This window comes from Phragmites australis, chromosome 14, assembly GCF_958298935.1.
Source record: "Phragmites australis chromosome 14, lpPhrAust1.1, whole genome shotgun sequence".
NCBI lineage: Eukaryota > Viridiplantae > Streptophyta > Magnoliopsida > Poales > Poaceae > Phragmites > Phragmites australis.
The window spans coordinates 30,434,694-30,542,032 of record NC_084934.1 but is presented as its reverse complement, the minus strand read 5'-3'; the positions used below and the strand labels follow the sequence as shown (position 1 = coordinate 30,542,032).

Here is a 107,339-nt window from a genome sequence, read left to right as displayed (position 1 = left end):
GCCAGAAAATTTTTCTGGTGTACGTTTTAAGAGATGGCAAATCAAGGTCACTCTGTGGTTAATGGCGATAAATATCTACTAGGTAGCTAATGACAAGTTTGAAGGAATCCTTACTGCTGAGAAAAAAAGACGTTCATGGATACTGATACACTCTTTGTAGGATGCATTCTTAGTGTTCTCGGTAACCGTCTTTGTGATGTGTACATGTACATACAAAGTGCGAATGAGTTGTGGGATATACTGAATGTTAAATTCGGTGCATCAGATGCAAGAAGTGAAATGTATATCATGGAGCAGTATCGTGACTAAAAGATGGTTGAAAATCGCTCTGTAGTTGAGCAAACTCATGAGGTTCAGTGCATCATGAAGGAACTCGAACTCCTCAAGATCAATATACCCGATAAGTTTATGGTTGGAGGCATCATTGTCAAGTTATATCCTTCGTGAAGAAACTTTATCACTGCTCTGAAGCACAAGAGACAAAAGGTTATTGTTAAGAGTTTGATCGCATCTCTTGATAAAGAAGAAGCTTGGGCTAAGGATGTGAGTTTAAAAGGAAGCGAGGGATAGACTAACGCTAATATAGTGCAAAAGTCCGTCCACAACCAGAACAAAGGGAAAGATAATAAGCCAAACAAAACTACCACCTTCAAGAAGAATAAGATAAACACAGCAAAACTATCTTGCTTTATGTGCGGTGAGATTGGGCACTTCGCTAAGGATTATCCAAACTGCTAAGGAAGAAAGGCTCCACAAAAACAGAACTCAAAGACTGCTAATGTGGTTGTGAGGATCAGTGCGTCCTAAGAGAGGGTGAATTATGACACTTAAAAACCTAAATCAAATTGGCTCCAAAAACTTCACAAGATAAACCTATCTCAATTTCTATTTAAATATGCTCTAGATTTATCTAGTGTGTCTACTCTACCACTCAAGAGAATTGCAAGCTACTCTAGCAAGATAAATTGCAAGAATGTAACTGCGAAAACATAAATAAGGTAGAGAAACAAACTCGGTACAAGAGATTTTTATCCCATGGTATCGATAGTATGAATATTACCCCTAGTTCACATTGGAGCTCTATCAAGGATATGCTCCGTCGGCACCTAGTCATGACTCTTGAGCCACCAAACCACTAGGGCAAGACCTCAAACCAGATGAGCCACCAATCCACCAAGGAGAGGCCTCATCACTAGCCTCTCCTCCGATCACTTACCATCGTGATCACTTCAGAGCTTGAGCCACCAAGTTAAAGGTTTTCACGTTCCCGTACACGTGTTTTGCCGCCGTTCCATACTAAGTTAGAGGGTCAATAAGTTACCAGTGAGTCACAAAGACTACAAGGCGCTAGCGTACCTCTCAGTACATGGTTGGATCACTCCTTGATCCACTCCCTCTGCAGCAATCACCTAGCAACACTCTCTCTAGGCCTGTAAACATTAATCACTTATTAATCTTGTGCTTAATTATCTTGGACGATCACTTTAAGCACTTTGGTGGCTTAGATATCTTCTTAAGTGTATATGGGATTCTCTGGATTCAGCAGTATACCACACATTCAAATGACTGAGTTGAGAGGTATTTATAGCTTCGAACCCGTCAACTAGCTATTTTCCTAACGACTCAGAAAAGCTGTTAACAGCGGATTGTCCGATAACAACACTAGTACAAACATTGAATCCTCCAGTGAGTGCAACCTCAAAAACTAGCTGTTAGAACTCCACTCAAGTCTCTATAAATACCGGACACTCCGATGTACCTTCAAAGCTAGGTCCACTGAGTTATCTTGAGTCATTCGAGCCTTTGCAACCTCTCTATATAAAATGCTCCGATGCATTCATCCGGTGTTTATTTTATTAACACTAGACCATCTGGTGAGTTAAATCTTCTCTTCTTTTCCCTGAAAATACTCTGCCACAACTATCTCTGTGATCACCGAACTATCCGGTGAGTTGATCTTCATTTTCAGCACTTGAAATCGCCTCTATAAGAAATGCTACGTTGCTTTATACCCTTCATCACCAGACTATCCAGTGCCTTCAAATCTTTCTACCCCAAGGTAACTTACATACAAAGCATCGGACTATCTGGTGAAGTTATCAGTCTTCACTTTACCTCTGGATAAAATACTCCGATGAGTTCAACCTCTGAACACTAGATCATCCGGTATAGTCATTTTGTCCAAAACTTGTCCAATTAAATCAATCTTGAGTTCAGCTGCGGTGGATTCTTTATGCATTGCATCCATGAGACCTATTAAAGCATATGCTTAACAAACATGTTAGTCTCACTTACTATATTATCATTAATCACTAAAATCACAATCATGACCTAATAAGGTTATTTTCGCTACAGTGGTGACCATCGGTAGAGCTAGAAACAGAGCTGCAAGGTATGGAAATATACCTTCAGTGTTTTCATTATTTAAGTCTACTAATTAGTGGATTGATACAGGGGCCAATGTTCATATGTGTGCTCATATCTCAATGTTCTCTTCCTATCAGGTCGCTCAGGATTCCTCCGTCCTAATAGGGAATGGATCACATACTTCTGTTCATGGTGTTTGCACGCTAGATCTGAAGTTTACTTCGGCAAAGATCGTGCAGCTAAGGAACATACAACATGTCGCTACAATGAATAAAAATCTAGTTAGTAGCTCCCTTCTCTATAGAGACGGGTTTAAGGTGGTGTTCGAGTCTAATAAAGTAGTAGTGTCAAAGCATAGACAATTTATTCATAAAGGCTATGAGTGCAGAGGCTTGTTCCATTTTTCCCTTTTTGATTTCAACAATAAGTCTGTGAACCATATTTGTGGCAATGTTAATGATGATGTAGTATTTGGTACTCACGATTATATCACTTAAATTTTGGTTCTATGACTCGACTTTCTAGTATGAGTTTAATTCCAAATTTTTTCATAGTCAAAGGTTCTAAGTGTCATAGTTGCGTGCAATCAAAATAACCTCGTAAGCCTCACAAGATAATCGAGGGGCACCTTTAGAACTCATACATTCATATCTATGTGAAATAAATGGTGTGTTGACAAAATGTGGAAAGAAGTATTTCACGACGTTAATTGATGATGCGACTAGATTTTGCTATGTATACTTGCTGAAAATGAAAGATAAGGTTCTAGATCACTTTAAAATCTATAAAGCAAAAGTTGAGAATCAACTAGAGAGAAAGATCAAAAGAATTAGATTAGATCATAATGGAGAGTATTTTCTAGTGACATTGACTTTTTTTTGTGAGAAACATAAAATTATTCATGAGAGGATGTCTCCTATTCACCTTAATTAAACGGGATTGCCGAAAGGAAAAAACGCACACTGACTGACTTGGTTAATGCCATGTTAGATATTGCGGGATTATCTAAGGCATGGTGTGAGAGGTCCTATTGACTTTGTGTCATGTCCTAAATAGAGTTCCTCTCAAGGATAAGGAAAAATCCCCATATGAAGAATGGAAAGGGAGAAAGTCATCACTTTCTTATTTGCGCACTTGAGGTACTTTGGCGAAAGTCAATGTACCAATAACTAAGCGCAAGGTCGGACTTAAAATAGTGGATTGTATCTTTCTGGGATATGCTCATCAGAGCATTGCTTATAGGTTTTTAGTGGTTAAATCTGAGGTACCTGATGTGCATGTCGATACAATAATGGAGTCTTATGATGCAATATTTTTTAGTACATGTTTCCTATGAAAGATTTATATAACATGTCTAAACTATCTTCTGAGATAATTCTGAGATCCTGAGGAGGATGACAATGATGCTCATAGGAGGAGTAAGAGATAAAGGACTGCAAAGTCTTTTAGTAATGATTTCACTGTGTACCTTGTAGATGATACCCCCAAGTCTATTTTAAAAATATTTGCACCTCCAAATTCATACTACTAGAAGGAGGTTGTTCGGAGTAAAATGGATTCTATCCTCGCAAATGAGACTTGGGAGGTCACAAGACAACCCTATGGATGCAAACATGTGGGTTGCAAGTAGGTGTTCAAGAAGAAGCTTAGGTCGGACGATACTATTGAAAAGTACAAGGCTCGGATTGTGGCTAAGGGTTATACCCAAAAGGAATGTGAAGACTTCTTTGACACTTATTCACCTATTGCCAAATTAACTACTATCTGAGTGTTACTTTTCTTAGCTGCCACACATGATCTTATCGTTCATCAGATGGGCGTTAAGACATCTTACCTTAATGGAGAGTTGGATGAGAAAATTTATATGAAACAACTTGATGGTTTGTAGTAAGAGGTCAAGAAGGCATGATGTGTAAGTTGTTAAAGTCCTTCTATAGTCTTATACTAGCTCCTAAGCAATAGCATGAGAAGTTCGATAGAACTTTAACATATGTAGTTTTTTGGTTAATGAGACAGATAAATGTGTGCACTATTGACATGTTGGGGGTGAGGGAGTTATATTGTGCTTGTATGTTGATGACATACTGATATTTGAGACAAACCTTGAAGTGGTTAATGAGATCAAGTCTTTTTTTATCTCAAAGCTTAAATATAAAAGATCTGGGTGAGACTGATGTAATCTTAAATATCAAGTTAATCAAATGATAGAATAAGATTACTCTTACACAATCTTATTATGCTGTGAAGTTCTTGAGCCGCTTTGGCTACCAAGACAGCAAGCCTTCTCTAACATCTTATGATCCTAGTGTGATACTTCAAAAGAATAAGAAAATTGGTAAGGACTAACTGAGATACTCTTAGATTACTTGATCGTTTTTTTTATACCTCTCCACTAGGTACAGCTATAGTATCTATTCATGAGTGCGCACTCACCCCACACATAATACACGCACACCTAAACACACCTCACACACACACAACCAGCTCTACAACTACACACAGCTTGAAGGTCGCATCCTTAGAGAGATCACCAGGACCCACCATGGATCCCGTAGACAACGGGCACGTCGTAATACCTTTGTGGCGTCATGCGGGAGAGGCTCGAGAAATTATTCAAGCCCGAACGCCTAGGTGCGAGACAGGGGATCGATCCCCTGTTGGCTTAGCACCACACTGGTGCCTTGCTACTGAGCTATACGCTTTTTCGCTTATATACTTAGATTATTGGATCACTTATGTACTTGGTTGGTGCTACAATGCCTGACATCTTATTTGATGTGAGCAAATTGAGCTGATTTACTCCTAACCTAGGCGATGAACATTGACATGCATTCGAGCGAGTCGTGCGCTATTTGCTTGGTACTATGAGTTATGATCTTCACTATTCTAGATACCCATCGATACTGGAATGTTATAGTGATTCAAACTGGATATCTGATGTTGATGAGATTTATATCATAAATGGATATGTATTCACTCTAGATAGTGTTGTTGTCTTATGGAGGTCTTGCAAATAGACTATCTTGACGAGACCAACTATGGAAGCAAAACTCACTGCGTTAGATACAACTACTGTTGAGACAGAATGACTGCGTGAGTTGTTGATGGACTTGCATGTGGTTGAGAAACTGATACTGGCTATTTTTATGAATTATGATAATCAGACGCTTATTATCAAATTAAATATTTCTAAGGATAATGAAAAGTGCACAAGGCATGTAAAGAGACGATTGAAATTTGTCGGGAAATTGAAAAATTATAGAGTGATAACCTTGGATTATATCAAAATAACTAAGAATCTGGCAAATCTCTTTACAAAGGGACTATCACGTAGTGTGATAGATAATGCATCAAAGGAGATGAGTTTAAGACCCTATGTGAATTATACCATAGTGGTAACCCAACCTACGTGATAAGAGATCCTGTGAATTAGAACTGGAAAGAACAAGCTATTGATCTAACTGGAGGAGGGTACCTTTGTTTTTTATCCACTCGAGTGAAGATGCAATACTCTCATAGATCTATAAGGCAAGTTGGTTATTGCCTTAATATGTTCTGTTGACTTTAAGTAACGAAGATGCTAACGTACAGGGCTTCTTGAAAGAACACACTTATATGAGCCTGACTGTTGGTCTCAATCTATAAGATTTGAGTGATCTCTAGTAAACTCATGAATAGATCATGAAGTACGACTTATATGCTCCACCCGTGGGGTAGTTTACTGGCAGTCAAGTATCAGTTATGACTTTAAGTGAAACTTATTTGCACAAAACTTGTAATTCAAGGTGTAGTCTATTGTTCAAGTTGTGAATGAGAATAGCTTTATGTTCTAGTTAGATGTTCAACTTAACAGTCTCCACTGAAACACTGTTATATCAAACAACAGTAGGAAATGGCAATTGTCTATGGGACTTTGAGCTCTGATAGGGAATTGTTAAAATTATAGGGGCGAAACTCGTATAATAATTCTCAATAAATCTTAAAGACCCATATTATGGAGATGCGGCTCATGATGAGGTCCACCCTCTGTTAGTACCATATTGCTAATAGAGGTGAAGATGGAGGATTTCTCTCTATATATATGCAAGGACTCACACCTCATCGGGTGAAAAATAAATAGATTGCTAATTGATAGTAACTTTTAAATTGAGAACGCACTTATTACATGAGTCTATATAAGAATTAGGATCTTACATATTTCTTTTTCTGTTGCGCTGCCGTTGTAATCTATTTCATCATAGTGTCGCCGTGCACCGGTAATCGAAAGAGCGTGTCTTCAAAATTCTCGCTCTTGAGATCCTGTGCAAGTATATAAATCTCCTGCATGCGAATTAGTCTTTTGCTGGTGGCCTCTAGTTACACTCTGGCCTCACCAAGGCTACGGCCTGACAACATCTTGGGCTGAGCCGTATCACTTGATTTGGGCGTGACAACGAACGTTGCAGCTGAGCTGGGCTTGCCTGTTCTGCGATGATCGTTGATTTTTCAAGCCAGATGACCGGATTCCCAACACCAGCTGCTTGCCTTGCTGCTGCATGCATCCAAGACAAGACAGTTATATTGCAAAGTATTGTTTCTTTTCGTTTCACTTGTGTGGATATATGAGTCTTGGAAACCTAGCTTGTCCGGCAAAGAAGTTAACTTTGCGCGCGGTAATGCACGGATCTGAAATGCAATCTCCTTTGCTGATGCACTCAACCGGTAAAGCACGTACACACACTGTATTTCGGATTCAACCGGAGACGATTGTCAGGCAGGGCCGGTAAAGCCCTTGCAACCCCATCAGTCCCAAGATGTTAAATCCATGCGCTTATGTTCATCAGAATCATGCATGATGCTTTACCTGCACATACACTAGTACCTGGGCTCTTACACGTTTAAAGTGAAAAGGTAATGGTGATTAAAGAAATAAATCGAAGCTAGCTAGATGAACATGGAGCAGCTGCAGGGTCGAAGAATAAACAATGCCACTACTGGTCGAGCACGTACTGAAGGAGAAAGAGGTTACTGCTGATGCAGGGCTGCCACTACTGGTCTGGTGCTACCCGTTCTTGGTCATTTTTTTTCTGCCAAACAAACAGATAGGAGTAACTCTCTCTTCTTTAATCTTTATACATACTCCTGCCTTAGACGACTCGTGCTCTGCTCGTGCAGATCTTCTGTAAAATAAGATACATCAGGGTAGTACAGATCAGATCAGATCCAACTGAAAGACCATAAACAATTTTGCAACCCGCAAGATTGAGTCAGGAACACAAGCATAATGCAGGAACGTGCGTGCATCCCAAAAAACTCTGAATCCACCCTAGTGACGCACGCAGCAATGCTCCAATCACCTACTGTAATAACTAACGAACGAACGAACGATCATGCGCAGTCCGTTTCAGTTCAGCAGAGCTTTCATTTGTTCAGCAAGCTGCAGCAACCAAATGAAAAAAAATGGCACCGGACCACGTGAAACCCATCATCCTGATTCCTGCCTCTCAACAAAAGCTGTCATCGTCATAGTATACTTATCATGCAAAACATCACGGTATACTTGTCTCAGAATTTTCAAAAGCACTCTTCTCTAGTCTCAAAAGGCGAACGTCCTTTGTGCGCATGAGTTTGTAAACTGTAAAGTGATACATGCATGGGGCTGCTAGGCTACAAGAAAGCCTCGTCGTTTTCAGGTAGGCCGCTTCTCTGATGCTGAAAACCACCTCCTAATCATGCAGCAACTCATGCAACTTCCGATGGGAGCTGGTACTGCATCAGGTGAGGTCACATGGAGATTACATCATCGGTGCAAGAATTAGGCTTGTGTCTGCTGCTACATCGATATTCCTCAGGGCCGAAGTGGTAAGCCACAACGATCGTGTCAGTGTTTGTAAATTGTAACCGGAGAGTCCATCTCTCTCTCTCTCTCTCTCTCTCTCTCTCTCTCTCTCTCTCTCTCTCTCTCTCTCTCTCTCTCTCTCTCTCTCTCTCTCTCTCTCTCTCTCCCTCTCCCTCTCCCTCTCCCTCTCCCTCTCTCTCCCTCTCTCTCCCTCTCTCTCTCTCTCTCTCTCTCTCTCTCTCTCTCTCTCTCTCTCTCTCTCTGTTGGTTGACAATATCAATATTGTTAGAGAAAAAAGGAAGACAAGAATGCTAGCACTATTTCCTTCATGGGGCCATGCATGACTCAGAGAGCACACAGGCAGGGCCAAGATTATTCAGTTTTGATTGTACCCTATAGCTGCTGCAGGCGCGAGCAGTTTTCACCCCTGCAACGCAAAACACGTATGGACATGGGCACCAGCATGCATGAGTGCATGACGCAGATTTCAGATGCAGGAGGGGTCACTTTCCCTTGCACCGTGGACGACGACGAGGAGCATGACTGCGTGATCTGATCTGGTGGCGCCTGCCTCCTTGTCTGCCTGTCTGGCTCACATCATCTTCCATCACACAAGCATGGGCCGTCGCTGCATGCCTTCATTAGCTCGGACAGACTTATCCGTGTCCATCTGCTTTACCTTTACAGCCTTGCCCCTCTGAGATCTGAATGCTACCATTACCATGTGTGTGATGCCATTCCTTGTGTTGCACCAGACATCGTAGTTCATCAGCTTCCTGGAGGTATGTTACAGGTAGACTGCAGAATCTTCAGATAAGAAAAGGAAAAGGAAAACTGTACAAAATTTGCAGTACCAAGGAGAAGATTTCAGAAGAAAAATCTTCAGATAACAAACTCGCAAAGGACCTGATGTCACACCCCAAAATTTCAGTTTTGGGATGTGACCATATTTTTTGAAACAATAAAATAGCATTTTTACTATTTATTTAAAAGTCTTTCCTAATTTTTGGCATTTTAAAAAAGAGTTTATTTCCGGTGATAAAATATTTTATTTGGGTTCAAAGCTTTCCAAAATGCCTCTTTGAAATTTTCTGGATTCTATTTGAGAGTATTTGCTATTTATTTGGATTTTATTTTATGCTTTTATTATTTTTCTGAAAATGCTTTAATTCCTAAAACCAGAAAATCCTCTTAGGCCAAATCTTAACCAAACCCCGGCTCAAATCCTAACCTAAACCCAGTCCCACTCTTTACCCCCACCTGAGCTGAGGCCAATTTTTTTTTCCATTCTTGGATCGAGCCAGCTGAAGCCCAGCCTCTCTCCCGGCCCACACTCCCTCCCTCCTCTCTCTGTCGTGTCGGCCCACTTGTCATCCCCCACCTCTCGCTCTATCTCTCTCTCCAACCGCTGTCGCCGCATGATCTCCACCAACGCCCCACGTCACCCGCTCCCTCTGCCCTCTATGTAGGCCAGTCTCGCGCGTAGCCCTGCGGTTCCGCACCCCATCCTACTGCCATGTCGTTCCTCCAAACCCGGAGCACTGTCGTGACAGTCGTCTTCTCTGGTCGCCACCTAGCGTCGTTGCGCTGCCTCCTCCCTTGGTCTCTAGTCCGAGCGAGGCCACCCTTAGCTTCAATGCATCACAAGGAACCCCTCCCCCTCCCTCTGTGCATCTCTTGTGATGCAATAGACCACCGGGAGTCGTCGTCACCATACAACCGTGGCAGTCGTTGATCCTCTTCATCGTGCGCGTGCCTCCACATGTCGCAACCGAGGACGAGCACCTCCTCGAGTCCACGGCAACGCGACCACCTCTTGTAAGCCGGCTAACGTCACACCCGACCCGTCATCGCCGTCAATAGGGTCGCCTCATCGTCGTCCCCTCCATCAAGCGCACGCCCCCACCCCATCTCCGGCAGAGCTGAGCCCACCCGCGGTGCCCACACATCAGCGTTGTGCCGTGGAGTCACCCCCATGTCGCTCTTGTGCCTCGCATCTCCACCTCCACCGACCTCAGTGCGCCGCCGCCGACTTCCTCTACCGTGCGCGTGCTTCACCGTGATTCTGGTCAAGCCAAGCAGCCCCACGGTCCGGTCTAACCACGACACGATGACCTCACATGCACCACTCCTCACCGTTCCCGAGCACCCGATCGCCGGCGGCATACGCCAGGGAGAGCTCACCGAGCTCTCTGCTCTGCTCCCTCGTTGATCCCGCTCTCTAGGTGAGAATTGCAGAAACCCCCTTCCATTTCTCCTTTTACCCATGTCTTTATTTCCTATTTAGAATATTTATAAGTTAGACCCTGCTGTATATGGTTAATTCTATTCCAGCCCTTGTAATTCAAATAGAGTACATCATTTCAAATCTTGTTCAACGAATTTCGCTTAAAATCCAAGCCTTTGTAAATTCATCTAAATTTGGCAATTTTTCAATTAATCATCCTTGTTCATGTCCGATAATTAATTGGTCATGTAGTACTATATAATTCTAATATTATTTTAGTAGCTAGATGCATATCAAATGGCTTCAATGTATAGAGATCACATATTGTTACACATAAGATATGAACTCAATATTAAACTAATATTTAAAAAATTATATAAGATCTCACATGTCAATATTCTTGGGCATCTTTGTACGTCCATCTTCAATAAAACCCTAGTTTTTGACGTCTTCATGTTAAATCTAGTCAGCCTAGTTCTTTCTTCATCAACCCCAATCCTATATCATTTCCCCTTTTGATTTGCAAAGTGGGTTTTATTTTGTATTTATTTGGCTTTGCTTTTAATTGCATGTTTATACGAGTAGAGCACGACGTGTATAGAAGAATCAGTGATCTATAAAGTCAAGACTTCAGAATATTCTAGGACCTTGTTTACAAAGATTAGATAGCGGTATCCAGGCAAGTGTCCTTGATCACATTGACCCTACTGTAGAAAATGTGTCTTTTACTTTTAGTTGTATGCTTGTCGATATGAATCTCATTGCTAGGGTTTACTAGATTCTTAAATGATTATCCTTATCACTTGAGTTGTAGTTTAGGTGTCAATGGTAGAAATGCTTAGTTATGCTGTCGAGTCGGATGGTTTAAATGTTAATCTATTAAATGGTCTATGCAACATAAATCGATTTGGGTAACCTTTGTAGCAACATGGATCATAGGAATCTAGTCAGGTTGGTTTGATTAGTATGGCTGCTATGTGCGTATTGGGTAATATGCCAGTACCTGTTTTAGATCCTAAAGACTGGTTTATGGACATGTAATCCGACACAATAGCGCGACTATGAGGCTTATATGGGTACGGCCTGGTCAATTAATTAGGTGTGCTAATTATTCTGTACGCACCAATTGGTGGTTGAGTGAGACAAAAGGGGGCCTCTACAATTGATGAAATCCCTGTTAACGGTAAAACTTTAATGGGTGTGCATAGATTTGGAGGTACTTTGTAAAGGCCTTGTAGTGGGATCCCGGCTCTACACATCAGAAATGTGAAACAACACGAATCACGACTCGTGAGTAAAGTGTGCAACCTCTACAGAGTATAAAACTGATATATCAGTCATGCTCACGGTCAAGAGTGGTTCTGGACTTCTTCATGATTAGTGGGGGATCTATGATGGTTAATTCTGATAGTCGGGTGGTGGTAACCAGATGAGTTGGTAGCCGAATATGAAATATCTGATGAGTTTGGTAGTCGAATGAAATCCGATAAGCTGTTTCTCTTAATGTTGGTGTCGTCACACATAGTAATAGGACTGTTATGTCTTTTTAGTTCTAGATTTTGATGACTTAGTTTCAGTAAACTTGAGTCATTCTTTTATTATCTTAAGCTCTCATGTTATATTTTTTCACACTTATGGAGTACGATATATATTCATACTTACTATTTTCAATAATAAATAATGCTCAGTTAGAGAATACTTTGTGGAGATCAAGGAAGCTGAAGACGAAGTGTCCTAGGTCGCGTCGCCTGTGTGCTCTGAAGTTTTCGTTGGAGTGTTCTCATGTTCTTCCGTTGCTGCTCAAAACTCTAGTATTTGTTTCAATAAAGCTGTTTTATTCGATATAATACGGTTTATCACAAATAACGTGACTACATATATGATAAAACTAATCTTATTATACATGTAGTTTATATTAGATTTGTCTTTGTAAAATTAGGTGTGACACCTGACATGATAAACAAGAAGAAATCAAAATTTCCCTGGCGCTGCTTGCATCCTATTTTCGATCATTATTTCACCCTGGAAAGCGCCTACCGAAGGTACTACAGCAAAGCCTATGGATCAGAACGCTTGAAATTATCTCTGCATTTTTCCCGCCAACTCCTGGGTCTGCTGCTGTTTCATCCACAGATGTCCGGGTTCCCTGGATTGACGATCAGCAGCTCATTGCCTCGCACTTCACCGGAATCGGCCGGCTGAACCCGACTTGGGACACAAGGGTCCCGACCACCACCATGTCGCGGCAGAACACGCCTTGGAACGCTGGGTTGATTGTTGCCGCGGTCACCACGGTCCTGGGCATTGGAATTGCCGGTGCCGTCGACTGTTCCGGCTTGGCAACCTGAACATTGTTGTCGTTCGCTCTGGGAACATTCTCCAACATGAGCTTCTTCATCACGGTTACTTCGTCGTCTTCTTCTTCTTGCTTGGATGCTGACGCTGCCGCGGCGGCGTCCTTGGCCCTCTGCCTCTCCTCAGCCTCCAAGTCCAGCACGGCTGACATGATGAACAAATAACCTTTCTGCAGCATCCGGTACAGGAACAGCGCCGACATGCGCTCCTGGTCGCGCACGGCCTCAAGATCGCGGTGCTCGTCCACGAGCTCCAGCCGCTCCGCGAACGACGCCGAACGGTCGGGCTTGAGCTTCAGGGTGAGCAGGAGGTGGGCGCGCTCCAGCTCCGAGCGCGTGCAGCCACGTCGCACCCCGAGAAGGGCGTAGTAATCCACACTGCACCCCTTGCCGGCGGCAACGCGGCCGCGGAGCTGCTGGATGCGGGCCGTCAGCGTGCGGTGCGCGTTGGCTATCTCACCAAAGCGGATGCCGCCCTGTGGCCGCCAACTCGGCCCGGGCAGCTTGCCGTCTCGGAGCGCGGCGTCGTAGAGAAGCTTGAGGTGGTCAAGGTCCCGGAGGCAATCGGGGAGCGCCCCAACCGACTCCAGCAGGTCGGCGCGCGCGCGCAGTGCCGGGATGAACGCCGGGTCAAGCGCGAGCGCGCGGTTGCAGTCCGCGATGGCGTCGGCTGGGCGCCCGTCTGAGCGGAACGCGGCAGCGCGGCCAACGAGGCAGGCAGTGGCGAAGGGGTGCGGCAGGACGCCACGGCGCGCGTCGAGCACCTTGTTGAAATGACGCACGGCCTCGGCAGGGAGGTCGGCGTCGAGCGCCGCCACCGCGGCGGCGCGACGGCGGAGAAGGAGCTTCACGTGAGCAAACAGCTGCGACACGGACTCCGCCTCACTCGCCGGCGCCGAGCCTGACTTGGACGCTCTTCTGCTGGTGGGCACGGAGACGACGTTGGCTGTCAGGTTCGACGGTGAGAAGCTGTCCTCCGACCAGCACACGCTCTCGCGGCGGAACGCCGCCGAGGCCAGGCGGCGGCCGGTTTGGAGTAGCACCACCGCGTCCTCCATTAAGCCGAGGTGGAAGCAAGCTTGGCCCAAGACCAAGTACCTGCACGAGCAATGGCATTAGCGATTAGCACAGCAGGCTGCAGTGTAAAACAAAAAAAACTTGTGCGGATTCATCAATGGTGAGCAGTTACCTCCACTGGGCTTGGGCGTCGGAGTTCTTAGAGAAGCCGGCGACGAGGCGGCGCTTCAGCTCGGATACGTCGAAGCAGCACAGGAAGCGGGTGGCACCGGCACCGTCGTCGGAGCGGTCGCGCCAAGGGGACAAGAGCTCCGCCCTGGAAGAGGCGGCGAGGTCGCCGGAGCCGGATGAGCAGGACGAGGAGGAGGTGGAATCGTCGCCGGAGCAGGACTTGCCGCAACTGGGGATGTAGTCGCGGAGCATGTCCGCGACGTCGCGGTAGCGCCTAAGCGCGAGAAGCGCGCGCGCTTGGAGCTCCAGCGCCGCCTCCGCCCGCGGCGACATCTCCAGCGCCGCGCTCACCAGGCCGAGCGCCGCCGCCGCCGCGTCATCCCCGTCCTCGGTGTCCTGCACCGCCGCAGCGAGAGTTGCCCGCGCCTGGCCGATGTACCTATCAATCACCTGTTGCACATCATCATCAGGTTTCAGCTGCAAGATTGGATCTTTTCCCCTTCAGTCAAACCAATGGACAAAAAAATCGAGAATTTTTTCAGGCGCAAACGATCCGGAGAAAAGACAATTAAGCAGTTCTTGAACGCCGCAAACAAATGCATCAGAAACGTCGTGAAGGAAGGAAAAGACGACGGTCCTTCGATCACGCGTGCCATGCATCTCGGCATCTGGACACCGAAGGCTAGCACTTGCCGGGCGCTGAATGGATGGAAGAAACCACCTTGGATTCTCGGGATTGCGGTGGCAAGGGCCAAAGCGGCTCTTGGACCGCACGACTGGCAGCATTCGGACATCGAGGAAGAAACCACAAAGATGAATCGAGAGCAATGCAGTCACCAACCTTCTTGTTGCGGCGCAGCCACTTGCTCCTCTTCGGCTGAGCTGAGGAAGGCGATGACGCCGCCATTGGCAGATTGCGTCTCACGCATCAACCGGCCCAAAGAAATAGCAGGCAGCAACGGCAAGAAGGAAAAGATTTCCTTCTTGTGGCTCCCTAACTGATTCGGACGAACGGGAGATCCGAAATGCCAGCTGCGACAGACCACGTCTACCTCTTTATCTCTCTGCGCACACTCTGGAGACCTCTTTCTCTCTCTAAATAGTGGTGCTCCTGTTTCTTTCTTCTCACTAGCTTTGCTTGCTTGTGCTGACTGGTTTCCTAGCTGGACGAGAAAGAAAGCATCGGTCCTTCAAGTTCCTAGCTGGACGAGATGCCTGTGGCTGCACCTCCACGCAGGCCTAGCAGCAAACTATAAGGCCTAGTGCCTCTTTACGCCATGGCCTATGCCTCTGGTGCTGAGCAGTGAGCTGAGTAAGGTGAATGGTGAATCCTCTTGAAAAGTGTGAGTCAGTACTCTCCTACTAATCAAAAGTATCGATGACGTCTTAATATGGAGATGGATTAGGATATTTAAAATTTTAGTCGGATCATTTAAGTGGCATTTGAGGTCTCGTATTATTTTGATTGGTTAGACTTTAACGTCTAAGTGAGTTATGATATTCAGAGTTGTGATGTATATCGGTATTGTTTCACATTTTAACGGTACAATTTTTTTTTTTTGAAATTTTTTAATAACTTGTTATTTATAAGCTAAATGTTTAGATATTTGGAGAGTTAGCAAAGAATAGATTATAGCTTGACTCACAAACAAGGAGAGACAATTTGATGTTGTGACATCGATGGTATAAATACTACCTCTAGTCTACGTTAGAGCTCCACCAAGAATATGCTTCCGGACGACATCTGGTCACAACCTTTCAATCACCAAGGCCTCAAATAGGTTAAGCCACCAAGGTAATATCTCACCACAAGTCTCTCTTCCAGTCACTTGTCATTGTGACCACTTCGGAGCTTGAGTCACCAAGTATCTTATCTTTGCTCCACACCAAGTCGAAAGGTTAATAAGCTTGAGACACCAAGACCCAATGTGCTAGGGAGTCACCAAGACTCCAAAGCGATGGCGTATCTCTTTAATCCACTCTCTAGGCAGCGGCACTTAGCACCAACTCTCTAGGCCTATTAGCAATAATCACTCGCTAATCTTATGTTTAATTACCTTAGATGAAAACTTTAAGCACTATGGTGGCTTAGATGTCTTCTCAAGTGTCTAATGGCTCGCATGGACTCCAGCACACTCAGGCCACTCCAAATGATCGAGTGGAGGGGTATTTATAGTCTCAATCTCATGGATTAGCCATTGCTCCAACGGTCATATTTTGTTGTACTCACCGGATGATCCGGCGTGTGCAACATTATAAGCACCAGACCATCCGACGTGTACTCACTAAAAATTAGCCGTTGGAACTCCACTTTCTTTTGTGAACGTCAAAGTATTTTCTTTGTAAACACCAAAATATCCAGTGTCTATACGGTGCCAACTGAGCCATTTTGCAACCGCTCTGTAAAAAATAGTCTGACGTAAACTTCTTGTGAATGCTAGAATATCTGGCATGTATTAGATCCCATTTGGAAGCTCTCTAAAAAATACAAATCATCAAAAACTTCTTATGAACACCAGAACATCCAGCGTGTTCATTTTTATGAGAGGATCATGTTCGCTACACCATACCAAACACCCCTGGGCATAGGGCACGAATTTTAAGCTCTTGAGCTCATTTACAATATTTGGAGAAATTAAGTTATAGTCAAGAGTGTACTGCATGCACATGTTAGTTAGAATGGTGATTAAAGCCCTGTTTAGTTAGGCTCTAGCACTGTTTACAATGCTTGAATTTTTCTCCTTATAGTGTTTTTTTATTGGTTCCTTGTAAGTTTGTAAATTTTTCTTGTTCAGTTGTGATTTTTTTTTTATTTTTCATTTTTGCCTTTGAGATGTGATTTTTCAATCTTAGGAAGTTGTTTTTCTTCTTACTAGAGGCATAAACGTTCGTATACTCATGTATTTGAGATGGTCTTAAATCTCTTTGCCTCTAGACCATCAACCGGGAGAGTTACTTCTTTCGGTGACTGTCTTTTTGTTTTGTTATTTATACAAGTTTCAAGTTTTTACTCACAAAGATACATGAAATGATCTTAAATAAAGCTTACGGTTCATATTCCATCCGTGAAGTCATGTTGCTTTGAAACTTTCCATCTCTCTTTGTCTCTCTAAAGCTTATACTTTTGTTTGTATGTTTTCGATAGACGTTAGATGAACAAGGAGCAGACCATCTATTTCGTAAGAAATTTATAAGTCGCTTAGTTACCCCTCTCTAGTCGCTATTCTTAGTCCCACAACACACAACTCTAACTTCACGAATTTCTAAAACTAGAGCTCTGCAAATAAATCTTAAGTAGAGGACACTTCAATTTTGAGCGGCATGTGCAACTTCAAGTAGTGTTTTTTTTTAAAGGATGGCAAGAGTATTACTGATTTTTTTAAAGAAAAAAGAATTAATCTAATTTATAATAAAAATTAGGCTCGATTAGTGATCGGGCGTATGCATTGGCTGCTGTGTTTTCCCATGTAAACATGTTCTAATTAATCATATATATGCCTCGAGACTGCCACCGGGAGATAATTGACTGAATGGATAAAAAAAACAGAGGAACGTACAGTACCCAATTGTTAGGCGTGCAACCAATTATTCCTCCAAATCCAAATCTACTGTGGCGTGCATGTTAGACTTTGTCCTGCAGGGCCAAATAGAACATAATACTCCAAAGCTCACTCATGCATGATGCATGGTAAGTGGTCGGAAACTGAAGTACCATATTGCTAGTCTAAGTGGGTGGAGACCAACTTATAAATTCACTCTCAATGCAAATGTCTTAAGCGATATCTATCTTTATCCATCTCACATGAACACTGGTGTTGAAATTCTATCTCCAATGCAAAGTTTCTGGCACATCTAAAAAAATTGTATCATATCCATTTTTTTCTATTGGTTCATATTTATTTGCTTTGTTTTATGGAACATATGGACATGACCATCTCAAAGCATTTCTTAGCTTATTTATCTTCTTTAATCCTTTGTCACATCATAAAAAAAAATCTCATTTGGCATGATAATTTAAATCAGAGCATTGGGAGTGAGCTAAGTAGAAGTTGGTCTTACCTAGATGAAGAATAGCGAAGAAAGAACACGCTCACTTGCTTGGCCTGTCCAGGTTTGTGCAAAGCTGCAGGTGCTCAAAACCATACATAGTGACTTGGCCTACTTCTACACGGTTGGTGAGGGAATTACGCTGGCTTTTATAGAAGGTCATAATCTTATTAATGAGCATTAACATGGTTTCTTAACCGCGGATTGCTTCCATACGCGTGCACCTAAAGGTTTATAAGAAGGAGAGACGTCTCCACTCTCCACCTATTAGACTGATGATGATGCAAACCACAACAGAACCACCTCTATGTTTTTGCTTGTCATTCATCTGTATCGCGCTGCGCAAGGTCTCCACGTTCCTGTGGTCGGCGTGCGACGACCATGAGAAGAGCAGGTTTCCCAAACTGTTTGGTTCCTCACAATACTGCACTTACTATTATAGAAAAGGTTATTTTATACCATTATCGGTTTTCGAACAAGCAGTAATAGATTTATCATGGCAGTGATAATTTTTTTACTCAATGAACGAACTCCCACGGTTTATGTGAGAGTCAATTTATGTGACAGAGTAGTTAGTAAGAGTCAAACATGTGACCCCACCCTTGCACGACGCTTCTTTATCATCTCAGCTCATAATTTTAGTTGATGGCTATACAGTAATTTATTTTTTTATTTTTTCTGTATAACTATTTGGATTATTATTTAGGTATATATATGGCTTCACATAAAAATATTATCAACTATAAAGTTATAGATTTCATCGAGAATTACATTTTTTATATAAAGTTTGTCTTCATATGACTTTATATGAATAAGTTATGAATTTTTGAAAACTAAATCATGCAATATTCGATAAAATAGCCATAACTTTTACATAAAAAGTCTGATTTCAACATTCAAACTTTACTTTTGAAGCTAAGGAGGAGATGCATATGAAAATTATACAGGTGTTTACGCTCGTACCTTTTTTTGACCAAAAAAGCTCAGAACACCATCGACATGACCTCTGAAGTTTTTGATCAAAAATTAACCTTCTCCAATTTGGTTGAAATTTTTTGAAAACATAGTGCTACATTTTAAAGTCAATGTTGCACATGCTTTTCATCAATCCAAGTTTCCAAACTCGCGATAAAAATCTTTTAAGTTGCAGTTTTCAACTTTGTGATCACGTGTGTGTCTTTTTCAATCTTGCCTACTAGTATTACACCGGATCCGTCAGTTATTGTAGTCTATTGCATGATTTTTTCTTCAACAATTTTGTAGAGTTAGTTTTTGAGGTTCAAAAAGAGTTTTTTTTTTTACTATAGAACCGCGACCTCATCACTCATGCAAAACTTACTTACCATCTTACCTCACAGTTTTAGTTGATGGAATAGAGTAATTTATTCTTTTGACTTTCCCTGCATAAATCTTTAAATTATTATCTAGGCTTTTATATAGCTTCAAATAGAAAATTTATCTACTACAAAGTTATATATCTCGTCGATAGCTACAATTTTCATATAAAGTTTCTCTTCATCCGACTCAGTATGAAAAATTTATGAATTTTTGAAGATGGACTGCATTTTATTGTCACCATCGGTTAATATAACGAGCTGGTAGTGATAATGACTTCATTATCACTGTCAGTTTTTTAATTGAACCGATAGTTATACTTGATTATCAGTGTCAATTTTTACCAGATAAACTATTACTACTTATCGGTGTATGGAGTATAGGGGTACTTTGGCAGAAAGATCCCCTTGGCAGAAAGATCCCCTAAGGAATATAAGAACCAGATATACATATTTCCTAAAAACTAGTCGGTCACACGACCAGAGTAGGAAGTCCCGTGACCAGTACGAGACTTACGCGACCAGCCTCATTGGGACCTCGCCTCAACCCGCGACCAGCCCCACTGATCGCGGGGTCGGACCTGACACAAACTGTCCAATCACATTTACTGATATCTACTCAAGTGTTTTTCCTTCCCCATGCGCCTTCCCCTGCGAACAAAGTCATGGAGAGCAGTGTCCCGTCCCATGGCATTAAATGCTACGGGGTGGGGCAGTGCAGACCAGCACGGCGTCGCGCAACGGAAGAGACAGTGTCAACAGGCTGGTCAGGCAAGTTGATAACTCCACACATAAGCGGCAGGCAGAGCACCCGGACGAGACGACATGACAGTCAAAGATCTACGGCGCACGACGAGAGAATGTATAAAACCCTCAGGGCAAGTTGGCACGCTTTGTCCTCTGTGATGATGGCTTGGGTTAGATATTAGGATGGGTATAAGTCCTCTGTTTAGACACACGTGTAAGTTCTCATCCTCTCTCCTATATAAAGGGATGAGGACCCCGTTTGTAAGGCAAGAGAAAAAGGCTGGTAACTAGCTAAAACACTCTATGTAACCCATTCAGATCTTCCATAAACACAACACATAGGATATAGGGTTATTATACTCTAGGAGGTTCGAACCTGTATAACTCCTTACGTCTCAAAGTTCGTTACACACGCCATTCATCATGTGCTTCACCGAACACCGGCTCATCAACTCCCTGTGTTTTCGAGATGCCGTTCACTTATCCACCATTCAACGTACTCTAGAATCACTGTCAGAGATTAATTCTCGATACTACTAGTTTTTTTCAAGAATCGATAGTGATATTTTATTACTGTCAGTTTGAAAATAAGGCAATATAATCCTTTACATAGTAGTGATAGGTTGGGGACATATTAGTTTTTTTGGAAGCGCATCGTGGCTGCTCGCGTCGTCCGCTTCTTCGACGTCATATGCAAGTTGGTCTTCTTCGTCTTCCTTCACTTTGTGTCTTCACCACCTGGCCTGACTCAACTGCGAACGTTGCCGGAGCGTTGATCTGTAAGTCCATCCAATGGATTCTACTGGTTTTGTGATGCGCATTTTGGTTACATATGCACTGCCTTTTCCTTTGTTTTACATGGAGTATGCTATGGTTACATATCCACCAAAGTATTGCTATGTGTTATCATTTACGTATTATTGCCATGGTTCACGATAGATCTAGTACATATTTGGATCTATGATTTATATTATGATTATAGAGTTTACGTTAGTACTAGTTTATAGAGTAGATCTAGCATCATTGCTACTATGTACAAGATCTACTTTAAAGTACGATTATTTCCAACAGTGCATCCATCCATCTGTTTCGTCGATACGAGGCTCGATGAAGCAGTGGTGCTTCACATGGGGCAGGCCGTCGATCAGCTGACCGGGCAGATGATTGAGAAGAGAGAAAGAGAGACGGGATCGTCCAAAGCCATGGGAGGGAGCAGGTGCCACATCTACTCGTTGCATTGATTGGATTGGATTGGATCCTCCGGCGCCGAACTCAAGGAGGCATGCATGCAGTTACAGTTGTGAGAAGCAGGTTGCATGCATGCCAAGACTTTCAGTCTCCTGGTTGATACCTGCATGATTCTGATTCATCTTTGGGTACGGTTTGACCTGACCTCCTAAAATTCTGATGATTTTTGTACTCATTTAGGACAACTCAAATTCCTTTTGACTTGAAAATATGAGCCAAATTAGAAGTCAGTCAAAATGACAATTAGCAAGTGATTAAAACAGATATTGAGTACTCCTACCTACTCCCGATCGACAACTCCTATCAATTGATAGGAGTACTCCTATCAATTGGGATCACAGGGACTCTGAAGTTGATCGGCTGTGATCACGGGGACTCATAAAAAATCAAATACTCGTATTAGCTACCACCTGGTGGTCTCCCGTGAAATCGAAGCAAGAGCAATCAACCCGTGCTGGCTGTCTGAAAGCCTCACAGACGATAACCCCCGTCCGTTGATTGGCTGAAGCATGCAGCAGCTAGCTGCTCGCCCCGGAGCCAGAGCCAACCAGCTAGGCAACCTGGCATTTCGATCAAAAGCAGCCACTCCTACAGCATCTCCATTGCTACGCTTCACAAGGAAGTTGAGAATTCAGATGCTCCATCGATAGCCTGTAAATTAAAGTATGAAACATATGTACCCCATTAATTTACTACTAGTCCCTTTCTCTCTTCCATTTCCCCTGACCACCCTGCTTTTTGCATGTGCTAGCTTCCCCGGTCGGCAGCCGAAATTAATCTGAAACAGATCGACCTAACAATCCCAGACATAGCTTTCTGTTCCAAGTACAGTGGGAGTGCGAGCTCCGATCCATGTAAATATAAACAAGCCAAGCCATCCAAACATGCAATCATGCAAGCTCGCACAGCGGGCAGGCATGCATGCAAGAACAAGGGCTACCGAACAACGACCCCCGGCAGCGGAGGAACAAGAACAAGGCCAAAAAGAGGATCAAACTTATGGATGCATGCACAGTACGTGAATATAATTTCTGGTGTCAGAATTCAGATATTATGAGATGACATGCACAAGTCTTGCTCGATCTATCGATCCTGCATGCATGCCAAGTATCTGAGATCTATCGATCGATGTACTTATCCATCCTGAGATGGCATGCATATATATAGCTGCTTGATCGCAGCAGTTTTTGCCGTGGTTTATTAATTATTACCACCTGCATGCATGAGCTTGATAGGTGCAGACAGGCACACAGACTTGGCATGCATGCAAGGCAGTGCAGGAATTTGATTCTCTGGCCGGGTAGGTATGTTTTTGTCATATCGCTATCCACAAGCAGTGAAGTAGATCAGTGGCCTCCGATCCGTGGGAGAATTTCAAGCTAGGTGTGGATGACTAATCAATCATACGAGGTGTGCTGTGCTGTGCGACTATATATCCCGTCAGCTTGCTAGCTTGTTGTTCCTCGTCGTCACCTTCCTTTTCGCTTGGCCTCGATCCAGCTCATTCTTGCTGCTGCTTCAATTTGATCATCCGCCCGGCTAGCTGTGTTGTCATCCATCACGGCCGCAACATTATTCGTCTCCTAAGCATGCATACAATTATCAATTTGGCCCGCCACATGAAATGTCTGAGCGCATCCTGATAGAGTTGATCTTACTAAAAGGAATCTTCTATTATATTATTATTTGATAAAAAAAAGACATCGCATTAGCTCTCAAACCCATAAAATTATCACGTTAATCTAAAAAGTCTAGATCATTCGTTGTTATGAACATCTAACGGTCTAAATTTAATTAAAAAGTTAATATTAAATACAATTAATAAATAGCTAAATTCGAAAACCAAAGAGTTCATACCAAATACTTTTAATAAATAGCTAAATTCAGAATTAAAAATTATGAAAAATTACCAATTTGATTTTCATATGGTTGGGGAAGAAAAATTTATAAATAAAGAGTCCAAATAAAATTAAATTAATAATAATTAAAATTATATTATTATAATAGAAAAAAGAAAGATCCATATCAAATATAGCCTTAGAAAAAAATCAGATTATTATAAAAAAACAAATACTTAAATAAAGAGTCCATGTAAAATACAATTAATAAATAGGTAAAATTCATAATAAAAAATAATGGAAAATTTTCAAATTTCTTACTTACATATTAGATTAAGAAGTATTGTATATCTCAAGTTCATCACATCAAGCAGGTAGTAGGCAAGACAAACCTATTCTGATTTTGGTTTGATTGCCTGTCTCTGACGTACGATTTTGATTGATGATCAAAACATATACGAATCATACCAGTACATGTATACGATTTCAGTATAAGTTTGGAGCATAAATAATTTTCTTTTCGACTAACATATTTTTTATTTCTTCTTCTGATTTTATTCATTTTGTAAATAAATTACACTAACCTCATAAAAAACTAAAGAAACTAATTTTTAATAAAAAAATTATAGTGATAAAATATTATATCAAAACTAATCATGCTATTACACGGATCAGCTTGCTAGTTTCCTTTATTTAATGAGGCAACTGCATGCATGCCCAATCAATTTATCTGACCTACGTACCTAGGAAAACTGTATTCTATCTTGATGAACAACAATCTCATTTTCCAAGCAAGCACTAGACTAGTGGTACGTAGTAGCCCGAGTCAGTATGAAAGAGGTCATGATCGAGATCAATTCCTAGACCAAACAAGTGAAAAACTAGTAGAAAAAGGGGTTTCTAATAAATCCCGAGTGGATGGATGAGAAACACACTCTATTCTAAAAAAAGAAACAAAAGTCCCTTTTTTCTTTCCATTTTTTACCTTTCCCTTTTCTTTTCTTTTTTTTTTGTTGGGAAACCATGCATATATGCCACAGCTAGTTCATTGGATGCTACTGAAGCATGCATCTGACGAGATGATAATATTATTCTGGTCATGAGCAGGGAAAGAACTGGATGGGTCGCAGTTATTCCGGACGGACCCACTCTCTCATGATAACACAGTGACGGTAATGTGCAAGGTTGCAATCTTGCGGCAGGCAGCAGTTGGCACTGATCTGAATCTGATGCCTTATTCATGCATGGGCTTTATCACTGGCAGCCCATGCATGCTCCGCCTTTCTTCCGTTCCATGTGAGCTCAGACATCATAATTAAGATAAATTTTTGTACGATCAGACATCATAATTAAGATAAATTTTTGTACGATTGTATTAGATTGATGTAATGACAAGAGTTAATAATTTTTTTTTTAAAAAAAAGTGAGTTAAGGCAACGGTCATTATCGATCCTAAACTCCCCAATGAATGTATCTACACACAGCTATCACTTTTAATATACGGCTGTAATTTGAGGGATGCCAATTCTACTCACGGGTTCAGATACCTTTAGGCATGACGGGTCGGGTACCCGCAAAGTCACGAGTCAGACGTAGGTGTGACAGTCCACCCACGGTGTACCCATGACACTGGATACCAAACTCTAACCCAACCCAATTAAAAAGTAACCCTAGATTATCCTATCCTGCTCCCTAACTGGCCAATCCCAATGCAATGTGGTCAGGGCCGGTGCGAGGCGGCTGGGATCTGGGTGCGCAATGATGGGAGCTTTGTGTGCGAAAGCAATGAAAAAATTGACTTTTTTGGGGATTTGGGGGGTTTTCTGTTGAATTTGCGGTGATTCGTAGGAAGGTTGAGTCTTTCTGGAGATTTTTTACTCGAAAGCTTGCGTCCAAAGCCCAATCACGATGTCATTTGGAATGGCCAAATTCTTCTGTGCTGTTGCGTCTTCAAAGATTGGATTGCTGGGTGCAGAGGCCATCAGACCATCATTTAGTGATGTTATGTGCTGTCTTTGAACTTTAAAGGATGATTATTTAAGGGTGCATAGCTGCCTATTTGTTGTCAATTATGAATGTTGGTGTTGTTGTTGTGGATTGAGAATGCTTCTACTGCTGACAAATATTTCACGGGCCACTCGCGGTACCATGTACCCGATGAGCACGGACACATGTACAATATTATGCCTGTTACCTTTCGCGGACGTGCATCGGGTAACTAGAATTGGGTCTTAGGTCGGGCACGGTTATGCTTCGCCCACACCTGATCTGACTCGTTGTCATCTCTAATAAGTTGATAAGGGTTGTGATTCCTATTATTATTGGCTCTTTTGTTCACTTTGGCTAGGATTTGATGATTAATGAAGAATTTACTAGAAATATAATATATCATGCGGATAGAATACCATCATACATGTATATGCTACCTTATATGGTAGATTTAATAACTAAATAAAGCATGTGTGGATATTCTAGATAGTACAACGTGTTCCACGAAGAAACTATCTCCGAATCAGGAAAGAATCTTCTAGATAACACAATCTGGAAAAGTTTCCCTCTAGACTCTGAGTATGGTACATCTCTTTGACCCGAATATATAACGAGGGAAGGGGGTCCAAGAGGGGAAGGAGAAGCAGAAGCAAGGGACAGACAAGCGATACAGAGAAGTATTATGAAGAATGATAGAAACAGAAATAACTTATTGAGATCCACATTAAATTCAAATCATGATCAGATTTATCCGATAAAAACTTCAGGATTTAGAACCCGAGAGAACTCGTCAAGATTCATATGATTAAATCTATACATATCCCATTATAATTGTTTTTTAAGACTAATCAAGACAACACATGAGGTGATACTATTATTATGAGGGAGAATATATTTTATCAATATATTATTAAAAAATAGTAGTTAAAATTATATTTTAAAAATTAATATTTAAAATGATACTTATTTCTGCTTCTAGTGGTGCTAGTAGTATTACTCCAGACAGCACTGTTTGAAATGCCAATGAGAGAGAGTGTGTGCAATTTCCAACGCGGCATAGGATTCCCAATCAACATGTATCTATAGTATCCGCTGCCGGTACAGGAGCAGGGGTGGGATGCATGCAGCGCTGAAGGCGAATTATATTCACCGTGCAATCTGGAGTACAACTCACGGCACGCTTGCTGATGCAATTACTCACTCACTCTCACGGCAACAATCATTTCACTGCAGTCAGTGTCCGTGGGAGCACAGCACTCTCATGCAGCCATGCATTTAGGTAACATTTGGTTGGGTGAAGGAAGTTAAATGGGAATGGATAATTTTGAATGGGATGTTTGTTTGTTTGGATACTGGAGAATGTGTTTTGTTAGATATATGAGATAATATGAAGATATTTTTAGTTATTTAAAAGTTACGTACTATATCTATGTATAACTTAATTATTTTATAGAAATAATAATTTTTATATTTATTATTATCAATAAACTATGTTAATCATTACTGATCAAAGTTAATTATAACTTAAGTTATTAATAATCATCATTAAATATCCACAATAATAATTAGTTATGGCTAATAACGTATAATTGTAACTAATGTTTAACTAAACATAATTAATAACCACTAATAGTCACTAATTATCACTAATCACAAGTGATTAGTAGAGTTGACAGAATTTGTACGGGGTTGTTCGGCCGATTTTAACACACGAGATGGTTCAACATCTGGATAGAATATTTTTAGAATCTATATCACTTTGTCTTGGATAGTTTGGTTCGATCCAACCAACCAAATACGAGGATAAGACCTCGTCCTGGATGATCCCATTTAGAATCTCCTAGTACACCTAACCAAACACATGCATAGTTCAGCGCAGAGTTACCAAAACATGTGAAAATAAAAAAGAAAAAAATGGATACCAAGCCTAAAGCATTTCTCAACCATAGTACGTGAATAGTTATTCAGGGGAAAAAGAATCTTAATACTAGCTCAACTCTTGGCGGAATGCATGTGTATAATGCTAATATTTGATAAACTAAGTAGAGAAGTGTCTTAGTTTGCATGTGATGAGGCATTGACAACAATTGATATGTCTTGAACTTGATTAACATGTGTTTGTGGATGCTTATTTTTATTCATATCTAACTTAAGTTGGCGGTGTTTGGAATTAGCAAATTCTTCTATATACATAGAAAAATTACACACACCGAAAGTTCATGTGTTCACCGGAAGTTCCAGTGTGAGCAGTGTATAATCGCCGAATTATTTCTTGCAGAGAGCAATTTTTCGGGTGAAATTGGAGACTAATGCACTAAAAGTCCGATGAATATGGTGGCTACACTGGAGGGTATCATCGAAACATTTTCAGTGCTGAAGTAGAAATGAAAGCAAACACCGAATGGTCCGGTGATAGACTTTGAGACCACCGGAGTATTTTCTGCACAGAGGAGATTTTTTGAGGCCAAGTCTGATTATGTACACCAGATAGTCCGGTGCTGTAATTATGAACAACAGAGAATGCACTAGAACTTTTGTTGCAGATAGGTTGCAAGAGGGTGGTTCAGTGGATTGGCACACACCGAATTATCCGGTGATGGATATAATATCACCAGAAGCTTTCACCGGACCTTTTCTTGCAGAGAGCAAAATTTTCCTAGAATAGATAATGTTACACTTATTAGATGATCCGGTGTTTAGGAGCAGAACATACTGGAACATCCGGTGTTCATGTTTTATGCAGAATGTGCTCTGAGTTGAAGTTTTTGATTTTGTACTAACTTGGAGATGTTTTGAAGTGTGTAAAAAAGTGTTTGCTTTTTTCATGGTGTGCAGGTGACGGATGCAACTTAGCGGTCGACGGCAGATGATCGGGGCTAAGCGGGGTGCTTGGTGCTGGATGATCAAAGAGGGCTGAACGGAGTTAAGGATGATCCTAAATGTACACATGAAGGTCAAGCAAAGCACGAAACAGATGATGAAGATGACGTGTTGACAAAGTCAAGCGAAGGGAATACCGGTGCAAGTGACAAGGCGGCCTGAGGGATTCGGAGCAGGAGAGACTTACCGGCGATCAAGATCGCAAGATGGAGGACACATGTCATCATCGGAGCGCTTGCTTCAGGTGGAAGCAAGTGACGGCTAGTCACGCTTTGAGAAGCGTGCTAAGATTTTACGGTTTAGTCTTAAAATCGTGGCACCATTGCGAAGCTTGCATCGAGACGAAACTAAGTCGTAAAGGAGTCGTGGCCGTCCGATGAAGGGAGAAGAAAATGGAATAAAATAGCCTCGGTGGTAAGTAGAAGTGTAATATAAGAAAATGGTATTTTGGGAAAAGGTTAAAAAACTTAGAGGTCAAGTTTCCTATATCTATAAATAGAGGGGTAGGGCTATGAAAGAGGATGAACCAACCATTTGAGCCCTTTGTGCCACCTATATGAAAGCATTGTGTTAGGGTTTTAGTGAAGAGGAGGATCTGTGCTTAGCTTATGTAATAGGTTAGAGTTTTGAGAAAAAAATCTTTGTAATCCGTCTAAAATATGGCTGACATATTTGAGTAATGAAGTTTATTTTATTTCATATGCTTGAATTCCCCTCCTTCTAGTTTCTTGCTCTTGGTTCCCTTGCTTGATGTGCAAGTTTTTCCCTTCCAAATTTGATTTTGTTTTTGTTTTTGACTAAAATTTCAGCACTGCTTGTGAGGTCATTCTTCTTGTTGATAGAGGTATGAAATTCACATACACATGCTTATGTGATGGGGTCTTAAATTCTTTTGCTTCTAGATAATCAATTTGGAGAGTTTCGTTGCTCGATGTTCTTCTTTTCTTGTTTCTTTGCTAGTTATGATCTTTCGAGTGCTAAGACACATGGATTGGTTTTAAATAGAACATATGTTTTATATACCATCCGTGGTGTCGTGTTGTCTCGATTTTCTCTTGTTAAAACTTCTCTCGATTTTTACTTCCGTTTGAGTTTTGAGGCGCGTTGGGTGTTCCAAATAAGATAACATCATCGATTTCATAAAAAATTTATTGAGAGTCTATTCATCTCATCTGATTGTTAATCTCGTTCATATATAATTATATACTGTATACATATACACACACGCAGAGATCGAGCAGCCAGCCAGAGAGCTAGATCTGCCGGCCGGACAGCACCCATGCATGCAATGCAAGTAGGGAGCTCCAATCATGCATGACCCATCGATGAGTACGCTGCTCATCGACCGGAGTCCAATTCGACTGCATGCACGCCGTCGATCGATCCAGTGTTAGAGCTCACTGCAGCTTTATTGATCTCGCTTTTAATCACTTTTCTCTGAGGCTCTACATGGATCCATTCTGTAATCAGCCTCTCTCTCTCTCTCTCTGTCTAATCCACACCCACCAGTAACGGAATATATACACAAGTTTTTGTTTCCATGAATAAAATAAAGCGATACTGTCAATGTACTAATGACATCCTCATTGGAATTAATATAATGCGTGGCACCAACCGGAATTCAAGTACGAATACGAACTCACATTGCCACAAGAATATGGTAGATCCAGCACCAGCAGTAAAGGGAGCACACATAGAATAATGATGATATCCATCGTGAAGGGGAAATTGCCTAGTACTGGTCCAAGTATGGTAGCAGTCTTCCTTTTTCACTCTCTTTTCTCCTGCATGTCCAACTACGTAGGAATAGATGGCCGGCCAGGTTGACAAAGTCAGCAGGATAAAAGCACAACTACACAAGATATTACTACTGCATCTAGTGGTGAAATCGGATTGGACAATTGCCGATCGACCCGACCGAGCAGGTCCGGATCGACTCGGCAAGAAATTTCGGATACTTGCCGGCATCGGCTTCAGATATATAGTTCGTATCGAATTTGGCTACAAATTTAATATCGCTAATATTAAATTTTTGATATGCGGAATGATGGAATGATTATAATGTATGTGATAGTCGTTTTTGCATCCTATCCAACAAAAGAATATCCATTACCGTATCGTTTCTAGCATGTATCCGATTCATATTCATCACCGATTATATTCACGACTTTTCTATATTCAATACTATCCGTGTTTGACTCTAATTTTAAGAAAAAATTATAAGATAGGATATGGATAGAGTTACTGTCAAGTTCCTACTTAGTACGGTCCAGATTGAAGTTTTGCAGGCTATGACATGCCACCGTGTGTGTCTGTACGGTTCAGGTTTATGACTTAATAATCTGCAGGCCCAACCAGGGATGCAAAGTAACCAACCAACCCTTTTGCGAGGCCCTGTATTGATATCAAACAGCCCAATATGCTTCTGGGCTCGACACTCAGTCATTCTGCTGGGATATCTAGATCGAAACATATGCAGCATCTCTTTCTGCTCAAAAGAATCGATATTTTTCATCCCAAATTGGGATTTTCAATCTTCTGGTGAATATATGGAGAACCCAAGTAGAGAGGGTACATTCATCTGCAGACCCAAAATACATTAGACCAGATGACATCTAACTTGATTTGAAAGCAATGATCATATGGCAATATCTAGCCTATTCTGACGAGCTGCTTATACCGCAAGTGCCAAGAAGCCAAATGCAGGGCTTAATCCTGTTTTCCCCCTAACAAATGCAACCAACTAAATAACTAATCCCAACAAGCTCCATCTCTTCTGAGCACTTGAGCATCTCGCAGTAAGCCTAAGCCCTGCATGATCACACAAGAATGACTGGTGACATCTCAGCTGGACGCGCAGGTCGGCTTGCGAGGGGGAAGCTGGTGATGAGGCGTCCTCTGCACGCAAAAAAACAACAGTGCATTCGGTTGCTTCCATCACAATGCAACACACTGAATGATAAATACGTGCAGTGCAGTTGAGCTAAAAATCACTGGGCTGGCCTCTTTGTACCGACCTTTAACTTTGGCTTCAAGGATTCGATAGCAGCCCGTGCACTGCTGCTGTTTGCAGCTTGCTGAAGCAAAGCATCACAAAGCAAGGTTTCAGAGAACAGCCTCTGTGCATACAAAAACTTGCAAAGGCAGATATGTTCATTTTTGGATGAAAAGGATTGGATACCTTGCCAAGGACCCAGTCCGCAGAATCAAAATAGGAGCGCTCATGATCCTGCAGAAGAAAACAACCGAATAAAGGAACGAGAAAATGATCAGATGTTATTGTAAAGAAATCTCATGCTGATGTGTGTTCAGAAAATAGTAAGTTGCTGGTCCAGGTCATTCCAACAAATATGATGAACAAACAAACCCTTGGTGAAAGAAAGTAAGGTTTTGTGTGTCAGAAGTTGAGAATAATTTATAATTAGGAGCAGTCCAACAGTAGATAGTACAAACATCCTTTTGGGGATTACATACCTTTGAAATCAGAGGCTTCTTGGGTGCAATTCCTCCATACTTCTTCTCAATGGAAGCCTGCAACTCAAAAATTCAGGATAAGAGTTCCTACCCGGTATATGCAATAACTTAATATCGAACGCTAGCTGCAAAAATACCAGATCAAACGTGCCATATATTATTACTTTAATTCTTGATCAAAGATTAATCATGACTAGAAGATAATGCGTGACAGGCAATGTTACTAGCACTAGCATGTTCATGAAATCTGCACTCAGAACCCACCTTTTCCCAAATGACATTCATTGTTGCAGGATGCTAACATTTCCTAGTTACTTTGGAGATCTGCACTACATGTGAAACATACTACTAAACTGACGGTGATCCCTTAACAAAGCTATCCTTGACCGGGACAGAATTTCAGAACGGTGCAGGTAAATCTGCTCAAATGATTGAGGGTCGCAGAACAATGCAGTTAACTACTTGTGCATGGTCCATGCAGATGGGGCTCCAAAGGTGAAAGATTCCAGGTCTGTCTCATTAGTGAGAAGAGGTAAGTAAAAGACATGCGTATGGGCATCACGGCTTTTGTTCAGGGCCTCGGAAAATTCAGGCAATAATCAGTCAACAGATTCTTCATATCACTTTCTTCTTTTGGTTTTCAGTGGATGAAAAGTTCAGTGATTATTGGCGTTGCTCTGTGTAGCACTGTAGTCAGCATTCAGCAAAAGCACTCTCCTGTTGGAACAGACTGTTTTTGTTATCTAGCTGGTAACATTATAGGAGTACTGTGATTCTCCGGCACTGTTTCGGACAACATCAATCTTCTGATTTCGACATCTCTGAAGTCTATGAGATGTTAAAACAGTGTAGCAATTCTCAATTTCATTTTCCTTTTTACTGAAGAATTGCTGAATAGATAGCAGAGAGTAATGGCTGAGATCTTCAGGTATCAGTCTCTGACAATCTACATTGCATTGTTTTCCACCACAGAAAAAAGGAACACAACAACAACATAAAAGAATAGTTTTTCTTCTGGTTCTTGAACTATCATAAATCATGCATTTGCCTAATACAAGAAGTAACGTGTTCCCACTAATCCGTGGACCATCATAAGGGAAAATAATTGAGCAGGCTTTCAAGTAACTTGTCCCCCAAAATTGATATTTTTCAAATTTTATTGTTCGCCTCACTTTAAACATTTTCAGAAATACCGAATTCACTGCTAACAACTTCAACCATGAAGAAACTAAAATTCAGGCATAAGAACATTAAAAAAAAAAACAAAGAAGGTGTAGAGAAGAAAACAGACGCATGCATAGTATCATCGTCCTTCGGATCAGGAAGATGGAAGAACCGTGAAACAACTCATCACAAATCTATTCTCGATTTAACTAACTGCATAATACAGAGAAATCATGGCAGAGCAAGTACCTCTTCTCCCATATTCGACGAGGCCGATGAGTTGCCGTTGCAGTCTGCCATCTCCTGTCTTCCTCTTCCTGATCCACAACAAAGAGCAGTACCAGTTTGAATCACGCAGGAACAGATAAATAAATAACAAGAACTGGGAGGAGGCTATCAAATGTGAAACATGTGCAAAGAAAAATCGTGTGAATTGTGCAAAGATTTAGGTAGGTAAGGGAGAACCTTGGCACTAATGGAAAGATGGAGGAGGCAACGAGAGATGGGAGACAAACAGATGCAAGCTGTGATTTGGGAAGAGAAGCGTGTGAGCTGACATTTATAGAGAGGAGAGCACACGCTTTGTGGCTGTGTGAAAGAGAGGCAAGAAAGGCACAGATGAGCCGGGCTCTGAATTCACTGGATACACCCGGTTTATACTGGATTTGTACACCCAGTCAGCAATGGATATTTGCCTAGGAGTATTGTTTTATTGTACTTCAAAGTATACTAAATGAACTAGAGGGGAGTTTATTTAGTACTTTCTCTATTTCTTTTATAGGACGTATTAGGATTTGAAAAAGTCTTTTAAAATATATTTTGATCATTAATTTTTCTTACAATGTATTATCAATTGCTACAAAATCAATATCTTATTAAAAAATGCGTGAAATACGAATCTATTGGTACATCATTTGTACAATAAACATGCACATAATTTGACTCATTGTTGATCAAAATTTAACTTTCATAATCCTAAAACGCCCTATATTTTGAAATGGAGGGAGTAGTATTTTTTTACTTAGCTTCCATCTGTGCTACTGTGGTTTCATGTTATTCGTCATTTCTGATACAAGAATATATATATAGGAAAACTAACATGTACTCCTGTGAGTACATACTCTCTACTATGATAGACCACATAAATAAATTGGATATACTCCTTTATCATTATGAGTATACTTATATACTCATTTTAAGATACTCAAATGTGAACTATATAAAAAAATAGAAAAGAAGTTCATCAATTTTATTAGATTTTGATAATACCTTTGTATTTGTACATAAAATGTAATACACTAAAAAAATATATCCAAACCAGCTAAAAACTATACATACCACTTAGATGATCTTATATACTCACATGTTACATATACTTTCTTGCACCCAGCAATCTGTCTTTCCATAAGACATGCTTCGTTTAGGGATGGAGTACTACATGCTATTGTACCTTGTCAAAGATTGTGTACGAGTAGGGTATGAGTCGATGCATATTGTCTTATGTACTGTAGCCATAGACAAGCAATAAATGCTTACAATGACCCTTATATGTGATGTACTTTACTTTCTTCAAAAACTAGCCAGGATTTATCAAGCTACCAATACATTTTTTTTCTAAGCCTAATGATTTCATTGAATTCCCTAATAACTACTTGCTGAAATTTTGTAGAATAAAATGACCACACCAAGCAACAGCTTCCGCAGGGAACCTCTGCCAAACATCAATGTCACAACTTTTTCAACTTTCACAGAGAATCCTATGCTCCAGCCCCCAGCCGAGCTCGTGCACTCAGTCCATGCACCAGCCCCCATCATTATGGCTCGACATGGAGCAAAATGAGGACCAGAAACAGTGGGTGGACATGGAGATACAGTGGAGGAGGGAAGGTTACCAACACCGCGAGTATGAGCGACATCAAGAGGAACTACGGATAAAACGGCGGGAGTAGGAGCGCATCAAGAACACCACGAAGGAGCGCGCCGCGGCTCAAATATGTGAAGCAGAGAGGGAAGGAAGCGGAGAGAGGGTCTATCGCGCTAAGGCCGGGGGGGAGGGGCGATGCCCTAAGAAAAGACAAATATCCTAGGTGCACTCATTATAGAGCATCTATTGTATCCTGATCTATTTTCATTCTCTAAGGCATATTAGGTTTAACAGTAGCACGCTATTAGGTTAGTTTTTAGGCATACCGTACATGTCAATATTTATTGTCATCTCTTTACGATTATGATCCATTCGTGCAGCGATAAAAAATCCCATATCCCATAAAATGTTTATTAGCGTATGTAAACTTCGTGCCAGGTTATATGATATTTGTGCTTCATAACTACTATTGTTCGACAAATTAAATTTTATATTCTCACAAAATCACTTCGTACAAAAAGTTCCACACACTTTTACACCAACTAAATAAAAAAATTGAGAAAATTAATGTGCAATATTTTTCAATGTACCGAATACAAATTCTATTAAAAAACTAATTATACATATAGTTTTGCAGTTGAATTGGATCGAATGAAGGTCTTATTCATTCAGCGAGCGAGGCTTTCCTCTACTCGATTATTAAATTCGCTGCCAGCTAGGGCCTATAAGGTGTCACCCGTACAACTGTCGAGATCTTGTTCTCGCCCGTAGGGTAACTTCATTATTTTTGAATCGATCATATTTGGTTATCCCTTTGACTTGGATAGACTTTATTATTTTTGAAACGGACATGTAATCTTGAAAAATTTAGAATATATATATATATATATATATATATATATATAATTACTAATGAAGTATATTTAAAGTGATAAAGAAGTATAACACACGTGTAAAAGTGGTATATGAGAGGTAGGAGTACATACACCCAGGAGTACATACTAGTTTTCCTATATATATATATATATATATATATATATATATATATATATATATATATATATATATATATATATATATATAATTCACAGTCTGAAGCCTCCTCCGCTTTTCTGTCCTTTTATTCCTGCCTTGGATTGCGATAACAACATGTTGTTGTGGTGTATTCTTGCCTTGGATTCTGGTGGCCTTCCCTCTCCCCAATTCCTCCTCCGGCTTGGCCTCCCTTCTCTCACCTTTTCTATTCCTTGGCTGCTGATGCTTTCAGATGTTCTTCCACATCTCCTTATTGCGTGGGAGCTTTTTCTTTTACTCCGCTCCTATCCATGCTTCTTTGGTTGGACATTGCTTGGGCTGCGCACCAAGGACTTGATGCTGTGTTGGTTGGGGTTCAGGTCAGGTCAGAAATTGTGGTGAGCAGTGTACCTAGCTGACTGTGCTACCTGCTGCTGGATGAACATTGCCTTTGAGATACTGCAAACTTCATTTTTCGTCCCCACTCCCCAGGGATCTCTGATTGGATCTGTATAATGAAATATCCGACTGATATGTTTGAAGTCGAAAACTTTGCCATCTGAAGGTGCCAAATTAAACAAGCATTAGTTTTGTTCCAACTAAACGCCAAGCAACCGGATGGATTGTGGAAGCAAAGGCAACAACGGCACAGATCAGGGGTGGTTGGAGTATTTTTCTTATTTATTTATTTTAGATCAGGTCCTCTTATCTAGAGGAGCTCTAACCCCGGCTCACTCCCACCTTAGAGATTTTGCCATGGAACTACCTATACGTCCGCGGGTGGTTGGAGTATTAGGTAGCAAAATTAGCAAACACCTACTAAATCCAAATCCAAATCAGAATAAAACACTTGTCGCTTCCTCAATCCGGCGTCTGCACATGGTTGCACTCAACATTTGTGTGCACTGCAATTTCTCCTTGCAGTGATAAGTCCCCTGTTGCAAGAAGCAGCAGGATATATGTGCATGCTGTAAGCATGATTGCTTGTCGGCATGGCAATGTCATGCTGACAGAACAAGCAAGTTCATGTTTGGTTTTGGTTGGGATTCCATTGCATGCAGCGTGTGGTGTGCTTCATCTTAATCACTGCTTTTGGCCATGGGTAGCCACATTAGCATGCCGATTACGCTATATTTATAATTTTATCAAATACTACCCATTTACAGTTTAGTCAGAAATGAAAATCGTACATATAAAGATTGCGAACTTTGTCATTTTGGCCTCACCCTTTTCCCTCTCCGGTTATAAGAAAAGAAGGCGCGCGTAGGATATACTAGTATATAACAACGTGGATTAGTTTAAATAAATTACAATCTTAATGACGTATTAGAAGACACTAGCTAGGCTGAGCAGAGACCAGAAGTAGAAAGAAATATAACAAAGAGTCAAGTATCTCTTTGTTCCTTTTGCTAGCTTTATACTTTTTCTTTTAGGGCTTGTTTAGTACAGCTCTACTCTAGATTTATCGACTCTACTTAGAAATTTAATATAAAGTAGATCTGTCATAGAGCTATAGCGTTTAGCTTGCAGCGTGACTTTAGATTTTGTAATAAGAGGTTTTAAAGGAATTGTCCATGGTACCTCTAAGTGTTTGCTTTAAATTGATGGATTTTTTTTTGCCACTCGTCTGTCCATTCCCAAGATAGCAAATAGTTATATCTGGCTTGGTCAAAGTGATATTCATTGGGAGTGCAAAGTAAGCCCAAGCCTTTGGATGTGGCGCCATGCAGCAGGCGGCAGGCAATTCACGGCGCCGCTTGCTCTGGCTCCTAGCGCGATCGCAAGAGAGTGACCGTTCTCCCCGTAATCAATCAGTCAGTCGTGCGTGCTTGCCGGACCTTTGCATATGCTGTCTCACTGTCTGCTCTGCTTATGCTGCTTCTGCATGCAGAGAGACTTTCGCCTGCTTGCACCTACGCTCACCGTGTAGGATCGATCACCAACAAGCTCGTACTCTTATTGTACACCATATACTCAAACTCGAATACTTCGATTACAAGTGTCATAGATACTCAATTAAGTCTATTACAACCATCAAGATCATAGATACTCAAATAAGTCAATTATACCATTACATACTTGAGTATATTGTGTGATTGCTTACCTAGAATTTAGATGGGATAAACTTAAATTGCCACTAAGTAGTACACGTTTACTTAGTACTCCTTTCGGTCATAAATACTTGCCACTTTTGATTTTTCATGATTTTTGATGTGTAACTTTGATCATTATTTTTTACTAGAATATTATTATAATATCTAATAAAATATAACATTAAAACAAGTGTTTTTTTAAGATAAATCTACGCATGTAATTTTTATGTTTCCAAATTACACATTTTGGGAGCTATTGTAAGTCGAAGTTTTAAAATTTTGACTAGATCTTAATCAAAATAACAAGTATTCATGACCGGAGGAAGTACAAATTTACAGGCATAACAACATTCTATTTAACTACAGCAGACAAACCAGCAAGGTGAAAAGGCTTTGGCTTTCCATGAATCCATGATGGCCATGGCAAAAGGAGCGGAACCGACAGCAGGACATGAACCGACATCAGGACATGACATCACCACTAGGCCATAGCATCAACAGAACAAAACAAGCATTATCACCAGCCATCAGTGTTGTCTTCTACTTTCTGAAAATGATGGTTGCATCTATTGGCACGGTTTAAAACAACTGCAATGTTATATTCAGTTTGTATTTCTGACAATTAATCCATGTTTCAAACAATTAACAGCATTTGAAAAACAGCTGCAAGGTTTAAAATTGGACAGAGCAGATTGCACAAGTTGTGAACAGTTGCATTGTTTGCAATCCTACCAACATTAACGGGTAGATCAAAATGAAAGAAAGAATGTTCTTAACTCAACAGAGCAGAAATTTCTCCAATGATAAGCTTGATTTGCAATGCATCAGAAATTTCTAGCCATAGAAAAGAAATATTCAGAGAGCCATGCGTCCCCTTGTGCTCAAATTCAGAGAGACATGTGCCCCCTTGCGTTTCAGAAAACATCCAGATAATAAAATTTCAGTTACTGGCATGCGAGACATGTGTCCCCTTGTGCTCAAATTCATCAAGTTCTAGTGCTCCACCCCTCAATCCGATCAAATACATCAATCCATGCTCCCATCGTGTCGTGTGACCCCCTGACACCAAAGCTAGGCAAGAAACCAAGCTTTGCCCGAAACGCCAGCACAACTAGCAGCAATCCAACAAGAGAAGCAAGCTAGAGTTGCTTACCAACTCCTCTGTGGCGGAGGGTGTAGGCCTCCTTTGTGAAAAAAATTTTGCTTACTAACAAGAGAAGAAACAAATCCAAATTGGAGTGGATCTGCAAACCACGCTAACACAGTACCAGCAGCGGTGGGCAGAGGTGGTCGGTGGCGATCGGCGGTGAGTTGAGGTGGGCGGTGGCGGGCGGCTGAGAGCTAGGGCAAAAATCGCCTGAGCAAAATCGAGCCAGGGGGAGGGGGTTAGGGGAGAGTGTGGGGCGGTGGTGGGAGCGCGGGGGTATTACCCCGTGGCAATGATGGGTAATTACCCATAACTTTATGAGAACATATGAAACTAGTGTTGGTGGAGTCCCCTTTTAGCTGCTCCACCAAAATGAATTAGGAGAGAAACTGCTCCATAGAGTTGGTTGCTCCATAAATTGATGGAGTTGAAGCTCTCCCAAACAGACCCTTAGTAGCACACACCATCCAATCTGTCAATCAAACCATCAAAGGCACCAAATAGCACCATTTTTCTAACAAAGGGTATGATGTTCACAAAATTTGAAATTAAAATATAACTTGTATGAGGAGAAACAAAATAGAGAAATTACATTAGGGGGGGGGGGGGCAGGCAAATTGACCTAATTTAAATAGTTCATAGTAGTAAACTTATGGTGATAAAGCTCTTGAGTTACGTCGTTGCATTGCCTACCCTAGAAATCATATAATCCCGCATGTGCATTATAGGGCAATGCATGTTAGCATCAAATGCAACCGCAAACTTTATGAAGTATAGAATGTATTGTTGACAGAAGTACCTGTGTTTGGGGGAGTGGCGCATGATGATGATCCACCGTCATATGTGTAAAATGACCTGGTGGAATTGTCGCCGCACTGTTGAGCATATGCCAGACGTGATCGGGGAACTCGAGCCGTGAACATCGTAGGGACAATGGGCGTTGACGTCGAGGAGGGGTGAGCTAGCCGAATAGTGGGGGTGGAGGAACAATGTCACTACTCGAGTTACAAGAGAGCATCTTCATGATCTTGATTGCATTCTCATAGATCCTCCCAAACAACAAATGCACCTTGCGTGAAGGGACCAATATTCCATGGCCTAGCCGCTGTCAACTTGTAGTCGTCTCCACCTCTATTTGCTGCATTACGTAGTTTAACACAAGTACTTTGGAAGTTAATATTAGGGTAGAATGATAGTTGGTGTGAAAAAAACATACCACTAACGCCCATGTCTATTCCCTATGCACCCAATACGCTTCTTGCACACGTGGTGCGTGAGTCGGCGGCACCTCGGACGCTGTGAATATGACTCGGGTCCGCATCTGAGGCAAGGAACCAACCTAGGTACTTCATGAAGGCCTTGCCATAGAGCGCCTGATCCTCCTGAACAACGTCCTCCAGAGCCTCATCCCAGAGCACTACCCACGACTCCACACATGATGCCCACAGGGTAGTTGTCGATGTACATTGCCGCATCATCCTGCAAGACGATACAATTTATTAGATGAGTAACAGTGCATGGATTAAGATTGAAAATAATACTTCGTAACAATTATAGGGGCCCTGTTATAGGCTCGGAGATTTTTTAACTTATCACTCGTTCAATGGGCGATAAGTTGTGTTGGGCTGTATAGATTGTTGCCACTCGCTGAACATGAGATATTTTGAACTTATCTCTTGTCCAATGGGCGATACGTTTTCAACCGTGGTATTGAGCTGACATGGTTACCACCGTGGTCTCTTCTTGCCCTCTGATTGGACGATAAAGCAGTCAGAGGACGATATTTAATTGTTAAATGGCGGACGAAAAGAGTATATTTATGCAATTTTTCAAAATGGTCACATATTTTTGCTAATTTTGGAAATAAAAAATTCGTTACTCCTACCGCTCGCTAATGAAAAAAAGGGGCCATTTGGGTCAGGCCCAACCATTCCTTCCCGAGGGATTCAACTCCAGAGCAATTCGAAATCCGCCCAGCGAGCGGGAAAAATATTTAATCCCCGAAAACCCCAGAGCGGACCCTTCCAAATTCGAAATCAAACTGCGACGCCGCAGCCGCACCGGATCCCGTCAGCTCCACATCCTCCTCCATCGCCGGCGGCGGCCTCTCGTCTAGAGGCGTCGCCCTCTACTTGTACTGGACTGCCGTTGGGTGGGGATCCATCCGCATCCGCCGGACTTGGATCGACTTCGTCTTTGGTGGTAAGTAACCCTAGCGAGCTTGGGCGGATTCCCTTGTTCAAACACAGTTGGGTTGGTGGTGGTTTTGCTTGCTGCGTGCTTCCATTCCCATGGTTCTACTTGGTCAGCGCGCAGGAAGGACCAATCCGCCCCAATTGCAACTAGGGTTTTCGTGTGGCTGCTGCCAGATGGGGATAGAGGATTACCATGTGATCGAGCTCGTCGGGGAGGGCTCCTTTGGGAAGGTCTACAAGGGCAGGCGCAAGTACACTCGCCAGGTTCGCCTCATTTGGACCCCTCCTTAGTCCAGAGCCTACTGGATTTGGGCCATCCGATGATTAGATGAATTGATCTGTGTGCCTTGGTATTTCATAGAGTTTGCTTTCTTCTGTTTCATTTTGATTCAGACTGTCGCGATGAAGTTTATTCTTAAGCACGGGAAAACCGATAAGGATATACACAACCTTAGGCAGGAGATTGAGGTAACTACTGCCTTTTGTCTTTCTATACTTCAAATTGGGTCTGCTTGTTGTGGAAAAAATTGGGACTGCTTAAGAAAAGCTATAGAATTCAGGCACGGTAGCTGTAGCAATTCTTCTGTGCTTGTAAATGCATGTGATGTGAGGAAGGCCATTGGTAGTGTGAAATGTCGAGGGAAGTATCATCTGACCAATTTGTTCTCTGTGTGGGGATTAGTGGTTGGGGATGGGTGCAACGTGGGAGACACAGTTGTTAGATATGTGATGTTCATCTTCAACAACCTGATGACCGCACTACCGAGAGTAGAAGGAGAGAGGGGGGAGATGGATGGGTTCATACCTGAGACTCCAGTGGTTGGAGTAGGGTTGCTAGAACCCGCCATCTCTGCTTCGTCGGTGGAGCTCTGCGCTAGGGCAGCGACGGTCGGGGCAGAAGGGCTCGCCGGCGTCCGACGATGGTGACGTAGGCGCACGTAGTCCAGGGCGTGACGCAGAGGGCCAGGTGGAGCTTCCCGTCGGCACAGCGCCCCCTCCTCTAGATCGGTTAGGGTTTAGGTGTCGGTGGGGTGACTAGCGGCGCGGTGAACCTCGTGCCGAGCGCCCCGGCCCCCCACCTCTTTTTATAGCGCTGGCGACGGGGGCCCACCAGCCAAATTGGGCTGGACGCCCCCGATCAGGGCGCGGGTCAAGGTTCTAATTAAGCCGTTGGGCTTAATTAGTGAGAGATCAGTCTAACATTCTCCCCCTTGATCTCACTCTACACTTTTACTTTTAAACTTTTACTTTTATCCCATTCCATCACAGATAGTTGCATAGAGCATACTTCATCGTCACGGTCAATCGCCGATAGATTTGGTAGCTACAAGCACGTCTCTGTTTTGAAACAGATTCTTTGACTTTTGGGCCCTAGTAGTCCAGGAATCACAGGCTATCCCTTAACCCCATGCCGGCTACATGTTCCTTGAACACGTTGGGTGGTAAGCCTTTCGTTAGCGGATCCGCGAGCATCCTTGATGTACTTATATGCTCGAGACTTATGATTTGATCCCGGACTTTATCCTTCACAACGTAATACTTTATGTCAATGTGTTTGGCAGCACCACTTGACTTATTGTTGTGAGCGTACTGTACTGCCGGATAATTATCGCAGTATAACTTTAGTGGTCTATAGATGTCGTCAACCACCTTTAAACCGGGTACGAACTTCTTTAGCCAGTTCACCTGCCCCGTTGCCTCGTAACATGCTACAAACTCGGCATACATTGTGGACGATGTAGTGACGGTTTGTTTGGAGCTTTTCCATGATATTGCTCCTCCTGCGAGAGTAAACACGTACCCTGACGTGGACTTTCTATCATCTCCCGCATAATCAGAATCCGAGTACCCTACTATGTGCAAGGAATCTGATTTTCTGTACGTTAGCATGAGGCCTTTTGTGCCTTGTAAATAACGCAAGACCTTCTTTACCAATTTCCAGTGTTCTGGTCCTGGATTACTTTGAAATCTGCCAAGTAATCCGGTGACAAAAGCTATGTCAGGGCGTGTACAAACTTGCGCATACTGTAAGCTCCCGACAGCTGAAGCATATGGTACCACTTTCATTTGATCGATCTCGTATTGATTCTTTGGGCATTGAAAATCCCCATATCTATCGCCCTTGACTATGGGTGCAGGTGAGGCACTACACTTATGCATACTGAACTTTTTCAAGACCTTTTCTATGTATGCCTTTTGTGACAGTCCTAATACCCCTTTGCTTCTATCTCGGTGTATCTCAATTCCCAGAACATATGCAGCTTCACCGAGATCTTTCATATCAAAGTTCGAGGACAAGAACTTCTTTGTTTCTTTCATTAGGCTGACATCACTACTCGCAAGCAAGATGTCATCCACATATAAGATCAGAAAGATATACTTTCCACTTTTAAACTTTGAATATACACAATTGTCCTCTACATTTTCTTTGAACCCAAACTGTCTTATTGTCTTATCAAACTTCAAGTACCACTGCCTTGAAGCCTGTTTCAACCCATAAATGGATTTCTTTAAGCGGCATCCCAGACGTTCTTTTCCTTTTACGACAAAGCCTTTCGGTTGTGCCATATAGACACTCTCGTCTAAATCCCCGTTAAGGAATGCTGTCTTTACATCCATTTGATGCAAGTCTAAATCATAGTGAGCTACCAGCGCCATTATGATTCTGAAGGAATCTTTACATGAGACTGGAGAAAAGGTCTCATTGTAATCAATCCCTTCTCTTTGCGTAAAGCCTTTTGCCACAAGTCGCGCTTTATACTTTTCTATATTCCCTTGGGAGTCATATTTTATTTTGTAGACCCATTTGCAGCCCACTGTTTTGGCTCCTTTAGGAATTACCTCTAAGTCCCAAACCTCGTTGGCACTCATTGATCTTATCTCATCTTCCATGGCCTCAAGCCACTTGGATGAGTGTTCGCTTCTCATGGCTTCTTCAAACGAGGTAGGATCACCTTCCATTTGAAACTCTTCGATGTTATACACTTTATAATCGTCAGGGATAGCTGATCTTCTCACTCTTTGAGACCTTCTAGGAGCCTCTACATTTGGAACATTTTCAAGTTGAGGCTGTTGTTGCTCCCCTTGATCTGTGGCAATAGCTTCCATGGGTTCCTGAAGCACAGGTTCCACATCTTCATTCGTTGTTGCCACAGGAGGGACAACCACAGGTGCTTGCATCACAGTGTCTTCCACTGTTGGTGCAGCTACAACGGGTAGTGAGAAGAATGGCTCATGAGTCAAACTCTCGAGCACATATTCCCGCTTCTCCTCAAGGTCAAACTCTCGAGCTACCACGCTCCCCCTCATCATCTCATCTTCTAGGAAGATTGCGTGTCTCGTTTCCACAAACTTTGTATATCTATCAGGGCAGTAGAAACGATAACCTTTCGATCTTTCAGGATAGCCAATGAAATAGCAACTAACTGTTTTGGGATCTAGCTTCCCAATGTTTGGGTTAAACACCTTGGCCTCAGCTGGGCTCCCCCACACACGTAAATGCTTTAGTGAGGGTACTCTCCCTGTCCACAACTCATACGGTGTCTTGGGCACCGATTTACTTGGTACTTTATTGAGAATATGGATTGCTGTCTTTAATGCTTCTATCCATAGACCCAATGGTAGGGATGAGTAACTCATCATACTACGCACCATATCCATCAGGGTACGGTTACGCCTTTCAGCTACTCCATTTTGCTGAGGCTCGCCCGGTGTCGAATACTGGGCTACTATTCCATTTTCTTGTAAGAACCTTGCAAAAGGTCCAGGAATCTGTCCATACGGGGTATGACGACCGTAGTACTCCCCTCCACGGTCAGATCTGACTATCTTAATCTTTAAACTGTGTTGGTTCTCAACTTCTGCTTTGAATATCTTAAATTTATCCAATGCTTCTGTTCTTTCTTTAATTGGATAAATATAGCCAAAACGGGAGTAATCATCTGTGAATGTTATGAACGAGTCAAAACCATCCACACTTTTCACAGGAAATGGACCACATATGTCTGTGTGGATTATTTCTAATATTCCTGTGCTTCGTTTGGCATTTTTCTTAATTTTCTTTACATATTTTCCTTTTATGCAATCTCTGCATTGCTCTAAGTCTGCGAACTCTAATGGAGGAAGAATATCATTCTTTACTAGTCTCTCTATTCTCTCCCTCGAAATATGGCCTAAACGACAGTGCCATAATTTCGACGACGCATCTTGAGTTCGCTTTCGTTTTCTGTTTACATCCGCAGACGAGGATACGTTTTCACTATCACATATAACATTTACTTCATCACGTAGTGATAACAAATATAACTCATTTTGTAAGATAGCAATCCCAACACATGCATTATTGAATGTTATCTTACATTTGCCATTTCCAAAATGGCAATCATATCCATCATTGTCCAAACATGAAACACTAATCAAATTCCTCTGTAAAGAGGGAACATAAAGCACATCTCTAAGAATTAACGTGAATCCATCAGCAAGCTCCAGAGGAAGGTCGCCAATGGCTTCAACATCTGCTTGGACTCCATTTGCGACTTTAACGTGTCTTTCGCTTCTTTGCGTAGTCCTCGTCGAACGGAATCCCTGTAATGAGTTTGCAACATGAACAGTTGCTCCTGAGTCAATCCACCATGTAGATTTCGAATAACTCACATACAGGATTTCATTTATGAACGTAATAATGTTCTCACCTTTCTTTGCCATTATCATTTTCAAGAATTCGGGACAGTCTTTCTTGTAATGCCCCGTCTTCTTGCAATGAAGACACTGATCTTTCTCCACTGTGAATTTCTTTTGTTGATGCTGCATGGGGCCTTTGCCCTTGCCCTTTGGAGAGTTGGCATCGAAATTCTTTTTCTTGTTATTCTCTTTCACATAGTTGATGAAACCACCATGTGAAGCTTTTATCCTTTCCTCTTCTTGCACACACATAGCAATGAGCTTCTCTAAATCCCACTTCTCGGGCTGTATGTTGTAGTTCACAACAAATGTATCAAACTCTTTTGGCAAAGAAGCAAAAATCAAATGGATAAGGAACTCATCCTTTAGAGCCAGATCCATTGGTTTGAGCTTGGATGCCAAGTTGCTCATCCTCAGTATGTGCTCTCTTATGCCACTGCCTCCACCTGAGTATCTTTCTGTTACCAGCTGCTTTATCAGCTGGGTAGCATAAGTCTTTGAAGAGCCAGTAAACTGACTCTTTATTCTGTTCAGGTACTCAGTGACAGTGTCACACTCTGAGATCGAACCCACAATAGCAGGCTCAATCGTGTTCTTTATCACTGCCAAACATTTCTTGTTGGCAGTGACCCACTTCCTATGCTCAAGGTCATAGGCCATCTTTTGGGATTGATAATCCCTATCTCTGGTTGCCCAAGCGGCATCAGCCTCGTTTGTCTCCCTCACCGGTGCCACAGGATCTGTAGGACACGGTGTGGTGACTACCCAATCAACCTCATCCAAGATGAAGGCTAGGTCGATCTTCTTTTTCCACTCTGAATAGTTGTCACCTTTCAGAGTTGGAATCTCATTGATACAACCCATCAAGTTGTACCCTCCTGAAAATACAATTCAAATAATGTGAGAACATGAAATGACACCACAATTGCATGCCTTGATTGCAACGTTGGTTAAAATCAAAACATACAACTGTTCCCTGCACTAATTCTATATCACCGTTGGGCAAAATAGAATTAATACATGAGATTATACATTAATATTATTATAATATTGCTATTAATCAACGTTGGTCAGAATAATAACAAAATTATAATAATAATCATCATTTTCATTTCCAGAATTAAATTCTCCCGTTGGTTTGAATTTAATAATGAAAATACGCAGCGGAAAACAATTTTAAATACTTTATACTATTTTTTCAGAATTATTTCTAGACTTTATAATTTTCTGGGCAAAATTATCGTTGGATAATTTTTTTTTGCATAAAAATCACACCAATAATTCAATTTAAATACTTTCTGGAAAATGCTAAACAGTATAGATACTTTTATACTGTTGAAAACGCCATTTCGGCCTTGACAGCCTATCCATTTCACTTTCGGCCCGTTACTGTTGGGCCCAGCCGGAGATTTGGCCCGCTAGCGGCCCGCGGCGGACGCGCCCGCGACGGCCGACGCGCGCCCAGGCCGCAACCTGGGCCTGGGTCGCCAATTTGGCCCGTCAGCGCGCCCCCCCGCCCGCCCGCGTCGATCTCAGCCATTCATTTGGATCGGACGGCGCAGCGGCGATCTCGGCCGAACAAAACCCGACGTCGCCGCGCCCCTCGCCCTAACCCTAACCCATTCGATCTCCTCTCTCTCGCGAGACCGAGCGGCGACACGGTGGCGATCGAGGCGACCGGCGCCGGAGAGGAGAGACGGTGCCGCCGCGAGGCTCCTCGCCGGCGTGCGCGCTCCCCTAGGGGTGAGCGCGCCGCCGTCGAGTGGCTTCACGGTGGTGCCTGACCCCTTGAGCCCGCGGAGGAGGCGCTCGGGGCTCGGCTCTGTTCCGCACGCCGTCGAGCGGCGGTGCGAGTACTCTGCCGCCCACGGCGGTGATCTACGGCCAGAAGAGGTGAGAGATCCCCCCCCCTTCTAGTCGAAGATGAACTGTTAGGGTTAGGGTTTGGTTGTGGGCTCTGATACCATTGTTAGATATGTGATGTTCATCTTCAACAACCTGATGACCGCACTACCGAGAGTAGAAGGAGAGAGGGGGGAGATGGATGGGTTCATACCTGAGACTCCAGTGGTTGGAGTAGGGTTGCTAGAACCCGCCATCTCTGCTTCGTCGGTGGAGCTCTGCGCTAGGGCAGCGACGGTCGGGGCAGAAGGGCTCGCCGGCGTCCGACGATGGTGACGTAGGCGCACGTAGTCCAGGGCGTGACGCAGAGGGCCAGGTGGAGCTTCCCGTCGGCACAGCGCCCCCTCCTCTAGATCGGTTAGGGTTTAGGTGTCGGTGGGGTGACTAGCGGCGCGGTGAACCTCGTGCCGAGCGCCCCGGCCCCCCACCTCTTTTTATAGCGCTGGCGACGGGGGCCCACCAGCCAAATTGGGCTGGACGCCCCCGATCAGGGCGCGGGTCAAGGTTCTAATTAAGCCGTTGGGCTTAATTAGTGAGAGATCAGTCTAACAACAGTCCCCCATGTTTTTACTGAAACCCAACAAACGCAAACAATATATTCGAAATTTCCTAGTGAAAGGTACATTGGATGGGTTCTTTTGTATGGAAGAATTGAAATTCATATTCATGAAGTTTTGCAGTAGTTGCTCAGTAATTGTGTAGCTTACCGTAGTGTTTCTTATCTCATCCTAACCATCTTACTGTGAACTTCATTGGAAATTTTGTAGATTCTCAGGAAACTCAAGCATGAGAACATAATTGAAATGATTGATGCTTTTGAAACCCCTCAGGAGTTTTGTGTTGTCACAGAGTTTGCTCAGGTACGCAAGAACTTGGTTCGTTTACAGTGTGCTTTCTCATCATCTATTGGTTTCAGTGGATTTGGGTTGGCTTACTTTCAGTGAAAATGCTTGTCTCAGGGAGAACTGTTTGAGGTGCTTGAGGATGATAAATGCCTTCCAGAAGAACAAGTTCAGGCGATTGCTAAGCAGCTGGTATGCACTCAACTATTTTTAGTTCTTCATGCACCATAGCAGTCCATAGTGTTTTTCTTCTTCCTTGGTTGCCTTCATGGATTCAGCTCAACTCATTTCAGGTAAAAGCGTTGTATTACTTGCACTCCAATCGTATTATCCACCGGGATATGAAACCTCAGAACATTCTTATAGGGAAAGGATCAGTTGTAAAGGTACATTCTATTTCATGTTGGCATGTATACGGCTATCCGCTGACAATGGCTGATTATCTTTTCTACATTTGCTGAAAGTTTTTATTAGTTGGTCAAAATATCTTTCTTTTTCATATACATGATAATATGATATGCTTCAAAGTAAATTCTCTACAAGATGTTATTCTCGAGATTCTACTGTCAATCATTTGCTTCTATGCAATTGTATACATATTCGATTCAGTGCATACAATCCTATATTCCGTGCTTCAATGCAATTTATCGATTGCATCGAACTTTTATGGTCACACTGTATTGTGTGTTTCAGTTTTCTCTTAAGTTTCTTTCAGTATGATGTTGCCTAGCTGTGTCTAATCATATTCCCTGCAGGAGTATTCATGTCAGTAACCATAATCCATTCCTTGAATACCTAAGATGTTAAGTTCAATCACTGTTGTTTATTGCACCTTGGTTTACTGTGTTAGTTTTCATTCTCATCCATTACATTACACTGGTTAAAACTTCATTCGTGTTCATTCTTTCTTATTCACAGCTTTGTGACTTTGGGTTTGCTCGTGCTATGTCAGCTAATACTGTTGTATTACGCTCCATAAAAGGTATTTTTCGCATGTTCACATGCTAGCTAAGATTCTTTAGAAATTGTTTCCTGTCTTGTAGCCTTTAGGTAAAATCTACATGCATTTGTTTGATATGTTTCATTTTTCTATTGATCACTGATCTCTGGGTCATGGAAATCCCTTCATCTAGCCACATGTTGCCTATCGGCAGAGGCTCAAACATTTTGATTTTCCAAACTAAGGGTAATGACGAAGATTTAAAAGTCATGTGATAGAGCTGTATTGTCGTCGTCTTTTTGAAAGCTGCACTATTGTAGAACATCGGCACGTAGCTAACTTACCAAGGGATGTATCCCAACGTGTTTGCTTCAAATTGAAGTTGTCTATACAGTGTCACACGGTTGATCCTAGACTCCCTACTTTCCAAAACAAACTGGCCGTTGCTGTACACCGCAATTTTTCATAAGATGCTATCTCCTTTCAATTGAGCTGCTCCTTAGTGGTTCATGCTTAGGTTATTGTGGCATATGGTATATTGATATTGGTTGTTATAAATATCTTCTCATGAGTCCCTTTTCCTAGCTGTCCATTTTATTAGGCTTGTTTTTCCTTTGCAGGAACACCTTTATATATGGCTCCAGAGCTGGTTAGGGAACAGCCATACAACCACACAGCAGATTTATGGTCCCTTGGGGTCATCTTGTATGTGCATCCTTGTTTTCTTTATCTATATTTGGTTACTTTTGAAATCTTTTCTTGCTAGTGTATTTTGAATGTCATAGTACCATGTTTCTTTTTGTGTCACTTGCAACCTAAGTGTATTGCTGGCCTGTGGCACACAGTTCAACTTGGTGCCATCTGCTTGCTTTGTGTTTGATAGTCTATCTACTTTCATCAAGCTAAATTTACTGTTTGGTTGGCCAGGTATGAACTGTTTGTTGGACAGCCCCCTTTTTATACAAATTCGGTCTATGCACTTATACGGCACATTGTCAAGGTTACCATGCTTATTTAGTTATTTTATTTGTGATACTTGCCTTTTTGTCATTGTCAAACCTGATTTAAGATTTCTGCAATGTGGCAGGATCCTGTCAAATATCCAGATAATATGAGTGCAAACTTCAAAAGCTTCCTGAAGGGTTTACTAAACAAGGTCATAAACGACATCCCCCCCCCCCCCCCCCCCGACCACAGCTATTGAGTTAATTCATTCCTCTTTTCTTTTCTAATGCTGTGTATGATGGAATAGGTGCCTCAAAGTAGATTAACCTGGCCAGCATTGTTGGAGCACTCATTTGTCAAAGATGATCTAATGGAATCGGTAGCTGTAAGTATCTTCGGTTATGTGCTATGATAAATAAAGGAATTCTAGTTTTTAATAAATTAGTAGTTTGAATATCACAAAAATTACATAATAAAAGCATATCATTATTATTTTACGTAGGACACTCGAACTACACCTTTTGAAGTGAAAGGATCTGAGGATACTCGGAAAGCAGAAGAAATTCAAGCATCAAGGAACCAACCTTCCCCGGCTGATCCGCAAAGTAGGCAATTTAAACACCAAACTCATTTTCTTCTGCTTCGGCATTGTTTCTTTAAGTTCTATATGTCTAACTGATTTTCATGTTTGGCAGGTAGAAATGCTATTACCAATAGGGAAGATACCTCCGATAAACTAAAAGGCAACAGAAAACTAGATGACCCTATGCGAGCTACAGAGAACCATCATGTTTCATCTGCTGGTGGTGTGCCTGAAAGCTGCACTCTCCCAGGCAAGTTATTATCCAAACAAAAATCCAAATTGCTACTTCTAAGTAGTGTTTATGGGGGCAGTGGTGTTGACCAGAACAGTCATGTTTTTTTGTTGCCTGGCGTATACAATTAGGTGATCTTTGTAAATACTTCATTGCAGAGTGTACTGCTTTAGATAAGCTGGAAAAAGCTTCGCAAACAGTAAAAGGTGCAAGCAGCATTATTGAAGATAGTGAAGCACTGTTAACCATTCTCGGTCCTATCAAAATTTGGTTGAGTAATCCTCCAAGTTCATCCAGGTAGATTTGTGCTTATGCTTTTCCATTCCTCATGGACTACTCAGATGTTCTTTTCTTTCTTGCAAACATGGACAAAGAAAATGGTTAACCAATATTAATATGGTTGCTACCCACTATGCACATATTTTCTCAAGAATAGGGTTCATCCTTTATTGTGTTGGCTGCATCTATCTGATCACTTTTCATGTATGCACTCTACCAATTTGACATCAATTCAGTGGTAGTTTCCAATCAATAAAGCATTTAGGTTGTCTACAGGCGTTACATCAGATAGAATATTTGGATGAGAACATTGCTTCACGTAACTAGTGCTGTTCAACTTTATACCAAACTGAAAATACCACACCGAAACTACCAAACCGTACCGGTCAACTCGGTTTTACCGGTTTCATCTAGAGCAAAAGTTGCAATTGTTCTTTCTTCTGGTTTCATAATGCCAAGTTCCCAATTTCAAGTTTTCAACCTATGCTTGGTTCAACTTTTACAGGGAACTGAATATTGATGGAGCAAATCAGTCACTCAGAATTGTTAAAAATTTAATTGACGCTGGGCCATGCCAATCTTATGCAGCAATTGACATCTGTATGCTTCTTGAGTTTACAAATCTCATTATCAGAACTAAGCTTTCAGATGCTTATGGCCTTGTGGTGAAGGTACTTTCATCATTCAAACTGTGGGTTCTTTTCTCTACAAATCTTGACACATTCTAGTAAAGTAGAAAATTAAATTAAAGTAACCACTCTTCTTTTGACATACCATATCACACAAATAGGTTCTGCAATTTTCAGTTTTGGAAAGAGAAAAGTAATTGACGCTTTATTAGGGATGTCTTGGATGGTATAACTTGTCTTATATAACCATGTTTTTATTGGCAGTGCCTAGCAATTGCACGCAAGCTACTTGATACAAGTGATGAGGTTATTTTAAGTTCTTATGACAGACACTGGTCCTCCCTGTATGAGCTTTATTCACAGGTAACACTTTGCTACTCACTTTAAGTTTTGTCATCACCTATGTTTACCCCTTTTTATCTTGACTTGTGTAAGGGTTTTGATCTGCAGATCCTGGTTTCTACAGTGGATCCATCTGGAAGAATTTCTCGTGAGTCAACTGCATGCCTTGCTCTGATGTTAACTCGGGTTATTTCTGGGTTGAAAGCAAGTATGTCATCTGAAGGCTCGAAGCCAGTGGAGGAAAGTCTCCTCAAGATCATTGATCACGCAAGGAGGTCGCAATTACTGGAACTCTTGTGTGAATGTCTAATAGCTTCAGGATCAGCAATAATATCAGGCTCTACGAACATGGTACCTGCAGCTTGCGAGGCATGCAAGGCTATTTGGTATCTAGCTCATGCTGTTGACATAATGTCCATTAGTGCACACCATTTTTCATTTCCATTAGCTAACTCATGGCGACAAGTTCACTCAATGCTGGATAGTAAAATCCAAGAGCAAGGTTCAATGGCAGATTCAAACTCTACCAATCTGATAAACGTATTTGTCAAATCGTTTCTGGCCTCACGACCAATGCAGGTTGCAGTTTACCACTGCTTGCATAACGGTCTAGAATCAGCTATCCATGCTTGTCTTCAGGTAATTCTCTCATGCTTGTTGACTACGAAACCATAAGTTTTCTCTCAACATGTTTCTTTTCAATGGTGGTAGATATCCTTTTCTGTAGGCCTAGTGGAAAGTTAAGAAGATGAGACAGAATTATGTTCTTACTCTCTAACATACTCCATTTAGTAAATTTCATTGCCATGGTGGAAACATCATTGCATGTTTCTCCGTCACAGAGTTGAAGTATATTTACACAAATGTGGGTTGTACTTTGCTCTGATTTTTCTTAGAATCTTGCAGTAAAAATGTAAAACTAAATTGTAGAAATTAGGAATGGTTACACGGTTGATTGAACATCCTTATCCACCAAAACTGTTAGGGGTAGCACAGGGAACTTGCTGAATTAACTCCTTGGAATTGCAGTCCTGACTGTGGGTCAATACTGTGGTAGCCTTAACCTCATAGAATTACAAAGCATGCCAGTTCTAGTTAGTTGCATTGTCAACAGCAATATTGTGAAAAATCCCATTTAAGAATTTATTTTGGCATTTCAGTTGGCGCCTAAATAATTATTAAGACTACACATTTCTTAGTTCTTACTCTTCAGTTCACATACCACATTTTTCAATGTGATGAAATAAAGCGACATAGTGTCTTGTTACTGATCTTACATCTGTTGTATTGATTCTTAATGCATCTACATGCTGCTTTTCAGCTTATCTCAAGGGCCTGTCTGCAGAACATGTCTTTCTGTGCCATTAGTTGTCGTCCATTGAATTCACCGTCTGATGTTGATGAAGTAGAATATGGTGGAGATGGAACAATTGTATCCGACATGTTTTCGTTGTTGTCACTGTGTGGATCATATTTAAACAAGGAATCCAAGCAGAACAGCAATCAGAAATGCAAACTATCCAACCCCCATGCCCTAGTAGTGCACTGCTGCCTTGCATTAGCCACAATAGCTGCATGTTTGAAGTCACAGGGGGAATCTTCAGCATCAATTATCCTAACGAGTTCCCAGAAGAAACAGCGGTCCCGGCTTTCAGTTCTTGCACATCTCTCGTCAGTTGATGATACAGTCAAAAGTTGCCTTCAGCCACACTGTGCATCTGCAATGCTCGCACTGTCATCGCTTGTTTCACTTGAAAATGGAGGTCAAACCAGATCTTCTCTTTGTGAAACTGCCCTTGCTTTGTTTCCTCGTATGGCAACACTGCACACATTGTTGAAGCTTTGGTTATCTGATGGAAGCGAGGCACTTTGTCGGTATAATGCTGGCTTGCTTAATCTTTTTGGACTCCGTGATGGAAGTATTGGGCTGTTAGAGACAAGACTGAAATGGGGTGGGCCATTGGCCATTGAACAAGCCTGCTCAGTTGGCATCCCACAACTCCTAATTCGCTTGCTTACTGATGGATTCTCAAAAGAGGCATCTGATGGGAGAGATGGTTCAACAAACCGCAGTGGTTTGTCACCATTGGGAGTTGTCTGGACTCTTTCTGCTTTATCTCAATGCCTTCCTGGTGGAGTTTTCCGTGAATTTTTGTATAGAAGGGATCAGTTAAAGCTCTTAACTGACTTGTTGTCTGATATACACCTCAAGGCATTGGCAGCTTGGACGGGTCTTGGTGGTGGAAAGAGGGGAGTTCGGGAGCTGATAAACTCTGTTGTCGATATCTTGGCATTTCCATTTGTTGCGGTGCAGAGTTCTCCAAACATGCCATCAACATCCGCATCCATCAATAGTGGCTTCCTTCTTAATGTTGCGTCACCTGGTGGACGGATCGGTGCTGAGAATAAGGAAATGCTCAAAACTATCGAGCATAATATGCCTCAATACATTCAAGTTCTGCTAGAGGTATGATTAGTTGACTCTACTTTTTCTTGTTTATCAGTGAACATGTCCATGATTTTCTCTCTTTCTACAGGTTGGCATTCCTGGGTGTATGCTTCGCTGTCTTGACTATGTCGACATGGAAGATCTAGCGAGGCCCCTGGCCATTGTGGCAAAAATGGTGGGCTACCGGCCGCTTGCTTTGCAGCTTCTTAAAGAAGGCCTTCTAGATCCAAGTAGAGTAGCAGCATTACTCGAGTGTCCTATTGCAAAGGAGACTTTGCTTGATTTCCTCATGATAATTTCTGATCTTGCTCGGATGTCAAAGGTTTGTCATTTCCTGGCTTGTATGCGCTTTTCTTGGTCTCTTTGATGACCAGGAAATATGTTATATTGTGATGTCAAAGCTTTGTTGGATTTACATATTGACACATTGTGCTTGTGCCCAGGACTTTTATGAACCCATTGATAAAGCTGGTCTTGTTGGATTTTTGAAGAACTTCTTATCGAATGAAGACCCTGATATACGAGCAAAAGCTTGCAGTGCCATTGGCAACATGTGTCGCCACAGCTCCTACTTCTATAGTCCACTAGTAAGGAAATATTATTTATTTATTTATTTGTAGACTGAAAGTCTACCCCAACTTGCTTGGGACTAAAAGGCTATGTTTGTTGTTGTTGTCGTCGTCATTGTTGTTTGCAGACTGAAAGTCTACCCCAACTTGCTTGGGACTAAAAGGCTATATTTGTTGTTATTGTCGTCGTTGTTTGCAGACTAAAACTGTATGCCAGAAATACTAACTTTGTTGTTGTCTGATAACAGGCGGCAAATAAGGCGATTCAGCTCGTGGTTGACAGATGTTCTGATCCTGACAAACGCACACGGAAGTTTGCATGTTTTGCTGTAAGTTTGTAAAACGCTTTAAAAGAATTGAACTTGAATGGCACTAATGCAGTTGAGACAGATTGAGCTAGTTGTTTAATTCTTGGCATTTCAGGTTGGCAATGCTGCTTATCATAATGACATGCTGTATGAAGAACTTCGAAGGTCCATACCTCAACTCACGAAGTTACTTCTTGGTCCTGAGGAGGATAAAACCAAAGGCAACGCAGCAGGCGCGCTCAGTAATCTGGTGAGGAACTCTGATATACTTTGCGAAGACATTGTCTCCCAAGGCGCTATTCAGGTTCGTGAAGTCTTGCCTATTACTCATCTAATCCCACTATGGCTCAATAAAACTGTTAAAATGCTTTGGTCTTGTGTCCTATGAAAAAGGCCGATTGTAGAACTTTGACATGCCTTTGTGACATAGCTCTCATTTCCTGACTTACTGTTGTGCAGGCGCTGCTAAAGATGGTCAGCAGTTACTCTACTGCTGCCCTGAGCCCCAGCAGGCGAGATGCACTTACTGAATCACCACTAAGAATCGTGCTCTTCGCTCTGCGCAAGATGTGCGACCATGCCATCTGCAGGAACTTCCTCCGATCCTCAGAGCTTCTACCGGTCATCCTTCACCTCCGGCAGTCACCCGATTCAACAATTTCTGAGTACGCTTCTGCCATCGCGGGTAGAGCGTACCAGGCTTAGACGTTCGCAAGTCTTGTACCCTGGGCATGATCATGCCACCGCGTCCACAATCTGCAATCGATCCTTTGTTGGAATTGTAATGTAGTATATGGTCTTAACTTACGGATCAATCAACCTACCAATTTGTGTATGTGTATAAGACTTGCCAAAAAAGAGAAATTCTCAGTTTCCTGTATGTACATACGCAGCACAAAAAACGCCCCGGAAAAATCTCAGCTACATGTCATTTCATATTTACTGCTAAGCACTACCAGATGCGAATTGGCGAACCCGAATCCTCTGGAGCGCCGAGGCAAATTAGAGATTGCAGCACTTCGGCTCAGTACGATGTGGGTTGCGCTACAGTTCTCTGTAGCGATCACTGTAGAAACAGTGACGAACTTACTGGACAGCTCTTTCGCTGCAGCGTATTTACTGTAGCAAAAGTTTTGGCGGTTAGATTGAAATCAACGGCTCCAAGTGGTCCTAATGCACTCCACTATAGTTGTCAAGGATCTTGATCCCTGTATGTCTGTTCCGACTCAGGTGGCAACTCCGGTAGGTGGTACCTCTAGAAGCCCATCCAGCCTTACCGGTGTGTGTTGTGTTGGGTCAGTTTCCTCAGCGGCAGTGAACGGAACACCGAATATTTTCCACAACGTTTTTTTATTTTCAAAACTAGTAGAATAATGTGTCCGTTTCAAAAAAAATATAAAAATAGGCGTTTCTCGCCTACTGAGCTGCCAAGAAATGCTTCTCACTGACAGAGCGAGAAATGCAAAGATGGAAAATATTCGGTGATTAAGAAGGAAAATGCAAAGATGACATACAAAATACGTGGTTTCAAAATACAACATGGGCCTAGAATTAAGTTTTTAAAATACTAAATTATTTATCATAAATATTAGTGAATTTTACAGAATTTGTAGGAATCAAAATTGAAGCTCTAAAAAACCTCGGTCGTCCTCTCCAGGCCGCTCCTCTCTCTCTCCCACTGGCGGAGGGTAATGGAGACCAAACTGGGCCTTGTCCCCCCCTTCTAAGTTGCTAAACATGTATTGAACTAAGTATATATGTGAGTAAATTAAAGAGGAAAAAAGAGTTTGAATCTGATTGCTCAACGCAATGGACAGTAATATCAGACTTTCAAGACAAAGCTAGCTCTTACAAAAACGCATTTAGCTTTTATGTTGTTTTTAGCCTATTAGTTAGCCGTTGCTATTCCATTTAGCTTCCCTTTTTCTCTTCCAAAGCATAAGACTAGCAAGATCTCATGCATGTTAATGCGTTGTTTTGCACTTTTTTTCTCCTGTCGCACGGCTGCTCAACCATCTTATCTTTAACATTTAATTTTTGCTCCTTGATTTTCGAAGTAGAAAAATAGCTTATTTGTTTTATAATGCGAGATGAATAGCAATGGCCTTTTTGCCCCCCCCCCCCCCCCCCCTTGTTATCAGTTCACGCTCCGCCACTGCTCTCTCCCCTCGCCATTTCTCTCCTCCCGCCAAGGGAGCCGAGCTCCTCTTTCAGCCCGTTGTCTCGTCCAGATCCGCAAACTCCTCTCTCCACGAACTCGCCTGTGCAGCTTGTCTTCCCCAACCCCGGCGATAGAGGCGGCGGGCAGGGTGGTTCGGGGAGGCGAATCTGGCGAAGGGCAGATGGGGGAGGTACGAAAAATTGCGTCCCGTTTCTCCAGCAAAACTGGCCTCGGGCCGTTTCTCACGCGCGGGCCAAAATCGATGAACCGTTTCGACCAGGACCATTTGGAACTGATTCGTTCGATCCACGCAAGAAAATGAAACGTTTTTGCGAGCCAAACGGAGCCAAAGAAGGAAAGGGCAAAGATGGAAACTACTCGGTCATTGATCATTTGTGATTGATCTCTGATTAAATGGAAAATATTCGGTGATTAAATAGGATATTTTTTAAAACTTTCACCCTCTAAGCGGGCATTCGAGGCCCACCAAGAGCGCGGCTCCCATAAATTGCCCACCGAGAGAGATTTCTTGGGCTCGGTAATATAGATGGCCCTCTCATATATGGAGATTTATTTCTCGTCTAAATCCCCAAATCTCGACGTTCAGCAGGCGATGTATATTTCTCACACGATCAACAGACAAGAAGCGCCTACTTTTATATTTTTTAAAGAAACGGACGCATGTTTCTGCTAATTTTGAAAATAAAAAATAAAAAAATTCTGCTTTGTTGTGACCCGAGGTGCACGGTTCAGAGTTGAGAGTTCTGCCACGGGCCAGCACTAAAATCCTCTCTCGCCTCTCCTTACAGCTTCTAATGGGCAAGAAACCATTCCATCTCAGATAACAAGTGAGATGAGAAGAGCTATTAAGGTACAAGAACAAATCAACAAACTAGACAAACACCAGATAAAAAGGGCTCACGAGACAATAGATTCATACAAGCACAGGCGGTGTCGTACTGGTACTGCCACCACTCACACTTCTATTCCTCCCTCTTGCCGAACAAAATGACCTCAATAGAATAGATGTGAACAAAAAGAGCATTGCAACGAATAGTTTACAATGAAGCCTACTGAACTGTTCTACCGTATCAAAGAATGACAAAACTCCACTCTCATCATAAAAATGATGACAACAACTCGTGCATCCCTGGCTCTTCTGGATTGCGCATATGCAGCATATTACTTTACACTTGCAACCTCTCATTTTCTTATTTGTAATACCACCTGAGCTATCTCGCTACAACAACCTCGCCAAAATTAAGTTAGCTCTTGATCTTGCTACCAATGGTCTGGCTGCGAATTTCTTTGGTATTTAGCCTGCCCAAAGTCTTCAAACAATCTCAACACTTGAGCATGAGTTGCTAGCTTGTTTCTGTCTCAGCGTCACTCTGGAAAGCTAAATTATATATTTCACTGTATGTGTCGACAAAATGAACTTCGAGGCCCTCCTTCACATGAGGAGCAAGCTCATCGAAATCTCTTTTATTCGCTGATGGAAATATGATTGTCTTGATCGCACTTCTCCTTGCAGCAATGGTCTTCTCTTTGACCTGTTACAGAGGCAAACATAATGCATAAGGGTGAATGTCCAGTGTTCGCATGCATGAAATCCTACAGAAAGATCCTAACCATATCAATACCATCATGGCATGAGCAATCATTTCAGTATAGTACAATATATAAATGCACGGGTGTTAACAATGAGGGATTTGGATAATGTTGGAATTGTTATTTGTTGACCAAGCACCTTAAGATGTAAACATCACACCAATCATATGGGTGTCATCTAGCATCTGAAAGCTAAGCCTATCAAGAGCAATGGAGCAGATGCAATAAAGAAATCAGTTGATGTTTCTGTAAATGAGACTCTCTCGTTTCACATATAGAAGGCATTGGTTGCATTTGCATAAATAATACGGGAAGATGTAAAGCCAAGCTTGAGTAGGGAACAGAAAGAAAACATACCCCACCAATTGGGAGGATTCTGCCAGTTAGCGTTACTTCACCAGTCATTGCGAGGTCCTTCTTGACAGGCTTTCCCATAGCTAAGGACAGCATTGATGTAATCATGGTACATCCAGCACTAGGGCCATCCTTAGGGGTGGCCCCTGCAGGAACATGCAAGTGTACCTTTGAGTTCGCAAAAAATAAATTATCTGGCTCTTTCTTCAGTAATATAGCTCTGCCAACAGTTTGCGCAATCTGAGCACTCTCTTTCATGACATCTCCAAGCTGTCCCGTCAGCAGAAGTGCACCTTTCCCTTCCCCTTCCTCCACTTTGGTTGTTTCAACATATAAAGTAGAACCACCCATAGAAGTCCAAGCTAAACCCATGACCACTCCAACAGGAGTCTGCTCATATATACGCTCAGCCTGGAACACAGGTTTCCCAACAAAATCACCAAGGTTTGATGAGCCAACTACTACCTTCTCGATTGCCTTGTCTGCTGCCTCTTCTTTTGCTCCCTCTTTGCCCTTGTTGCCCTACAGAATACAGCAATCAGTAACTTTCTTTCAAGGTGACCCATAACCTCGTAATGCATTATTGTTCCCAACTCTCCTGAGTCCTGCGAAATAGACTATCTTTATACATTCGTTAAGTGAGCTAATAATCACATACATGGTTTCGAAAAGCCAACAACGATGGTGGCCAGGGCACGGGGAACAACAGTACAGTACAGTACAAAATTATTTTTTACTTATCCATCAATAAATTCAAGTCTATTGAATCAGCCGCCTGCCAATTTAATAGCTCCCTAGGCCAAGCGCAGATACCAATTATATGATCCGGTTTGCACATTACCAGGGGAGCACCAAGCATCAATAGTTTGTTTAAAAGAAATATAATAAAATAAATGAACATTACACTACCTCAGATACACTGACTTCTTTGGATGCTTCAGTTGGATGCACATCACCAACTACTGCTTCTTTCCTTAAATCTACTTCATTAGCTTCCTCAGAGGCAGGGTTAGTAATATTGTTGGCTAAGGAAGCATCTTCTACAGCAGGATCATTCAACTTCTCATCTTTCACTGTGGTACTATCACCACCAGTAGGTTCCTCGCTTGCTGTGACACCGACAGCTTCCTGGGCAGGCTCATTCGACACCCCTTGGCGAACTAATTGTAGAGCTATCTGGAAAAGGTAAAAATGTAGTCAAGTATTTGGAAGGACAGGGTTATGATCATATTCAAGAGCGAAGGATATGAATGGAGGCATTGACTCTTCAACCTAACAGTAGCCTTTTCATTCAAACGAATTTAGATTGCTTAAACACCTACGCAACATATACATATATTTTTTTTCGTTTTGAGGGACTATGCAATACATTTGTTTTCCTCCATTGTTGTGTTACACAATTCCAGTGTGGCCAAGGAATGAGGACCAAAAGAAAAATGTAAGTGCAGCGGAAAAAAAAAACATGATATCACAATATCTAAATTTAGTATAGCTAGCAAATACTAATGTTAAGTGCACTAGTAGCAAAAATACAAGAATTGCTATCAGGTAATCCAAACAAGAGATTGTAGCTCTCCTTTCTTTAGAAAGTAGTTAACCTTTCCTTCTTTTTATCCAAGCTAAAATAATCGACAGATCATTATGCGAAAGTTATTATGAGCACCTTACGGTAAATTTTCTCAATCTGCTTTTGAAGGTTCCGCACTCCTGCTTCTCGGCAGTAATTTTCAATAAGGGAAAGAAGAGCAGCATCTGTAACTTCAACCTGTGCATGTTCGTGACTGACAGTTAAGTTGAAATTAACAGTAAAATGAAATCACAAAGAAGAAGCAAGCTTATTGGAACATTTCACATATTACCGAAACTATGTTACTGAATAAGTCAGGTGGTGAAGGCATACCGATATTATACAAACATCAAATTTACTACACTTTTTCTTCCTTTTCTTTCTTTAATTTTATGATCCTTTCTCATGCATATAATATTAAATGACAGGAAGATTATAAGAAAGCTGTCCACGATACCTGGTCCGGTTTAATGCCACAAGCCTCTCTTGTATTCTTCTCTAGATAGTCCCGAGCAATATGCATCTTCTCATCAGTTATATAACCAGCTATTGCAATGACCTCCATCCTATCCAGTAATGGATTGGGTATCATCTCAATAACATTTGCTGTGCAAACAAAAAGAACCTAAATTTCATAAACAAAGTGTCAGAGGATGACTTACAATAATTAAGGTAAATGGGCTAATAATTAGAACAAGAATATCAGAAACAGAAAGTAGCATGACAGAAGTAGTGAGGCACAGCCAAACATGTTCCAAACAACAGCAACAGAAGTAGTTGGAAATGAAGAGCAAAGACCATCATACTATGATGTAATCTCATCGATAAAATGAACCCAAATACTAAGAATGTTGCTTAATTGCTACCTATTAATCCAACTTACAGTAGCATGACCATTGCATGTGATAGCACAATAACCAGCAAATGTGCACAACTAATGATACCAGCCAGATGTATCAATGTGCCAAGAGAATGCAAAATTGCGAGATGGTGATTACGACTATGAATGTGTTGATACGATTGTTCTCTATACTTCAAAAGAAAAAATCACTTCAGTCATTAAAAAACATTTTAACATGGCAAAAAGTTAAACTGTGAAGTCAAACGCATGCATACAGAAACAGACAAAACTCGCTAGGGGGCAAGGGACTAACCTTGGATAGGTCAATAGGAACATCGAGGTAGTGATCTAGAAAATTAACATTCTGCTCAGGGTCGAGAAGTTCCAACAATGCACTAGCTGGATCACCAGAATGCCCCCTCCCAAGCTGCCAGCCAGAAAAGGTAACCAATTAGCAGAAGCATGCACATGAATTTGTTTTGGCCAACAAAATAATTATTGTTGGAAGTGTATTTGGTGTCCGAGTGCATCACAGACCATTATGCAAACAAAACGCAGGTCACCATTCGCATCTCAAATGAATTAAAAGTTTAAGACCCACCAGACCATAGCCAGTTGTTACCTTGTCAATCTCATCTATCAATACTAGAGGATTTGCTGTCCCAACAGATTTAAGACATTGCACCATCTTCCCTGGCATTGCACCAACATACGTGCGCCGATGCCCCTGAGATTATTGAAATGTTATTTATACAAACTCCGCATCTGTGGAAGACATGAACCATTGCATCTGAAAAAGACATGTTATGAATATTTGTTTAGTACCTTGATTTCGGCCACATCAGCCAAACCTCCGACGGAAAATCTGTAGAACTTGCGGTTCAGTGCACGTGCAATTGAGCGACCAATACTGGTTTTACCAACTCCTGGCGGCCCAGAAAGACATATGATCTTGCCTGTTGTAAATGACAAAGAATGAAGTCATTGGTAGAATAACCATGGATGTGCAGTGAGGAACCAATTAAGCAATCAAATTTAGTGAGCGTTGTGAGCTATACTAAGAGAAATGGAATTGTGAATACTCGATGTCATTTTTTTCATGTATATGAAACAGTTGAGTATGCATTAATGCAAACAGAACAACACTGAACTTCTCCACAAGCTCAATACAATCGATAAATCAGGAAATGGTGATGATTAATCAAACCTTGTGAAGTGCCTCTTAACTTCCCAACTGCTATGAATTCCAATATTCTTTCTTTAACATCACTCAAACCATAATGGTCTTCATCAAGGATTTGTTGAGCATGGTGGACATCAAAGTTTTCATCACTGCAGTAGAAGGGTAGACACTAATAAGGCACATAGATATGATTGATTTCTCTCAAAGAAAGGCAGATAAATACAAACCTATAATTTCCCCACGGCAACACTGTCAGCCAGTCCAAATAATTGCGAGTTACATTGAACTCACTAGAACTGGCTTCTAACAGTTGAAGCTTGGTAAGCTCTTCTTCAATGACTTGTAAAACATGAGGAGGACACTTGTCCTTCTTTGACTCAATCCGTTCCCTAAATTTTGCTGCAACACATAAACAATAAGTCAATTCTGTGTAATACGGGTGATAAAACATATCCAAAGCTAATTAAAAGTATTATAGCTCAAGAACAAACCAGACAATGCTGTTTTGTCATCAGTCTCCAAACCCAGCTCCTGCATACATGACATATGCAGAGTAATTATGATGAACAAAACAATCAGATCAACCTAAAAGAAACAATGATTAAATTTCATATTTTGTATGCACATGTGGTTCAAGAAGCAGAAACCAGATGATTAAATTTCATATTTTGTATGCACATGTGGTTCAAGAAGCAGAAACCAGATGTTAGCATTGGTCGACATGCAGATCTAACATGGGTACAGATCATTGGCCATCAGGCTTTTCAATAAAAACAATGCCATGAACCTTTCATGGCAGATTCTACAACAGTAATAATTCGACTATCACAATGTAAGGAACATAGGCAGCCTCATAGGAGAAGCAGCAAATAATAAAGTACCTTCTTGATCGCCTTAAGTTGCTCGTTCAATAAATAACGTCGCTGATCTCCACTAATTTTTTCTTCAATTGCTTTTGCTATGGATTGCTGAAACAGAAGTATATTAAATACAAGAGGGTTGGACAAAACATGGTAGCTAAGACTGGATGGTAAGATAATGAATTACCTGCAACTTACTAATCTCTATCTCCTTCTTTACCAACTCAAGAGTTAACTTCAAACGCTTGTATACCTGTTCCAAAAACATAAAAAATGGATGGAAGCAGAACCAAATTCCAGTGATAGATGAATAAAGGCAAAATTTTGTGTGTACAAACTTAGAACAAGAAAGCTAGATGCAGTCAGAATAAAACATGATTTCAAGAAATTTTAGATGACTGCTGGTGCAAAGAATCGGTACTGTTGTATTCAAAAAACAATTTTCCGCGATAGTACTCATGTTTCTTTGGTGTTTGGAACAAGAATTTTCTAGTCCAGGAACCAATAGGTATTAATTTTATGCAGATGTTTAATCTAAGGAAGACAAGTGAGTATGAGGGAACAAAACACAAAATACAATAATCTTCTGCTGAAATTTATGACAATGATAAATTAATAATTCTGCTCAACTATGTTGCAGTATAATTTTGGAAAGGCTGATGGCTCTGAGTGACAAAGCACACATTGAGGAAACAGTTAAAGAGAGAGGAGTTTAAGTAAAGCTTCTTACATCTAATTCTTCAAGCACCTCCTGGCAAAGCAACTTGTTGGCACCAGAGATAGCAGCACCAAAGTCTGCCAACCTTGGGTAGTTAAAATCACCCATGTGCTGAATCAAGGGAAAAGAGTTAAAACACTCAGTTGTTAAGAGCCGAATCCAATGGCATCCAGAAAAACAAAAACGCATATCATCAAGGCAACTAACACAACATATTGGCTGTATGATCGGAGATTTCTACAGCAATACTTAGAGCTTGTTTGGCAGAGTTCCAGCTCCAAGAATTTTCAGAGCTGGTCATCTCTAGCTCCAAAAATTCTTGGAGCTCGAGCCGTGGACAGATTGAGGGTCTTTGTTAAGGCATCTTGTTCCTATTTTGGACTGAAAACAGATATTTAAACCACTTTATTTTATTCTACAAACTCCAAACACTGTATGGATCTCGGAGCTGAAGCTCTGCCAAACAGGGTCTTACATGGACACTGGTTGTAGACTCTATTTTAGTGACATTACCGTCTGGCATTACTGGTAGGTATAGTTAACAGGCAGGCAGCAAAGGGTATACCTCTCTAGTCATGTACCAGTACTCAGCCTGGTACTGAGTACCCTGTCTACGATCCATTCTCAGCAACCAAATAGGACGGAACAATTTATCAAAAAGTTATATTATGCTCATTGTGTGTATATTGGACGATTACACGGTATAACAACAATTAAAAACTGATTGCATCACAAGTTTGAAAGATGTTGTCATGTTGAAACAATTCCAACCTTCAAGTAAACGACAAAAAAATCAGATGCATATAGAGAAAAAAAAGTTAGGGAAGTCAGACCTGTGTGTAGGTTTGCACATGATCCTTCCAAAGGGAACTTGTCTTGAGAACTTCCCTTAAAGTTGATATAACTTCAAATGAAGTGGCTTTTATAACATCATCCTCCTTGTTGTAGGGCTTTTCCTGCAAAGGGCAAATTATGTAAGAAATTACAAAGCATATTCCAACATAGAAATCTTACATTGGGTTCATGGTGAAATCATGGTTAAATAAAAATATATATATTACCTCAAATGCAATTAATCTCATTATGCCACCTAAAATAAACAATATATAACAAGAAAGATAACTTTTACATCACTAAAAACACACAATGGTGCGACAGCAAACATAAAACAAGATATGTAAAACAAAGGAGATTTAAAAAGCAGTGCCCTTAGGAAACCAGATCATGTAATTGATAGACAGAAAATGCAGATATTCTGAATTCTGGTGTGTGATATGCTTGTAATTGTAATCTAGATGCAGCTGTAATCTGCAGCTATAGCAGAAATCAGAATTACACGACACTTTTCTTCTGATTTTTTTTTTTTTTTTTGGCTGCTTTCCTTCAGCTTTCTAACAACACAACTACAGCTTGCAGATTCAATTGGTGAGTGGAGATACCTTTAAATGGTCAACTTTAACTGTGAGTGGATCCTCTTCAACCTGCAATTTTTGGTATCTTGGTGAAAACAAACCAACTTAAACCCCCAGGCATTGAATGACACACAATCCGAAGTATCTCACCATCTCAGTTATCCGTAAACGGCGGTGACCAAGTAGCACTACCTGATCCCCTTGAATGCTAGTAATCTACAGCAACAACAAAAACTAATTACAGAGCACATTGTTGCAAACATGATGCATTGCCGAGAACATTTCAAAAATTGTCAAATTACCTGAGCAAGCGTCCCAACTTCATGAAGGCGCTTCAGCAGCTCTTTCCCTTTGAGATCATCAATGCTTTTCTCTGAATCTGAACCGGTCACAATATTAGAATCAGTACCTTCTTCATCCTTCACAAGAAAGGCACCAGCATACGGGGCTGATCTCTTGCGATTTTCTATTAGGGCTTGCAACAGCTTTTGGTCCTGAGGGATTTTCACAGAGAAAACACACATCATTTTGAAGGGAAATGATGAAATTGTACATTAGGGAAGATGTGAAATTGATTTCACCAACTGCTGATCGATGAGCAACATACCTTTACATAGATCGGCATGTAAAATCCAGGAAAGAGTGGTCGATGTGGAAGAGGCAATGCTACAACCTATTTGAAAATGCAACCATGACAAAATGAGAGAATGTTATGACTAGCAGAATCATATCATTAAAATATAAACACACATCAACTGTTCACATAAGAAATTCATCTACTACCACTTTAAAGTTTGATATCAAGCTAAGACGAAGTCATGATAATATATATTCACTTCAAAAGAGAAAACAACAATGGTCTAGAGATTAAGATCTAAAAGGGGAAAGCAACACAGCATAACCCTTGGTGGGAAAGAGCAAGGCCCTTCTACGCTTTAAGAATGACCCTACAAAACCCATTTTTCATATAATAATTGTATGAACTCACTTTGCTCTAGCTACTTAAATATTGAAGTTAAAATGTACAACTATAACAAATCAATCACATCAGTCCCATAATAAACACTTGCGTCCTCACTAAATACAAGTCATTTTGGCTATTCGGATTTCTCACTAGATGTATGTTTTTACAATTTTGGAGGCATTTTTCTCAATTCTCATTAATTAGTAAGCTTTCCTTCCCAAGCCTCTCTGTTACATCGGCAGATTCAATAAGAGCCCTCTGCAGTGGGTGTCTCCACTATGAGCTCTCTGCCCAGCTCTATCAAACCAGAACATATACACAACAAAGCCTATTCAATTTAGACAAAAGCAACTCTGGCATTTCTCCCAGCGCCCTTTATAAACATGTTGTTTTGTAAATTTAGCACAGACTTATACTCCAAAGTTCTTCCATGCTCAAATTGAGCCATGGACTTTAATGAATCCAATGAGCCACCAGCACACTACTGAGTTACCAGTTCATTTCCGTCTGAGCTAATCCGGAGCTCAAACCAAATTACAAAATCTGCTATTACTTATCGCACAATCCGATCGAATGGCTATTGCAAGCAGCTAAACAAGCGATTCTGATCCAAATGAATAGAGCGCGCACCGTTAAGCAATCTTCGGGGCGGGGGTTGGTGGGCACGATGGCGGAGGACGCCTTGCCGTCCGCATCCCCCTCCGAAGCGACGGCATCCTCGGCCTCCGCCGCCGCTGCCTCGGAGTCGCTCGCGGAGGAGTTGGAGCAGAACCGGGCCCTCCTCCCCAACATCATCGAGCCGCGGCCGCCTCTCAGCGCCCCCAGAAACCTGAGCAGCGGGGGCCTCAGCTCCGCCGCCGCCGCGGCCGGCGCGGCGGCGAACCGCGCCGGGAAAAAGGCGGTGGAAGCCGCGGCGGCGCGCAGCATGGGGGATACGGAAGATTACGCGGAGTGATCCTAGGGTTTCGACCAGGAGGAGTTATGGATTTCGTTTTTCCCTTTCTCCGGTTTGATTTGGGAGGAAGAAAAGAATGGGTGGAGCCACCAAACCCTTCTTAAACCCTCTATTTTTTAGATGGGCATTGTTCTTCGTAAAAAGGAACATTTTACTGCAATTTATCATACAAAAATAATCGTTTCTTATCATTCTTCTGGTAGAAATTTTTCTATTTATGAGATATTTTAAATATCTATAGATAATTTTTTATACACTCATAAATTCTCTTCGTAAGGATAAAGATATGTTCACGAAAATATAAGAAACTCTAGGGTGTGTGTTAGTTTTATATTATCCATCGTCACACTCTTATATGATAATATTGATCAAAATATTGTAATATACTTTGTTACTATATCTAAAATTTTATATGATAGATTCTTGAAAAATCTGTTGGTTATCCATTGTAATTTCGTTAGACTATATGTCTGTAAAAGGTGTAAGTAACAAGTTTTACTATTAACAAAAGTAGAGACGATAGCTTTTCACAATAACCCACGGACAACAGAAACAACTTTTGATCTCATGCTTGATCAGCTGTTCCCGAATTAAAATCAAACCCAACCCCAGGTTCTTATCCGCAAATCCAAAGCTCAAGACAATCACCATACCTCAATAACTCAAACAGTCGCACTAGATAGACCATAGACACGGATGTTGCAAATGCGAGGACAATGCCATTTTAGTATAAGAAGTGGATCGAAAGTGGTCTAAAAGAGCTATAATTTCTAATGATTTGTTTGCATAAAAGAGATTAGGATATAAAATTTCGAATCTAATATCAATAAAAGAAAGGTTAAAATGGTTTTAGTTTTTATTTTCCGACTGACAGCGGTAGTGACAGTATATCCACAAGAAAAAGCAAGAACACTGAAGTATTGGACACCCTAGAGTTGCAGACTTGCAGTCTTGGGCATTCTCTCTAGTCCTCCCATGCTGCCTCAGCGATTAGACCAGCGCGCGTGCTTCTCCCGTGCCAGTTCCATCTCCGCATCATCTTCCTCGCCTCTTGCCTCGTCGGGGCCATGCCAAGCGCATCGGCCTCGCGGCGGAGTGCGCTGCCGGTTCTCTCTCCGGCCCTGCTTTGGATGAAGACGACGGAGGTGTGTGTATGTGCATGTTTTTGCCAAAAAGAATCTAGATTTAGTTGAGAAAGAACTGTAGCTTGGCTAGGATCATGCGCTAGAGATTGGGGATTAGGTTGACTCGCATGCTGAAAAGGGCACCTTTTTGGTCGCCTTACCTGTTCGTTTGGGTGATATTCAGTTCAATCAAATTTTCCTTCATTAATTTCGAGTGGGCTATAGTGCTGGGATGCTGGCTAATCATTGATATATATCTCTGTAACTGAACGTTAATGTGATCTTATCTACAGGCTGTTGTATACCATTAGGCTAGGAATGTGCAAATGTAAGACCAGAAGACACACCGTAATAATGACAATAAAATGTTGAATCTTATTTTGCCAAGGAATATTTTACCCTGACTTGATGAATAATCTTGAGCAGCATGATTAAGTCTCTATTTCATTTTACTGACGACGTTTTTGAATATTATCATCTCCGAATCTCACTTTGTCATGCGCTGTTGATGTTTTTTTTTTAAACAATCCGTTTTTACTGGTACAGATGCGTTACGTTTAGTGGTCAAAGGTTGTGTAAGATTAGTTTCTCATATTAAGGACAACCATATCAAAACTGCAAAAGGAAAGGCAGAGAATTTGCTTTGTTAAATATTTTATGTTATCTGATGACGTCTGTCTGCAAAGTCTTCTCTTCACACCACATAAAACACTCAATGAAATTAACTTTGCAAAATGTGAACAGTTCTTAAAGTTATTCTGCTCTTTTGACTTCCTTCACCAGCAAAGGCCTAAAGTAACTGTGCAACCTTTGATTGATTGCAGTGGCATCTTATTTGTTGAGCTCAAAGAAACTTGGAAAGAAACACTGTGCTTGCTTATTTGGCAATCGTCTATGACCAATGAGGCGATGACCAGTGGATGGCAGGACTTTGTTTTCCTCAAGCCATATTTTCTTGGACTTTTTATGATACCGCTTGTGTGTCCGCCACTGCCACTGTTGTGTAACAAGACAAAGCAAGGTGATGGCTAATTATATGGTCCGTATCATCTACAAAAAGCTACCAACTGTTGTGTCATGTGATCTTGTTTGGATGATGTCTGCCAAATAACATTTTCTTCTTCGGTTTTGTGAATATGACGTGATCAATGGCCAATTCATCTTGATACCATCATAGCCTTCATCCTGTGCACTAGGATATGATCTGGGACAGCAAGAGTAAGCAGCACAAGACAACATATATCATCTTGCCAAAGCAGATCAAGCCAACATTTTATTGTGGGAAATGGCAAAAACTACATTGTCGGCGATCTAATGCGTAGCTAATCTTCATTCATGGAAAAAGAAAAAGAAAAAGAAAAATCTAGTTTAAGCATGGACTGACTCTGAAGACTAGGACAAACTAGCACTCAATCATGAGAATGGCCTGATATCAATGTTCAGTTCAAGGACATAAAAGAAAAAAAAAAAGATAAGATGCCGACCAAAGCAATTGCCAGCACTGTATAGTTTGGTACTCAGAATAATCTGCACTTAGTGCAACTCTTGATAGTGCTTTACCATTTCATTCTTGCATTTGGACAGGAATTCGTCTGTGTACTTGCAGTGTTGCAAAACTGCAATGCTTCTACAGGCTATCAGTAGTAACATGCAGTACAAATGCAGATCGTTCTCAAGGAATCAATTCGAGCACACATTTTTAGACCTTGCGCTGCCGTCCATGAGAATTGAGAAGCCAAGTGGTCTTAAAAAAATTCCATTGCGTCAGTCTGAAGAATCGCGTCTGTATCTTGTGATCTTAGAAGACTCGTGCAGGCCACAAGCCTCCGCGTTTCTCACACACGCAACATGCATGTCATTTTCGCAGCAAGAATTGCAACTTGGCGAGTGGAGATTTCTATATATCAGGATATATAGCTGAACAATAGCTGCCATACCATACCCCATAATTCAAGTGCCATTTTGCCTTTACTTATACACCACGAGTCATACATTCATTTTTTTTTTCGCGAACAGGAGAGCTACGTGTCAATATATTAAGATGTGGGAGTAAATTCCAAGACAAGTCCAAATACAATGCCGTTCCAACGGCCGGGTTAGTTAGCATTGAACCAACACGCCATGAGCTCTACACGACCATGAATTTTGGTCAGCCTAGCAAAGCACGCAACCTAGCTGCTCCACCCAGACACCACAGCCGAGCTTCCTCACGAATGTCTACTAGAAGACCATCAATCGTGGGACGAGCTCCGTCGAACACACATCGATTCCGCAGCTTCCAAATAAGCCATGCCACCAAAATCACTAGCGAGTTGAGACCCTTGCGGACCTCCTTGGGGGCTTGTTCCATCGCGCGACTCCACCAAACTTGAAAATTCGTGTCTTCATGTGTCGGTGCCAGAAACCCCAGCTGCACACGTTGTAGCGTTTTGAACCAGATCTCTCTAGCAAACACGCAGTCCGTGAGCAGATGCTGCACCGTTTCCTCCATCTGATCACAGAGCGGGCAGTTCGGTGGGTGCTGTAAGCCACGCCGTGCTAGCCGATCCGCCGTCCAGCATCTATTCAGAGTCGCCAACCAGACAAAGAATTTAGCCCGCAGCCGGGCCCACGTCTTACATTCATACTACCAAGAGAATGCCTTCATGTGAGCTTTAGCTATCCATTTATCACCGAAAGTTGGATCATCTGGTGTAGATCGATGGGGAATAGTTTCGATCTTTTCATCGAAAAGTTCCATTTGAGATGCTGTCGGTCAGGGACGCGAGCGAACGGCTGCGCCAAGTCTGATAATCAGAATTTTCGATCTTTTGCAGTTCATCTTTTTCCTTCCGTTGTGTAGGAGTCAACAAGCTGAAAATAATGATTGCCTATTTTGGTGCCTTCCCATGATTTCCAAAGGCCAAGAAGGCAATGATCCACTTGCAGTTTCGATGCCTCTTACCGCCTTACAGTGACAAGCAAAAGGAGAGGAGGAGGTGGTGACAGGTGACAAGAGAGGAAACGCGGCAGCAAGCGCACGCAACCAGTGATTTTTTTTTTTTTTGGAAAATGAAAGATTTATTAACTCTCAACGTTACATCGATGTGATACCATACAAGAGTTACCTCCTAGTCTCTGCATAGCTAAAATGCACACAGCCAAAATAAGAAAAAAAACAAAGTGGCAAAAACCATATGGGAAACCAACAAGCTAGAGTGAGAATTCAGAAAGGGCCAAAGGCAAACCCGATTTTGCCTCGAGTCGTCGCATTTTTGTGTGGATTTGTAGGCTCCCATTTGTTGAGACCAATCACTGCCAGGAAAAGGTAATTGATCTGGTATGATTTCCTGTTGTTATACGGGATCGTTTGGTTACTCAGAGTAGTAGTTCCCGGTTGGCTTCACTGGCTCTGTATTATTTCCTGTTGCCTGAAACTGAAACGTTTCGACACGTTGCTGTCCGGTGTCCGTAGTCTTTCGGCATTTCCTGAAATTTGGATGCTCAGACCTGTTGATATGGTAGGGATCAGAGTTCAGATAGTGAAAAGCTAATGGCATCCCAAATGGCATAATTCCTTGTGAGTTTGGCACTGACAACAGGAGCTGAATATCTCAGAATGGAATGTAAATGGAAACAACTAACATGGTTTCTTCGTTTTTGTAGTAAGAAAGTGTGGAGTTTGTGCGCTATAAAGGTTCAGGGGCCTAAGTGTGGAGTTTGTGCGCTATAAAGGTTCAGGGGCCTGTTTTGAACGCGTGATTTTCACATCACATAAAACAGTTCAGTTCCGACAGGAATTTGTGAAAATTGCCACATTCAGACTGGAAAAATTCTGGTCAGAGCTGCAAGCTACTATTATATGTGCTTCTGCAGGTTCCACTGAATAAATTATTGCTACCTGTGGTAAATTGGTAACTAATAAGGTTTTCTGTATGAAGGTATGCAAGACCGGTTTGACCTTATGAGAATGATAAGCAAAGAATTTAACATTGCTGAATTGCATTGCGTCTACATGTAACATGTCAATCAGCCGAACAAATAGGTTGGTTTCCTTTCACCAACGTCAGACCTCTGGTCACTGTGGATGTAGACCACACAACCCTTTTTAGGATGACCACATTGCAGTCCTTTCAGGTGGTAAGTGTGTCACCATTCAGCTGTTCATGTAACCATAAAGTTGCAGAGATGAATGTATTCCCTGAAGAAAAATTGTTTTTTTTTGGGGGGGGGGGGGGGGGGGTCTTCTGAGAAATCAACTATCTCTACTGGTATTTTTACTGAAAGGAGAACACTATGTACAGTTGCACCTTGCATCTTGGTAATGACAAAGTAAGGGTGTCTTTGCAGTAACTAACAGTTGTGATGCATATTGGTGATCACTCTTTTTCCAAGTATAGGGTCCTACACGGTTAGGCTATTGATGAGATATTATATTGAGGAATCTGGACCACTTTACTATTCTCGTCGGTAACAAGAGAGAGATTCCTATGTCATCATATTGCCATTGTGTGTAATATCTCTAACAAGTGCCGTTCGATGTTCTGCACACACTAAACAGAATAATGTATCAAGCGTATACTGATCAAAAGAACATTCGATGTTCTTTTGAATCTTTTCCTTATAAAAAAATAAAACAAAATTTGATAGAACTCTTTGTAGCAACAACTCTACCATTTTTCTAGATGACCATTACAGCATTCTCTTGTGTTCGCACAAATGGTATGGAGTGATATGCCCTAGAGTTAGATATTTTCAAAAAAAACAAGTCCGTAGAAAAGAGCTGAATCTGTTCATGAGCAATACCAACACAAGTGAGCGGGCATGGTGCTCGATGATAAGGCATCAAGGGAGGTGCCAAACCTACGAGGGCTCGAGCCCTTATCTCGCACACCCCCAAATTAGCATCCAAAGTAGGCCCTAGGTTAGAGGGTCCGGTACTTAAAAAACCAACACCTCCACATTCCTCCAATCGAATGGTTGAAAATGTTCAGTATGGAGCATTATATAAAAAAGTGTGCATGTTTTCATGGCACCACCAAGCCTAGCTAGCTAAGATATAGGTACATCTGTCCTCAATAAAATGTCGACACTATGAACTCATAAGGTGAAGCTGGGGGCTCCCTCGCATCAATGTTGATGCACTCATGCAGGGATGGTGATAACCACTTAGGTGTGTTTGTTTGTTCGAACAAAGTTTTGTAGAGCTGCATCGTATAAACAAGCTGAGGGAAAGTAGGCTGAGTGAAGTCATATATGTTGAAAATAAGAATATTTGGTTGGTTGTATCTGTCTTGATAAGTTGAACTGATTTTCTGTTTGGTTGACTAAATCTGAGGTTGTATAAGCAGATGCAAGAATTAAAATTGTGATTAATTACTCGTACGAAGATAATTTTGTGACACTGATAAGTGGATCCGCCTGTATGATCTGATGCAGAGCCTATATCCACTCATCTAGGATGATGAGTGAAGCTCTCCTCAATCAGGATGAGACTGTATATTTATATCCGCTCATGCAGTGGTAACAAGAGATGCAGGCACTCAAACATATTTCTTCCTGAGATTATATGCACCCATCGAGTCAGGCTAGGAAGAATTCAAGCAACCAAACACATCATTACCATGCGCTTTCAATTGTCTACATGATACGAGATGCAACTTATACAAATAGGTAACTGATGAAAAATCGCAAGAGATTCGCATATCGATATCCTATGTTATTTTAATAATTAAAGATAAAAACCTAACAGCTTCATCCATTTCCCCTCTTGGAATAGTCCAATATACAAATCCACATCTGTGTTACGTGATGCATTACACAACTAATACGCAAACGTAATTGAAGTTAAATTAACTAATAAACATATTAGTATACTATTTCGATAAGGTTTGAGTTTTTATTATTGTTTGACTTAACATATTAGTATACGATTTCAATAAGGTTTGAGTTCTTATTCATATTCCAAATTATTGTTTGACTTTTCTATGTTTAGACTTTTTTCTTTTGGAATTCTTCACATACGTTGATGAATTCAAGCTCTTGTATATATATCTGTAATGGCCCAAGTATCTACATACCGGGAAGGTATCCACATACCGAGAGTGCTACCCCATCCCACCAAAATCATAATAAGTCTAAAATTGTCAAAAAAAAAACACACAAAAATCATCAGAATTTCTCTTGTAGCTAGCTATATCCTAAACAAACAAATCACATAATAATCTCAAATAGATCATATAATAGATAAATAAATATCACAACTCAACCCCCAAGAACTATTAAAGGTGACCTCCCCAATCATGATAACATCTCAACCTTACATGAGTACTTATTTAATACGAGTATTAAATAATGGTATAGGTGTGTGCTAAAGTTGATGGTGGCTCGACAGGAGCCTCGGTGGTAGGGCCACTTGGTCCTAGAGCTAGGGTGTAGGCGGTTGTTCGGTTTAGTCCTAGGCCAATTCTTTTAGGCGGCATCGGCAATACGTCGTAACCGAGTCGTCCATTATGTCGACTTAGAGAAAGTGGTTTTTTTCTATTTATTTACAATTCAACGGTATAAATTTATTGGATTAGCTACGAATTTATTTATGTCCAAACGGAATGTTTAAATAATCAAATGGATTTGTCTCGATAATCCCTACGTATCCACGGTCTCATCCATGCTACGGATAAAAAAAGTAAAATTTTCACCCACTCCGTACTATACATTGAAATTAAATCTTGCGTCTAGTATCTTATCTGAGGTCAAAATTGAAGGTGACCCAGCCTATAGCATATGCACACGTTTATGTGTGAACACGTAATATTCTTCCATGCCTAGATGGCATGAAATGGGCCACCATATGTATGGCACGTAATATTTGAGAGTAATTTCCATCACAGGTTCATTCATCAACCAGTTGCTTTTGTGTGCAAGCTACTGTGTGATGGATTGACCTGGACGCTGGACAGGTATGGTCGGCCGGCCGGCCGGCGAAACGACGACGGCGATCGACGGTCCTGGACTCTGTCCATTCTCCGCATCTTGATCGTCCACTTCGTATAGCTGAAACGTCTCACTGTCACCTGGGCCCCAGGTAACCGAAACGGCTCGCCGGCTACCTATATAAACTCCCTCGCCGCTGCAAGGCGGTCACAACAAACAGAGATCAGCCTCCATCGGGCAGCAGCCAGCGACCTGTGACTGTGCCTGACGCCATGGTCATGGAGGAGGAGGAGGAGGCGCTCGTGCAGAAGATCACCGGGCTGGCCGCGGCCATCGGCAAGCTGCCGTCGCTGAGCCCGTCGCCCGAGGTGAACGCACTCTTCACCGAGCTGGTGACGGCCTGCATCCCGCCAAGCACCGTCGACGTGGAGCAGCTCGGCCCGGAGGCGCAGGACATGCGCGCGCGGCTCATCCGCCTCTGCTCCGAGGCCGAGGGCCTGCTCGAGGCGCACTACTCCGACCTCCTCGCCGCCTTCGACAGCCCGCTCGACCACCTCGCGCTCTTCCCCTACTTGGACAACTACATCATGCTCAGCCAGCTCGAGTACGGCCTCCTGGCGCGCCACATCCCGGGCCCGGCCCCCGCGCGCGTCGCGTTCGTGGGGTCCGGCCCGCTCCCGCTCAGCTCGCTCGTGCTCGCCGCGCGCCACCTGCCGGCCGCGTCCTTCGACAACTACGACATCTGCGGCGAGGCCAACGAGCGGGCGCGGCGCCTGGTGCGCGCCGACGAGGACCTGGGCGCGCGCATGGCGTTCCGCACCTCGGACGTGGCCGACGTGACGCGGGAGATGGCGGCCTACGACGTGGTGTTCCTCGCGGCGCTGGTGGGCATGGCGGCCGAGGAGAAGGCGCGCGTGGTGGAGCACCTCGGGCGGCACATGGCCCCCGGCGCCGCGCTCGTGGTGCGGAGCGCGCACGGAGCACGCGGGTTCCTGTACCCGGTGGTGGACCCGGAGGAGATCCGGCGCGGCGGGTTCGACGTGCTGGCCGTGCACCACCCGGAAGGCCAGGTGATCAACTCGGTCATCATCGCGCGCAAGCCCGTCCCGGTGGACGGGCAGGGGCACGCGCACGCGCACGGCGCGGTGGTGAGCCGGCCGTGCCTGTGCTGCGAGATGGAGGCGAGGGCGCACCAGAAGATGGAGGAGATGGCCATGGAGGAGCTGCCATCGTAGGAATGGGATTGCCCAGTGATCGACATCTACCGATCCATCGAGTTGCATCTTCTCGATCTCTTAATTACTACTCCCGTAGTAGTACTAAATCAAATCTACATAGCATGGTAATAATTTGGTTGACTGCATGCATGCATGCCGTCGCTATTGAATTTCTGGTGTATTACCATAATTATTTTTTCTTTCTACTGCTAGTAGTTGAATTTGTCTGACAGTCTCCGGGTTTAACAAAGAAGAGGATCGTCGGAGCAATACGATGATGTATGGTGTTGAGTCCAGTTATAACAAGTGATTGGACTGCTACAGGTGTAATCGTTCTTCTTCTTCTTCATGTTGTTGATGCTGCTGCTGCTGCATTTGAGAGTAACTAAGCATGCATGCATCATGGTCATGGATGGATAAATACAACCTAGCTACTCCATTGTTTGTTTTGATGCCATGGCATTGCTGTTTTGTCCGGCAAAGGTTATGTCTCCAGCCTACACATGCTTGCTTTCTTTTTTCCCAGTTCCATAGTTAACTATGGTTAATTACCAGGAGATTTGCCAAGTTACTGCTTGCAATTTTTATCAGGCATCCGTTAAGTTGTAGGTGTCCGCCAAGTATTCCTGAAGGATTGGACTGCGAGAAATGTGTGCCAGCCATCTTAAAGGAGGGCAGATTAAAATTGGGCTCAACCCAGATGGAGTTTATCGGTTCTGCTAGCCCATATAACTTATGCCATATTTAAATAGGTTATGGTTTTAGATTTTTAATAGGTTATGGAAGCGACTGTAGCTGTTAAATTTTAGTTGTTGATTTTTATAATAAATTTTTAGCTTCTCAGCGCATCAAAAGACATAAAATCTCATCTCAACCTGTTTCTTAATTTCTAATTCATTTCAGTCACAACCGTTTTCTCAGCCAGCCAAAAGCCATCAGAAAACAAAATCAAAAGTTAGCCTCTGGATAGATTCTGTCTTTTTCAGGAAAAAGCTAGAAAAATCTATCCAAATGAGGCATTAGGCTTCATTATATTTCAAGAATGACAAATATATTCTATTGCAGCACTCATAATTTAGGGACGAATTCATCATCCAATTGCTCCAAAACCCACCTTTTTTAAAGCCCAAAACTCATCATCTCTTATCCCACCTCATAACCCACTATCCAAACTTCGCCTAAGGAATTAATACATAATTAATAGTAATATTCAACATCTTCTTAGATATCTAAAAGTAGAGATACACAAATAACTAATTAATTAAAAGATCATGCAAGATACAGAACGGATACAATGTTCATCAATTAGCCTCACCATCACAGGCACATATAGCTTTGGGTTGGTCTCTATGATCACACATCATGAACAAACCAACCTCAGGGCTGAAGCAAGCCAATGCGGCGACGCTGACAGACTCCCCTCTACTCCGGCGAATGTGCCTCCAAGGGGAACCAGAAAAAGTCTAAAAGTACAATGGAGCTAGGAACATTGCAACGGCCACCTGCAGTATCTTCATCGTTTGATCTAGTTGAGGAGGAGTAGGATGCTGAGGAGGCGATACTGCAGGAGCAGATAAACACTCAACCTTTTAGTTTCTGTTGAGAACATGCCATCCCTTTAGTCCAGGGGACATTGATGAACTCTAGCTGCTAAACCTCTTAGTCCTTCTATGGCAACACTGTGGGTCTTATATATATTATTGAGAGAAAGAAGAGAGAAGAAGATCAGATTTTTTGGAGAAGAAATGTTGGGAGCTAGGAAGCACAATAAATATGGACAAATTTATCCGCTCCTTACAATTTTTGAGTATAAAAGAAGAAGAGAAAAAGACGACGAGAAAGAATAAAAAAAAGAAAAGAAGAAGATAAAGACGGAGAGTTTCTATTTCTCGACTCTGGATCTGCCACTGACATCAATTAGGTAAAATTTTATCAGTAGACTGATGTTTAGTATTTCTGAGTTTGATTTGATTTTTTTATGAAACCCTCGTCCTCTAATTGCTAGACGTAGATGGTTATGATCGCACGGATAGGATTGAACGGCGTACGGCTGCAAAGGTTACGGGACCATTAGTGGACAGACGCCACTCCTCCCTCATTCCCTTCCCCTTCTCCCCCCCCCCCCCTCCCGATCCGATCCGATTCCCTTTTCTTCTTCTTCTTTTTTCGCTTTATTTATTGCTTCTCCGATGCAATCTCGCCGCCATTCCTAACAAGCACGCACCCTCGCTCGCTGTTGAAGTGTTGAGTGCTCATCCTCCGCCGACGAGGCGTCGGAACCCTAGGTAGAGGTCGCCCATGGCGTTCTGGTGGCCGCTGCTGGTGCTCGCCGCCGCGTACGCGCTCTGCCGCCTCCTCCTCCTGCTCATCCCCCCCACCGTCCCCTCCATCGACGTCGACGCTTGCGACGGTACGGCCGGCCTCTTTCGCCCTTTTCCGCCATTTTTGGTTTTATTCTTTATTTCGGATGTTAAGGGGTTTGTGAGGGTTTAATTATTGTGGTTGGATTTGCCGCAGTGTTGGCCAAGGAGGACAGCTTCATCTACGTAAGTCCATCTCCCTCCACGTTTCTCCAATCACGATCCAGTCTGACTATATATAGGCTTGCAATTGCAATGCGGTCATGGTGTTTGCATGATTTGTTCATTGCCTTGCGATTTGGTATCCGAGTCGAGGTCCAGTTGTCGATTGGTGTGTACAAAGAATAGCGTGACTTTGTATTACTGGTGAGGTGGTAATGGCTGACATGGAAACTGTAAGCAGTGGACTGAGCGCCAGTAGCTAGCTGATAGGAGACTAGTTCTTATAACACCACACATCTGCTACACCTGGCGCTCCTGCATTGATATGCTGTGCTTCTAGTTGTTGAATCATATGATTTTGGTACCCTATTGGAAGGTGCTTGCTTTTGTTTGCTTGGGAATTTCACTTTCAATCAGGTTTGGTGGCATAGTAGTTTTCCAATGTTGTAACACTGCATTGCTCTTTTTGGTTAATAATGTGATTTCATAGTAGCGTCAGAAAATTGTAGCTGTGATTAATATGTTTTGAAGAAGCAACTGATACATTGATGCATTTTTACATTTCGTACATAATACATCTTTAATATGCTTTAGATCTTAGGCTCAACGTGGTTCGTTCAGTGCAGTAAGAGGATTGTACCTTGTAACCTTGAATTTTATTTGCGCTGATATAGGTTTCAGAATATCACTAGGCAGAGTTTTTTTAGTAGTGGTGATTTACTTCCAGCTGAGTGCTGAACTACTGACAGTTTGAAATGTCCTGTTGACTGTTGTCACCGTGGCATTTGCTATCCTGGGAACAACAATTCATTTTCAGCTCATTGTGTTTATCAATTGCCAGAATATAGCATTCTAAGTGTAGGCACTGCTGCAGATACCAAGAAAGGGTAAATCAGCTCAGACTGATAAGGTCCAATGCTATGAGCCAGCAACCATGAAATACTTGGGGTACTTCCCTGCGTTGACTCCTGATGAGGTATACTGCTAGCTTGCTATAGTTATGGACTATTAAGTACAACATTGACCCCTGTAGGTTTAGTCAGTCTTCTCTTTTGCATTGTTAACTAGAGATTTGGTGCACCCCTTATTGATTTTGATGTCCCTGAAGTTTTTTTCGATCAGCAAATAGTTGAGGAACAAGTAAAGCTTGTTATGTATTGTTTGCAGTATTTTGAACTTCATTAGTGTGGCTTTACATTTGGGTTTGATCGTGGCCAATTCTTTGACTAATTAGGTTAAGGAGCATGTTGCACAAGCCAGAAAAGCACAAAATGTATGGGCAAAAAGCAGCTTCAAGCAAAGGCGTCAGTTTCTTCGTATCCTTCTGAAGTATATACTTGAACATCAGGATCTGATATGCGAGTAAGGACACAGTTATGATTAAAAAAAGTACCTTATATTTTAGTTTATACCAGATGCCAATTAGTTTTGCCTTTTTGGAGGGTCTTGAGATCTTATGAAGGGCTCAATGTCCCCACATGTTATTTCACTTGCGCACACATTCTGACATCTGGAAGACCTGAGCTCAGTTCTGTTTATGTTGTGCAGGGTATCATCCCGGGACACTGGAAAGACTATGGTTGATGCTTCATTAGGCGAGATAATGACCACATGTGAGAAGATTACCTGGCTTTTGGATGAGGGTGAGAAGTGGCTAAAACCTGAATACAGGTTAGAATCCTGAAAAATATTCCAACCTGATTGAAAAGTATCTTAGGACATTATGTACCTTGCCCGTAGAGATAAATAATTGCTCTTATGGATTATTGTTACTAAAGACTAATTGTTTAAGTCAGATTTGTTTTTGTTTTCACCACTTATGTTCAAGTAATAAAATCATGATTACCTTTCATTAAGATTTAAGACATAGGAACACTTGAGTAAGTGTAGGATACTAGGATGTGAAAGATTTGTTGGATTACACTTTAGTTCACAGTAAAGTTAGTGCAATGGGACATGTGCTGTACCACTCTTTAGCAGGCCAATAAGCATGGAGTGTGGACGCAAGCTTTAAGGCAAAATGAAGTTAGGGCACTGCAACTTCTATTCATTCTTGCGTAGAAGATGAAACCTTTTGTCTCTATTAACGCCTGAAGTAGTACCTCTGGTCACAAATACTTGATGTTTTAGACAAAGACGTGGTCTCCAAAACATAGCTTTGCACACTATTGTCTATTATGGAAGTACTTTTCAAGACAAATCTACACATAACTTTCTTGTTTCCAATCTAAATATTTTTAAAAGTATTCATAGTAAACATTTAAAAAGTTCGACCGGAAGCATGTCCAAAATGTCATGTTTTTGTGACCATAGGGTTTATTCGTTAAAAGATGTTTTTTACTAAGGCTAAGTAGTGATTTCTTTTCTTATTATCTGTATCTGACTTAAAATGTTTGGCTATTTGCTTATGCTGTTCAGGTCTACAGGGAGATCAATGCTGCACAAGAGAGCAAAAGTTGAATTTTACCCTCTTGGAGTGATTGGTGCGATTGTATCCTGGAATTACCCATTCCATAATGTTTTCAATCCAATGCTGGCTGCAGTATTCTCTGGTAATGCAGCAGTTATAAAGGTAACATCATTATCTAGCACAAGAGCGAGCCTTTTATTTTTTTGCACATCTTTCATTTGCTCATAGTCTTTTACCTTTCCTTGACAAGTGGTGCTTGGCCCTAGCTAGGAAACCTATAGTTTTTTTCCTCTAAATATTAAAAGGTTGAAATTCTCCAATTCACCTTGACTAATCTGTTCTCTAACATATCGTTGTCATGGACATGTCATAGACTCATAAATTGTATGGGAGCCTGCAGGCCTGGTTAAGTAAGAGTCCGTGTTAGTAAAAAGTCCTAGCTGTTGTGCTAGTTAAAGAGTCCTACTTATCTATTTGTAACAGAGTTAGTTAGCAAGTACTAGAGACATATCAGAGTTGGATAGTAGTATAAAAGTAGGGTCTGTTTGGTATGCCATATCTGTAATCCTGATTCTATAAAGGCTATCCAACAGGTCCAATTGAGGAGTTAATCAAGTATTAGTTCAGTAAAGGGCTTAGCCCACCAAACCAGGCTTCGATCAGAGCCTCTTCTCGACGGGAGTAGCCCAACGATTAGAGGGTGATCTGCCCCTATCATTTCTGATGTCATCTCGTACCATAATATAGATAAAATTGTCAAACTTTCTTATTCAACGATCTTAATAGCTCACGTGTACTATGTATCACCATAGAGTCTGATGGCTATTATTTGTGTGCTGTATCTTTTATTGTCATTTTAGGTGAGCCTAGTAAACTTTGTTAGAAAATAGTAAATTGCATGGTAAACATATGTTGGATCATAGAAAGCACCATAGTTCTCAAATAAATGTTGAACAATTATCTTCTGAGCTTTTCTTGGGTGCATCTTTCTTTCTGCTGAGTGCTATAGAATGTTAGCATGGCAACACTGTGCTACGATTTTTTCATTAACTTTTTTCGTGTTCTGCTGAGTCAAATATCTGTGGACTGTTATATACATATTTTCTTTCGTCTGCTCATAAAGATTTATTGTGACCTATGTAACTTATCTTTTCATCTGATTTCTGATACACACTAAACATTATTCAAGATTATTCTGATTGGTAAAATGGTCTTTTGTAGGTTTCAGAACATGCAAGTTGGTCAGGCTGCTTTTATTTCCGTATCATACAAGCAGCTCTTTCAGCTGTTGGTGCACCTGATAATCTGGTGCACATAATAACTGGGTATGAATGCAGCTTTACATTTTCTTAGGTTACATGTTTATCGCACACATTGCTTACCCGGCCTCTATTTGTTGTTTGTTTTTAGTTTTGCGGAAACAGGTCAAGCTCTTGTATCTTCTGTAGACAAAATAATATTTGTGGGATCACCTGGTGTTGGAAGGATGGTATAACTCACATCTGAAGTAGCATATTCTTGATCGCATGCATCTAATACTCTTTATTCCAGTAGATGGCATGATAAATTTTGTCTAAATACACCTTTTGTCCTTGCTAAATCAATTGATTATTTATAGTTACTTTCATGGGCTTTGGGTTTGGGAACATGGGGCTGGCCAGTCAAGGGAGGGGAAAGAGGGGCCGCGGCCATGGCTAGGGCAGCCGGTGGCTTGCTGCTTGGCGCAGGGGAGGGGAAGAAGGAGGGCTTGGGAGCTGGAGGGCTTAGATGTTGAACCTCTCTTTAAGAAAGGAGAGCTTGGGAGCTGGAGGGCCTAGAGGTTGAACCTCTCTTTAAGCAAGTAGAGCTTGGGAGCTGGAGGGCTTAGAGGTTAAACCTCTCTTTACTTCTGCTTAATCAGCAATAAATCTTTGGCCTTATATTTATAGCCAGGCTCCCTAATAGATCCAATCTAGACTTTATTAACTCTTGGAGTTAACTAATCTGAATAGATCCTAACTTAGCAAACAATCAAATTCCTACCTTAGATAACTACCAGCGGGGCTGGCTTGAGTAAGAGGTGGCCGCCAGGGTTGCCATCCGCCCTGAGATTCCTGTGGGGCAGGCTGCTGCCCTAGCCAGCACATGGACCAAGCCCGTAACAGTTACTCTCTCTTCGGTTCCGTGCCATGATAGACCTTCACCCAATTGCCACAAATGGCAGGTGTAATACATGTGTATTGTATATTGTGTCTGCAGGGAATGCACATCTATTTTGTATAGGAATTATGTAGCCAGGACCTATTAGCATATACCTTTCTGTGATTTTAGGGACCGTTATTAAAATGGAGTCTTCTGTATCTGTTGTTTTAGCTGTTCCTCCCCTCTATCAATTTCTCTGTTCTAAAGTCTTCAGTTTTATGCTTATCACAGATCATGCAAAGAGCATCGGAGACTCTAATACCTGTAACTCTTGAGCTTGGTGGCAAAGATTCATTTATTGTGTGCGAAGATGTAGATTTACCCAATGTAAGGGTAGTGTATGTTGCCTATGCATGAATGTCGTCTTTTCTTCAATAATGCACTATTTAGTCTGAGCAGTGTACTGAAACTAACCTGTCGTCTTTTCCCATTTGAAGGTTGTTCAAGTTGCGGTCAGAGCTGCTCTGCAATCTAGTGGACAGAATTGTGCTGGCGCTGAAAGATTTTATGTCCACAAGGATATCTATTCCATCTTTGTTTCTCAAGTAGTGGCGGTAGTCAAATCTATATGCGTTGTAAGTACACAGCTGTATTTTGCAGCCAGTATCCATGTGCAGCTTTTATACATTCTAAGCCTTGGGCTGGTTCATAGGATTACAAACCTTATGTTGCCAATTCTGTATTATTCACTGTTATAGTTTTTCTTGGATATTGTTATGTCTTACAAACAAATGCAAATCTGTGCATTAACACATGCGACAGACTATCAGTATACTTTTTACATTTCTAACCTCTTCAGTTCCATATTGTCTATGTTTGTCAAGCTCCATCACACCAAATATTCTGTCATTTGTCAGTTAAAAGCTAAAGCTATCTTAATTTAATAGATATCCCTAAATAATTTTAGTAGATAACTCCTTGGGTGTATCAGCAAACATCTTTAGGTTTCAATACATCAGTTTTAAAAAAAAATTAGTTAATGCTTGTAATTTTGCGGTAGTACTTATGTTTTGCCCCTCTGTTTTCCTTTGTTATTTTCCTAGGGTCCCCCATTATCTGGCAGATATGATATGGGAGCAATCTGTATGATAGAGCACTCTGAGAAACTTCAGAATCTTGTTAATGATGCTCTTGACAAAGGTGCCGAAATTGCTGTCAGAGGGAGCTTTGGCAATCTGGGTGAAGATGCAGTTGATCAATTTTTCCCTCCAACTGTCCTAGTTAACGTTAATCACACAATGAAAGTTATGCAAGAAGAGGTAAGCTGGAAGCGACACAAGATTTCCTTTAGTACCAGTGATATTACTACTCCCTCCAGTCATAAATACTTGACGCGTTGGATAAGATCTGGTCAAACTTGTGAAACTTTGGCTATCAATAACTTTTAAATATTTAGTTTGGAAACATTAAAGTCATATGTGTAGATTTGTCTTGAAAAATACTTTCATCTCTTATAAATTTATTGGATTTTGTAAATATATTCTAGTAAAAAATAGTGGCTAAAGGTACTCATCGGAGACCGTGTCATGTCCAAAGCGTCAAATATTTTTTGACCGGAGGAAATATGTATTAGTCTTACCACTGTCCATTGCTAATCAACAGGCATTTGGACCAATTCTACCGATCATGAAATTCAGTTCTGATGAAGAGGCTATCAAACTTGCAAATGACTCAAAATATGGCCTTGGCTGTGCTGTTTTTTCTGGCAACCAGAAGCGTGCCATCAGAATAGCATCCCAATTACACTGTGGTGTGGCAGCAATCAATGATTTTGCTTCAAGTTATATGTGTCAGGTAACTACATAGTTTGTGTTATGTGACTTATGTCTGTCCTTTGTGATAGTTAAACACAAAATTGAAGCATAGTGCTGGTGATCACAAACATCTTTTGTGAATTTCCCTTAGTAGACACACATCCTGCAGTGTCTAGCGTTTCGTGTCCATATGGCTGCATGCCTATATTGTTTTTTTAATGCTTTCTGTTAGCTACCAATGCAAGTACGCTTACTTCTGTCTCTCGCTGCAGTCTTTGCCATTTGGTGGTGTTAAAGACAGTGGATTTGGTAGATTTGCGGGTGTAGAAGGCTTGCGAGCTTGCTGCCTTGTGAAGGCAGTTGTAGAAGATAGATTTTGGCCATACATTAAAACAGTGATCCCGAAACCTATCCAGGTCTACTACTTCCCCTACCAAATTGTCTGGTTTGCATTGTTTACTTGGTGTGGCTCTGATATTAAGCTGCTGGTCATTTTGCAGTATCCTATCTCCGAGCATGGATTTGAATTCCAGGAGTTACTTGTTGAAACTCTCTATGGCTATAGTGTGTGGGACAGGTTGCGCTCCCTCATGAATTTGTTGAAGATGATTACCGAGCAGAACTCTCCTCCAGCTCCAAGTAAGACGACGAAGAAGAAAAGACGATGAGCCATACAGAGAAGTTGAGTTCAATCTTCTGTCAACTTGCTCTTATGATGTTCCCACCGGTGATCTAGTCTTTAGAACGCAATCTCCACACCCTAGCTTGGTGAACTAGTGCTTGGCAGCACTTGTCTGCATGTAAACGCCCTTCAGAAATTAGAGGTAGCCAGCCTCCTCCTTTCATGGCAAGAGGAAATCCAAAGTGACAAATGAAACCTCCGATTTCGATTTTCGACCCTGTAACTATGAACATGTCGCACGACTTTGTTCGGACTTCGAAGGTGTATTCTAGCGCTTCAGTTTTCAGAACCTTTTCTGGTTGGCACCAGTTGCCTGGGCAATGCCATGGAATAAATATCTATCTGCCTCTGCCTGTCGAGAGCTGCAGCCTGCAAGAGGGTGTGCTGCAACAGCATCACCATGTGCTGGGATTAAATGCTCCTCCGCCCTCCTTCCCCTGGATCCAAGAGCTTTGTTGTAATCGACGGGACAGCCGGTATGTGCAGAATGGTGGATCCAGCTGCCTAATGAACGGTGAAGAGTGCAGTGGAATTGCCAACCCAAAGCAACTTGGCACTCTATTGCCAAATCTACTCCAATAAATGCCATTCGACGTTCCACAGTGCATCTCAAATCGACGTGCACACGTTTTGACTATGAGAATGCGTTGCGCACGACATCACATGGGCAAAGCAGCTCAGTTCAGGTCCAGGTTCAGGTTCGTGTCGTGGTACGATTAATATAATGTGGTACAATTGCAGATCATCATCTTACGTACGTGCATGGATCACCAACATGCTTGATGCATTGCATTAATTTAAGTTCGGATTAGTGAGAAGTTTTGGTCCTCCGATCCTACCTAGGTACGTACGCAGACTACGGTGCTGAGTGAGTGCCTCCTGAATTCAGACTAGGCATGCAGTTGGTTGAGCAGATAAGCGGAGCGCGTACGTGAGCATAAATGCGCTCACCGGCCGGCGTCCACCGGCACGGCGCGGCCAGTCCATCCGATCCATGTGCTTCCAGTTCCATCCAGGAAGATCACCGCCCGCCCCACCCGTCAATTCCACGCGCGAATTCCCCATCTGTCACGCACTGCCGTGGCGGGGCCCATTATCCTCTCTGCTCGAGCTACTCCTCGTCGCCGCGCTCGTTCGCTAGCTAGCTGTGTCGTGCCGGTCAGAGTCTCACCGATTGCATGGCTTGGCGAGCTGATCAGAGGCGGCAGAGCTTGCGCCCCAACTAACTCCATTTACTACGCTCTGGGATTGTTGGCTTTATAAAGCACTCCACCTTCCAGTCCAGTCTCACTGTCTCAGTACGTCTCTCAGATCGAGTGGCTAAGCGACGATGGGGAGGCGCGCGTGGGCAGTGGGGTTCGGGGCATTGGCCGTGGTCGTCTCTCTTTGGGTGTCCGCCGACGCGCGTTCCTTGCACAAGGAAGGCTTGCTGGGCGGTGGCGGAGGCGGCTTTGGTGGTGGGATTGGCCACGGTGGTGGTGTTGGGGTCGGGTTTGGAGCCGGTAAAGGTGGCGGTCTTGGGTTTGGAGGAGGTGCTGGCTTTGGGGGAGGTGGAGGTGCAGGCGGCGGTCTTGGCGGAGGGATTGGGCACGGTGGTGGCCTTGGAGGTGGGTTCGGTGGCGGGAAAGGTGGAGGCGGAGGTCTTGGTGGCGGCGGTGGTTCAGGTGGTGGTTTTGGCGGGGGAGCTGGACATGGTGGTGGGCTTGGCGGCGGATTTGGTGGTGGGAAAGGTGGCGGATTTGGAGGAGGCGGTGGCGCGGGAGGTGGTGCAGGTGGAGGAGGTGGACTTGGTGGGGGAGGTGGACACGGTGGTGGGCTTGGCGGTGGCTTTGGAGGTGGGAAAGGTGGCGGATTTGGAGGAGGCGGTGGTGCGGGAGGTGGTGCCGGTGGTGGTGGTGCAGGCGGAGGAGGTGGACTTGGTGGGGGAGGTGGACACGGTGGTGGGCTTGGCGGTGGCTTCAGGGGTGGGAAAGGTGGCGGACTTGGTGGAGGCGGTGGCGCGGGAGGTGGTGCCGGTGGTGGTGCAGGCGGAGGAGGTGGACTTGGTGGGGGAGGTGGACACGGTGGTGGGCTTGGCGGTGGCTTCGGGGGTGGGAAAGGTGGCGGACTTGGTGGAGGCGGTGGCGCGGGAGGTGGCGCCGGTGGTGGTGCAGGCGGAGGAGGTGGACTTGGTGGGGGAGCTGGACACGGTGGTGGGCTTGGCGGTGGCTTCGGGGGTGGGAAAGGTGGTGGACTTGGTGGAGGTGGTGGCCTCGGAGGTGGTGCAAGCGGTGGTGCAGGCGGAGGAGGTGAACTTGGTGGGGGAGTTGGACACGGTGGTGGGCTTGGTGGTGGCTTCGGGGGTGGGAAAGGTGGTGGACTTGGTGGAGGTGGTGGCCTCGGAGGTGGTGCAGGCGGAGGAGGTGGACTTGGTGGTGGTGCAGGAGGCGGTGCCGGTGGTGGTCTTGGAGGGGGCGCCGGTGGTGGCCTTGGGGGTGGCTCCGGTGGAGGAGCTGGATTCGGGGGCGGCGCGGGAGGTGGTGCCGGACTTGGTGGTGGCGTTGGAGCGGGCGGCGGTTTCGGTGGTGGGAAAGGTGGAGGCTTCGGCGGTGGAGTAGGCGGAGGCAAGGGCGGTGGTTTCGGTGGTGGAGTTGGGGGAGGCGCCGGTGGTGGCTTTGGCGGCGGTGCCGGCGGTGGTTTTGGTGGCGGCGGCGGGCTGTAAGCGGGAGCACGTCGAGCGCTCCATGCAGACGTCCGTGAGATCAACTGAGACATACGTGTGTTTTAGTATGGACCTGTGCAGAAATAATGTTCGCTGTTTTGATAAACCTAGTCTACTTGAGAAGGGAATAATGTTGTTTTGCATCCTGGAGCTAGATCAGGCTTTGTAACTTGATTGTCACCCTTCCCTTCCCGTGTATGTATGCTATTTTTGCAACCAAACTAAATTAAATATATGGTGGCAATATTATTACTTTATATATGCTGCAGACTACAAAGTTGATGCGTGTGCTTGCTTCCAGATGGGTTATTCATTTTCTTTCTTTGAGAGCACCATCGTGCCCTGCGGAATCAGCTTCCAACTATAAAGTTGCAGCCCAATATTTGCCTAAAACAACTTTGGGATGGCCCAATCCTCCTCCTCCTCCTATAAAGGCCAGCGGCCCGGTGAAATGCTCCAAAGGCTGTGCGATGCGGTTCTCAACTCTCAAGTACACTCCACTGCACTGCATTTGGGTCTGCACTGTTGTTGAACCAATCTAAGCTGCACATATCAAGGGAAAAAGTCTATTTTGCCTCTCTTAATTATTGCTTGAGTTTTTCCTCCTCAATCGCAAAACAAAATATTGTTGCTTCCTCAACTATCTAAACCGGATTTTTTTCCTCCCTGCATGGTTTTGAACCCGATTTTGTTCTAGGTAGCGTTGATGTGGCATCCAAGTGTTTTAATTTTGCTAACATGACGTCGACGTAGACAACACACTCATCACCTTCCATGTTCCCCTTTCCCTTTGCTCCAACGGTGAGACTAGAAAAGGTTGGGGTAATGACGAGTGTGCGGGTGCTCCTTGTCGAGCTCCATTCCGTGTGGAGCTCCCCCTTGGTGCCGAGCTCCCTGTCTATGAGATCTCGTTCACAACGATCTCACCCTCCTCGCTGAGATCCCATCCATGGTGAGGTCGCCCTTTGCACCGAGCTTCCATCCGTGATGAGCCTGCCCTCAGCTCTGAGCTCCCCTCTATGGTAAGGTTGCCCTCCACGTCGAGCTCCCCTCCGCTCCCCATCTCCCCCACGTGCCGAGCACTTGTCCACGATGAGCACGCCCTCCGTCATTGACCTCTCCACACTAGTGACGACCCTAATGGCAAGTGTGCAGGTGTTGCATTGATGTTCCTCGTCGAGTTTCATCCCCCGTGGAGCTCACCCTCGATGTTGTGCTCCCCGTCCGACGGCAAGGGACAGGGCTCGCACACCACAATCTACTGCTCCACCACCTCCTCTAGTCACCTGCCGCCCGATGGGGTCAGGTACACATTCACCACGAGCAGGTCCCCTGGGGATGGCTCCGGTAGGTGCTCTACAGCAGGCGGGCGGGCAATGGTGGCACGTGGTATGGTACCTCATCCTCATCTCCATCGTGGGAGCGGTGGGCACCTCGTCTTCGTCTCCATCGTGGCTCCATCTTCTCGATTGGTGATCGGAGTGGAAGGACAAGCTCATCGGAGTTGGAGATGGTGGTGATTCTCCACGAGAATGCATTGGGAGCCATTGTTCCTGGACTTGGTGCTATCGGGGAGGTTTAGTAAGGTGTGAGGAAGCTATCCGGGGGTGTGGCTCGGTTAGTGTGGCTCTGCCAGTGGCTGGTGACAGAGAAGATGGGCGACGAAGGTGCTGTACATGGCGCCGGAACGGTGGGGTCTTGGAGAGGGGAATAGGAGGGCTGGAAAATCTAGAGAAAACACCGATGATGCTCACCGTGCTCTCTGGGGGCTCTAGGGTGGTCGAAGTTGAGCCGACAATGGTGAGGTGGAGCTCGGGTGACGACAACAATAGCAGAGATGTATGCTTAGTGCCTTTCCAAGGGTCTTGAGCTACTATGAGGGGCTGGGGAGTGAAAGGAGAGCTTGTTGATGCCACTAGAGTGGAGGAAGGGAAGAGAAGCTCACCAGAGGCAGCGAATTACCACGGTCTCATTGACCTCGCCATGGATCCGGTACTCGCGAACCTCCCTGGAGACATCTGACCTTGAGGTTGGCACGGGACTAAGCCTTCATGGCCACCTTGGCGAACTTGGAGAGGCCCTGGTATCAGGGGCGGTCCTTGCCGGCGGCCTGGAGATAGAAGTGTGGCGGGATGAGCTGCACGAGAGCGTCGAAGAAGAGGGCGTGGCCTCGGACGCCGCAACAACTAGCTGCGGCCAGGAGGTCAGCGAGCATGGTGGCCGCGAGGGATTCATGGCCGACCGCCGATGCTCCCCTCCCTACCGATGACGGCACGTCTACACCGCCATCCGACGCGGGCCCATGTTTTTTCTCAATTTAGTGATTAGAATGTCTACGTGTATAATAACTCATGTCACATGTCATCTGATATGTGGACGGCCACTACCACATATGAGACATGTATGACAAAATCGGGTTCAAAATCATATTGGGAGGGAAAAAATCCGATTTAGATAGTTGAGGGAGCAACAATACCTAATTTTACAGTTGAGAAGAAAAAATTAGACTCGGGCAATTGTTAAAGAGGCAAAATGGAGTTATATCAAGTAACATGTAGCAGTTGGCCCTGCAGCAGTCCCTGATCGATAAATAAATAAATAATGCTCCGAAGTCCTCAACTCAGCAGTAGACAATCACTTATGATCCCACCATAGTTGACCTGACAATGCATCTTTCGTGCTCGCTCTCTTATAACAAAAGAAAAATGTAAAATCTTATCAAGGTGTACTTTCAAACAGCTCTAATAAAAGAAACCCTCGTTCAGCAATTATCTGCATTTCGGCACGCGTGGGATACTAGTATGGCTGTAGAGGCATGAATGATGGATCTCCGAATCTCACTCAAAATATATATATACGACGAGTTTATTCTACATCTAGACACACTATATTTTACTGTTGCGCTACTTTCTAGTTACAACTCAAATAATTATAAGTTATAATCTACTATGTAGATCAGTTATAATCGCATGTCTAAAAATATATAATTGCAATACGAGAAGCTAACGAGTTACGTTTTAGATTATACTACGATTACAATCGTATTTTTAGATTGTATATCATTAGATAAAAAATTCGTTATAAGTTATGTTCATCTATAATGTAATTACAACTAAAAATTCTTTTTATTTACATCTATTTATAACTCTCTATCTTTCAGATCGTAACTCTACTAATTTTTTAAATTGTAACTAAAGGTGATACAACAGTAACTAGAGTTGAACATAAGTATATAATATATATATATATACCCTTTTTAAGCAGAGGAAAATTTTGGTACAAACCAGCAAATACTTGTAAACGTGCAAACAGTGAATACCGTCCATTCGATCCTCATTCAAAGGTTACAGTTGATCCTACCATCCTACTAGTGAAGATGTTATTTTGTGATATTTTGTGACTGCACTAGGGGTTTATGCAAATCAACATCTCTATTAGTAGGATGATGTGATCAGCTATAACCTTCTGATGAGGATCAGACATATGATATTCGCTGTTTGCATCCATTTGCTTTTTTTAACCGAAGATTTTCCCAAGCGTGGATGCTTAGTTATCCGGTGTCTTCAGTTTTAGAAATATATTATCATCGTGACCTAGTAGTCTTTATGATATCCGGTAAACTTGCCTCAATATTGCATTGGATGCTCTGCGAGGAGATGCAACTGAGATCTAACCCTTCATTTCAAAATGATGTGTCAACTGCAATGCGCCATAGAGGATTCCTCTCTTTTGGCTGAACCTTTTGTCTTGTCTTTGTTTTGGTCGTTTTCGACACCATGGCATATCTCTCAATACTGCCCCCTTTCTTCTTTAAAAAAACACTGCCTTTTTTTCCCTTTTTTAATGAAGAAAGCTTTATTCCCATATGTAATAAGATTCTGGCCTTTTCATCTTTCTTTTTTCTTAAAAAGGCAGATCATTGCCAAACATGCTGAGAAGTATGTTCATGTTATAGTTGACACATGAGATCCGCCAGGCTAAATCAAATCATACGACTGATTTCTAATTATTTTACAAACTCGTAGGACCTAACGTTTTGCAACTGTAGTGGCAACATGTGTGATGAAGAGATGACACCTATCCATTCTTGACTTTGCAAGCACCCGATGTCATTTCCAGACTAAAAAATTGCTTCCTATCAACTGAACTAATCTAATCATCTTTGCTTGCGTATGGTTGTACCAAGAATCTAAATTGGACCAATCATTTGATCAGTTTCTCCGATTAGCGGGAACTATCATGTGTCACTTAAGATTTTTAAACCAGCTACCTATTCCTGAACAGAGTCTAGAAAACCGGTGGTTAATGGCTGATTGCCATCAGTTATTTGCTTGTCAAATAAGCCACACTACTATATCAGGGACAATTCCAAGATAGGTAGGTTGGTTATGCAAAGTTTATTGACGATTTATGCTGAATTTTTGGTGTGCTTGCAGGCAAACACACAATTTCTAATAGTACATTATTTGGAAAAGAAAGGACAAAAATGATCACGAATGTTACAAAGTCTGATTGAGTTTTAATGGAAGCTAGCTAGCATGTTAGTGACTTCCTTGTGAGTATGCACCTTCAGAGGGATAGCAGCCGTCCTGCTCCTGCAAGGTAGCAGCAAAGCAATTACTGTTTAATTAATAGTAGCTGCAGCAGCCAGTTTGCCACTCATTCATGTCTGGTCAGTAGCTTTTGAAACCCTGGGCATGCATGGGACATTCTGCATCTTAGTTAGTTAATTGATTGATGTTAGATGTCAATCGAAATCTGAATAAATATGCTATAAGTATAGGCTGATGAATTCTCCAGACAAATGCAGTTAAGATAGCCAGAGATTAGGTACCACGGTCTCTTATTTTACAACAGAATAGTACTGCTGTTCCTTTCTCTCCATTTCTGGACAGACAGGCGGAGAAATTTGTGTTATTTTTAGTGGGTCACATGTCATAACCAACTGCAAGATCCTCATGTCATTCAGGATCCATATGTTTACGCTGGCTGGATCAGTCATGTGCCTGAATAACATAGCTGCTGTTTGCAACATACCCAGTGTTACTTCAGGTCAGGCTAGCTCCGGCCATCTGTCATCTGCGTGAGGTGATCAGGCGATGTGCCGTTGTATTGTTTAAGTAGATGAGAAGATCGTCTATAATTTTTATCCAGCAGTAGCTTATGTTAAGTTGGGACACATGCATTAGTCTTGTCTTGGACACACCACATTGTGCTTATAAATTCTGGGGGAGGCAACGGCGGCAGCAGCAGCCAGCAGGCAGGCGGCAGGTTAGATTCTTTTCAATTAAGCTGCTGCTGAAACCTGAATAGTGGGACGCCTGAAGCGTTTGTTAATGGCCGTACAGGGTTCACCTGGCGTAGCACCGATGGCATCCACAAAGAGACGGGGGGTTATTTGTGCCTTGCAACGCAGGGATGGCATCAGCTGCCATCGCCTGAACGACGACCTGAAACCTGCAGTGCAGGCCTCAAGGGAGGGAGCAGTGGAGTGGAGCCACGCATGCCCTATAATTTTATCTGCATCTCAACTCTCTGGCCGTGTTTGTTTGTTAGTATCAGGAGTATTCTAGTTTTGTTCGTGTGTATATTTTTATGAAGAATATCGTTTAGTTGTCTATATATATTATTCTTGTCTGCATCTGTGGATCCAATTATATAGCTGGAGCTTGATTTAGCAGATATATTGTATCTGTTATAGTAATGTAGTAGATGCACTCATTAGTCTTAGGTGAGACAACAAAACAACTTCACAGAGTTATTGTATCCACAGTTACAAGGTCATTGTATCTATTCATACAAACAACTAAACACTGTATTTTTCAAAATTACTATATCACTCAGTCTTCTTCTACTTATTCAAAATATACGCTATAAGTTAGAAAATACATCCGGATAACCACGCGCTGAATGAATCATGAATCATTCATGCCTAGTACACCACCACGTTCCTGCCAAGGTGTTTTGTTCTGCTTTTGCTCTGCTTTTGCAGCAGCTAGTTTACTCTTTGCCAAGAAGAGATTTCTTTTTTGACATTGCTGGATTGTTTGGCAGCCGCCACGCATGAGCAAGATGATGATGGGATGATTCGCTGGAGAAGAGAATCCATGGAGATGGGGTGGTGGTACCTGGAACTTGGAAGTAGGAGGTGGCTATCCGATCCTGAGTGCAAGCAAAACCTGGCTAGTGGCTACGACACAAGACTCCATGTGAGCATCCCTGGCTCTGCCTCTGGCTGCTTGCATGTTACTCCACTGGTGCCCATGACCAACACAACACAGCATGCTCTCTGCTCTCCCCCCTCCCCTCAATGGAGCAAATTCCACCCAGTAATCTTCAAGAATTTTTAGAGCTGTAGTTATGAATAGATTGAATGTCTTTAATTGAGACATTTTATTTTTATTGTAAACTAAATATATATATATATATTTAAATCACCTTATTTTATCCTACAAATTTTAAATCCTACATGTATCTATGAGTAAGTGCTCTGGCAAAGAGAGCCTTAACCGCGTATCTCATATCAGCAGCAATATTAGCAGGATGTGTGCATTGTGCAGTGCATAGGCCGGAAACTTATTTTCTGTTATCTAAAAAAATCTGAGCAGCAAATATACGGGCTACTTCATTCATCCAATTGGGTGAATTGGATGAGGTGATCCAAAAAACCCACACGCGTCTTTGATTCGACAAACAAAACAGTGGAAAGAAAAGAAGAAGAAAAAAGAAAGAAAGAAAGGTGATGTGATCCGGAATGACGATAGTAATCGGTGGTGTCGTGCCCTTTATATTTCCAACCCAATTCATCCAGCCCTCTCTTCGACACAAGGAACGGCGATGGCGTCCTCGTGGAGCTGGCCCGCGCCGGGCAAGCGCAAGAGGGACTCCGCCTCCACCGACCAGGGCCCGTCCCAGCAGCCGTCCGAGTGGCGGACGCGGCGCGCGCAGGAGACCTACTCCTCCAAGCTCCTCGACGCGCTGCGCCTCGTCCGCGCCGGAGGCACGCGCGGCCGCGAGGTGCGGGACGCGGCCGACCGCGCGCTCGCCGTCGCGGCCCGCGGGCGCTCGCGGTGGAGCCGCGCCATCCTTGCCCGCCGCCGGCGCCGCGCGCGCCTCCACCGCGCGCCCCAGACCCCAGCCGCGCGCTCCGCATGCAGCTCCAGCTCGGGGTCCGCGCAACCGGCGCTGGAGAGGAAGGCGAAGGTGCTGGGGCTGCTGGTGCCCGGGTGCCGGAAGCTGCCGTTCCCGGCGCTCCTCGCCGAGGTGTCCGACTACATTGCCGCGCTGGAGATGCAGGTGCGCGTCATGAGCGACATCGCGCAGGCCCTCTCCGCATCCGGCGGGTCGTCGACGGCGTGATCCGGCGAGCCTCGGGATTCCTGCAATCAAATTCAAATCTGCCGTGCCTGTACATGTTTTCTGCTACTTGGGCTGCCTGTTACGAGAAATGTTAGTGTGGTGAACTGCCTGGGTGATGGTTATTAACCCGCGCAAGCAAGGATCATCGGAGCAAGAACACTCGTTCGTTTTGTTTTTGTTTTCACTTCCATTTCCCCTCAGGATTTTGCAGCCTTTCTTCTTCTTCCTTTTCTCTTGTTTTGTCATTGCCTCTTTGGTAAATGCATGAAATCTTGATAGATTTTTAGGGTGTGTTCCTGCAGCAATGAATCAATCAAGCGATGCATTGCATTGATGCTTAGCTTGGATTGATATGATGGGGAAAATGTTCCATTTTTCTGATGATATTGGAGTGGAAAGAATGGGTTTTTTTTACTAATATAATTCTCTGTGTCCCGTTCCCGTCCATGAATCATCTCTATCTCTACTAGTATTAATATCTAATAAAAAACTGGCCCGATGGATCTTCTTCCCCCCTACCGTCCTCCTCGACACCATCACGTTGGTCCGCCCGTTCTGCCGATGAAAACTGCCTGAAGAGACCAAAAAAGCGACCTTCATTCTCATAACGCTGTTCGGTTGATGCATGAGGACCTTCATTGTGCAGTGACTCCTTGCGTGCTCTGAGGACAGAATGCCGGAAGCAAATTTTATAAGCCCGATCTCATATGTAGATCTCTATAAGACATAGATATGTGTCCTCTATCACGTAGTCACGTACACATACATACCGTTAGATAAGAGTAAATGGTGTGGATGGAGATCTCACAAAAATCTTCCTAAAAAAGTTTTATAAAATTTACTTTCCAAAATACCTGCCCTAACTACATGCAAGTCACTCTAATGCATGCTCATCTTGGAAGCGGTTCTCTCATCACCTGAGTCGTCATCGCTCAAACATGAGATTCACTGAAAATTGACCCATATATCAGTGAGTTAAACCTTCTATTTTTTTCTCTAAAATTGCTCTAGTATCTATGAGCACCGGACTATACAGTGAGTTGATCTTTATTCTTTAGCACTTGCAGACGCCTCTGTAAGAAATATTTCGGTGCTATATTCTGATGTGCACAAACTAAGTACCAAACTATTCGATGGGTTGATCTTCAATCTTTCACCATTATATTTTTTGTTGTAAAAAATACCGCGCAGATCACCGGACTATCCGGTGAGGTTCTTAGCCTTCTTACTATTTAGCTCTCAGCTTCACGTGAGATCTAGAGCTCGTAGTCTAAGATAAAATTATATAAGTTTTTTATTTTTAGACTAAAATAAAAATCAAAAGACTCACTAGATATTTTTATTGTATCTAAAACTTTAGGTTGACGATTTTTCTAAAGCTAGAAATAGTGGGTATTAAATATTTTTCTAGCTAAACCTGCGACAAGCATGCGGCACCACCCACCACTAAGCATGTATATCGCCACATGCGATGTCTCTCCTGTAGGTGCATGCGGTTTAGTGCTGAATAGTATAATAGTGTCATTACCACATGCTAATCAAGCTGAGGCCTACCTTGTTTGGATTTTCCCCTCATTATCAACAAAACGGGTGGGGCCCACAAAAGTCGTCCATGTTATGTGGGATGCCCATGCCCATATGTGTGGGTCCCAAGCTACTCTCTCTCTCTCTCTCTCTGCTTTGTTGCTGCTCTCGTGCTCACTGCAAGTGGGGCCAGTGTGCCTTGGCTTAACCACGAGGAGCGCGAAAAGAAGAGAAGAGGAAGTCAGAAATCGTAAAGCCCACGTCACCGCCACGTGAAATGCACGATGCATGCCTTTGCGCTCGCTGACGTGGCCTTGCTCTCTATCTCGTGACAATTAGCTAGGCACACAGTAACAGGTCCGAGTTAAGCACCATGATCCACCCTCCTGAAGCATGCATGAATCATGATCGATACTTGACTGTATAATATATCACATTTCAGTCGCCTAAAACGGCCTCTCTTACACTCCTAAAATCGCCAGGCTTAGAAGGAGGTTTCAAAGCGATTGTAAATTAGCACCTTCCAGAATATATGTGCGTGAGGGGTTGTTGAGGTGACTTGCCATTCCATTTCCAAGGTAACACATTATATCTACAATAGTGATTAGTGACGACGACGGCACATTAATTAATTGGATCTGAGTTAAGGAGCTAAGACTCGTGTTTCATGCGTCTCCGGATCCTTGCTCGTAAGTAGAGAGAGTACTCCACTTATTATTGTTGCGACCGTGGCATTTTTACCACTTAGTCCTGGCCTGGGCGCATGCCCGGCCCCTGCGTGCTCATTCATCCATCGATCTATCTGACGGTGAGTCTGAGAGAGACGGCGACTGAGAGGAGCCCTGCCGGCCCCTGGCCCTGCTCAAGATCATCGCAACTGAATCGAATCTCAATGGGTCTCGGTCACGGTGTCGGTGACCACCATCAGCCACTTGAATGTATGCATGCCCACCTAGGCAACTTGGTCGGATTTCTCTCCCTAGCAGAGAGCTTGGAGTCTGAAATTTGTGACATGCCCACCTAGGCGATTGCTTTCAGGAGATTTTGCAGCAAATAGCCATATCAAGCTGCGAGAAATTAGGCTAATAAGCTACTATTAGACGATCGAGTGATGTACATGTCGGTGCTTCTGGACTCGAGCTTGAGCTGCGTGAAGCTAGCTGTCCTGACAACACGCCAAGCCTAAGCACCAGATGGACGACAGAGGCGAACCGGAGCAGTCTGCCCAAGTCCAGGGGAAGACGATGATCGGCCACGGCACCGATGGGCGAGACCTTGAGTGGAATTGGGTTGCCAGTTGCTCCTCGGCTCGGCAAAACATTCGAACGGGCCTCAATGTTTCGCTTCCGCCCGCCATAGGCCTGAGGAACAAACTAAACAGCCTCAGAATATTTCCCAAGGCCCAGTAAAGCTCCGAGGCCATGATGATGAGATGCTGTGCTACCTCCTCCTCGCCCGCAAGCCACCGCAACCCTCCCGTTTTTTTTCTCTTGAAAGAGCGCTTTATTAATTCTCATTGTTACAACCGCACCAGAGTTTATCTCTAATCTCTTTATATAATTATGATTCACACGATCACGGCTTAACAAATATCAATCGGTTAAAATAAAAAAACAATGCAACAGTAGCATCATAATTTTTCAACGTATCAAAAAAACCTATAAATTTGGCTTGCAAGTATTCCCGTATCAGGGCGGACCTATGTTGTAGTTAAGGTGCACAGTATATCAAGTAATTTTATATTTTTCAGTGATATATCGTATGTATTGGACTAGTAGGATATCTAATAGGCTAGCAAATAGGATATTGGATCTCTAATTTAATAAATAAGGTACCAAATATTTTTATTCTAGATTCGTGGTTGATGCAGTACTTGATGGAATGGCTTGTTTTCAAGGTACCTTATTTTTCTGGTTAAACCGCTCAGTTTCATGTACTTTTTTAAATTGTTTTCAACTCGCAAGTCAGCATGATTAAGCTCCAACTCCTCACGGATCTTACGGCCCATCATCTGCTCGCTCACTGCTAACTATACGGAAAGACGCTGCAAGAGCTCATGTTGAGCACTAAACAATACTCTCTCCCGTTATAAATAAATAATTTTTATTTTTCACAGTATTTGACGTGTAACTTTATTACTATTTTCTATTAGAATATAATTATAATATCTAATAAAAATATAATTGTTGAGGTTAATCTTTGATAATAATTCTGAGATTTATCCGTCGATGGGCACATAAACGACGCTTATAGTGTGTGTTTATGATGAATTCAAGAACGTAGGGATTATTCAAGTTGAGATCTCTCTAAGGATAACAGCCATACATCCTATATATTTTGTTATCAGTGTTTGTGAACTGATACAGATGAGTTTTTCTTGACACTTCCTAATCCGTCCTTTTACAACCAGATCATCATCTCTTTATATAACAGAGAAAAGGAGATCTTACAGATAGATTCTTTTCTGATGACTCATACCTTACCTAAACTTGACACCCCTAATCTAATTAAAATGGGCGACGCACGCCCCCCTTTTTATTTTGATGAAGCAGTTGATCCCATCCCATCTGCTGGATACCTCAACGGCTACATCAGTTCGGTCAGATAGTGCACCCCGTCCTATCACCGGTGTCGCACGCACGCCTGTGAAGCAGTCTGACACGCTTACGAGCCTGTCCCGTAACGTTTAATGCTACGAGACGGGGCATGGCACCACTGCGTTGAGCACGACCTGTCCACTGGGGATGAGTGTCTAGAGAAGAAAAACACTTGAGTGGAACATATTTAATGAGAATAAACTTGTTAGATGTGTACATGTCCTGCGACTAGCGAAGACTGGTCATGGGAATTCCTTATGTGGTAATGATCCTAGTCGCGAAGATGCAGACTGGTCGCGCGGTGGAACCCTAGACAAAAAAGAATCTTCTGCCAACTAGTATTGGCTGGTATGGACCCTCAGAACATGGACCCCCTATTCTATACACCGACAGTAACCCATAAGATCCCTCGCGAATGTAGTAGTTTGAGTGGTTCGCCACGTGGTCATGGATGGACCTAGTCACACCACCTAGACCCTTGGTCAACACGAGTTCACTCTAGGAGTGACCATCAATGCAGTCCACTTTCATGGTGGGCGAGGGGAGGTTTTAAACTTCCAGAGAGAGAGAGAGAGAGAGAAACATCGTGGGAGAGAGACATTGATTTCCGCCAGACCTGAGAGAATTTTGGCCCCCAAAGCGTGGCCTTTCGAATTCCTAGATGGCTGAGCTCCGCGCGACAGCTGGGATATCGCGTTGGCCCTATAAATTGGAAAGCTAACGCTTGCCCATGAATCGTTTCATCATCCCATGCAGCCTTCAAGCCCTTACACTCAAAGCACATTGTCTCCATCTCCACTCATATTCCCGCAAGCACCCCTACCGCTCCCAATGACGCCGCACATTGGGAAAGAGCCAGAATTTCCCAAGTCCAAGTGAACTACGGTGAAACTGAAGCAGATGTACAACAACCGTCTACTCCTTCGCCGCCTTTCTTTGGGGTACCACCCGGGGGAGGATGGGCCTGCTCCTCACAAGGAAGAGATCGTGTTGTTGGCCTCTTTCTTTTTGAACAGCCTTATGCTGTCCTTTTCTTAATTCTTCACCATCGTCATCTCTTTCTATAGTATCTACCACCTTCACCTCAATTCCAATTCTATCATCATGCTAAGCGTCTTTGCTCATATGTGTGAGAACTTCATTAGGGTCGAGCTATGTCTCAATCTCTTCAGGTATTTTTACACGGCCAGGTTGCAGAGAGGGCTGGCCACTGAGAGCTACAGATTCCTCCTTCGCGATAGCATTGCGGGCTCCTACCTTGAGATGAGCCTTAAGTCGTCATGGTCAGACTAGAGGGGAAAATAGTTCTATCTCAAGATAGAGGATTTCTTGAACAACATCTGTGTGCCGAACAGACCGACACAGGTCTCCGAGAGCTAGGGGAACTCCCCCATGACCACTCCGGAGCTGCTGAGCCTCGTAGCCCGGGTCAAAAACCTCGTGAAAATGTCTGGCTAACAGGATCAAATGTTGCCCGTGACTTCATCAAGCGCCGGTTGTGCCCTTTGCAGAAAAGAGCACATTCGACATATATGTTTACCAAGAGTGATAACGTCACCAGGGAGAGCTCTCTAGGTAACATTAAACCACTTTCATGTCGCTCTTTGTTTATTCATACGGTGTCTTAAGTATCCCTCTTATGCATGACTCTTTGACGAATCCGTCGAGTCACAGGTCAAATTCCTCATGGTGACAGTCCCGAGGAAGGATGGCTCATCGTGAGGCGCTCCTTCATTGTGCGACCTCTTTTATCAGAGAGAGCTCGACTCAGATTGGTATGTTTGTACTTTTCTCGGAACTTCCATCTTCAAGTCTTCTCCTGGGTCAGGGTTTCCTGGTTTGCGTCACCGCATGGTCTTCTCGAGATCGATGTCTTGCATCCGATCATCCACGAGATCATGGAGATTGCCCAGGAAGTTGATCTTTTTGCCAGCATGCCTTCTCTGCCACCCAACGCCGCTCCGGTCAGCCACCCATCTAGTCGCAACGTTGGCCCAATTGGTCGAGGAGGCGACTAGACTGCCTAGAGTAGGGTAGTGGCCGCTGGTGGTGGTCTGTGGGCAGTGTCGGTTTGCAGAGGGTCAACCAGCATTGCCCTAACCAGACTCGCTCTGACCAGATGTGCCTTGACCAGACCAGAAGTAGTCAGGACACCGCCGGCCCAGCACCGACGAAAGGGGGAAAGAGATCGGCGGAGGGCTCGTCTACCACGGAAGCAACCAAACATGCACGCGGGACACCAAGCCTTGGCGGCTTGACTGCTGGGCTATCCTCCCCAACCAGCTGACCCAGCGGATTCATGAAGTCTAAGCTCGTGCTCAGCACTCTGCTGCCATGACAAGGTTTTTGTTTAGGCGCAGATACTTCGAGTTTTCTTTCTTTTCCTAATTTTGTAAATCTGTTGTCAGTGCAGGTCCTCTACCCCACCCACATCCCCAGTTGTAACTCCTCTGCCAGTTCCTCAGCGACATGTTCCGGCCCCCCACAGCCGCGATTGCGGAAGCCGGACCCGTAACTAAGGAGAGACTGTAGGAGGAGTGCTAAATGACGGTGAACTATGTGGGATTCATCTTTTGGGTGAAGGCCACCGAGGAGTAAATATCAAACTATAATTTAGGTTCTCTATTTTGTTTGGATGAACCTTTTGATTTTTCTGATGAGTTTTGTTGTTGCCACTCTCGTAGTAGAAGCCTTGAAATGACTGAAAATCCCTCCCGCTTCGAGCCCCCGATCGCACCTATCGACAATGCCCACGATCAGTGCCGGCTAAAAGAGGCGCGGCCAGAACTGGCCGACCCACCTTCTTGCCCCGAACCCCTGTCAACGCTTATTGAAGATTGCATTGACCTGCGTATCTGGGAAGCAGTGACCGAGTGTGAGCTGAGATTTGCAGTTGAGAGAGATAATCTACATGGTGATCTTCGAGGTGCGTTGGTCCTATCACCACTTAGCCACAAGTTAATCCTTGGCTAGCCAGTGAGACCCAATCAGCTGGCTTCTGTGTGATATGCGACCTGGTTTACTGACTAGCATGCCGGCATGAGTTTCTCGTGGTGCAGAGAGACCTGGAGCATATGGGCAGAGAGTGCAACTAGTGGCGAGTATATTTCTATGATCGCCTCAGCCGAGCTTTTACACCTTTCATCTCGCTGCTGCGGTCTGTTAGTGTTCAGGTTCGTCTAACGCAAGGAGGCACCGTGACTTGTCATGTTGATTGTTTTTTGGCAGGCTCCAAGGAGGGAAGTGGCCTTGAGGACAGGCTACGAGTGATGGTGGGTGACCATTTGTTGGATGTTGGAGCCACCGACGCCTATCTTGCCCTATCCTGTATCCATGGGCACCTCCGGGATATAGATTTCATCCTAGAAGTCCCTGAAGGCTTTGACGATGCCATGAAGACCATCGAGGAGCTCCATGAATTCGCAGACTCATATCTACCCACTGTTCGCTCTATTCTTTGGTCTGTTCGGTTCGATCCACTACCCTATATTTTTTGGGTCTCGCATGTATTGAGTAGACTGTTTACACCCAGCCCTGGGAGCTATCCGGGTGGTCACTTTGTAGTGAAAGGACCAGTCTTCATATAAATTTTTCCTATGTTCGCGGGGCGAGTAGGTTTGGAGTGCTCGCTAGCAAAGTTCCTGGCGCTTAGGATGGCCCTTCGCTCGACGAGCCCTTCGAGGGTGACACACGCTTAGCCCGATTTAGGACTCGTGGCCTCGTGGTCGTCATCCCTTGGACGCACATACCCTTGATACTACGAAAGTAGCAATTTTGACTCCCACCCCAACAATATGATCGATCGAGTAGAACTAAACCTATACGTTGCACAAAAACAAACTTTAGATCCTAATAGCTCTAGCCCTTGACTGTCTAGTCGGCTGAAAAACTACCGACCAGACGATCAAGCCTATGAATCAGAAAAACTTACAAGCCATGTTCCCTGCTCATCAGGAAGATCCTGCAAAATGGAAAAATAGGCTCATCTTTGAGGAGCCTTACACATAAAAAACCGTGTTCCACGAGTTTGTGTAATTTGTGGCCGACCTCTGGTCACGTCGACTGTGCCAGGTTAGGAAAAGCAGACCACCTTGTTGGACCGTTCCCCCTTTGGGAACAGCTTGTCATGACCTGCCATATTCCTGGACTCGTCTGAGGTTGAGGTCGCCTACGACCAGTGTCTGCTTCCGCGCCATGTGGTCGTGGTAGATCCTGAGGCTTTGTTGGTATCAGGCTGCCCGAATTTTGAGCACGTTCATAGGACAATTCGCTCAGGTTTGTATCATCCTCTCATCACGCCACCTGGTTGTTGTCCGAGTAGTTGGCCACTCGGGGCGATTGAAAGATGATCTCAGAGGGAAGTATTACCTCTGCGCCAAAAACAATGAAGAAAGGTGTTCTGGTCGTAGCCTTACTGGGGGTTGTTCGCACCGACTAGAGTATTATGGGTAATTCGTCCACCCAACATCTTGAATAGCTTTTAAGACGATCAAATACCTGAGTTTTGATCCCTTGCAGTATCATCCTATTGGTTCTTTTGACCTGTCCGTTGTTCTATGGGTGTGCCACCAACGCATTGCGAACTTACTGAAATGCAGAAACGTGCCTCCTACCTAGCGCGCCAATTATCAAGGGTTAATCTCTGACAATGATTCCGGGATGTACCAGTCGATGAGCGCGTAAACGACGGTTGCAGTGTGCGTGTGTTTATGATGAACTCAAGAACGCATGGATTATCCAGGTTTATGCCTCCCTAAAGATAACAACCATACGCCTTGTGTATTTTGTTATCAATGTTTGTGAATTGATTACAGATGAGTTTTTTTACCCTTCCTCCGCCGTCCTTATACAAACCGAGCCCTGCTCTCTTTATATACCAGAGAGAAGGAGGCTTTACAAATGGATCCTTTTCTGATAACTCATACCTTAGCTATAACTTCCACCCCTAGTCTATTTAAAATAGGGGCGCACATGCCCCCTTTTTTTATTTTGATGAAGCAGCTGAGCCTATCCCATCCGCTGGACATCTCCACACCTATGTCACTCAGTCAGCCGGTGCACCCCATCCCATCACCGGTCTCGCACGAGCGCCTGTGAAGCAGTCTGATACGCCTGCGAGTCCGTCTCATAACGTTTAATGTTACGTGACGGGGCATGACACCATTGTGCCGGCCACGACCTGTTCGCCGAGGAGGAGTGACTAGGGAAAGAAAACATTTGAGTGAAATGTATTCAATGAGAATAGACTGGTTAGATGTGTACCTATCCCGCGACCAGTGAAGGCTGGTTGTAGGAATCCCTTATGTGTTAAGGATTTTAGTCACGAAGATGCAAACTGATCGTGTGGTGGGACCGTGGACCGAAAAAGAATCCACTGCCAATTGGTATGGGGTTGTGTGAGCTCTCAGAACAGGGGACTCCTACTCTATACATCGACCATAATATTATACAAATATTTTTAAGATAAATCTACACATATAATTTTTATATTTTCATACTAAGTATTTTAAAATTTATTAACAATAAATTTTTAAAAATTTGATCCCATCTTAATCAAAATGTCCAGTATTTATAATAAGAGAGTATATTATATTGAACAAGCTTTAGAGTGGCCAGTACTATCGATCAGGCTAACGATTTTCTGTTTGATGTGAAGCACGAAACAGTTCTTTCCATTTGCTCTCGAGTAGCTAGTACTGTTGATATGCACTGTAGCACTGGATGAGTACTGCTGGAGTGCAATTTCCAGTGCTACAGTACTTTATTGAGTACTGTAGCACTAGATTCAGTGCTGTTGGAGTTGACCTTAGAGTGTACCTTCAGCAGGTAAACAAAAAATCCGTAAAAGTAAAAAGAGATCACATCGTGAGCGAGATCGGAGCGAAAACTTCCATGTCGAGGGCAAGATCAAAGATGGATTATTCTAACGTGCGCGCAAGTGGTGTGGTTCCACTGCATTTTTAAGTCTTGTCTGCATGTGTTCCCACGTCATGCCCGCACCCACGACGCTGAGCTAGCTCCATCGTCAGTAGTGGTGCTTA

The 107,339-nt window shown here is 42.9% G+C and overlaps 7 protein-coding genes across 9 annotated transcripts; 4 read left to right on the top strand and 3 right to left on the bottom strand.

The window, feature by feature from the left end:
• Positions 1–12,327: 12,327 nt before the first annotated feature.
• On the bottom strand, positions 12,328–15,321 carry LOC133890137 (uncharacterized). The gene is made up of 3 exons (XM_062330583.1): positions 14,797–15,321; positions 13,957–14,405; positions 12,328–13,865 (listed from the first exon to the last, which is right to left on the bottom strand). The coding sequence occupies exons 1-3, from the start codon at positions 14,860–14,862 to the stop codon at positions 12,572–12,574; spliced, it is 1,809 nt and encodes a 602-aa protein (XP_062186567.1). The 5' UTR covers positions 14,863–15,321; the 3' UTR covers positions 12,328–12,571.
• Positions 15,322–30,501: 15,180 nt separating this feature from the next.
• Positions 30,502–33,286, bottom strand: LOC133891781 (uncharacterized). Its single transcript, XM_062332529.1, has 6 exons — positions 33,142–33,286; positions 32,926–32,993; positions 31,513–31,569; positions 31,220–31,267; positions 31,056–31,115; positions 30,502–30,936 (listed from the first exon to the last, which is right to left on the bottom strand). The coding sequence occupies exons 2-6, from the start codon at positions 32,974–32,976 to the stop codon at positions 30,883–30,885; spliced, it is 270 nt and encodes an 89-aa protein (XP_062188513.1). The 5' UTR covers positions 32,977–32,993; positions 33,142–33,286; the 3' UTR covers positions 30,502–30,882.
• Positions 33,287–40,772: 7,486 nt separating this feature from the next.
• On the top strand, positions 40,773–56,593 carry LOC133891635 (serine/threonine-protein kinase TIO). Its single transcript, XM_062332367.1, has 23 exons — positions 40,773–40,996; positions 41,104–41,253; positions 41,383–41,457; positions 48,339–48,431; positions 48,531–48,605; positions 48,707–48,799; positions 49,332–49,395; positions 49,974–50,058; positions 50,281–50,353; positions 50,441–50,509; positions 50,606–50,683; positions 50,801–50,903; positions 50,994–51,131; positions 51,272–51,410; positions 51,898–52,063; positions 52,286–52,384; positions 52,472–53,002; positions 53,685–54,830; positions 54,901–55,134; positions 55,256–55,399; positions 55,630–55,710; positions 55,805–55,993; positions 56,149–56,593. Exons 2-23 carry the CDS (start codon positions 41,164–41,166, stop codon positions 56,392–56,394), a joined length of 4,011 nt encoding a protein of 1,336 aa, XP_062188351.1. The 5' UTR covers positions 40,773–40,996; positions 41,104–41,163; the 3' UTR covers positions 56,395–56,593.
• A 2,139-nt stretch (positions 56,594–58,732) lies between these two features.
• LOC133890799 (lon protease homolog, mitochondrial) lies at positions 58,733–68,401 on the bottom strand. 3 transcript variants are annotated; one of them, XM_062331356.1, is made up of 20 exons: positions 67,991–68,397; positions 67,004–67,069; positions 66,699–66,890; positions 66,547–66,612; positions 66,424–66,465; positions 65,818–65,940; positions 64,997–65,095; positions 64,454–64,519; positions 64,288–64,374; positions 63,898–63,937; positions 63,634–63,805; positions 63,431–63,555; positions 63,049–63,179; positions 62,846–62,950; positions 62,537–62,650; positions 61,840–62,007; positions 61,479–61,580; positions 60,725–60,991; positions 59,819–60,337; positions 58,733–59,403 (listed from the first exon to the last, which is right to left on the bottom strand). In XM_062331356.1, the coding sequence occupies exons 1-20, from the start codon at positions 68,285–68,287 to the stop codon at positions 59,215–59,217; spliced, it is 2,970 nt and encodes a 989-aa protein (XP_062187340.1). In that variant the 5' UTR covers positions 68,288–68,397; the 3' UTR covers positions 58,733–59,214. The 3 variants fall into 3 exon arrangements, with proteins under 3 accessions (XP_062187340.1, XP_062187341.1, XP_062187342.1); XM_062331357.1 differs by lacking the exon at positions 58,733–59,403 and having other exon boundaries at positions 60,127–60,420; positions 67,991–68,400; XM_062331358.1 differs by lacking the exons at positions 58,733–59,403; positions 59,819–60,337 and having other exon boundaries at positions 60,798–60,991; positions 61,484–61,580; positions 67,991–68,401.
• A 7,927-nt stretch (positions 68,402–76,328) lies between these two features.
• LOC133891767 (nicotianamine synthase 3-like) lies at positions 76,329–77,840 on the top strand. The gene has a single exon (XM_062332513.1). The coding sequence runs from the start codon at positions 76,624–76,626 to the stop codon at positions 77,584–77,586; it is 963 nt and encodes a 320-aa protein (XP_062188497.1). The 5' UTR covers positions 76,329–76,623; the 3' UTR covers positions 77,587–77,840.
• Positions 77,841–79,680: 1,840 nt separating this feature from the next.
• On the top strand, positions 79,681–87,418 carry LOC133890706 (aldehyde dehydrogenase 22A1). The gene is made up of 14 exons (XM_062331209.1): positions 79,681–79,978; positions 80,086–80,114; positions 80,965–81,066; positions 81,325–81,452; positions 81,639–81,761; positions 82,509–82,662; positions 83,722–83,825; positions 83,911–83,989; positions 84,913–85,008; positions 85,119–85,256; positions 85,725–85,940; positions 86,284–86,475; positions 86,708–86,851; positions 86,936–87,418. Exons 1-14 carry the CDS (start codon positions 79,867–79,869, stop codon positions 87,101–87,103), a joined length of 1,785 nt encoding a protein of 594 aa, XP_062187193.1. The 5' UTR covers positions 79,681–79,866; the 3' UTR covers positions 87,104–87,418.
• A 9,097-nt stretch (positions 87,419–96,515) lies between these two features.
• Positions 96,516–97,588, top strand: LOC133891358 (transcription factor bHLH149-like). Its single transcript, XM_062332071.1, has one exon. The coding sequence runs from the start codon at positions 96,656–96,658 to the stop codon at positions 97,175–97,177; it is 522 nt and encodes a 173-aa protein (XP_062188055.1). The 5' UTR covers positions 96,516–96,655; the 3' UTR covers positions 97,178–97,588.
• Positions 97,589–107,339: the final 9,751 nt, after the last annotated feature.

Excerpts from the sequence above, each read along its gene's own strand:
- LOC133890137 (XM_062330583.1), bottom strand. The coding sequence starts at position 14,862 with ATGGCGGCGTCATCGCCTTCCTCAGCTCAGCCGAAGAGGAGCAAGTGG. Across the intron at positions 14,406-14,796 it reads GGCTGCGCCGCAACAAGAAG|GTGATTGATAGGTACATCGG; the intron begins GTTGGTGACTGC and ends GATGTGCAACAG. Across the intron at positions 13,866-13,956 it reads GACGCCCAAGCCCAGTGGAG|GTACTTGGTCTTGGGCCAAG; the intron begins GTAACTGCTCAC and ends TTGCTCGTGCAG.
- LOC133891781 (XM_062332529.1), bottom strand. The coding sequence starts at position 32,976 with ATGGCAGACTGCAACGGCAACTCATCGGCCTCGTCGAATATGGGAGAA. Across the intron at positions 31,268-31,512 it reads AGAAGCCTCTGATTTCAAAG|GATCATGAGCGCTCCTATTT; the intron begins GTATGTAATCCC and ends TTTCTTCTGCAG. Across the intron at positions 31,116-31,219 it reads CGGACTGGGTCCTTGGCAAG|CAAGCTGCAAACAGCAGCAG; the intron begins GTATCCAATCCT and ends GCTTTGCTTCAG.
- LOC133891635 (XM_062332367.1), top strand. The coding sequence starts at position 41,164 with ATGGGGATAGAGGATTACCATGTGATCGAGCTCGTCGGGGAGGGCTCC. Across the intron at positions 51,411-51,897 it reads AATCCTCCAAGTTCATCCAG|GGAACTGAATATTGATGGAG; the intron begins GTAGATTTGTGC and ends CAACTTTTACAG. Across the intron at positions 55,135-55,255 it reads ATCTTGCTCGGATGTCAAAG|GACTTTTATGAACCCATTGA; the intron begins GTTTGTCATTTC and ends GCTTGTGCCCAG.
- LOC133890799 (XM_062331356.1), bottom strand. The coding sequence starts at position 68,287 with ATGCTGCGCGCCGCCGCGGCTTCCACCGCCTTTTTCCCGGCGCGGTTC. Across the intron at positions 66,613-66,698 it reads AAGTTGGGACGCTTGCTCAG|ATTACTAGCATTCAAGGGGA; the intron begins GTAATTTGACAA and ends TTGTTGCTGTAG. Across the intron at positions 65,941-66,423 it reads TTAAAGTTGACCATTTAAAG|GAAAAGCCCTACAACAAGGA; the intron begins GTATCTCCACTC and ends TGCCCTTTGCAG.
- LOC133891767 (XM_062332513.1), top strand. The coding sequence starts at position 76,624 with ATGGTCATGGAGGAGGAGGAGGAGGCGCTCGTGCAGAAGATCACCGGG.
- LOC133890706 (XM_062331209.1), top strand. The coding sequence starts at position 79,867 with ATGGCGTTCTGGTGGCCGCTGCTGGTGCTCGCCGCCGCGTACGCGCTC. Across the intron at positions 80,115-80,964 it reads AGGAGGACAGCTTCATCTAC|ATACCAAGAAAGGGTAAATC; the intron begins GTAAGTCCATCT and ends GCACTGCTGCAG. Across the intron at positions 81,762-82,508 it reads TGGCTAAAACCTGAATACAG|GTCTACAGGGAGATCAATGC; the intron begins GTTAGAATCCTG and ends TATGCTGTTCAG.
- LOC133891358 (XM_062332071.1), top strand. The coding sequence starts at position 96,656 with ATGGCGTCCTCGTGGAGCTGGCCCGCGCCGGGCAAGCGCAAGAGGGAC.